The sequence below is a fragment of the Phaseolus vulgaris genome, chromosome 3 (genome assembly GCF_000499845.2).
Source record: "Phaseolus vulgaris cultivar G19833 chromosome 3, P. vulgaris v2.0, whole genome shotgun sequence".
Taxonomy (NCBI): Eukaryota; Viridiplantae; Streptophyta; class Magnoliopsida; order Fabales; family Fabaceae; genus Phaseolus; species Phaseolus vulgaris.
In genome coordinates, this window is record NC_023757.2 from 34,331,295 (window position 1) to 34,448,627 (window position 117,333).

A 117,333-nucleotide genomic window follows, 5' to 3' on the forward strand; every position below is an offset into this window, starting at 1 on the left:
ACTTAATTTAAAGTAAAAATAATATCAAGCATTATATGAATTTGTTAGTTTTTCATTTCCTAAAAAATGAATTTTTATTCCCTTCATTTTTAAATATCTTTTTAAATAAAATAAATTTACAGAAATACTATATAAATCTTAGGGTGACAAAGCGGGCCAGTCCACTCCACATTGGCCCGCCCCGCACCTGGCCCGCAAAAATGCAGGGCGGGTTGGTCCGTTCCGCAAAGTTATTGAGGGTTAGAATTCCCGATCCGCCCCACATTAGAGTTGGCTCGCGATTTTTTTTTAAAAATTAAATATTACTTTTTTTATATTTTGTTGTTAAAAAATTGTCAAATTAAACCTATATATTTGTTACTATCAAATCCAATTTTTTTTTCTTCCTTTTCAAACATAGTCAAACATAAAAAAAATGAAACATTAAGATAAATATAAAATATCACTATTCTTCCACTTCCAAAACATTAAACATACCTAATTTCAAAACATTAAACATAAACATTAATTAAAAAACATTAAACATAAACATTATTGACATTCTTCCATTTCAATAACATTGGATGTCGCCTTAGAAGAACTTTCATTATTTTTTCATAATTATAATCTTCTCCGTCATCTGCACACATTAAAACAATGACATTTTTTTTTCTTGCTGGTTAGCGGGCCAGCCCGCCCCGCTGCTGGCCCGCGCGGGCCGCGGGCTAATGCGGGTTGAAAAGGTTAACTCGCCCCGCGTTTTTTACCTGCGGGCCGCGGTCAGTCCGCATGGCCCGCATCGCTTTGCCATCCCTAATAAATCTGAATTTATATTTTTATTAATTATTAATTATATTCATCACTTTATTCGAAAATATACAGTAAGTGAGAATAAAGATATTTTGTAAATAAATATATTATTTGTAAAGATATAGAAAAATAGTCTTAGAAGATCTAAATATTTTATTATTAAATTTAAAAGAGCATATAAATAGAAATTCAGTTATTTAGTTTTTATTTTAAAAAAAGAACCACCATCTTTCTAAAAAGCTCTTTTCCTTTCCTCTTTCTTCTCTATAAGATTCTAATCTCCTCGCTCATCAGTTCGACGATCGGAGTCAATTATCAGACTTCTAGCAGTAAATACTACAAGACTGTCTGATCAGAATCTCTGATGGAGTAAGTTCACTTTTGCTCTTCTCTTTGAGTCAAATTTTGAACTTGTTAGGTTGTTTCTGCCTTTGCTTTGCATGTGATCCTTTTAGCTTCAGGGTTAATCTCTTTTAGCTCAGGGTCATAGTGATATAGTTAGATCTTTTGTTAGGATTTTGTGGTGCAAGTTAAGTTATCTTTAAGTTCTTGATGGATTTGGAGCTCTTAGTAAGTATCTGCAAAATTTTAGGTAAGGGAAGTTAGTTTAAATTTCCAATAGAACACTAGGCTAAAATATATCTAGATGACGGGGTCATCAGTCTCAAACTTTCTTCCAAGATTGTTTGTTTCAAGTATATTTGAAATTGACTGAGATTTGAATGTGAAATTTGATATATGGTTGTTGTTATAAAATTATAATGTTGTTGAGTATTGGTTGTTTGATGTTGATTTAGAGTAATTTCAGCTATAGCATGAACTTTGTTATTTGGGGTGCACTCTGGTGTCATTTAGCTCACACTAAAATATTTTCGTTCAATCCAAAAGTCTTGGGTGCACTCTGGTGTCATTTAGCTCACACTAAAATATTTTCGATCAATCCAAAAGTACTAGGTGCACTCAGGTGTCATTTAGCTCACACTAAAATATTTTCGATCAATTCAAAAGTACTAGGTGCACTCTGGTGTCATTTAGCTCACACAAAAATATTTTCGATCAATCCAAAAAGTATTGGGTGCACTCTAGTGTCACTTAGCTCACACTAAAATATTTTCGATCAATCCAAAAAGTCTTGGGTGCACTCAGGTGTCATTTAACTCACACTAAAATATTTTCGATCAATCCAAAAGTACTGGGTACACTCTGGTGTCATTTAGCTCACAAAAATATTTTCGATCAATCCAAAAAGTACTGGGTGCACTCTGGTGTCACTTAGCTCACACTAAAATATTTTCGATCAATCCAAAAAGTCTTGGGTGCACTCTGGTGTAATTTAGCTCACACTAAAAATGTTTCGTTCAGGCCAAAAGTCTTGGGTGCACTCTGGTGTATTTTAGTTCACACTAAAAATATTTCTTTCAAGCCAAAAGTCCTGGGTGCACTCTGAGGTATTTTAGCTCACTAAATTTTTTATCTCAAGCCAATTATATATATACATATATATATTACTATTATTATTATTATTTTAGCATAGTTTATTTTGGATTATTATTATTAAATGACTTTTTAGATATATTTGGATTATTTAGAAAGTTTAAAATATATGTTGTGATTGAATGGTGTATTGATGTGTTAAATGAAGTGTGCAATGATGTGAAAGTAAGATCAAGACATAGTATTTTCAGGAAAGAAAATATCGTGTTAAGATTGTGTAGGATGTGCATTGATTAGGAATTTGTCTAGAAGGAGATATCCTAACTCTACTGAGATAGTGAAATCATATAGATGAAGTTATTCAGGTGGTGAGAGTCGAAGAAGATTCATATGAATGGGTAAATTGTTTGAAAGATAACTAACTTGACCTGTTATATGAGTTAACCATGTCATACTAGAAGAGAGATGATATTGAGATTATTTATGCGCATAGCTGTGTGGATTTCACAGTGATATAGTATGATAGGTGCAGATCTTTGAGTCTAGGTCAACGCACGAGTCTTCCGAAAGTAGAATCAAGTGTCTATGTGATATGAGTCAGTGGAAGTCTGACATGTGAATGTTGAATTTTAATAGACACTTGATGATTTGAGAATTTGTATGAGACTTGATGATTTATGTTTATTAATTTCAAATTGAAATTTTATAGAAATTTGTTTTATATAGCTAGCTTACCCTGTTATTTGTTTGTGTTGTTTCTTTATCTATGATGATTGTGTATTTACACGGGAGTAGATGATGTTACAGATGATAGAGCTCATTAGTGAGAATCTGGAAGATGAAAATATTTTATTTCCTTTTGAATATTTGCTTTAATTTTTTTGAAAATATTTAAAGTCTTATGAAGAGATATGTTTTGAAACATTTTAAGTAAGAGCTGTGAATAAATTTATATTATGTTTATATATTCATTTTAATATTTTGTACATATTATAGTTTTTAGATGTGGAAAAATATAGGAATATTATATTATTAACTTAATATATTCGTATATTATAAATAAAAATATACAATTAAAAAAATACACAATATATAAGGTAGACGTTTAATTTTTTTCTAATTGTAATTTTTATTCAAATATATTTTTAGTCCCGTAAACGAAAATACAATTTTACTTTTGTCGAGTTATAAATATTTCAATTAGTATATAACAAATAAATCTGGTTTGTTTTTAGTTGAAATTCTTTTCAAATATTTATAAATTAGAGACTTATACAGTTTGAATCAAATCAGATTTGGAGTAAATTTATTGTCCAATTTAATTAAAACAAACATCCTTCTGATTAAGTTAGGATTTTACATTTTTTATTAGACTTATTTAAACTCAATTCACTCTTAATTTCTTAATTAAGTTGGATTAAGTTGGGAATATTGAATCACAACTTGTTACATTTAAAATTTAAACATCAATTTTCTAAAGAAGTATAAACAAATTTACCTGCACATATAATAATAATTTTATAAATATGAACTTATTGGTATTACTAAATACATTGAGCCTATGAATAGAATATTGTTCTCAAACAGAGTTAATGCTATCCATGTAGTTGAAAGTCAAATATTAAATTGAAATAGGATTTCTAACCTCAAATAAATACGATTCAATTTCACATTGCAGTGTTACACTTCAACTTTTGAAGTCTTCAAAAACTTTCTCATCTACGAGTCTTGTGGTCCCTCTTACTTTAAATCTAGAAAATAGCACCAATTTGCTTTGAATTACATTACCTTTAGTGCACGCATATCACATACATCTACTACTAATTTCGAGAGTAACACGTGATTTTAGTTTTCATAAAATATAAAAAACAATCAAATCGTAACAAAATTCTTTACCAATTAAGTTAATGCAGTGTAGACCAGTGCTGATGTCAATTTAAAATTAATTTTCGGTTTTGGGAATACTTGACCAAATTTTTAATAGTGCACAGTACACCATGTATTGATAATGTAAATATTAGTCAATGAACTATTTCAAAGTTTAACTTTTATGTAATTTGGTGCAAAAAAATTTAAACTTTCAATTAGTAAGAAATTACCATTCTTGTTATTTTTAAACTTGTGATTGAATATAAATGTAAACAAACTGGTTTGATTATTAATTGGGCATGTGCTTTAGTGAATATTAATTTCGAGCCAAGTTCTTCCTGCACCATTTTCAACTGTAACTTATCATCTTTCAATTTTTTCAAAATTATCTATTTTTCCAAATTTAAAATTCAAAAAATATAATTTAAAAGTCAAAATTTATTCTAGAAAAGGAAATCTGAAATAAAAAAAATACATTCTAGAAAAGAAAATTCAGAATTCAAAATCTGAAAATACATCCTGCCAAAGAATTTTGGAATTTCAAAAATGTATTATGGAAATTTAAATATGGAAATGTATTTAAAAAAAATCCAGAATACAAAATCTAAAAATACATTATGGAAAAGAAATTTTGGAATTGAAAAATGTGTTCCAGAAATATAAATCTGAAAATATATTTTAGAAATAAGATTTTGAAAATATTTTTTTATTTAAGATATTTTCGTAATTTTATAAGATATTTTCATCTTTTTAATGACAAATTGGGTGGAGTGAAATTCATATGGTGCATGAGAATTTGCCTAATTTGGATTGCAAAATTGAAATCGAAATTGTTATCGCGTTTGTACCTTTTTTTAAGAGAAATTGGAGCAAAGCCCATTGGTAGTTGCTTTGTTTGGGTATTGGCCCTGAGCTGATAGGAATAAAAGTTTGGGCCTTCGGATGTATAGATGGATTTGGGGCTCCATAAACTAAATACATTTTGGGCTGTTTCTCCATGCACCCCAACAAATGACTTCCTGTACCCCATCATTCTAGAAAAAGACTATTTTACCCATTTTTAAAATGACTTCCGAATTACTCTTTTCAGAATATTTTCAGAACATGACACATTTTTTTAAATTCCGGATTTACCATTCTGAAATAAAAAATAAAAAATAAAATGTGTTCTGAAAAGAATATTCTAAAATGATTTTTTTGCCTTTCTGGATTTCCTATTTTGGACTTCCATGATTTTTTTCTACACTTAATATTTTTCACATTATCTATGTTTCCATTTATCATTTATACGTGTATAGACTTCTCATAGCTCCATTTTCTTGCTTTGTCTCCATTAATTTTGCTACCACTTACTAGTTTTGTTGGAAATTAAAGTTTTGACAAATGAATTAGTTGAAGACCAAGGTTTTGGTTTTGTAGAGCTTTAAGGTGGATGATTAATTTACTAGGTAGTTTTCATTTTATGGTTTACAAACATATGTTTGCTCTACTTTTCAATTTGTTTTCAAATTATATAATTTGAAACTTTTTTAGATAATACAATCTAGAAGTTTTCTATATTAAGCAATCCATAAGTAAATATTTGAACTAGTTTGAGAACTTAAAATAATATTTTGGATCATATAATCTTAAATATAAATTTGTGAGCAAATGTTATATGTGATTTATAGAGTTAATGTTAATTATTTTTCACAAATATGTATTTAAAATTTTGGAGTGAAATATATCAAACAAAGTTTATATGTTATTTCATATGGATAAAATTTTTGATATTGTGAAATTTGAGTAAGCTAAAGATGAATTAGTTAAAGAATATTGGCTTAGAGCTTTATAATGAATGAAGTAGGTAAAACACATTATTAAATGTGACAAGAAATATATTTTAATATTAAAATACATTTGTGTAGGTATTTGGAATGCAAAATCACTTATTTGTATAGGTATTTGGAATGCAAAATCACTTATTTCAATAAATTCATGAGATATTATTTAAACTTGAAGTTTACATTGTGATTTTCAGATCTAATATAACAAATAGGTAATAAGAAAGAAAGATATAAGTGTTTTTAAAATTATTTTCTAGATTGAAAAATTGATAACAGAATTTTAATTTTTTTACATAGATTATGATTCATAATACACTTATGGATTTGGAAGTGTATTATAGATTACACATTCTAAAATATATAAAGGTTTTCAAAACTTCATGATTTGAAATTTTAATTCAAATATATTATGAATTGAAGGATTTATAATTATATTTTAGATTCTACCGTTCAAAAGATTAAGAGATCATTTAATTTTTAACTTCACACAAACCACAAAATTACTAAAATACCAATAAAAGAGGAGTAAAGAAACCTACTTTAATGAAAAGAAATAACATAAAATGAGTATAAATTATAATATATGAAAAACAAGGAAGAAGCAAGGATGTAGAAAGTAATAATAATAATAATATATAATTAGTATAAATTTCAAGAGTTATTAACATACTCATGAGTACCTTATCTTTGTCTTATAGACTAATAAACTATTAATCTATTTAAACATTTTCTATCCTTATTTCTAAATTGAATTTTATTATTATTTTATTAAAAAAATTTATCAGTAGTTAATTTTGTAGCATAACATAATTTTTTTTATAATAAATATAAAATATAATCTGTATATTGAGAAATATTTATCCATAATAAATTTTAATTATAATATAATTTATATCTTCAAGTTATAATTTTAATAAAATTTAGTAATATTAAAGTAACATTTATGTGGTGCATTTACTAGTTATATACGCAAGTAATGATAGCAAATGTGAGTTTAACCATTGAAAAAAAGTCAATATCAATGCTTATTTTTATATAATTAAAATTTATGTTAAATACACATTTCAATAAAAATATCCATAAATATATAAATTATATCTTATACTTAATAAATAATTTAAATTAAAAAATAATTTTAACTATTGATAGTTTCTAAAAAAATATTAAATTTATTTTCGAGGTGAAAATAAAATATTTTAGACTAAAACCACGGATAATTATAAAGGAAATATAACAGAAATAAAATGAGAAGCCAAATATTTGAGAGGAAAAAGATTATTTGAGACTCTCAACATTAAAACACTTTAATATGTTAACCCTAAATATAATATAATAATATTTTACATTAAAAATAAATAAATAAAATTAAAATATTAATTTAATAAATTGTTAAGTGTGTTTTTAATGTGAGGATGTTAATATATCATCCTCTATTTGATATGCTGCGAGAAATTTGATACATATTATTAATATTATAAATATTATTGATATTATAAATATTATAAATATTATAAATATTATAAATATTATTAATATTATAACTATTATTAATATTATAAATATTATGCATATTAATAATAATATTATTATTAATATTATAAATATTATTAATACTATAACTATTATTAATACTATAACTATGATTGATATTATAAAAATTATTAATATTATAACTATTATTAATATTATACATATTAATAATATTATAAATATTATTAATATTCTAATTATTATTAATATTATAATAATTATTAATATTATAAATATTATAAATATAATTAATATTATAAATATTATTAATATTATAAATATTAATAATATTTTTAATTATTTTTTAATTAAATTTAAAATAAGTTATTTTATTCGTATGTAATATTATTTATTAATTTTTAATTAAATTTAAAATAAGTTACATACGATCATATGTAACACTTTTTTAATATTATGAATATTTTTAATATTATAAATATTAATAATATTTTTAATTATTTTTTATATAAATTGGAAATAAGTTATAAATATTATTAATATTAATAATATTAGTAATATTTTTAATATAATAAATATTAATATTATTTTTAATTTTTTTTAATTAAATTTGAAATAAGTTACATACAGATTTAATCTGTATGTAATTTTTTTTTAATTTGCATGTAATTTTATTTTTATTTTTTAATTAAATTTAAAATAAATTTTAATTAAACTTTTAATACATTACATACGAATATTAGTATGTAACATTTTTTTTAATTTTTAATTAAATTTAAAATAAATTACATAAAAATTATATTTGTATGTAATAATTTTTATTTTAAATTAAATTTTAAATATTTTACATACTATTAAAATTCATATACAAAATCGTATGTAATGAATTTTTTTAATCAAAGTTTGGAGTTAAATTTCTAACTTAGCATGAATCTATATTAAAACAAAAATTAAATAAAAATTAATTTTAAATATCAAAATTAATTATTTTACAAAATAAAAAATTAATTTTAAATATTAAAATTATTTATTATTTGATTAAAATAATTAAATATTATTTATAAACTAAAAATATTATTGGTATCTAAATTAATTTTTTAATTAATAAAAATTTATAAAATAACTTTTAAATTAATATCTATTAATTAACTATCAAAATTTTAGTTACTTACTACTTTATATTTTAAATTAAATTTTATTAATAGTATTTTTGAGATTAATTTAAAATTTGAAATATTAGTAACTAAAACTTTAATAACTAATTTTTATTTTAATAATATTTTTTTAAAAAAAGATAGTATTTAATTTAATTAATATATTAATTAATTAATTTTTAATTTTTATGAAGTATTATTAAGAAAGATACTACTTAAAAAACTTGTAGTTTCATACTTCTCTTGGAGTTTCATATTTCAGGATGACAACATTATTCAATGACAGTTATCTAATCCTTAAAAGTAAGGGAGTATTTTTAGCATACATATATATATATATATATATATATATATATATATATAAAATAACCTATACACATTGCGTGTTATAGAGTACAGGTTTCACAGGATCATTAAGCCTTACCATAAGCAATAATTAGGAACTGCAATCAGAGGTTACAAGAGAAGTCTCTTCAAAGTTAGAGCACTTAGATAGTGGTACCCCAAAAATACTAAACGATGATGAAAACTTGGAGAATAAGAGACAAAAAAACGTGCACTCTCCAAGAGGAGAAGCTCATAATAATGGTTTTAAGCACATAAATAGTGAGTCCTTAAAACTGTCTGAGACACCTTGGCTATTAAACTAGCAAAGCAACTAATTTGCATATATATTTTCAAAACTCAGTGTAAGAGTGTCCAATGCAAAGGCATTGACAAGCATGCCATACACGTCTATATGAGACTGAAAATGCAGAGGTAATTAACAAACGCAAGCATGTCAACGAACTTGTATGATAATCGGTTCAAGCCTTTAAAACTTAAGTATGATATTAATACTTGAGAGACTGTATCCCAAGGTAGCTGTATATGTTTTTTATTTCCTTATCTACCCAAGTAGTTGTTGCAACTATAAACACCAGTTCAGGCGGCAATGAGTAAATGATTTCAACACTGTTAAACCCACCATGCATGCTGCCATGGGTTATTCAACAAGGTTAATGAAGCATATGAATCCATCAACTCCTTGTTTAGCCAAAAGTAGCTATGCACACTATTTGGCTAAACAACCCCTTGCGTGAGTATGTATCTATGAACTAAGACACATTCATCAACAATCATGTAAAACCATCTTCAGATATTTTCAACAATGTGTATGTAGAACCACATACACCATGCTTCATCAAATGAATACAACATAGTAGCTGTCAAACCAGCAAATAATAAACATTGCATTTCATTCTCAATAGAATTTTAGTAGTTTTTTTTGTTCTTGTACATGTGTTGATAAATATTTTGAAGAAATTATCATATTACTAGTGCATATTAATGGTCAAAATATCAGCTGTTTTCAATAAAAAAAAATCAACGTTTTTTGAGCGGTTAGTATATACAGTTGTTAAGATTGGCAACTAACAATCAAACATATTGAATCCTGTTGAAATATTGAAAAAAATATATGGCCATACACAAACAGGGTGGAAGCATGTGAGGGCTATCTGGGAAGAATGGCCCACAAAAATCAATGTCATTTATTAAATTAGGAGAGCTTAAGTGTGAATGCATGTGAGGAGTTTGAAAGACAAGAGAAAGAAACACAAGAATATATATACTATGTAGACAAATGGAAGCATCTAATCTTAATAGCACATAATGACAAACTTCATAGGATACCTTGTTCATTAGACTTGTTCATCTTGTAAATTATGATCCATTTCAAAATCACCAATTCCTCATCTATCTTGTTGATTAGAGGGTCACGTCTCTGATGATGAGTTAGTTAGACTACGATGTGTGGCCTACCCATACACCCTATGTATTCTTTTGCACATAGGATGCTTATCCGTGACGCATGACATGGACTTCAAACCAGCCACATATCCCACTTTTGGACTTACACGTTCTAATGTGTTGAATTAACATGTTTTACCCAAAAGAGTTACGTACATTTTACCTGTGCTGTGCATGCACTATGGTGGTGATTGATAGGTACCAGAGAATTTTAAAGGGGTTGTGATGTCAACAAGAGAATTTAAAACCAGTCAAAAACAAGAAGGCTTCCATTCGAGCTTTTTATAATTTCACTAGAAAAATGAAGGCACCATCAATAGCTTCTTTTGACTACTTCCTCCTATGAATAATTAATAATCAATTATAAACTTCGCCTTTTGGACTTTTTTCTCCATATATTTAAGGATCATGTTTTCTTTTATTTCATTCGATTGAAGATCTGTGTAAAAAGCAGAGACGAAAAGCCACCTAAACTGATAATTAAACTAAAATTTCCTTCTTCTTTTTTGCATAAAGTTTCTTTAACCGTGGATAACTGAGTAATTTTTAACCTTATTTTTTGAAGCTGGTCAAAATAAATTAATTTGGTAGATGACTGTTTAAGTTTAAAAATGAAATTTGATAGAGGGAATTCTCTCTCCTTTGACAACATTTTCCTTAAACATGTGTAAGCCAAACCTGGTCACATTCACTTTCTGATACCATTTTCTTCCAAATTAAGCAAGCAACATCTTATTATGCCTTCACCAAAGGTTGAAATGACAATCTTCTGCTTTATATAGGTTCTCATTACTCAAATATTTGTCGTTGCGTTTAAGACAAATACATATATTGATTAACTTTTGACAACCCACAAGAGATCTAAAACAACGGTTCTGTCCTTTGGATTGTAATGGGTAATATACTCTATAGTCTAGTAGAAGGAATGGGAGCATGAGCATGCATGAAAGGACAAAGTTTTCAACGGCAAATAAGGAATTGATACTATATGTTACTTTGAAGAAGGTCATGAATTATATTATGTATGGCGGCCTCAACGTTTAATGGAGAGACTTCTAGTCCTCAGTGACATAACAGCCTTTAATATTTGGTGTTTTATTGCTGTAAAATGTAGATTATGCAGATGCAGAGATATAGATTTGCTCCTTTATTTGTATGTGAGAGAGACACACAATGCAGCAATTAAAATCTTACACATATTACATATGTTGGGGTTGGACAAGGATCATAATGATAAAAAAAATTGTTTTCGGTATTGTTAAGTGATAGCTTGATAAATTGAGTCTGGTTTGAAACTTGATTTGATTTGATTTGGAGGAGTGGCTGAGTATGTATATTTAGAAACAATTAATGAAGAGAACCAAGGTAGTTAGCAGGGATGATCACCATCAATCACATGATGAACATATTGGAAAGTGGGGTAAACAAATCAGTATCCTAGAGTAGGGCTATTATAAAGCGTGCAAATATATAATGAACTTTTATATATATGCTAATATTTGGAAAGCACGAAAAACAAATTGTACCGATCGTTAGTCTCGATGATCAAATATTCGAGTCAAATAACATAATATAGTGAATACAATAAATAAGAGTTATCACTAGCATTGAATGAGTCAATGCACATCCCAAAATATATGATAAATATTTTCAATATAACGGATAAAACAAATTAAATTGAATACACACTTCTCCGAGATTAAGGAACCGTTACACATCATCAGTTAACAATTGACCTCCAGCCGATTAAGGCCAAAATCCCACAAAGCAATACTATAAATAGAGCTCTCAAGAAAAGAGTAAGGTACATTTTTCCCATTCACTAGAATATACATAAACTAGAGCACTCACTTGAGCGTCGGAGTGCAACCATAGGTATCCCCCGACCAACCAAGCATTAATATTGAAAGAAGAAGGTTTAAGGACATTTAGAAATCACCGACACGTCAAAAATTCTACATCAAGCCACGGGTACTATATGGGCCCCTCAGCCTATACAGGTAGAATTGGCGTCCACCGTGGGACCAAGGTATTATTCAATTTCCAGTAGCAAACAACAGCCTACAACAATGGTATCAACAAGGAACAACGCCAATAACGATCGTACGAATAATGAGCAGATAGCTATGATCCAAGCCCTTTAAGCACAAATGGAGGAACTGCGACATAAAGGCATTGCAGATCAATTACGTATTGAGGAGGATCGACGTCGGCATGAGGAAGAGATATCCCTTTTGAAAGAGCAAAACAAATGTTTGCAGCAACGACTTGATGGACAGGAACGAGAAGATCAATCTCGGGCATCACCAACCCATCAAACCCATCAAACACATCCACCCATTCTGGCTCACCCAACTCATCATGCTCTTCAAACCCATCAAACTCACCAAAGTTCCATAAACAATCCTATCCCAGATGACGAAAAGGATCCGAGAGAACACCCTTTCATATATGATATCATTGATACACCACTTCCTGCCAAGTGAAAAGGATTAACCATCAGGCTCTACGATGGTTCCACTGAACCGGACGAACACTTTAATGTCTTTAAGATGCAGATGACCTTATACATGACCAACAAGTCAGTATGGTGCAAGGTCTTTCCCACCTCTCTCCAAGAGGAACCGTTAGGTTGGTTCACTGGTCTCCCTCCCAACTCTGTGGGAAATTTCAAAGTCTTAGCGTCAAAATCATCACGTAGTATGCGATAAGTTGACCACACCACACTTCATCCATATCCCTTCTTAATGTAAAACAAGAAAAGGGAGAGTCCTTACGGGCATTCATGGATAGATTCAGCAAAGTATGGATGGGCATACAAAATTTGATGCCCGAAATAGCCATGCATCATCTTGTCGGAGCCATCCATCCTGGCCGATTCACCGAAAGCTTAATCAAACGACCAGCCAAAAATATGGAAAAATTGAGGAATCATGCTACCAAATTCATGCACATTGAAAAGCATATTGACTACCATAGGAAACATCAATTTGAAGGTGCCAAGGGGAAGGAAAAAGAAAAATATAGCAGCAACCGACCCCTACCAAGCCGGTCCAATCGATTCTGAGAAAATTGAGGTCCCCGATTTCTTAATTACACACCCCTTGCCGTCCCGAGGGGACGAATAATGGACGAGGCATTGCAGGCCGAGCTAATCCTGACCATGAAACAAGCACAAACTAAAAAAAAATGCAAATACTTTTAAACGATGGCAATATCATGGTAACTACGACCATATGATCGAAGGGTGCCAAGCGTTGAAGGATAAAATAGAAGAACTTATTCAAGCTGGACACTTTCACAAATTCATCAAGACCAATACCAATGTGTATCGATCCCCCTAGAGGGATCGATATCCACCCAAAGGACAAAAAGAAAACTACGATTGATCCAGATGAGGAGACTCACGTCAACGTGACGACAACCAACGTTTGACGAGACAAAGACGAAGTGAAAGTCCAATAAGAAGGACGCGACCACAAAGTGAAAGTTCTGAGAGGAACAACCGGACCGGACGTAGGGTCCAAGAAGTTATTAATACTATTGCCGGGCCAGTATCTCTCGGCGTACCTGAACAAGTAAACACTATAGCCGGAGGCTTTGCAGGAGGTGGATGTTCCATTTCGGCTAGAAAAAGGCATCTCCGAACCATCCAATTAGCTCACTCCACGTCCACTCAGTTCCAACCAAGGATGTCCCCAATTACTTTTATTGATGATGATTCCACGACAATCAACTAAGCGCAAGATGATCCCATGGTAATTATTGTGGAAACAGATAAGTTTGCGATCACCAAGGTTATGGTGGATCAAGGCAACTCGATGGATATTCTCTACTGGAAGACTTTCCAAAAGATGAGAATTCCAGAATCAGAAATCCAACCATATGAAGAACAAATTATCAGATTCTCAGGTGAACAAGTGGACACTAGAGGATTTATTGACTTATACCACTACAAGAAAACAACCAAATAGCTTCCAAATTTCTGCGTGGGCCATTTTCGGACACTACTATCGTCGGCCAAAATGGCGAGAAACCCACGCAAAAATGGCAATGGACGCAAAACGGACGCACTTATGAATTTAATGTTTTTTTTAAAACAGTCTAGTTTGCGTCGGCCCAGGCCCACACATATGCGTCGGCTGCGTCCCACGCATATGCGTCGGATTTGCGTCTGCCACGACCCACGCATAAGCGTCCGCCACGGCCCACGCATATGCGTCCGTCACAACCCACGCAAAGCCCACACATGCTTATATTTTAGGATTTTAAAATTATTAATTTAAATTTATTTAATGTATAACAAATATTTTAATATTTAATTCTTTATTGTATTTATTTTAAAATTATTTCTTTAATATTATAATAAATTATTTAATTTATCAAATTTTAATATAAATTAGTTAAATTAAAATTATTAAATTAATTAAATGTTTGATTTAAAATTAATTTAGTAAAAGAAAAGATCTATTTAAATTATTTAAATGTTATATAAAATATTTTATTATTTTAAAAATTATTTATTTTAAATTTATTTAATTTATATATTTTCATAATTTTTTTAAAATTATGATATAAATTAGTTAAATTAAATTTATTAAATTGAGGAAGTGTTTAATTTTGAAATTATTTAAATGAAGTTATCTTAAAAAGTTTATAAAGATTTGAAAACATGTAGAAAAATAATAATTAATTAAAAAATAGTAAAAGAAAAGTAAAAAAAATGCGTATTTAAATTTTGTAAATATTATATAAAATATACATAAATTTAAGAATATAAATTCAAGATGAAGTAATTAATCAGTGCAAATGGTAATGGATGTATTTAAAAATAGAGAATAAATTTTATCTAAAAATGTTTTATTTGGTTTAAGAAAAAAAAAGTTAGATAAAACTTTTAATTAGTAACTTAAAGAAATTTAAATGTTATATGTGTGCAATGGCTGAATGAACTAGGATTTTTGTTTTGATATCCATTATAATTTTAAAGATGTTATTTCTCATAAATGAAGTATAAGATCATCTTAAAGAATTAGCAAAAATGTATATGATACAAACATATTAAGACTAAGTGCGTGAGTAAGTAACTTATTCTTAAATTAATACAATATCCAAAGTGTTTCAAAGTTGACTACATGCTCTATAAATGTCATTGTTATAGTTACTGAGTATGATCTCTAAAAGAAATTAATGTTTTCCAACTGAAGCACATAATAATGTAGTAAGTTGTAAGTAACGAGATGACAAATATGCAATATTCTTTATAAGTGTGTTAATATAGTTTCCCAATGTTCGCCTGATAGCGAGAGTCGAGGGAGAAACACGAAGACGAGAAGTACCCGAGTCAAGCACCCAACAACCTGCCCGACCGAGGGAAGAAGACGAAAACTTCAATAGTTCTCTAGGTCCCATCTCCCCAGCAGGAACAAGTTAATAACCCTAGTCCGTTGTCAAGGTAAGAGTTGAACTAAGAAGTGCATTGTAAAGGCTGAAAGAGAGTATCATAAGCAATTTGAGAAATATGAGTCATTTCGTGATAGTTATAGAATTAAATTAGAATCATGAAATATAGTTGATTATTAGATTTTGGATTATAAGTTAGAAGGGATTATAAGTTAGATTTTGGATTAATATTAACAATATTAATAATATTAATTTTAATAATATGAATATAATATTAATAATATGAATATAATATTAATAATATTATTATTAATAATATTAGTAATAATATTAATAATATGAATAATATTAATAATATGAGTATAATTTATTTTATTATTATTAATAATAATTATATTAATATGTATAAATTATATTATTAATAATAAGTATAATAAAAATGATAATATGACCAAATAACTTGTCTGGTCTAGTGGTTAATGCTTCCCTGGTCACTGGAAGGACTTGAGTTAGAAGAAACTGATAAATTAATGAAAGTCGGGTTCATCAGAAAAGCCCATTATACAACATGGTTGGCCAACGTAGTCATGGGCAAGAAATCAAATGGCAAGTGGATGATGCGCGTAGATTACACTGATATAAGCAAAGCATGTCCTAAAAACTCTTATCCCCTATCGAGCATCAACCGACTCGTGGAAGGCGCAATAGGTCATATTCTAAGTTTCTTAGATGCAGACTCAGGATACAATCAAATCCAGATGCACCAAAAGACAAGGAAAAAAGGCCTTCATGACCCACTCCAATAGTTTTTATTATGAGGTTATGTCGTTCGGTCTCAAGAATGCCGGGACCACCTACCAACGACTAATGGACTACATCTTCAAAGATATAATAGGTCGAAGCGTTGAAGTTTATGTAGACGACATCATCATTAAGTTTGACTCATGCAAACAACATATTAAAGACTTACAAGAAGTCTTTCAAGCCCTTCATACCCATGGCATGAGACTTAATCTCGGCAAGTGTGTGTTTGGGGTCGAGGGAAGAAAGTTCTTAGGTTTCATGTTCACTCACCGTGGCATAGAAGCAAACTTTGAGAAGTGTAGAGCAATCACCGAGATGCGAAGCCGTGAGAATGTCAAGGAAATTCAAAGGTTGATCAGACGACTCACAACTTTGTCCAGTTTGTGCCAAAACTTGCAAAAAAAACTAAGCCTATCGTACAATTACTACGAAAAGCTTCTAAGTTCCACTGGACGAACAAATGTGAAGGAATATTCCTTCAATTAAAAGCTTTCTTGGCATATCCTCTGGTCATTCAAAAATTGGACGCCAAGGAACCCATAATTGTATACCTTGCCATGTTAGAGGATGCGGTCAGCGTAGTATTAGTTCAAGAGGTGGAGGTAGAAGAACGACCAGTCTATTTCGTTAGTCGAGTACTCCATGGTGTCGAGGTTCGATATCAAATGATTGAGAAGGTAACCTTGGCCTTAGTCATTACTGCAAGACGAATGCGCATGTATTTCCAGAATCATCGCGTTATAGTAAGGTCTGAGACTGAATGGTCTGAGTTACTAGTCTCTCCCGCACTGCCAGATGCAGTACGGGTAACCTAAGAAGACTCGATATTAACCACATTATTTAGAGAATTGATAGAAGAAGAAATTTATTACTTGAGAAAACAACAACTAAAGAAGAAAACTGGTAGACTCGGCACTCGGAGCAAACAACACAAGTTTTATAGGCAACAAAGAAAGCGTAAACCCTACCACGTTGAAATGATGCCCTATTTATAGGAAACCAAATAGAAGAGAGGTTATTTGTCATATCTATTTCCATCTAATGGTTAACACCACTCAACATACAAAATGACATAAAACCTCCACCGTCAAACTCATCTGATTGAACAACGCACATCAAAATGACGGTTTTTTCCTAAAAAGCAAACGTCACATCTCTGCCATGCATTAAATGCTTCCAACGATCACATCTTGCCTCAAGAACTCCATTAGTTATTTTCGGCTCTTCAGAAGTTAATCTCTTCGAGCCCGAGGGGCAAGTGTATCGACCAATACCGGACGAGCCATTCTTAATGACCGACCGCCCGAGTCAAATAACATAATATAATGAATACAATAAATAACAGTTATCACTAGCATTGAATGAGTCAATGTACATCCCGAAATATTCGAGAAATATCTTCATATAATGGATAAAACAGATTAAACCGAATACACACTTCCCTGAGATTAAGGAATCGCTACACATCAGTTAACAACTGACCTCCAACCCTTTAGGGTCAAAAGCTCACAAAGCAATACTATAAATAGAGCTTTCAAGAAAAGAGTAAGGTACGTTTTTCCTATTCACTAGAATATACCTAAACCAGAGCACTGACTTGAGCGTCGGAATGCAATCGCAGGTACCCCCGATCGACCGAGCATCAGTGTTGAAGGAATGAGGTTTAAGGGCATTTGGAGATCACCGACACGTTAACAATTCTACATCAAACCACAGGTACTATTTGGACCCCTCCGCCTATACAGGTACATTTAGTAATAAGTTTCTTCTATATTTTTGTTTGATAAGTGATTATTTATAATTAAAAAATAAAATAGAAAATTTTAATATTTAGAAGGACTATATAAAAAATTAATAATAGTTTGAGATCATAAATAAATATGTAAATTAAAAATTGGCATCATTATATTTTTTTACTCACTTTTAATTTGTACACTCACTATACAATTTCCAAATTTATTATTTTAATATTTTTCATATCATTTAATTATAAATTTATTTTTATTATTATTTTTTTTAAACTACCAATTAAATTGTATATAACTAAAAATATTGTCAAATTGTCAAAGTATCAATTTTTGTTTTGAAAACTATAGCTGAAGGATTAGGAAGCGGAGTAATCTATATAAAAAAAATTTATTTGAGAATCCTACTTCACCTTATAACCCAATAAATATTAATATTTTAATTATTTATAAAAATTTATAATATTGTTAATTTTAATTTTTTTTAATATTTTAATTATTTATAAAAATTTATAATATTGTTAATTTTAATTTTTTTTAATATTTTACATTTTGCGTGTATTTTCATTAAAAAAAAGTTTAAATTTTTTTTTCTGTTACAAATATTAATATTTATTGTGATTGGAAGTGAATCTGTTAACAAAAATATCATACCTCATCTATATATACCTACACGTGTGGTGAATATTTGCTTATCCTTAGAATTTTCCAAGACATTTACAATGTTATAAAACACATTCCATCTTCTGGTTTTCTGAACAATCCAAGTAGAACATGAACTTCCTTTTATACCATTGGTTTTAGCTTTTGGGAGAACGAAAGGTTAAGCTACACTATACAAAATCGTTTATATGTAAAGGTGGCAACTGAGGTAGAGAGAGAATATATAACAAACGTCCAAAACACAGCCTTTTGGAGTGATTTTTGTACTGCAGGCCCCGTTCACTTCATAGCCGTAGAGTTCTCAATCAAGTTAATAATGTTTCTTCAATCTTCCAAACCAAGAATTATAGCAGAATTTAAAATTATTTAAACCAAGTTTTGATATATATAACTTGCCTGTTCTCTCAAATTTCATAACTAACAGTAACTTCCAGTATTCTTGATTATATCTCTTCTAGCAAGCTCCAGATCCATCTACCACCCTTTTTATTGTATGTGTGAGAGAGAAAGAGACTTAACTCAAAGGGATGTTTCAGTTAGATGCATGCATTTACGGCTTAACAAGAGAGTATTGGATCGTATCATGCACCATCGATCCACAACTAGAATTAATTCCCACCCTTCAAATATTCAAAATAGCAACAGAATCAACAACGATGATAAAAACAAGAGAACTGGAATCTTTAAAACATGATCATCTATGAAAACTATAAAAATGTTGGTCACCAACAGGTTATTCATTTGCTATCATATGAGAAAAAGTAAACAAGAGAAAACGAAACAGAACTAACTGAACAACGTGTGTTCTTATGCGATGTGGTGCTTAATTATTCAAAGTATATAGTGATATATATATATTGGGTGTGGTGAAGAGAAGAGAGGAGAAGAGAAGAACTGGTATTGTAGGTAGCAAGCTAGCAAAGGGGTTCCTCAGATGATGTTGTTGTTAGAGAGGAAGGTTTAGCGCGAAGCAGAAAGACAGAAGCGAGATCGTGAGGCACTTGAAAGAAGGCTTGAGAAGGAAAAGTAGTTGTTGTTGTTGAGACAGAGAAAGAGAGTCGTGGTTTCTTGGGAGGTGGTGGACAAAGCAACATTGGAGGTTGTGAAGTGGGTGTGTGGCACTCTTGCTCCTCCTTGGACCTTGTCTCAACTACCTCTGCGCGGTGGCTGAAGGTTCTAACTGCAGGAATGGTTCGTATGGGCATGATTGGGCGAAAGTCGTCAAGGATTTCGAGGCCCATGTGTTGGCCGCAAAGGGAAGAAGAGTTTGGGAATTCAGTGTTATGATAGTGGTAGCAAATTTATGTAATTATCATGGGTTGGTTTTTGAGTGGGAGAATATTTCTTTGTTTGTTTGTTGGAGGGAAGGCGTGGAGAGAGAAATTGAGAGGATGATGATGGGAGGTGCTTAAAGAGAGACAGGTGTGTGAGAGAGAACACAGAAACTCAACAACTTGGTGCTCACAAAGATCAATCATCTCCTCTCTGCTACTATTACTACAATTAATGTTTGTGGTGGATATTTCTTTTTATCGTGTAACAAAAATTTAATAGATAAGGTTTTTTAAATTCAGAGAACAAAAATCGTCAAAAGTTACTTTTTCATGATCATGTTATTGTTCGCCAATTTTATTAACAATTATTTTTTGTTGAAAAATCAATGATATGTGCTTTCATAATTATATGGTTCATTTTTATTTATAAGATTCAAATTTACTTGAGTAAATTATATTCAATATTATTCTTACTTGTTTTTGGTCTATGCTTATTAATTTAATGCGTTTTATCTTATTAAAATAAATTTAAATTGGGTTAGTGAAATTAATATAATAGTAAGTGAAAAACGAAGAGTGGTAAATGCGAAAAATGAGAGGAGGTTGTCGCTAGCGTTGTGTTAAAAGTGAGTGTTAGAAAGTTAAAAGAAGACTATAGTATCTGCATGCGGATCTTCTGGAGGTAACACAGCACAACCTTCACCTGATTCTGACACAATCATATCATGTTTGATGATATGCTTGCTAATAAAATATTAATGTTTATAATAAAAAATAAAGTTAAAAATATAGACAAAATATAAAATGTTAAAATAATTTTTAAAATTAAAAAAAATTAAAAAATTAATATTTAGTAGTTGTAAGATGAAGCAATGAACGTGAAACAATCATTTTCCTTCTTATTTTCACCACTAATAAAAAAAATGTGATTCACATTATTACTTTTAAATTAGTTCTCCAAAAATTTAGGGTATGGTGTTACAAAAGAAATAGAAAGAAAAGCTGAAAACTTTTATTATTGATTAAATTCACGAGAGAGAAAAAGTTACAAAAAATTAATGTAAAAACTAATTATAAAGAAAGAAATAGGAAAAAAAAATTAAAATACTAACTGAAACTCTAAAAAATTTAAACTTACTTTAAACCATCTAATATGTAAAAGAGGGACTTAAGAAATTTTTTAAGTATAGCGGTCTAGACAAAATAAAAAAACACATCCTTTAGAAATTAAGAAAGTATATTTAAGAGATATTTTTTTCTTAGTTAACTTATGAATTATTTAGAAACATTTTTTACATTAGATGATATAAATTAGTCCTAATTGAATTGTACATCAAAAAAAATTATTACTCCATTGCATTAATCATATAATTAATAGATGGTTTATAGTGTTTGTCCGGAAATAATATACTACTTGTTATTGTGAATGTGTACTCTTTATGTATCTTGCAAGTGAAAATGCAAATGTAAGAAGATTTAAAAGTTGTTAGACAAAGGGAAGCTTGTAACTCATGGTGCATCTTGGGAGATTTCAACTCTATCATAAATGATGGTGAACGAAGGGGGATAAACGGTGTTAGAAGAAATAAGAGAGAAATGTAAGGCTTTAATAATTTCATGGAATGTGTGGAGGTGGTTGATATCCCATGTATTGGAAGAAAATATTCTTGGAAAATACCTAATGGCAAGGGTAAAAGCAAGATTGAAAAATTCTTAACTTCCTTTGAGTGGCTGCAATATTGGTCGGGTAGTAAGCAATATGTACTAGATAAACATATATTTGATTACTGTGCTTTGGTGCTAAAATCAAATGTGGTGGATTGGGGTCCAAAACCATTCAGATTTCTTGATATATAGTAGGAAGATAAGTTTTGTAAAAAGAAAATGGGAAGGCTACTCGATTCAGGGAAACAAATTCCAAACATTAAAAGAGAAATTGAAAATGTTAAAGAGTGATTTGAAAGGGTGAAACAAAGAGGTTTTTGGGTATACAGATAGGATCAAACTTGATATTATGAATAAAATACAAGAGTTTGATATGTTGGATGATGTGGATAACCTGAATGAAAATAAGATCAGGGAACGAAGGGAGCTTCTAAGCCAGTTACAGGTTATTAATATGAGAAATGAGTCCCTCATACAACAAAAGTCAAGGGCATCATGGTTTAAATAGGGAGACTCCAATTCCAAATATTTCTATGCGACAATTAAATGGAGGAGGATGAGAAACAACATTAAAGGAGTACATTGTCATAGTTTCAGAACATGGATGGAGGAACCAAACAAGGTGAAGGAGATGGTTAAAGAGTTCTATGAAAACAAGATATCTGTTGTTGAGGATATAAGTGTCATGTTGGATAACGTGGAATTTAAAGCCTTAACGGACTCATATAACATGTTGCTGATTGAACCTTTTGGGGAGAAAGAAATTAAGGATGCTATTTGGGATTGTGATACAAGTAGGAGCCCCGATCCAAACAGAATAACCTTCAATTTTATTAAGAAACATTGGGATCTACTAGAAAATGAGGTGGTTGGAGTAGTAAAATACTTTCATAGTGAAGGGAAGATACCGAAGGGCTGTAATGCATCATTCATAACGATGATTCCAAAGTCGGAGAATCATCAATCTCTTGAAGAATATGTACCCATCTCATTTGTAGGGTGTTTATATAAGACTCTGGCTAAGGTATTATCTAGAAGGATTCAAAAAGTTATTGAGAAGGTGATCGATGTGTCACAATCAACTTTTTTTTTTTTTATCTAATAGAGGGTTATTAGACAATATCCTTGTAGTGAGCGAGGTTGTGGATGAATTGAAAAGAAAAAGGAGAAGAGGGATGGTTGTTAAACTAGATTTCAAAAAGGCATATGATTTAGTGAATTGGGAGTTCCTATTCTACATGTTGGGCAGACTAGGGTTTTGTGAAAAATGGATACAATGGATCAAAGCTTGCTTAGAATCTGCTACTATTTCTGTTCTGGTGAACGGTAGCCCAACAAAAGAATTCAAACCTTTCAGAGGCCTTAGATAGGGAGACCCGATGACACCTTTTTTTGTTTTTGATTGTGGCACAATGTTTGTCAGGGTTGGTAAAACAAGCGACAAGAAAAAAAAAAACCTATTTTCGAGAATAAAAGTTGGGAACAAGAACATAGATGTGAATTTACTCCAGTTTGTCGATGACACCCTTTTCGTTTGTGAATCCAGTGTGCAGAATATCATGGCTATCAAGGCTTTTTTTGTTTTTTTATTATGGCACAAGGTTTGTCAGGGTAGGTAAAATAAGCGACAAGAAAAAACCTGTTTTTGGGAATAAAAGTTGGGAATAAGAACGTAGATGTGAATTTACTCCAGTTTGCCGATGACACCCTTTTCATCTGTGAATCCAATCTGCATAATATCATGGCTATCAAGGCTATACTAAGATGTTATAATTAAGTTATGGCCTTAGAGTAAATTTCCTCAATAGTAAAATAGGAGCGATTGGAATAGATAAGAATGTGGTGAATTTGTATTATGAAATACTCCATTATAACCTAATGGAATTACCTTTCACCTACTTAGTCCTACTTGTTGGTGGTAATACATCTAGATGTTCTTTTTAAGAACCTGTGCTAGTAAAGACCAGAAAGAAATTTTCAGTGTGGAAAGGGAGGGACCTATCCTTTGCGAGAAGAGTTTGCCTTATAAAATATGTTATTAATGTCATACCTCTGTTTTTCCTATTCTTTTTTAAAACCCCGATAGGAGTGTGAAAGGAAATTACAAAATTACATAGAAGTTCCTATGAGGATGGGGCTCGAAAGTGAGGGAAATTGCTTGGATTAGTTGGGACAATATTTGTAAACCGAAAGAGGAGGACGAACTTGGTATCAAGCGAATTGATTTGTTTAATAAGACATTCTTGGCAAAATGGTTATGGAAAATGAGATCTCCCGGGCATGGCCTTTGGAAGGATGTACTAGAAAAGAAATATGGATTGTGGAGGATGGCGAACTCAGTTACATCGGCTCAAAATGAGTATAAATCTAGATGGTGGAATGATTTATCAAAAGTAAGCCTCTCAGATTAAGGAAGCAGATGGTTCATTTAAAATTTGGTTTGGAGAAGTTCAAATTTTGGGAAGACGAATGACTTGCTAATTCTCAACTCAAAGAGAGATACCCTATAATTTACAACAACTCCTTACTTAAAGATAAACCTATTGGGAGATTCGGAAGTTAGTCTACAAAGGGGTGGAAGTGGGCTTTTAGTTGGAGAAGGAAATGGTTCGAGTGGAAAAAACCTATGGTTGAAGATTTTATGGCGAATATATCACAAGTTTCCCTACATCCAGATAAGGAGGACTTATGGTTATGGAACGATCCCCCCTCATACAGTTTCTCAGTAAAATCCGCCTATAAAAAGCTAGCAATTCATGGAATACGGAGTGTACCAGAAGTGTTTACATATTGATGAATTTATATTATAAGTGTACCGCATTGTCAGAAGTAATAATTGTCCCTAAGGACGGATATCGATCCCACAAGGAACAGTTGAATTATCAAGTACAATGGTTGAGATTAGCTCGATGAATCATAATGAGTTGGTTAACCATTTTGAACAATTTGTCAGCATATGCTTTGATAATGAAGGCAATAGGTTGTGGAAAAGCCTATGTGTCTATGTGATATGGTGTAGTTGGAAGCATAGAAACAAAGCTATTTTTAATCAAGCTAAGATTGATGCTGAGGAAATTCTTACCAAGGCACAAGTCCAATCCTGGGCATGGATGAAACATAAAATAAGGAAAGTTAAGTTCTCCTTTTTTGATTGGATTTTATCACCCTTAATTTGCATTAACATGACAACAAAATAATTTGTTCAATATAAATGTTTAACTTGCTCTATATCTGATTGTTTACTCACTGGTGGAGGTTGATGGTAATGCATTTAAATTTGTTGCATGTATTATTGTTGTCAAATAGAACTGGTTATGCTTTGGTATCTTTGATCTAGCTGAGAGGAGGGGAAGGTTGAGTTTTTTGGTGCAGGTGATGATGATATACGGATGATGGTGCAAATTGGTGCAGAGTATGTGGGGTATGTTTGAAGCAAAGAAAGTCAGACCCTACAACTGCTTCTTGGTGTTCAAGGAGAATATTACAAAGGGATTTAAAGGTTGTGAATAAAGAATGACAACAAAGGTAAAGTAGGGAATGAATATGGGGTTTAAGAAGAAGATGCAAAATTCAAAATGGTAGATGGTTTGGTCTAGGAGAGACATTTCAGCTAAGTGGGCACAAATGAAGCTTGCAGTTTTGCTCAAGCTTAAACGACAACACATGACCAACAACACATTCCAACAAGCGGGTGATTACTTATGTAAAATCAACATTAACATCTTTAATCACTTTTAGGTGTTGTATGAGTGGAGAAGGTGTTGTCTTGGTGGAGTCAAGATTGTTAATTTGGAAGATACGGAAAAATTCACATAGAGTCATTGAAACTATGCCGCTGGTTTTGAAAAGTAGTATTGGAATATAGGTGTATGCAATTGCTAATGTTGTGGTTGTTATGTTAAAACAAGAAAGGGAATGATCAATAAAATGCTAGCCTTAATTTGTAGTTTCATATAATGCTTTTGGTTTGTAACTTAGGAGTGAGATAATCATACTCTACTTTTCTATAAGGGTTGGGACATCCCTAAAGTGTTCATTTTTTTTATTCTTTGCTGAAAAAAAAAATATATAAGTGGTGTAAACCTAATTTTATAAGCTAATTTCATAAGGTTAAATTAGGTTTAAAATTCACTTCTTAATATATAGTATCAAAGTCATTTAGAGTTTATTTTAGCGAAAGTTGGTTTGCCTGATAGTTTATGCTAGCGAGAGTTTGTTGGCCTTATCAGACCACTTGTTATCGTATTGTTATCGAACCCCTCATAAATATATAGTTCCACACACATAAGCCAGTTGAGTTAGGCTTAAAGTTTATTTCTTAATAATTGAAAAGAATGATGATGTTGAAAATTATATAGTATCAAAGTCATTTAGAGTTTATTATAACGAGATTTTATTGACCTTATTATAGTATCGGGTCGTTATCGAACTACCCATAAATATATAGTTTGATACATATAAGCCGATTGAGTTAGACTTAAAGTTTATTTCTCAATAATAGAAAAAAAAAGTATAATATTGAAAATTGGTTAGAAAATATATAAATGCAAGAAAAAATCACTTAAAATTATCATCAAATCCTAAGTTGGGCTATTAGATATTAAATACAGCCCATCGGATCATCTTTTTCCTGGATTTGGCCCAAACTATAAAATGACTTACGCGAACTAGTTAGGACCGATAAAAAAAGTATAGAGAGAGTAAAAACAAAGTGAAAAGTGTAAGTTTATAAAAAATAAGTGAAAAGTAATGAGAGAAAATATTGTATTATAGAAACTAAAAAGTTATTTAATTCTATAATATTCTCTCAAGATTTTCGAAAAGGAAAGTAATCATAATTTATCTTTATTAAAAGAAATAAGATCAAATTTAAGTAGTGAAGGATATATTCATAATAATTGTAACCTTCAATTCTTTTTTGTGAAGAACTAATCTTTAGAATTTTCTATCAAATAAAGCGATACTAACTTAATATCACATACAACAAGTTTGTACTTAGGAAGTTCTGACCAGTAATTGAGGCATTGAAAATATACACACACAAAAATGATTTAATACATTTTAGGACCAGCCATTTTAGTCTGTTTTTTTTTTCAAATCCTATCATTAACATTTTATGTTAACTATGATGAGGTTATTATGATGTTATGATAATATCATCATATGATTTTCTTTTATCAGCACTATATCATCATATATGATATCTTAGTAAAATCTTCAACTCAACAATATAGATGTTATCAAGAATGTTATGTAATTATACGAGACGTAATTAAGAAGTAAAAGAAAAAATAGATATATTTATAGGATTTAAATTTAAAATATTTTATTTCTAGTTTAAATAAAAAATTATATACCTTATAAAAAAATCTCACAAAACCTAAAATAGAGATAATATATTTACAAAAATAAGATAACAAGTTATAAATTTTAAAAGGAAATCTAAACACATTTTTTATAATAATATATAATTAGAAGCGTCAAAATCTTATAATATTTATAGTCGTCCTCACCCTATGTCAGGACAATAGGCAACTTTCATCGCTTTAAAAAAAAAAGTAAAATTTAATTTTAGTTTCTAAAAGTCCCTAAAAATATATTATTTTTTACTTTAGTCTCACTAATATATTTTTTATATTTTACTCCAATAAATATCACTTTTTTTATTTATTTTAGCTTATAATAATGTCATATGCTCATAAATGAATAGGCTTGACACCTCCCAAACTTTTCTGGAAGTTTTTTTCTTCATAAAATGACATGATTTTTTCTTTTTATATTGTTAAACTAAAATCTAATAAAATTAAAATATACAATCATTGAAATATTTAAATAATAAAAATATCACTAAAGTTATATTGTTTATATCAATACTTAATAGTTAATTTTAAATACTAAAAATATCACACCACTTTATTGTTTGTTTCAACATTTAGGTATCTTCAATAACATTTAAATCTTTATTTAATATATTTAATATTTTGTTTTAGTATTAAAAATAAAAAATTGAAATAAAATTATGTTAAATGGGGAACGAACTAAACCAGTAAGACTAAAAATCATTTTGCATATTTTAATTATTCACAAAATCTGCAAATGGGTCGACCATAGACCTGGATTCAAGCACCTAATGTCATATAATTAGGTCATCACCATATCATGATGATATCATCATTATTATATTTAAGAAAAAAGTTAATAACGAAAAACTAAAAATAAATAAGAAAACCAAACAAAACATGAAATAAAGACTAAAACAAAGATACCTACTACAAGAATACATAAGATTTAAAACGTGTATCAATGTCTGTCACCTGCCACAGGAAGCTCATTAATTGTATTAATTCTTAATTGTGCCAACTTTCAGCTGCTTTCTGCCTTTCTAGTGTTTATGCCTTTATGGTCACAATTGTTTGATGGAAAAGTGACCAGGGACTTCTACACAGTTACTAGTAAATCCTTATGTGATCACCAAATTTTTTTATCTCTTTTTAGAGCACTCATATACATATATAACTATTCAACATTCATAGATTAGATTGATACAAACAAACTCCAAGAACAATTGAGTGGAGAAATTAGTGGATTAGCACATCTAAAGCCAAATATATTCCCTCGTTTTTTGTAAGAAGATAATAAAAATATCAAATTACAAAAAACACTTATATACATTCTTTCATATAAATATCAACCAACAAACAATAAAAATAGGCAAAATAATAGCATGTACCAAATTGAAAAATAATAGCATGTACCGCTTACCTGCCATTCCGCAACTCCATGAAAGCTTCCGGGATTCGATTTCTTGATGGCAATAGTCAATCCCTCTCCTCTAATCAAACCCTTGTATACTGCACCAAAAGCCCCCGCTCCTATCACCCTGTCAGCTCTGAATTTTTTGGTAGCAGCCCTCAATTCTGCCAAAGTTAATACTCTTAAGTTTGGAGCATTCAAGATCTCACCATGAGGAAACTCCTCTCCATCTCTGACTCCAGAGGCCTGGCTATTCTCAGAGCCCCAAAATGACGTGCTAGTGTTACTTCCTGATGTGTGATTATTGCTACTACTTTGCCCAAACAGACTACTGCTTCCTCCAAAGTCACTTCTACACCCACGAGAAGTAGAATCACTATTCTGTATAAGTCTTGTCTTGCTGAGACCGGCAGAGAACTGAGTCCTCCCTGAGACATCGTCACAGCAAAACAAACTTTCATGTAAAGTACAAAAAACGATGCCCATTTACTTAACTTCAAAGTATCAATTATTTCATAAACCATAGCTAATATTGTTTTACTATGCGCGTTTGACTTATAGATTTGTTTAAAAAACTGATGACCATAGGATGCACCTACGCTTGCAATTAACAGTTAAAAAAACAAAAAGAACCATAATTACCTAAATGGTTCTTCGCGTTGGGATGATCATCAGGTTTAGAAGCTGATTGAAGACTCCAAAAGTTCCCCATTGACTTGTTTATGCTCTTTCCTTGGCACAAAATCAGAGAAATAAATGTGAGAGTAAGGGAGAGAGAGCAACTTGCATGTGACGGGACAAAGGAAGGGTCCAAGAATACTCCAAGGAAATGCAATGGTATTGCTAATCATGTTATGTTGAGCTTCAAATGGAGCCGTGAGACACTTTGTTATTACTTCATATAATCCGTGTTGAAATTCATTTTAGCAGGAGTTGAAATTTTAACACTTCCAAATTTGAGTCAAAATGGGAAATAGAAGAGAAAAGTTCAAGCAGAAACCAGTCAACAACTAATTAATGGTTACGTTTTTGCCACTAAATTTCCCGTACTCATGTATAACAAATTTATAAAAAAAAAAAAGTTAACCCCTATCTCCAGACAAGTTCTTTGGTCGTATTATCATTTTTATTATACTTATTATTATTAACATAATTTATACATATTAATATAATTATTATTAATAATAATAAAATAAATTATATTCATATTATTAATACTAGCGAGCACACAGGCAATCTCGTGTATCCGTATTTTTTATTTTTTATTTTTTTATATAATTAAATATAAAATTTAATCAAATTAAATAATATATTACTATTTGTGTTAATTTTTTATTATTTATATTTTTAATTAAATATGTTTAAAATAAGATAAATAAAATAGATGAAATATGAAGAAAATTAGCAATACACAATTTCAGAATCTCAACATTAGGATTTTTGAAGCATTGAGGAGATGGAAGACCTGGTGAAGTGGCGGTCATGAAATATTGAGGGATGGAAGAATAACAATACAGTTTCAGAATCTCAAAATTAGGATTTTGGAGACATTAACATGATTTTATATTATTTCTCTCTCACAATTCTTTTATATATCACTCTTTCATAATCTCAAAATTATGATTTTGGAGGATTTTGGAGACATATGTTTTTATATTATTTCTCTTTCACAGTTTTTTTATATATCACTCTTTTGCCTAAAAAAAAGTAACTGTCCATAAATCCACATTTCACGCCTCTATCTCCACTCTTCCCTAATAAAAGGCACCAATCTCTCAATTTTCCTGCAGAACAAATAAAATAAAATTTTAAAATTAAAAATATGCTTATTTAATAAAGAAGAATATTAGTTTAAAACAGAAAAAGTAACGAATCTCTCCACTCTCCTGCCAGTTAGATGATAACAAAAAATAAAATTAGCGTACCAATCTCTCCATTAAGTGAGAACAAATAAAATATTTTACTTTCAAATGATACTAAAAAAAATGGATCTTTAACAATAAAAGATTTCATCTATGACATCAAAATATATTAATTTTTCAAAATAATATTAATTATTTATTTTAAAACATTAATAATCAACACCCTTTTTAACACTACCTTAATAATCCGCACCCTTTTTCTATAAAATCCCAAACTAACCGCAAATAAAAACAATTAAAAAAAACAAATAATAAACTTGTATCTATTGATTTTATTTTATTTTGTTAAATTATTTTTGTTTTAAAAAAATTAAATATACAGATTTTTATATTACAGAAATATTGAACAAAAACAATTTAAAAATTGAATGATCCCATTAGAACTCAAATCAACTCAAAGATAATGGTATTTTTAAAAAATGTTGATATAGTTACGGAAAAGGAGAGACGTAAATAATAAATTATTATAAAAGAACAAACAAAAAAAAGATAAAAAGGGAAGAGGAGAGAGAGACTAAATAATAAATTATTATAAAGAACCAACAAAAAGAAAAAAAGATAGAAAAGGAAAAGAAGACAGACGTAAATAATAAATTATTATAGAAGAACATTATTATAGAAGAACGAACTGAAAAAAAAAGATAAAAAGGGGAGAGGAGACAAAGATGTAAATATAAATTATTATAAAAGAACGAACCAAAACAAAAAAAAAAAATAGAAAGGGGAGTTGTTATGGCATTAGTAAGCGGCAGTAGCTTGCACTGGAGAGGAGTAGCGTGCACCAATGATCGAGTCATGGAGTCAATACAGTTTCAAAATCTTAAAATTAGGATTTTGGAGACATTAAGATGTTTTTATATTATTTCTCTCTCACAATTCACATTTCACCCCCTCTCTCTCCACTCTTCCCTAATAAAAAAGACATCCATCTCTCCACTTTCCTGTCAGTTAAGTGAGAACAAATAAAATAAAATTTTAAAATTAAAAACATGCTTATTTAATAATGTACCAATCTCTCTTTTAAGTGAGAACGAATAAAATATTTTACTTCCAAATGATACTCACAAAAAAGTGGATCTTTAACAATAAAAGATTTTCATCTATGACATCAAAATATATTAATTTTTCAAAATGATATTAATTATTTATTTTAACACATTAATAATCAACACCCTTTTAACACTGCCTTAATAATCAACACCCTTTTTCTATAAAATCCCAAACTAACAGCGAATAAAAAAAATTAAAAAAAAATAATAATAAACTTGTATCTATTGATTTATTTATTTATTTGTTAAATTCTTTTTGTTTTTAGAAAATTAAAATCTACTAACCGTTTATGTTATTATACAACTATTAAATATACACATTTTTATATTACATAAATATTGAACAAAAACAATTTAAAACATGAATGATCCCATTAGAACTCAAATCAACTCAAAGATAATGGTATTTTTTAAAAAGGTTGGTATAGTTACTGGAAAGGATAATTACGGGAGAGGAGAGAGAGACGCAAATAATAAATTATTATAAAAGAACGAACAAAATAAAAGATAAAAAAAAGGGAAGAGAGAGACGTAAATAATAAATTATTATAGAAGAGCCAACGGAAAGAAAACAAAAGATAGAAAGGGAAGAGAAGAGAGAGAGACGTAAATAATAAATTATTATAGAAGAATGAACCAAAAAAAGAGAGAAAGGGAATAGAAGACAAAGATGTAAATAATAAATTATTATAAAAGAACGAACAAAAACAACAAAAAAAATAGAAAGGGGAGTTGTTATGGCATTAGTAAGCGGCACTAGCTTGCACCGATTGGAGAGGAGTAGCGTGCACCAATGATCGAGTCATGGAGTTGCGCCTATCTCCCTTTCAATTAGGTGTCTAACTCAGTGATGGTACCTCTGAATTGCATATGTTAAGCCTTCTTTCCAATAACTTCATCGGAACCATTCTTCGTCTTCGTCACTCTCCGTTAAGAGGAAACATACTAACAAAAAGAATGAACATATAGAAGAACACTTCTCTTTCTTTCGCCTTCTTCTTATTCTCCAAAAGTAAAAGTTATAATTTCTTCTGAGAAGGTTGGATGTTAGTGACTTAAAATAAGGAGTTAAAGGGGGAGCACTATTAAAGAACTTAAAATAAGGAGTTAACAGTTAAAAGGAAATCGTGGAGGTTAACCCAAGAAGTGGGGAGTTAAAATATTTATGAAAGAAGTTAGAAAGAAGATGTTACATTTCAAAATTGTTGTCACTACTTTGGCCACTACTCACGTTTCCTAATATTTGTTTCTCTCCATAATTTTAAAATAAATCATATCTTTCAATTCAAAACCGATAATCTATTTCAAATATTTTTAAAAAATAGAAAATGACGCAATAACCAAAATAATGAAATAAAACCAAATATTAATATAAGGATAAAATAGGAAAAAATTTGAGAGCAGTTAAAGAGGGAATCCCTTATATATAGGTATAGATTATTCATATTATTAATATTTATTAATATTATTACTAATATTATTATTATTAATAATATTATTATTACTAGCGGGCACACAGATCCGAGAGCGCCTATGTATCCGCATTTTTTATTTTTTTATTTTTATATAATTAAATACAAAATTTAATCAAATTAAATAATATATTATTATTTGTGTTAATTTTTTTATTACTTATATTTATATTTATTTTTAATTAAATATGTTTAAAATAATTATATTTTTTTATCAATATTATTGAAGAACTTAATATTTTAACAATGTGATTCTTAATGAGTAAAGAAATTGAAGTTATTAATTTATAAAATAAACTAAATATTTCTATTGAAAAAAATAAAATAAAATGTATACATTACAGAAGTAGGAAAAGCAAAATAAGATAAATAAAAGAGATGAAATATGAAGAAAATTAACAATACACAATTTCAGACGGAAGACCTGGTGAAGTGACAACAATACAGTTTCAAAATCTTAAAATTAGGATTTTGGAGACATTAAGATGTTTTTTATATTATTTCTCTCTCACAATTCACATTTCACCCCCTCTCTCTCCACTCTTCCCTAATAAAAAAGACATCCATCTCTCTCCACTTTCCTGTCAGTTAAGTGAGAACAAATAAAATAAAATTTTAAAATTAAAAACATGCTTATTTAATAATGTACCAATCTCTCTTTTAAGTGAGAACGAATAAAATATTTTACTTCCAAATGATACTCACAAAAAAGTGGATCTTTAACAATAAAAGATTTTCATCTATGACATCAAAATATATTAATTTTTCAAAATGATATTAATTATTTATTTTAACACATTAATAATCAACACCCTTTTTCTATAAAATCTCAAACTAACAGCGAATAAAAAAAATTAAAAAAACAAATAATAAACTTGTATCTATTGATTTATTTATTTGTTAAATTCTTTTTGTTTTTAGAAAATTAAAATCTACTAACCGTTTATGTTATTATACAACAATTAAATATACACATTTTTATATTACATAAATATTGAACAAAAACAATTTAAAAAATGAATGATCCCATTAGAACTCAGATCAACTCAAAGATAATGGTATTTTTTAAAAAGGTCGGTATAGTTACTGGAGAGGATAATTACTAGAGAGGAGAGAGAGACGCAAATAATAAATTATTATAAAAGAACGAACAAAATAAAAGATAAAAAAGGGAAGAGAGAGACGTAAATAATAAATTATTATAGAAGAATGAACCATAAAAAAAATAGAAAGGGAAGAGAAGACAAAGATGTAAATAATAAATTATTATAAAAGAACGAACAAAAACAACAAAAAAAATAGAAAGGGGAGTTGTTATGGCATTAGTTTGCGGGAGTAACGTGCACCGATTGGATCGGAGTAGCGTGCACCAATGATCGAGTCACGGAGAGTTGCGCTTGTCACCTTTCAATTAGGTGGCTGACTCAGTGATGGTACCTTTGAATTGCGCACGTTAAGCCTTGACGTAAATAATAAATTATTATAGAAGAACCAATAGAAAGAAAACAAAAGATAGAAAGGGAAAAGAAGAGAGAGACGTACATAATAAATTATTATAAAAGAACGAAACTGAAACAACAACAAAATAATAGAAAGGGGAGTTGTTATGGCATTAGTAAGCGGCAGTAGCGTGGATTGGAGCAGAGTAGCGTGCACCAATGATAGAGTCACGGAGTTGCTCCTGTTTCCCTTTCAATTACGTGGTTGACTCAATGATGGTACCTTTGAATTGTGTATGTTAAGCCTTCTTTCCAATAAGTCCATCGGAACCATTTTTCGTTTTCGTCACTCTTCGTTAAGAGGAAACATACTAACAAAAATAAGGAACATACAGAAGAACACTCCTCTTTCTTTCGCCTTCTTCTTATTCTCCAAAAAATAAAAGTAATAATTTCTCCGGAGAAGGTTAGGTGTTAGTGACTTAAAATAAAGAGTTAAAGGGGGAGCATTGTTAAAGGATTTAAAATAAGGAGTTAACAGTTAAAGGGGAATCGTTGAGGTTAACGCAAAGTGGGGAGTTAAAATATTTATGAAAGAAGTTAAAAGAAGATGTTACATTTCAAAATTGTTGTCACTACTTTGGCCACTACTCACGTTTCCTAATTTTTGTTTCTCTCTCATAATTTTAACAGACACTCCCTCATTTATGCAATTTCAAAATAAATCATATCTTTCAATTCAAAATCGATAATCTATTTCAAATATTTTTAAAAAGTAGGAAATGACGCCATAACCAAAATAATGAAATAAAATCAAATATTAATCTAAGGATAAAATAGGAAAATTTTTTAGAGCAGTTAAAGAGGAATCCCCTTTATATATAGGTATAGATTATTAATATTATTATTAACATTATTATTATTATTATTAATATTATATTCATATTATTAATATTATTCATATTATTAATATTTATTAATATTATTACTATTATTAATAATAATAATAATATTATTATTAATATTATTATTAACATTATTAATATTATTATTATAATTAAAATTATTAATATTATTATAAATATTATTAATATTATTATAAATATTATAAATATTATTATTAATATTATAAATATTATTAATATTATTATGAATATTATTAATATTATTATGAATATTATTAATATTATTATGAATATTATTAATATTATTATGAATATTATTAATATTAATATTAATATTATTAATATTATTATTAATATTATTAGTATTATTATTAATATTATTAGTATTAATATTAATATTATTAATATTATTAATATTATTAATATTAATTTCATATTATTAATATTATATTCATATTATTAATATTAATATTGTTAATAATAATAAGTATAATAAAAATCATAATCATACTAGAGTATTTGCTTGGTGTAGTGGTTAAATTTTCTTTGAGTTATACATACGAAAAAATCCGTAATACCCGTTTACATACGGATTTTGATCCGTATGTAATTCACATTTTTCTTGTAGTGCTTTTAATTTATATTTTTATTTAAATAAAAATATATGTATTTTTTATATGTGATTTGTAATCTATAATTTGAATCAAAATAATGTTGGAGAGATATTACAAATTTGCATGGAAGGGAGAAAAAAAACTAATACAACTCTATTGTAGAGCAATAATGTATACAATTATTTTAGTAGATATATGTTTAACTATATTTTTTTTTGTTTTTTTTTTATAAATTTAAACTTTAAAATATGATTAATAAAAAAAATAGAAACATATGTATACAAAATAAGATATCTTTTATATATATATAAGGATTATGTATTAAATAAAAAGTACACACAACCCTAAACCCTAAGTATATTTGTCAATTTTATGTAAAATATTTTTTTAATTTAAAAAGAAATTATTTATTACATACGGATACAAATCCGTATGTAAATTCAGCGTTACATATAGATATTCACATACACATACAGACATAATCTGTATGTAATTTTGACACCATAAAGTGAATTACATACGAATCATATATGTATATACAACATTACATTTTTAATTTAAAAAACAAAAATTGTTACATACAGATTCTATCCGTATATAATATATTACATATTTAATTAAAAAAATGGAAATAGTTACATACGGATAACATTGAGACATTGATATATTTAATGCATTTAAAAAAAATTAATTATTGGTCTTACCATGCTATTCAATTAGGGTTTGAACATAGAGAACGAGAAAGAGAAACCATGAAGAAAAGAAAATGGAGAGCAGTGTCGTCTGCTTCCGTTCTTTAATCAGAATAATATTGGATTGGAACAGCGTCGTTGTCCCTTACCAGAGCCCGTGGAGGAGGAGAGACCAACGATGAGGCCTACGTCGCCTTCTGCGGTGGTCGTAATAGGCCTCCCTCAAGACTGCTTCGTCCTTGATCTCAAGTCTCGCTTTGAGATCTACAATGTCATCTCCCACATCCGCATTGACCGCGATAATATCGGCTATATTACTTACCGGTCAAAGGACTTCGACGACAACGCCATATACGTCAGTGTTGACCCCTCCTTCGAAATCACCGTTTGCTCCAAAAAGGGCTTCCTTTTACCCTTTTGTTACCTAGGGTTTTGAAGTTCTTGTTTTTTATTATGATCTGTGAACTTAGAGGTTTTGCTTTTCTCCTTTTGCAGTTAATATTACTTTTTTGGTTGGGTATTTTCTTGCATGTGGTATGCAAGTATGGATTAACAAAGCGTGTTCTTTATGCATATGCCTATCATTGTAAAGTGTAATTCAAATTTTTTGTAATTGTAATGCTAAATTCATGTTCTTTTGTGTGGAATAAAATTAGTGGTGAAGAACTGATGAAGAATGTAAATGTGTGACATACATGTTGTTGTTTGCATGTGATATGTGTGGATGTTATTTTTATCAATTATTTTTTGTTGACATGAAAGTCTTTTGGTTTCAGCTCAACCAGTCAAAGGTTCTAGACAATATGGGGTCTTAGATTTGGCGGAGCCACTTGATTCGTGTGTGGAACTGACAAATAAAGTTGAACGAATTCTCAATATGAGTTCACCTTTTGCTTTGGTGGTTTAGGGGGATGTAATTTTCTAGTATAATGTAATTTAGAAGACATGTATTAGGGATTGTTGGTTATTATTTTTCCTTTTTAAATGTTAAATGGAAGTTTAAAGAAACAGTTTCATTCAATGCTAGGGTAGATTTTTTTTATGACCATTGAAATTGGGATGTGTCAGCAATAATGGCATTACAGTCTAAGATTTTAGATGTATTGGAGCTTTATATGTAGTTAATGGATATATTATCTAGGAAGAACATACGGAAAGGATGACAACATGCATACAAGACTGGGCTGGAAAAAATTAACACTAAGCATAAGCATATGAATTTTAGTGTCAAATAATGGATATTAAAGATAACTTATCATTGGGCAGATTTCTTTTTTTCTTGCACATTGTATTGTTTCGTATACCTACATCATATTTTGGGAATTCTAATTCACAATTTTTTGGAGTTTTAATGGCAGGAAATTCTGCTGGGATAAGTTTGATATTTACTGTTGTGACCATTTGTAAGTGTTGACTCCTTTCTTATAGCATTCTAATTATGTTCTTTTTTTATCACACTCTCCCGAATTCTATCGATTTTGTTAGTTTAGTTGTAATAGATTATTTGGAACATCATTTTTATAATACATTGCAGTATCATACGCTAGTGAAATAAAATTACCTTTATTGTAGTAGAAATGTGAAAATAAAAAAAAAATCTCATGATATATTGTTACGTATCTTTTTAATATATATATATATATATATATATATATATATATATATGTGTGTGTGTAGTTTGTCTTACTATAGAGGAAAAGAATTTCGTGTATCATAGGCCTGCAAGATTTAGCAGCAACTTTTTCAGACTATAAAGATGAAGTATTGGTAAGGATGATTTTTATTTCCTTTGTATGTACGAACATAAGTACCTTATATTTGTCTAGTGTTACTTTATGTTTAAATATATATTCTAACAAAATATTAAAATGTAGCTTCAAGTTGTCCTATAATTGAGGATCAAGGTGAAAAACTAAATTTGAAGACTAATATTTAGAGGTTTATAATATAGATTTGTTTTGTCACCATCATAGCCTAACACAAATGCTTCAAATTAATTATGCATTTTGTAATGCAGATGACAACATCCCACTTGCCTTACACCTGAAATGGTCTGAATTTTTTACTAAGAGAGGTGAACTGACTTCAACAGAGGTGAAGGAAATATGGGATAAAGTTGCTCGAAATTATGCAAATAAATCGCCAAAGTATCTACTTTGGTTAGTGTTCTTCAAACAAATACTTTGCTTAGTGTTCTTCAAACAAAATAAGTTTGTTTAGTGAAACATTTCATCATTTTATATTTCAAATTTTATAATTATTAGTTTGTTAAGACACTTTGTATTGTATTTGAATTTTGTTTCATTAAATGTTTTCTTTCTATATTTAGATATTTTGAATATTTATAATATCACATTGATAAAATTAGATTAAATTTTTTTCACATTCATTGTTATTTATTATAACCTCTTATAGTTTAAAAAATATTTTTATCATCATAATTTTGAATATATATGTCAACTTCATAAAGTTGGCTTGGGAAAAATTAAAATTGGAACATTACATACAGATTTTAATCTATATGTAAATACATAAGACAATTATATACAAAAAAATATGTATGTAATTATATACGGATTTTACATACGGATATATCCGTATGTAATTTACATATGGATTTATGTAACAGTTACCTATGACAGTTTTACATATGAATTTTTTTTGTATGTAATTCGTATGTAACTATGTTTTACATACAAATTTGGTGTCTTATATACATATTTGTGTTGTATGTAATACCGAATTTTCTTGTAGTGTTTGTGTCTTTTATGAGAATAAATCTTGAAGTACATATGTTTTAGGTAATTATAATTGAAAATTTATATTTTAAACTATTCTAACAATACATTTTTTTTCACAAGAATAGAATTGAAATATATACACTATTGGTCTAATTTTTTACCATGATCAATTATTTTGTTGCAAATACACAATTTTACATTTTATTTATTTTAGGTTAATGTGATTACGCGAAGAATAAACATATAGAAGAAGAAAGTAGAATTCAAAAGATGATTAAGGAGTGCTAACAAAAAGAATAAAAAGAGGAACAAATTAGAAGTATATTTAGAGGAAATTTTACAAAGGGAAGATTGAAGATAATTGAAGAAAAAATTTAGAAGCAAAATTAGTTGTAATTTTTTAGAAGATTCTAGAATATTTTAGAATATTAAAAAATACTAAAGGGTGGATAACAAAAAAATCGAAAGACACATTTAGAAGAATACTTTCCTTCAATATTTCACTTACAAGCACACTTTATGGTTGTAACTTCTTATACATGTGATAAGTACTTGTAAAGCTTGTAATTACTTCACATGACTTTTAAGTGTCTTGGATATTCCAAACACACAAACAAAAAATAGAAAGTTAACTTTGTACTAATCATAAAATTAGAGATACATTAGGTGTAATCAGTAGCTTAATCATTAATTTATTGTAATCATTAAGGCTTGTGTTCATAATAATATAATAGTTACTTTGTCATCACAGTTAGGGTTTTCTAATTTTGTGGTCACAATATTTTCACTCATTATTCATAAGTTTGGATGAATTATAAAACTTATATATAAAGACTTCCTCTCTTGTAAAAACTTATTTTGTGAGAATATTTTGAGAGTGTGAAAATTTTATTTGATTCTTATCTTGAAAAAATTCTTCAAGTAGTAAATCATTCTTGCACTTATCTATTAAATTGTTTTTAAAGATGGTGTGTTCTTAACATTTCCTAATCTTAACCCATTTTCTACTTTAATTTGTGATATTGTTCTTGTTTTTCTCTTTGTTTTTCATGAATATCACAAACTTTCCTTCTTTTCCTATTGAGGATGATTCCTCGACATTTTCTTGAATTGCTACATCCATCCACTTTTTCACTCTCGGGATATCATTTAATGTATTTTTTGAAATAATAAATAATAAATTTAATGTTATTTATATTTTTTTAATAAAAAATAAATAAATTATTAGAATGTTATTTATATGTTAGATACAAGTAGAGTCAATAGATCCTAAAGTCAATAAGGATAAAGCAATCAAAGATGGTATACCATTAAAACTAAATGTGACTATAAATCAAAACCACATTTTAATTCTATGTACTTTAAATAATAAAATACAATAATAACCCGTCTTTATAAATTTAATAGTTTAAAATTATGATAAATCAAATGTATATTTAACAAAATTTAAAATTTTAATTACAATTATTAATTTTGTAATCAATTATTACTATTATTATTAATAATAAGTTTAATTGAGTCACTTTTAAAATATTTTTGTTATATTGAGTGCTAAAAAAACACTTTCATCTAAATATCCTGGCATTTGATTTTGTCATCAACGATGACATGATCTCGTATGTTTATCTTCAACTTGTGGATCAACTCATACATTCTTTCTCTAATTTCCTCTAATTCATTGATAAATTTGTGCTTGGAAATGGAATGAGCAAGTTTACTAACAAGTTGAAGGTAATTGGAGAAAGAGATAATTGATAAGTGAGTTAGAGATTAGAAGACAAAAGTAACAATCAATTCATCCCATTGATCAAAATAAAAAAAGATTTGAAGCACTCAATATAATGAAATTTCTAATAAACAATTTAATTGAAAATATTCAAATTTATAAGTTACTTAAACATAATTAAAATTTATTGTTATTCTTTATCTTTTAAAATACATTATTTCACTTTAGAAGAATCAAATCCCAAAATTTCAACATATAAGTCAAAATTAGCCAAAGGTATATATTTGAGAATATGAACGATAAAAAAGAAAGGTTGAGATACAAGTAAAAGAGGATTAAATTTTTTATATGGATGGACTAACTCTAATTTTTCATCTAAAACAACACTTAAGAATTTAATCAAATCCTTACACTTGCACGAAAAATAATAATTAAGAAATAGAGCTCAAACTTGAAAAGAAAATATAATTATTTATTCATACTTAAACCCTTATTCATAAGAAGTAAAAAATAAGAAACATGTTCTCATCCTCTAAATGGAATGAATAGAGTGGTGTTGCATTATCTATGAGTAACAATTTGTAACTATTTTAGAGAAATTAGATTTTTTTACTGGCAAGTGATAAGGAAAGTAAAACTACTCCAAGAAATCCATTTAAGTATGTAAAACGTTTCCATATTCCTAAACTCTACTGAGCCTAAAGCCTCTACATCATATGGCGTTAGATAGGTTGAATCTCCACCAATCTTTCATACACCAAAATTTTATTAACTTGTATACATATTCTTACACTACAAGAAAATCATTAAATAATAACTAAATTTAAAGATAAAAATAATTAATTACTATATTAACTAAATTATATTAATTTAGAGACTAAACAATTATTGATATCAAATACAGTTTCTATTATTGATAAAATATTATAAAATAATTTTTAAATTAGTATCTAAATTAGCTATCAAAATTTTAACTACTAATATTTTAGATTCTAAATTAGTCTCTAAAAGATTAATAGAGACTCATTTAGAACATAAGTAATTAGTAGTTAAAATCTTGGTAGCTAATAGTTAAATATCAATTTAAAAACTATTTTATAAATTTTTATTAATAATATAAACTACTTTAGATCTTAATAATTTTTTTTTTTAATTTTTAAAATGATTTCTAAATTAGTCAACATAGTGATTAATTATTTTGGTCTCTAAAATTAGTTTCTATTTAACAAATTTTTTATTGGAGTGTTAATTATAAAATTTTCTCATGGTTTGTTTAAAAATCTGAATCTAACCCAGTTTATAACTTTACCTGCAAAGATATGAAAATAAGCCTGAATATACTCTCTAGTCTTCAAAGAAATAAATGCATTTCTTATGAAATCATAAATCTACACACGAAACAACATTGAATGCACATCAAACAATAATTTATTATTTGTAATATAGACCACATATATTGTTAAGGACCCCAAGGTAGCCCAAGATGAAAGGGAGATCAGATAAAGATCACACATATTTATTCACACAAACTAACTCAATAATAAACTAACACAATTAAATGACAACAATATTATTCGAACATGAAACAATGAACAAGTTCAAAGATTTAATCTTCATTCAACTGTGATTTGGATTATTTATTCTACTACGAGATAATTATATCACCTATAATACAATGATCAACTCTCAATAATAGTTCAATTTATAATCAAATTCGTAATCAAACTCTAATACCAATTATTGAATCGAGTTTTTACTATTAAGATATAAACTACAACTGGTCGTTAATAAACATTACAACTCTTTTCAATTAAAAATACCTTTGTCATGTAACTATTTATGCAACCTAAAATATCAACCATAATTATTTACATTCATAAAATACTTACCACTAAAATTATGAATGAAAATTTATGCAAAGTATGTTATTTATAGCATGAAAGTTATCCACCTGCATGACACTTCTTAATGTATCAACCAATAAGTATCTCCTAACATTTTTTTATTTATTTCTTTTGCATTATTTTTAATTAAAAGTGTGCTGTGGTAATTTTAAAATAATAAAAATTATTTCAAAATATGTGCAATGCATATTTTCAAAGATTACTTTTAAAATAAAAAATTGTAAATATTTACAAATATAAAAACGAGGAGATTTTATAAATTTAAATGGTGTGTTTTCAATTTTATTTATAAAAAATAATAATAATTTTTTAAAATTGTGTCTTTTCAATTCGTATAAAAATTTGCAAATATTTTTTGAGCAACTTTTTGTAAAAAAAAAGCAAAAAAAAAATAATGTTTTTCTAATAGTGTATTCCTTTTGTTTTATATTTTTTTAAAGTAAAAGCTGTCATGATTTTTTTAAAATATTAAAGTGTGATTAATAAAAAAATTAACAATATATTTTTTATAAATTTACTTTTAATAACATTTTAAAAATATATACTTTGCATTAAGTTAGTTTCACCTATATGGTAACATTTATTTTAAAATGTTAAAATATCATATTTATATTAATTATAGTAATATTTGTTTTGAAAAAATATATCTACTGACATTTTTAATAAATGTACCTAAAGAAAATGTCAAATGGTGTAGTGTCAGACAAAACTATAATTTTAGTTGCTACAGTAGGAAGTTGAGTTTATATTGAACATATTATTTCTATTCATTCAACTTTCTACCCATCTAAACCATGTAAAAATATTGAAATAACTACGTAAAGATTAAATATTCAACATTCATACATACAAATACAGAGTCCAAAGAATAATGAATTGGAAAAATGAATGGACATGGAGCACCTCCTTCCTTATCAATACCAGGGAAGTTTGAACTCTTTTCTCCTACTATATACAATATCAACTCCACTAGGCCACTGGAGCAAAGGCACTTTTTTTAGCAATATGATCTTCAAGTCCACAATCCATCAGCTTCAAGGGAATATCATGATGATGGGTTCAGTTCAATTAGCCAACATCTTCACGGCCATGTTGTTGAACAACCCGAGAACGATTAACCTGTCTTCTGTTATCAGCTGGTTTTTCATTGGCTGCTTCAATTTGTTCCAGTCTTTCAAGAACTTCTTTCATTGATGGTCTCACTTTGGGTTCTGTTTGGATGCATTTGAGAGCTAGTTGAACCATTTGTAATGCTAAGTTGGAAGGATACTTTCCTTCCAACTTTGCATCCATAGTGCTTCTTAAAAAGCCTCTGTTTAGAAGATTTCTTTTGACCCAATCCCTCAGGGACGTTGCCTCACATAGTTTCATTATACCAGTAATCCTCTTGCCTGTCAGCAACTCCACCAAAAGAATTCCAAATCCATACACATCACTTTTCACGTACAAACGGCCTACACGATTCACATGATGAGTTACACAAGAGGTTTATGAAGGGAAATTAAGAGAAAAGTTGTTGATAATACCTGTTACAATGTACTCAGGAGCAGCATAGCCGTATGTTCCCACAACCTGTGTTGATACGTGACTTTGATCAGGCGAAGCAACAGACTTGGCTAAGCCAAAATCTGATAACTTAGCCGCATATGTCTGTTAAAAAAGCAAAAATTAGAAAGATTTTTCTTGCATTACCATGAATACTTCAATAGCTTGCATGATCCAAGTTTGAGAAATAATTTTTTTCTTCATTTTCAAGATGATTCCATGCCCCAACGATAAAATGAAACTTACTGAGTCGAGTAGGATATTTGAGGGTTTCAAATCTCTATATATAATCGGAATCTCCAAGCTGTGAAGGAAATGCAACCCCCTAGCTGCTCCAATCATAATTTTTAGCCTTGTGTCCCAAGAAAGTGGCCGAACATTTGCTCCTCCTGCAGAAGCAAAATAAAGTGCCTAGATCAGTGAAAATTAGCAATCCATTTTCCCAAATTGGTGCATGTCCTCGGATTTAACAATGCGATGAACAGCATCAGCTCTTACTTCCAAATAGGTGGTTATCCAAGCTGCCACGAGGCATAAATTCATATACCAGAAACAGTTTACCATCATGCCTCCCAAATCCCAACAATTTAACGAGGTTGGGATGAGAAAGCCTCCCTAAGAAATTAATCTCTGACTGCACAGAAAAGAGCATTAATATCAGTATAAATATGTAATATTAGTCATATACCAGTAAAAGGTTTTACCCCTAATTTTGAAGTGTCATTAATTCCAATACCTGCCATTCCACAAATCCTTGCTTGCTTTCAGAATTCAACTTCTTGATGGCAATAGCCAACCCCTCACCTCTAATCAAACCCTTGTATACTTTACCAAATCCCCCCTCCCCCAACAGAGAGTCAGCTCTAAAATTTCTGGTGGCTGCTTTCAGATCTGCCAAAGTAAATTCTCTCAAATCTGCAACATCCAAGATTTGCCCCCTCTCCTCTTCATCCCTGACTCGAGAAGCTTGGCTATTCTCAGAGCCCCATAAGGATGTGCTAGTGTTATTGCCTGTTGAGTAGTTATTACTACTACTTGGTCCAAAGAACCTGCTGATTCCTCCAGAGTGGCTGCTATGCCCAAGAGAAGTAGAATTACTATTCTGTATTAACCTTTTGTTGCTTAGACCAGCAGAAAACTGAATACTCCCCGGATCATCTTAACATGAAAGAAAAAAAAATGTCATGTGAAGCAATAAAACCTGAACAGCCAAGGAGTGTCTTCTATGTTTCAAATTATATTAGGAATTGGGGATAGACTGGCTGCAAGTTCAGGTTGACTTTTCTACTTGACCTGATGAATTGTCTTTAATAATGATAAAATGATTATGCACTTATACTAGCAACCAAAGCAATAACAGGAAAACCACCAGGAAAAACATGTTTTTTCTTCTTTCTTGGAATATTTGATATCATAAGCATGAACAAACACATATTTTAGCATGAAGCGTTTCTATAATGTTAAGAATTAAACAAGAAGAGTGTTGTTGGTTTACCTGGTCGATTGTTGGGGTTGGGGGCAGTACTGGAGTTTCGATGATCGACAGCAGAACCTAATTGAAAACTCCAACAGTTCCCCATTAAGTTGTTTCTGCTGTTAACTTGGCAGAAAGGCAGAGAAAGAATGAGAAAGAAATTCTGAGAGGCGTGTTTGAGTTGGTTTAATAGTGACATAAGTGAAAAGAGTACAAAGAAAATATTACTTCCCACGTGTTCTTTTAACAGCACTCTCTGTCACAGTAACAGTTGTACCTTACTACTTGTATGTGTCGGAAACTAAGGAAGTTTCCAAGAATACTCCAAGAAAATGCAGCGGTCATCGTGTGAACTGAAAATTGTTTTCTATCTGATGTTGGCTAGTGACATAGGTAGCTTGTTACTTAAGTTTTCAGCATGGCCGAAAAAATATTAAAGAGGAGAATTGTATGTAGACATAATTTACAATTTGTGGGGATTTCAGGAGATTGATTTGAGATTATTTATGTTAATTCTGTTTAGGTGATTTGGGAGGATTTGTGATATTCATAGAGAAAGATTTTAAAGTGAAAATGAAATGTCAGATGAGGAGAAAGGGGTGAATTTATGAAAATTGTTTGATAGATTACTAATATAGTCCTAAATCTAACATCTAATTTTTTATAATTATTATTACATTAATAAATAATTTTTTTTAAAATAACTATTTTCATTTTTTCAACTAATTTTTAACTAAAAACCATTTATATTTTTAAAAATATACCTAAGGACAAGATAAGTTTGAGTTAAAAACAACCATGAAACTAATTAGATATATCAATAAATTTTTTACTCAAATATATATCATTCACTTCATATTTCATTCACTTTCTCTTCAAATCACTACAAACCAATTTTCCACTTTTAACACCTATCTATAGAACACGAATTTAATAAAATAGTTCATAATTAGTTGAACTAAAAATGAGTCAACTTAACTCGACTTATATTTTAGTAAACCAAAAAATTTATAATCAAACTCAACATATTATGAGTTGGTAAGTTGATTCAGTTAAGCATGTTTTATTTCCCAACAATTTATTTTATATGTTTATTATAGTACAATTAAAGTGGATTGAGTTGACTCGTATTTATAGTAGTAGAATTAAAATGTTCACCTATTTCACCAAGAATTATTACAAAGGTAAATAAAAACATAGTATCAACCTATATAGTTAGACAAATAAATTAATCATCCAAATTCAAATCAAATTATTGAACAACATTCTATTTTTTAAAAAGACAAATTCTTAGCCTATATAATTAAAAATAAATAATTATAATAAAAATAATAATAAAGAATAGAAAGTTATTGTTGGTGGATTAGGAATTAACCTACCTCCAATCCGCCTCGAACATGTTTATCTCACATGTGAACCAATTCAGTTTCACCTCCATTTAAAAAATTACTTTTTTTTTTAACTTAACTCGCATTTGGAGGTACTAAAATTGACATACGGACTTAAATCAATCTTGAAATTTAAATTATTGAGTGAAATACCATTTATTTATTGTTGAGATAAAGAAAGTAGTGACGGAACTGTAGAAAAGAATTGTAATGGCATGTAATTGACTAATGAGTTGTTGTGGACCACATCAACAAGTTCACAGAAAATTAAAGAAATTATTTTTTTGCAAACAAAATGGTATTTGAGTTGCATTACATCATACCTTACGGCAGTTTGGTTCAATTTGTCAAAAAGATTTGCTGGCAAAACTTTTGCTTTTATCTCTTTTCTTGTACTTCAATCTTCTAGATAAACTCAATTCCAATTATATGTTATCAGCAATCAATTATGAGTGATTATGCATTCTCTTGCAAAATTTCTTTAAAATATTTATAATACTTTATACAAAATTATTAAGGAAAATAATTGTAATTTTATAGAATAAAAATTTAGTTTTTTTATAATAATGATAATAATAATAGTGTCAAATTCACATTTAACTAAAATCAATCTTATAAATTACCAAAACTAAAAAACTATGGACAAGCATGCAACTCATAAAGCAGCACAACTTTTGCTGTCTAGTTAACTGTGTATGCTGTTAAAAAAATAAATAAATAATTGATAATGAGTTTATAAATATATTTTTAATCAATTTAATGGAACTTAGTTTCTCTACCATATCAAAGAAAATCAAAATTATCTTTTAACAGTTTCTGTGTACATCAGTGATACGATCTAAAAAATAATATCACAATTATTTTTTGGGAAGGTAATTTAATTGCATCAAAAAGATATAAATGAATCTTCATTAAACCGAATAAACTAAAACAATCCTTTTCAAATCAAGCCAGAAAATACAGTTTATCTAACCAAATAAAACTGTTCCTTAAGCTAAGTGTACTGTGTTCCAAAACTCTAACTGAACTATTAGTGACTACTGAGCCGAACCATAGAAGGGCCACGAGGTACAAATAGAAAAAGCTCACGTGGATAAGAGGGGTTTCAGGCTTCGGAGTTTAAGAAATGTTGTTGAACTGTGTTGTAAGCTTTCATTTGGAATGTAGGTGAAAAAGATTGCTAGAAGAAAAGAGACGATTCCCATTGATGAAAGAAAATGAAGACAACGGAGTACGGAGACAAATTGCAATGCTGGGTTTGAAAGGGAGTTCTTCGAATTGAACTCGTGAATGATATAGTTCAAAACCATGTAATAAAAGTAAACTGATACTTTATGATATTTTAACTCCATTCAATGTGCCTCATGATTGACTAATACTTTATGAACAACTCCAGTCTTCATATTTAGTATTCTAAAAACACAAATTAAGAAATGAGTTAACAAAAAGTTTTAATTAAAAATAAACCGCATGAAACTATGGTAATAGCTCATTTATAACACTTCCTCTGAAAAAATTATTTGCTTCTTTTAATCAATGTTAACATTCAAAATGAATGGTGAGTGACCGGAAAACAGATATTTAAACTATAGGAAAAGTTATATTGAATGAAAGCTATTTCTTGTACCCGGTGAAACCGAACTACACTATGTTACACGGATTAGAAGAATAACCATGACAAATACACATGTCATCACAAACATCACAAGCCATGTTAAGCAAGAAGTCTTGGAGCTCTCCGAGTAGATTGCCGTTGCTCGCACATTGGCACGACCAGTGCTTGCCAAACTATGCTCAATGGCCTTCTCAGTAGAATCAAGTATCTGCAAGCCAGCCACAATCAATTCATTAGCCCTAAACCACCATCTACATTTCAAACTCCCCATCTGAGACTCTTATCAACCAAAAAACAAGGTTATGAATCAAGACTATTCAATCAACATTTTAACATGCCCTCAGTGGTTGTAGAAGTAATATTACAGCACCGCTATAGCCATATGCCGCAATACAAAAATAAATCTAAGACGAACTTTCAAGAAGACGAAAACTAGATTAATGTAATAATATAACCACCATACAAAGAATACCCCAATCCTAAGAATCGGACTGCCTTTGATTTCATATATATTCATCGGGGGGATAGAAAACATCAGAGTATGCGGAATGGTGCATCTATATTGTAACTCACTCCTATCAAGATCACCTCCGAAGAGATATATTTTAATTGTAAAACAATAAGATAAAACTTCATAGGATACAAAAGAAGATTTGCTTGTAATTAACTTTGCCCTGGATAACATTAGTTAGCATCACCATCTTGTACAACCGTTTAGCCCTGGTATTGAATGAAAATATAAGAATCGAACCTTTTCAGTATTTTGCAGGGACTGGCTCATCATAAGACTACTCTCTTTGAGTTGTTTTGCCAACACCACCATCTCATCAGTCAAATCTTCTTGAAGCATTCTAGAGTATAAAACATGCTGAGGGCTCGTCAATGATGACCAAATAAACTACCAAATTAAGCCAGTAGAGTACGGTAACAGGCAGTTACTAATGATGTGACAATTGACATTAATATATCAGTGCTTGACCTGAAGAAAATATACTTTGTTGTTGTTGTGGACAACTTAGCTTTACATAAGAACACAAGGTTTGCAAGTTTTCGGCTCTTCACCAAAGCAGTACAGAGTCTATTGACCCACCACTACATAAACTTTAAATAACAACTCCACTAAACAGTACCTGTGCTTTTCAATGTGTGCATGTGCACTAGCATCCAATTTGACAGGTGATGCATTGTCAGTCTCAGCAAGCTCGTGTGCTCTTTCTTCTGTACTTGATGTGGGTCTGTCCAATGAATCAGATCAGCAACAGTAAAACAGCCTACAAAATATGCATAGTAAGAAAGGCAAACTATAGCTTACACAGGCCTTCTTCTCAACCCAGAAGAAAGGGGTGACAGATTTTTTTCCTCAATTTCAGAAGGGTTTCCTTCAACAAAACTCCTTTCAAAATCTTTCTCGGATACTTGTGAGTCATTCTGGGTTAAAAAAACATCTGTGGTTAAATGAAAATTGCCTATTTGGTCAAAACTAAAAATTCAGACAAGGAAAAACAAAAAAGGAACAATTTTTTTATGGCTTCATGATGCATTCCAACAAAGTCACAAAAAGTCAAGCCCTTGTGAGGAGCAACTTTAGAGATATCCATATGAGGTGTGCCAAGAGAAGTATCAAGAGTGGTATCAGTATGACATTGTTCCTGAATGAAAGGGACAAAGATGACTCAAGAGATTCAAAAGACTCAGCTTCTATAGAACTCTCCCCCTAAAAATGCATTTCTCCCTAAACCCTAAATAGAGAAACCTTAACTTGTCAGTCATTTGGCTTAAAGATCTTTTTCACACTTTAACATCTCTCCAGGATACGTTAATTTATAAACACATACCACATGGTTAACCAATTTGGAAGCAATGGCTTCAACCTTCTCTAAGTATTCATTTAACGTAGCCTTTGAAATCCTGCATTAGGAGAGCACACATACACACAAATGAATGCACACACGTAAAAAGTAAAGGGCATATAATAGCTTTAATTTACTTACTAGTTAGAAAAGAGAACATATTGGACTATCTAGGGTAGGTAGAAGATGAAAAAATAATCAACAAAGTAAGCTTAGCTTTTAAGGAAATATAATATAATATAATATTTTCTGAGCAAACATTTTACTGAGTTAGTTTTTGGTTAATTCAGTCCAGCCAGCTGGCATGTGACAACTGGCTCCAACTTTCCATAACTATTTTGGTTCCTTGTAGGCTTAGTAGTTAGTTCAGTCCAGCCAGCTATATAATCTTTGTTGTAACAGAATTCTAAATGAAATGAGAAATGAAATTTTCTTGCTTCAATTATCTCCTTCCTTCTCTTCCCAGTAAACTCTAACAATTTACAAATCCTAGATTTTATCAAAGACTTAGAAGATGGGAAAGTATAGCTTAAGTTCAAAGTGAGTAATATTTTAGAGAGAATTTGTTGTGAATTATAAAATAACTCCATTCTGTTATTCCATGATCTGCTGAACCTATATTTATCCTTTGAATATAAGGATAAGTATTGCGGTAGTCTCCTATTATGTTAGGTATGTTATTGGACTGGGCTTATACATTGCTCAATACTAGTTCTTCACCTAGTATATTAGCATGAATAAAAGTCTTAGAATATTTACATTACAGCATCACTCTTCTCCCTTTTCTCTTTCCATTTAATTCCTAACATTTCAATAAGTATTAGTAGTTTCTAGCATTCAACTCTTTAAACCCAAACAACACCCATTATAAAGAAAAATCCTAGCGTACTTAATAGTAGCATATCTTGATTCAAAAATTGGGGTGGCCATATGATGTTCAGATTGTGTTTAGGGTAAAGTATATCTAATTTTTTCTTTTACCATTTTCTATTCTATGAAACTTACAAACTTTGGGGCAGCCACCTTCCCCAACCCCATCCCCCAATCCTATGAAGACCCACGTGCACCACTTACAGTATATTAAAATTAAGGGTAAGATTTCAAAGAATAAAAATTGCCCCATGATTGTGTTGTGATATTATATAGTTTCACTTATAACTCCATGACATCTACGAAATGGTGAATAAAGAGACAATGATACCTTGGTAAGCCCTCGGGTGTCTTTTCTTCAGCCAACTGTTCCAATTGTTCACGTAAAGTAGCAACATACTGTAGAATATCAAAATCAACAAATGATTAAGTTTGTGTTCTAGAGTTAAAAAATGACTAAGTAAAACATATAGGTCAAGAAAATTAGAAAAATATTATAGACATAATGTTGTTAATGTTGAAATGTAATGTTATTTTATTAATATTTCCCTTTGAGTGTACTCAGCCTTAGGGTTAGGGCTTTAGGCAAGTGTCTTGCCTCCTTTTGTATCCTATATATTCACATCAATAAGAAACACAATCGTATAAAAAGATATACATTATTTTTCAAGTTGGTATCAGAGCAAGCGCTACTCTATCTTCTTCATTGTCTTTGTTGCCTCCACACCATCGTTGTTTTGAAAAAATAGTCAGGGTTAGGTGTGCCTTGAGGAGTGCAATCCATTTGCGGTGGTTGTGCAACCAACCGATCATCCACATGTCGTAATGCGCCAATCTATGTGCTTCCGTTTGTGGCAAGCATCCTCCACAGGTCGCCTTGCCGTTGTTAGAACCTCTCAATAACACCTATGTCTAACTCACTGAACTCTTCTGTCTTTGTTTATGACTTTAGTTTTCTGTTTCAACGCACCTTTGTGTTGGGTCGCATGGTCTCTCTTATTTGTTCTCAGTTTTGGTCACTTCTCTAAGATGGCTTCAATAGGTTATGCTTCTTTCTTTTCAGCTACTCCAATTATTACAAGTGCAAGGCTCAATTGGAAGAATTATTCGTCTTGATCTGCATTCGTGGAATTATGGCCTTGGTCAAGGATACAATGACCACTTTAAAACCAAACTGAGCTCTATTTCTGATGCAGACAAATCCCAGTGGCAAAAGATTCACTTCCAACTATGTTTCATGGCAATCACTTGAACATGATGTTTTTGAAATACTCCGATCCTTCAAAACATGTTTCTGTTTTTGGAAGAATGCACACAAAACTTTTGCTAATGATATCCAACATCTCTTTGATGCAACTCAAAGAGTAACTTCCCTCAAACAAACCAACCATTATATAGTTTCTCATAAGGCAAAGGCTAGGGCTATAGAATTTAAAAGATTAATAGTGACACTCAATAGAAGAACTTATATAGTCTTGATTATGAGAAGCCTACATTCAAACTTTGATCATGTCGTGATCAAATTCTAGCTCGTGATCAAATCTCTTCTATCAATGGTTTAATTACTAGACTCATTCGTGTGTCTAACCTAATGATAGATGACAATCAACCTGAAGTTATTGAAACTTCTGCATTGGCAGTCTCTTGTAGAAAGGAGAAGGTCAAAACATACAAGGAGGACGTGGTGGAAGAAGTGGACATCCTCAATGTTCATATTGCAAGAGAAGGGGTCATACCTAAGAAAATTGTTATTCCTTGCATGGTTTTCCAAACAAAGCAACTCTTTAGGTACAAGTCTCATAAATCAATCAATCAATCAATCAATCAGAATCTAAAATTCTTTATGAAGAGAACCAATAATTTTTTAGATACAAGTCTCATAAATCAATCAATCAATCAAGGTGAATCCTCTTCAATGCCAAGTGTGTCAACTGCATGCATTTCTCGTGAAAGGTCATAGTCCATGGATTCTTGATTCAGGTACTTCAAACCATATCTCTAATAACATTTCTTCATTTTCCTCCATTTCTTACCCCAAAATTCCTCATCTTGTTACTGTTGCCAATGGATCCAAAGTGGCATCTCAAGGAGTTGGCCAATTTCTTTATCCCCTTCACTAAATTTAAATTTAGTGTTATTCATTCCTCGTTGTCCTTACAATTTAAGTTCTTTGAGTCAATTGACTCAGTGTTGAAACTAATCTATGATCTAACAGTTAATTCTTTTCATTATACAGGAACATGGTACGAGTCGCCAATAGCCAAGGGATACACTTATATTTATGGTCTAGACTATTGTGATACTTTTTTTCTTATGGCTAAGATCAACATTGTTCTCCTTTTTCTTGCTATGGCTATCATTCGCCACTAGCCTCTTCACCAACTTGGCATAAAGAATGCTTGGAGGAGGAAATTTACATGGAGCAACCTCTTCGGTTTGTTGCTCAGGGAGAGTTAAGTTTAGATTGTAAATTACATCGGCCTCTCTATGGCTTGAAGCAATCAGCTCAAGTTTGGTTTACTAAATTTAGTCATATTGTGCAAATTTTTGGATTGAAACAAAGTGAGACAGATCATTTATTGTTTTATTGTCATACTTCAGAAAAGTGTGTTTATCATATGTTCTATATTGATGGTATTGCTATTACAACAAATGATATCCCTAGAATTGCTCAATTAGACATCTAAAATATTTTCTTGGTATTGAAGTGACACAATCAAAAGAATGTGTCATCGTTTCACAAAGAAAATATGCTCTTGATATTTTGGAGGAGAGAGGCCTGACAAATTGCAAGCATGTTGATAGTCCTATGCACTCAAATCAGAAGTTAATGAGCGACCAAGGTGAACTTTTCTCAAACCTAGAGAGATACAAAAGATTAGTGGAAAAACTCGTTTATGTCACTATAACAAGACCTAAACTAGATTTAACAAATGACTAAATAAAACATATAGGTCAATAAAAATTAGAAAATATTATAGACATAATGTCGTTAATGCTGAAATGTAATGTTATTTTATTAATATTTTCTTTTGAGTGTATTCAACCTTAGGGTTAGAGTTTTAGGCAAGTGTTTTGCATCCTTTGTATCCTATACATTCACATCAATAGGAAATACACTAGTATAAGAAGATATACAATGTTTTTTCATCCATCCTATTTGTTCAAGTGTTAACTCTAAAATTAATAATGAAAAAACATATCTTCAGACTTACATGCACAAGTTTTGCCTGGTTTTGCTGCTGAGGTGCAGCCGCAAGCAACCTCCTTAAGTTTACTTCTGTTTTATTGATTCCCATACCTATAGTGTTTAGAAATTATATGAATTATCTATAAATTAAACATCATTAGGCAAACAAACAAAGGTAACAATGTATGACTGAAAATAATTAGCACTTATCAGTAAAGCTTATCCGATCAAGCTGCCAAAATTAAACACAACCAAAAACCCTAAATATCAATGAAACCATTTCAATAAGTTTAAAGATGAGAAATAAGTTTTGATTCTAAACATGGGCATTATGGAGCATCGTTTTTGCAGAACAATATCAATTTCTAGTGATCATGGTAGCCAAAATCGAGATGTTTCTGAAGATCAGAAAGATAAATATGAATCGTAAATCGAATCGGGAGATACATGCATAGCAAGAGGGAGGAGAAGGGACAGCAGCCCATAACAACCCTAAAATTAAAATTGGGCATATGAGAAACCTAAAAGTAAAATTGGGAACGTGAGTGTGGTGTGAGAGAAGAGCTTGACTGCCACTACATGTAAAACGGCGCCACTATAGGCCTCACCGAGCCGCCGCAAAACCGTATCGCCGCGCCACAGCAACACTCTCAGGCGCCGCGCGAGAACCGTCGCCGCTGTGAGGACCTCGCGGGAGCAGGCCCCGTATGAGGAACGCCGATGAGCTACGCCGCGAGAGGCGCCGCCTCTAGAACCGCCGCCGCCGCCAAAAACTATCAGTTTCAACATCGCCAAACTCATCACTCCCAAGACAAATGCCTAATCATTTCCTCATCCAACATTCTCCCCTTTGCTACTCACTCCCCAACACTATAAACACGGCCTACATGGACAATGATCCCACGTTTTTGTTCTAAGAAGAAGAAGAAGTTTAGATTGGAAAACCTGATATCGCACCGGGGAACGGTGTCAGCCACGGTGGCATTGTCTTGTGAAGGGTTTTGCTTTGGCACTTTCCTTTTCGCAATAACACTAAATAATTTTTTTGAGATGAATATATAAATAAATAATTGCTCTCACTCCATTAATTTATTCTTAATTTCTAATAATACTCCAACTATTTTTATTTATTGCATCAAATATAATTTCTAACTAATTAGTCCAAATTATATATATTCAGAGTACATGCCTATTTAAGTTTTTGTTCAATTCAAACTAAATTTGGAATCAAGCAGCACACAAAAGTTTATAAAATCCATACAACTGTGTTTTGAATTTTTTTTTATAAAATAAGTGATATTCAGTTTTTCCGATATACAAAATGAAAATGTAAATATATAATTAATAATTATTGATTTAATAACTTTTAAATATACTAGCATAGATACAATGTCACATTTTACCTTTCAAGTAACTTTTTGTTTAGAGTTAACTTTTTTTAAAAATTAAAATAACTATCTATAATAAAATAATTTATCTATAAATAAAGAAAATTTATTTATAATCTATACTATTATATAAAGAAGATAATCATTTCATAAGTTTTTTTATATAATCTTTTAATTTGAACAATTTTACTCTTTAATAAATAAAAAATAATTTATTTATGTATTTAATAAAATAAATAGTTAAATATTAAAAAAAATTAATATAGTTTTATACAAAATCATGTATATTTTAAATTGTATTATTTTTATTATTATTAATTATTCATCTATACCATTATGTAACATCACATCATTTCCTAACTTTTTAGTGTCATTTTTAATTACATAATTTACTCTTAAATAAATAAAAATAATTTCTTTAATAAAATAAATAGTTAAATGATTTTTTAAATGAAGTTATATAAAATTTTAATATTATTTTGATAAAATTATATATATATATATATATATATATATTGATTTTAAATTTCATTTTTTAAATTAATATTTACAAAAGTAATAAAATTATAAAAATAATATAATAAACATATGAATACACATGGCCAATGTTAATAAAAAAAAATCTCTTTTTTAATATATACAAATTTTGATCATTTTATCTTTTAAATAACCATTTCTAAATTTAAGTGTATTTTTAAACTGAAATAATTACCTATAATAAAAAAACTAGCATCAAAATAAACAGGGTCCTATATTAAAGTTGTCAGTTAATACGAACACACTCAATGTCCCACCTTTGTGAAATGAACTACACAGTGTAGTTTCAACCCCCCATCCCCTAGTTTCTCTTTTTGACCATTGGAATCAGTTCTTTGCCTTCACAGAGTTATTCTCCTTGATCCTTGCCCGGTTATCCAGCTTAACAAAGCGTTTTAGATTGTCATAAGCAAGTGTTTCAATATTGTTCCTACGCAGTTCACTAAGGGCCGGGCGTTTATCAAGCAGATGCCACAGCCTGTCAGGGTAGTCTGAATCAAGCAGGATTTTTGGATCAGTTCCTTCCTTCAGAATGTTAGCACCTACAACTGTGCTTGACTTTACTTCTTTACTAAGAGTTGATGCCTTGGGTGCATCAGCAGCTCCACCCCCTTTAGATCCTTTCTTTGCTTTACCGGTGGCAAAAGTTCTTTGGCATGCAACCCTAACTGCCTCTTTGGTTGTAAGAATATATCTTATAGATCTGGCATAGTTCATTGCCATGACTTTCTTCTGAAAGACAATTTTAGTTCATTTCAGTGTGGAACATAACTATATAGAAAAATTCAGTATGAATAGTTGTTCTCTTACAATTTGAATTCAACACCTTGATTGCTTATTAGAGTTCGGATACCTACTTTATAAATAAGATACAAAAAGTGTTCTACTCCCTTATAAAATTTCTCCTAAAAAGTTTAATAAAAATAATAAGATCATCAATCATCGGGGCCTAAAGAGTGCAGGTAACTAAAAGGCTGCAGTTATAAAACAACAATACTGCATCATTCCTCTCCTTTCCCAACCCCACACCCCGAGAACATTAATCTTTTGTGCGTTTTGAAGTAAAGAAAGGAGACGCATAAGGTTATAGACAACTACATATTGCTAACGGAAAAATACAGGTGCCTTTAAAATGAAAACAAGATCTTCAGCAGACTTTCCTCCTAAAAATAACAATCATCCTCATATATATGGGACCAGATTCACCTCATCCAACATTACATCTACAGATTATTTGCATCGCCATATTTAAAGTGAAAAAATGGACAATCTTTCTCTAGAAGGTCGAGGTTGTTATGAACCAGCATTCCAAAGAACTTAAGGTGTTGGGTAAAAGGGTGTGAACTGTTTTATATGTTTTTTGTTATAATGGTAAACATCTGCCAGGGCGCCACTAACAACATAGCAATGTAATTAATAAAGGTAAGAATTTGATTTTTCTAATCAATTAAATTCGCAATCTATTAATCAAGAAAAAACATCAGTGTTCTTCGACAAACAAAAGAACAGAATTGTTATACCTGACCAAGTAGCTTCCCTTCAAGTGTCAGGTTTCAATATGAAGCCTGCAACTTCAGAAGAAAAGAAAAAGAAAAATAATGTGAAGTTACATCACATAGCAGCACCAAACATTATCATATATAATCTAAAACAAAACAGGTCACACCACAATTCCATGTAACCAGAATCAAGTCCATCAATTTCAATGAAAAAAGTCAATGAACTTTAGAGTTCAGAGAGTAAATTCATTCTTTAATACAAAGAAACTAGTAGCAAAACAAACTAACGCATCATTTAGGTGATTATTGAAATCTCATTTTTACTATTTTGGTATGCAAAGTCCTCAATTAATCAAAAAGTAAGAAATGTCACACAGTCAGTATAACAACACAGCAGTTATAAAAGAATAAATAACAAACCTAAAGACTAGTCCAGGCATAGGTTGAGAAAGCGCAAGAAGCTACTAACACGCCAAACATACATATTACAATTAGGTTACACTATGGTTTTGACAATATTTAACAAATGAGAAAAAGAACACCACCTTACATTCTCAAATTCACACATAGAAAACGGCGAGATCATTCGAAAGAAGAAAGAGCCACAAGGAAGCTTTAATTGCCTATATGTTCTTACTGTTCATTTTTCACGAGTGAACCCTAATATGCTTCTCAAATCCAAAGAAACTGCAATCATAATGATAAGGACCCACAAAACATGTATAATACCTATTCAAATTACACATATAAGACAAGAAAATTAAACTTATCGGTTCAATTGGTCCAAACAAGGAAAACAATGGGAAAACGAGTAAAAACAGAATCACACGAGCGAAAACCAAATTGGACGGCATTCCGAAAAGGTTTAAACACACCAGTTGATAAAAGTGAAATTGGAAAGGAAATGATGAAGAAAAATGAAGTGAATTGAGAAGAGAATAGGGGAAGTGATAGGTCGATCAAAGGCTTCAAACAAGATAAGGGAAACCGAAAATAAAGAATGAAAGAAAATCGCAGCTACTTACAGATTGTAAAGTGAACAGGTAGAGAAACCTCGTCTTCTCAGAATCAGATGCAAACTTTGTTGCCTTTGATCGCGCAGTCGCAGGTTGTAAGAACCCTCTTGGTTTTTGTTTTTCATTCTCTCGCCTTTAGAGCATAATAACATGGTTTATTTTACATAAATGGTTCGATAATCATCAAAGGCATTTAGTCGGAATATAGCTATTTTTAAACTATTTAGTTAAGAATTACGATATAATTAATGTTTTAGAAAAACATTAACTTTTCAAATAATTATTTTTGTCACGGGTATTTTCAATATAAAAATTATAAATATTGTTAACATTTTTAATTTCCTAAAATTAATAAAACTCAATCATCATTGGTGAAATAATTTTATATTTTAAATCAACAAAAATAATTATAATACAACTATTATATCTTACTCCGAGTTCTGCTCTTCACATTTTTATCATAAAAGCATATGCCGTGTATTCACAATTAAAATATTTTATGGATAAACACTCCATAACAAGTAGGGTTATATTCGGTTTTTAATACAATAACAAAAAATTACAGTATTGATAAACAATTTTAATTTTATTAATTTTGTTTGAATTTTATTAATAGTTAAGATGATTGAACATGGTAGTTTTTATAATTCTACATTTATTTAGTAAAAAAATTAATGTTAATGTGTAATTAATTTTTCAAAAAGTTCTTTATCCTTTACTTTCTATTTTTAATATTTAAATTTTATTAATTATATATTAACATTAATTTTGTTTTTAAGAAACAAGGGTGCATGCTCCATTATATTAATTATTAATTAAGTTTAAATAAAACTAAAGTTATTATATTAATATTATAATTTTTTATTTTGTACTAAAACAAAATAATCTCATCCTTATCATTTAATTATTTAAGACTATATTTTAAAATGTTAATTTATTTTGTTATCTCATTGTTAATTTATTTATCATTCAAGCATTAAGTGGAGGAGGATGCTTAACGGGATTAATGGTCTCAAAGTCGGAGATCAGTGGTGTGAAGACCCAACCGAAGTAAAAGCTAGAGTGAAGGAATTTTTTTTAGGGCAGATTCAGTGGGGGGGAAGTCCTCTAGTTAGATTGGATAATATTCGGTTTAAGGGCATATCTAGGGAGGATAATGAAATGTTGGTTGAAAGCATATCTAAAGAGGAAGTTAAGGAGGCAGTCTGGAATTGTGACAGTTCCAAAAGTCCTGGACCGGATGGCTTTAATTTTGGTTTTATAAAATTCTGTTGGGACATTTTAATAGGAGATGTTGTAAGTGCGGTACAAAGGTTTGCAGAGGGTGGAAGTTGGCCGAAAGGTTCTAATGCTTCCTTTATTACCCTTGTTCCAAATGTTGCAAATCCACAACAACTGAATGAGTTTAGACCGATTTCTTTGGTGGGCTGTGTGTATAAAATTATCTCTAAAATCCTCTCTTCAAGGTTAAAAAGGGTTCTAAACAAAGTTATTGATCCCAGACAGTCTGCTTTCTTGGAAGGAAGAGGTTTGTTGGATAGTGTTGTTAGAACGTATGGTTTTAAACTAGAAGGGGGTGAATGGTTTAAAAGGGGTTTTCGAAATCTTTTAAGCCTATAATGAAATTACTTCGAGAATAACTTGATTAAGAAATCAGTTTGTCAAAACACAAAGCAAAAAGCACAGCACCAGAAAAACATTCAGTTGTTTCGCAGAAACAATCGATTGTTTATACCAGTTTACAAATATAAAAACTGAATTTAAAGAGTTAAAGGATAGAGAAAATGCACACAGAGATTTATACTGGTTTACTCTAAACCTAGAGCTACATCCAGTCTTCTCAGAAACCACTGGGAATCCACTAAGCAATCAACCCTAGATCACTTACAACACAACCAAAGAAGTGATCTTGATCCCCTCAAGACACACACTTCCTTTGGTCCAGCACAACAACAGTAAGAATGTTGATCTTGATCCCGTCAAGAACACACAACACTTCTCAACAATACACAGAAGGTTTCTTTCAAAAGTACAAAGGATTACACTTGTTACATAACAAATCTGAAATCAATACAAGATGAAAATTCTATCTCACACTCTTTGATCAATTCAATCTCTAAGCAATTCTCAACTTTTCAAAATCTCAAATCAGTTGAAAAACACAAATCTGTTTTTCTGTATTTAAAACAAAGTTGTTTGTTGCATAGTCTTAACAAACTATTAATTACATTTAAAGATTGGTCAAAACATTAAAAATTGGAACGTAAATGGTTAAAAAAACATTCAATGCTCAGTCAAAGCACAAAACAGTTATCTGTTATGGTCCCAAAACAAACAATCGATTGTTTCCACGAATCAATCGGTTGTTTTGGTTTGACAGCAAGTCAACAATTGAAAGCAGTTTTCAACCTTTCTAAAAACACCTAAGTATAAAACAATTGGTTGTTTCGACAAAACAACAGGTTATTTTTCACTTAGTTTGAAAAACACTTTTCTTTTAAAAGGTTTGAGAATGTTTATGCTTTGGATTCAATTAAGAGTGGATTATACATAAAATCTACCCAAAATCCTATCTAAAAGACAGCTCAGCAACAACAAGCACATCCAACCTTTCATCAACCTTCAAAGGGTTTGGATTTTTCAAAGCTTGAACACACTTGGTTCAACAAGCGTGCTAGTGGCTAACGAGACACTGGATGAGGTAAAAAGGGAAAAGAAAGAATGTGTGGTGTTTAAGGTGGATTATGAAAAGGCATACGACTCAGTAAGCTGGGAGTTTATTTACTACATGATGGGAAGATTGGGTTTCTGTGGTAAGTGGATTGATTGGATAAAAAACTGTTTAGAATCATCTTCAATATTTGTATTAGTAAACGGAAGCCCAACAACTGAGTTTAAACCTTTGAAGGGCCTAAGACAAGGGGATCCTCTAACACCTTTCCTTTTTCTAATTGCGGCTGAAGGACTTGCAGGGGTAGTCAGACAAGCGAAAGAAAAGAAGTTAGTAGAAAGTATTGAAATCGGGGAAAAGCAAGTAAAGGTGAGCATGCTGCAATATGCAGACAACACTCTATTCTTCTGTAAAGCCTCAATCCAAAGTGTTATGACTTTAAAGGCTATTCTAAAATGCTTTGAACTTGTTTTTGGTCTTAAGGTTAACTATTCCAAGAGTAAGGTTGGTTGAGTGGGTGTGAATATGAATCAGACGATGATTTTCGCCTCTATCCTTAATTGTGACATTATGAAGGCACCTTTCAGTTACTTGGGGGTGTTGGTAGGTGGGAATCATAAGAGGTGTGCCTTTTGGGATGGTGTGATCACTAAGTTACGGAATAGGCTGAGTGTGTGAAAAGGGAAAACCCTCTCTTTGGCAGGCAAATTATGTCTTATCAAATCGGTGCTTACGTCCTTACCGTTCTTCTATGTCTCCATATTTTGTATGCCGACAACTGTGATGTGGAAGTGAAAAGAATACAAAAAAACTTTTTGTGGGATTGGGGTTCAGAGAACAGGAAAATTGCTTGGGTGGCGTGGGATAAGATATGTCAATCGAAAGATAAAGGCGGATTAGGGGTCATTGACATAGAAAAGTTTAACTTGGCTCTTCTAGGGAAATGGATTTGGAGACTTAAGTCTGAAGAGGGTAGTTTATGGAAGGATATTATAGAGTCTAAGTATGGTGGTTGGAGGGGATTAAGATCTCAATATCAGTCTTGTAAGGAGTCGATGTGGTGGAGGGACCTTAGGAAGGTATGGTACAGGGGTGGGGAAATGATTTTGAAGACAGAGGTCTATGGGAAGTAGGAGATGGGAAAGAAATCAAATTATGGGAGGATAAATGGTTGGAAAACATTCCTCTACTGCACAAATTCCCTAGGCTATTTTCAATTTCCTTAGATACTGGTAGGCTATTTTCAATTTCCTTAGATACTGGTTGTACTCTCTCACAAGTTGGGGGTTGGAATAATAATATTTGGTCGTGGAAGTTGCGGTGGATAAGGAATCCTTTTGTGTGGGAATCCAGTCTGGTTGATCTTCTAATGCAGTTGTTGGATAACAAAAGGTTAACAAGAGAGGGTGAAGCTAAACCCGATAAATGGCTCTGGAGGGATGTGGATTATACGGATTTCTCTGTGAAGGCAGCATATAAGTGTCTCATGGGGGAGGAGTCCGTAGTGGGGGAGGATTTATTCGGGAATTTTTGGACTCTAAAGACCTTACCTTCGACACATTTTATGGCTTGGAGGGTGTTACATAATGTCATTCCTACTAAGGACAATCTTTCGAGACGTGGCATACCTTTGATGAGTGATTGGTGCCCCCTGTGTGGTGTGGAAGAAGAGTCGGTAAGACACTTGTTTTTTGAATGTAAGATCTCTTGGAGAATTTGGGGTATGTGTCTCACTTGGCTGGGGCTCCCTTTGGTGCTTCATTGTGATGCACAAATGCATTTTAGGATGTTCAAACCTATTGGTCTAAACTACGCAGTTACCAGGTGCTGGGGGGTATTTGGGTAGGTATTGTGAGTGAAATTTGGAATTACAGGAATAGGGTTGGGTTTGAGAATGGGTAGGTGGATCTAGTGGAGGTTTTTACTGTGGTACAAAGGAAGACTTGGTCTTGGGTCACAATAAAAGAAAAATCGGTTGTTTTCTCTTACTCAGACTGGTGTCTGGAACCTCTTTGTTGTATGAGGTATTTGAAAGTCTGATTATTTGCATTTTTAACTAACGTTTTTTCCCAGTCTTGGTAGTTGTGGTGTGGTTTGTGCAAGTTTCATCGATAACTCCTATCTGGCAAGGTTGGACTGAGGTTTGGAAAGTATTGCATGGATGTGCAGGTTGTCTTGGTCATTCCTATTTGGCAGGATCAGACTGATGACTTTGTTCTGAGCTGCAGTAAAGGAAGTGTTTTTGTTGTACGCTTATCGGTTTGGTGCTGAATTTTTACGGTGTATGAACTGTGGCAAAAGGTTATGTGGCATTTTCTGGTTACTACTGTGGCCAGTTCAGGAGGTTGTTATGTGTATTTTGTAGGGTATTTTTGTCTTACGTATCCTTCTCATAAGGATCGGTTTGTCGATGTTAGCACTTGGACTTTTGGTACAACTCAACCTGTTACAAAGTTATGACTTAGTTGTTGGATGGTGTGTCTTGTATTGGTTTGATGAGTTTGACTCTTAGGTAAGGTCCTCCAGCATGATGACAAAGACCTTATTTAGTTGTTGGATGCATGTCCTTGTTTGAGGATGTGACCTCTCTGGTGGGGTGATATAACTGTATTTGTTGGGTTTCTTTATCTTTGTCTGGGATTTTATCTTGATCTGTAGTACAATGTTTGTTGGATCCTTAGTTGGCAGGATTCTAGAAAACCTGTTTTTGGAATTTTGTACAAAGGTTGAGATACCCCTGAAGTGTCTCATTTTATTTTATTTATTCTTTGCTGATAAAAAACAAATCTGATTTTTAATAATTTTTAATTATTTACTATAAGACAGAAATATATGTTTCTTTCCAAGTTTGTACAACTTCCAAGACAATTAAACCTACATTGAAAGAATGGGATTATCTGATTGACTACTGTACTTTTAAGGATTTTTTTTTTCTTTTATAGTTTTAGAAACTAATGTAAAAATGTTACACACTTAAAAACAAAAAGATTTTTTAACCTCAAATTATGAGAATATAATTGTAAGTATATGGCTTGATAGAAGAAATATAGATTTGTTTTAAAGTTATTATAAGATGTAATGTTTAATAACTATATTATCTATCAACATCAAATGTGGTAAAGTATGCTAAATTCTGAGTACCCAAAACATATATCACCAGACCAGTTTCTCACTAAATTCTTAGAACACAAAAGAATATATAGCATATCCAAAAAAATAAATGCAACTTTTAAGACAAACAGTTATTTGCTTTCCAAAGAAGCCTCTAGCATTCAAGTAGTTCATAGAAATATTGACAAATTGGGTTTGATGAGAAACATCATGTAGATTCTACTCTAGAAGTTGGAGAATATAGACAAGGAAATACTAAGATGTCAACACAGGAACAATGAAAAATGCCCTTGACGAGGACTAAAACCAAATAATATTGGCCCTTAGTTGTGAACTTGTAATGATTTACTGATAGATAAAATAGGTAGTGTATGATCAGGTGTAGCTCTTCAACCCCCTCCGCTGAAACCTTACTTTGAATCTGATGACCACATGCCGTGTCGCTTGAAGAATTCTCTAAGTCCATAAGCACTTAAGTCGTAGCTGAACTGCAAGTGCATAAAATTAAATTGAAATTGGATAAATTATTACAACATCTCCCAGATGCAAATGAGTATATGTCAGGCATGTACAAACAAATTTGATAAGTTTTCTAGTGACTTAATGGTATATTACTATTCTTACTACCTATACATATACTCATTATACTTATTTGTTTGAGAGGAGTTAAAAATTCAAAATAACAATAATTAGTAATAGATATCAGTTAGCCTGAAAAAGGATTCTCAAGGTGGCAACTAGACTTAATGAGAACAAAAACAACTTACTGGCAAAACTTTCACATTATATTTAGTAATATTCGGTTCAGCTACCCTTCCCTGTTTGTCTGCCTGTTTAAAGAAACACAAGTCTCAAATTACAAAAGAATTTACATGGAGTGGTAGTCAATGGGCAGATTAACATATGAATAGAAACCATATTACTGCTGCAGAATACATCCTTTCTGATCAACCACTCCATTAAAAGAATACTTTATAAAACTTATCCAGTAGGAAATTTATGCAGTGAAGTGATCAGATAGTGATGAACAGGTAAGGAACACCATACTTGTATTGGACTGTGAAATATTTCAATGAATGGATACTCCTTCTTTTGCCGAGTTATACAAAACCCAGGATACTTCGGACATTCAACCTGCAAAGCACCAGAAAAAAAAAACATTTCATCAATGCACACTAACATGCTATAGAGTGCACAGAAAATACATAGCCCAAACTCAAGAAAATAATAATAATCACGCAATAAAATACAAAGAAAAGAAAACTGCCATGTGAGTACATCTGTGTTTATGTTTTTGTGATTCTAGTTCAATCTAACGGGACAGGTGCTATGCTGCATCAAGAGAGATGTTATTGATACGATTGCCAACAGTTGCACGAGCACATTAATTATGAAAAATAACTTACACGCATAAATTTTACATGAGGATAAAACTCAACAGCAGCTTCTTCCAATACTTTGTCAAGATGTCGTGTGTAATTCCCCCTGCATCATCAAATAACTAATCGTTATTAGTTATCACTAAATCTTTTCACTTTTCCTTTGCATTAAAACTAAAGTCATGTTCAGATAAGGAGAACCGAATAAGAATTCAGAAGCTAACCCCAGATGACCTGATAGTAAATGCAGCAACTACAGGAAAACCTTCATGAAGAAGTGCAACAAACTCACGCTCAGAGGTAAAATGAATAACCCTAGATGGTCCAAGATCCTTCGGATAACCAGTATAGTACCTTAAGTTATCAAAATTCCAAGAAAATTAACACCTTACAGTAGAAAGAGAATCAGAACAGGCAAAACTATCCCATGAAAAAGGCACTGTGCCATAACAATGCAGCTATTTCTGGAGTTTAGGCGAACTACCGTACCATAGCCAATCCCTACCGAACTTCATTAGTGATATATACAGATTTGAAATTAGATTCCAAAGATTTATTGACATGATTGGAAAAAAGATTAAATATATTTTTGGTATCTCAATATATTTACCAATCCAAGACTAAAAAGTACTTAATAAAGATAAAATAAAGAGACAAAAACGAATTTTTCAATAAGCAAACAGAAATTTTAAATGACTCAGTTATAGCACAAGGAGTGCTTACTTGGCAGAAAGTACAGATTACACATAAAGAAATTAAACAGAGTCATCAACTCTCAAAAACCCATTTAGAACTATATAATTCTCCTACTCAAAACTTTTTTTTGTACTACAATATGCACAACCTATCAAGCCCCAAGTTACCGAAGATGATAATATTATATTTTTAAGATGATAAAACACTATTTCAAGATATGTTGAGTGAACAATAATGTATTTTATTCTTGAAAGCTTTATAAATCAAGTTACTATAATTACACCACACTATAAATATGAATAACAAAAACCTGTCATATACAGCAAGTTAACACTGGCAGTTAAGCATCATATGCACGAATTCATACTTGCAAGTTGAACGGAGATGAGTGATCATCCGATCAAAAAATGATGAATCCTCCATTACACAGTGAATGCAACAGGCTAAACTATCCAGTTCCTGCAAATAAATACCTGTTACCGACAGACTACATTATCGAACACCTAGCAAGCATTGCACAGAGTGTGTGAAACTCAAATATGAGAAAAAAGTAAGAAAAGAAAATAAAGAAGAGTAATACAGAAACAGGAGTGAAATGAAAAAAAAAATCTAAGTTAATTGGAAATTTGAATTCTTATACCCACTTTGCATCACTTTTCCACCACCCAAACGGGGAATCGGACTATAAAATAACCCTGATGAAAAGATTGTGCTTTGAGTTTGGCACTTTCTTCCTGCACCCCCACAAAGTTGCGTAAAGACAAAACTGTCCCTATATAAACTGTACATTAATAAAAAAATTTGTATTCCGGATTATGAAATCCGGTAAATTTTTGGATTGGCCCTTCCGGTAAATTTTTGGATTGGCACATCCGGTAATTTCCCAGATTGGTGCTTCTGGTAGTACATGAATGATAGTGTTAATCCAAAATAAAAAAATGCAAAACATCCATAATTGAAAAAACCATTCCAGATCCGTTAATCCGTAATTCAAAATATGCATTCCAGATTCAGAAATCCATAATTGAAAAAAATCATTCCGGATCCACCAATCCGTAATAGAAATTAGGCTTCTGGATTCAGCAATCCGGAAATCAATAATTTATGCAAACTTTGCTTCCGGAACACCCCCTCATCCGGAATGCAACATGATTCACTTCCGGATTGATGAATCCGTAGCACACTCTCAGATCACGAAATTGTTAGGGTCAGTTTCGAAATTTAAAAAATTGTGGGTATGAAGCTCTGACTCTGGCACAAAATTGACACAACACAAGCACAAGGAGATAGCCAATGTATAAAATCCTTTGTGTATATTGAACACATAGGGTTATGTTTATATAGAAAAAGAAACATACGGAAAATATGGGCCAAGCCCATTACATAGATAGGAATATCTAACAATATCTATAATATCTTGTAATATCTAGTAATCTAATAATATCTAACATATACAAATATAATAACACAACTAAAATCTAATTAGAGAATTAAGATTTGTATAAATCACATTCTAAAATCAAGTTGTTCAATTTTCATATAATAGTGACATGGGAACACTCACCGCTTATATATACAAATATAATCAACATAACAAAATCTAAATTGAGAATTAAGATTTATATAAATCAAATTCTAAAATCATACCTGTCCAATTTCCATATAATAGTGATCCTCGAAAATAGAATATTGAGAAACATATTTCTTAGTAGTTATAACAACTAGTTAAGTCCAATGGAAACAAGCCTTAAAGAAATAATGAGCCTAAACTTGATTTTCTTTTATTTTTTTACAATATATCTAGTATCTACGCAGCATTTAGCCAATAAAAGATGTCAACTCTCTTTACTCGTGCTCAGCTGGGTTGGAGAGGTGTCCAAACAGTGTCGAAAAGGTGTCTGAGCGGGAAAAAAGATTAATGAGTGTTAAAGTGTGTCTAACAAGTACCATGTCTGGTGTGGTTGGTCGAGCAATCACAACCTACACAATTGGCCGGGTTTCCCTTTAGGGAAGGTGGTTGCACGTGGAACCATGTGTGCATGGAGAACAATTTTTTTATTGGGCTTAGGTTTAAACCAAAACACCCATTGACCCAATAAGAGTTTTTGTGCGAGCAAAACCCGAAACCTCAAAATGAGATAGAACAGAAAAACATGGGGATTCCACTGTTTCCACAATCTTTGGCAGTTTTCCTTTAGGGAAGGAGGTTGCACATAGAACCATCTGTGCATGAAGAACATTTTTTATTGGGCTTGGGTTTAAACCAAAAACCCTTTGACCCAATAAAAGTTTTTGCGAGCAAAACCCAGAACCTCAAAATGAGATAAAACAAAAAAAAACATGGTGATTCCACCATTTCCATAATCTTCGGCAACAGTCCTACTCTGGCATAATATTGCATGTGCTCTAAATTGGACATGGGGGGCAGAATCGTGAATCATGCAATTCGACGTTTTTAATCGCGATTTTGACTACTATGTCTAATACCATCTTAGAATTAAACTAAAAGTTTAACTCAACCACACAAAATTGACTTGTTAGAGGAGGATTGCCCAAGCTTTATAAGCTCTATTTGAGTCATGTCTAGTTTAGAGAGACTACACACCAAAAGGTTCAATTTAAGGAAGTCTCAAAAGAGGCTAAATTACAGTGAGCTAGGAATGACTGCAATTAAGAAGGCTTTCCAACAAAAACCTAATTCCTTTAACCAAGAAAATTAAAATTATCCGTTCAATTGGTCCAACGGTGGGAAACAGTGGGAAAACGAGCAAAAACAGAAACACATGAGCAACAACCAAATTGAACGGCATTCCAAAAGGGTTTGTACAAACCAGTTGATAAAAGTGAAATTGGGAGGGGAATGATAAAGAAAAATGGAGTGAATTGAAAATATATTAGGGAAAGTGATAGATCGATCAAACACGCTTCAAACAAGATAAGGAAAATGGAAAATAAAGAGAAAATTGTAGCGACTTACAGACTATAAAGGGAACAGGTAGAGAACCCTCGTCTTCCCAGAATCGGATGCAAGCTTTGTCGCCCTTCGATTTCCGCTGGCGCAGTCGCAGGTTGCAAGAACAGGCTCGACCTTTCTTTGTTTCCCCCCACACTTTTTTTTTCCTTCGTTTTTGTTTTTTCACTCTCTCCCCTTTACAGCATAATAACCCTAAAATTAATAAAACTCGATAATCATGGTAAAATAATTGTATATTTTAAATCAACAGCAATAACATTCTTATCATAAAAGCATATATACAGTGTAATCACAGTTAAAATAATATAATTTTATGATAAACACTTCATCAAGTATGATTATATTCGATTTTTAATATAACAACAAAATTTTAATTTTAATTTTATTTATATTTTATTAATATTAAGATAATTAAACAGGTTGTAGTCTTTACTAATTTCACGTATATATTACAAAATTAATGTTAATGTGTAATTAATTTTTGAAAAAGTTTTTTCTGCTTTATTTTTTATATATTTTTTTTCAATCATATATTAACATTAGTTTTATTTAAAAAAACAAGTGTGCATGTTCCATTATATTACTTATTAATAAAGTTTAAATAAAATTAAAGTTATTATATTAATATTATAATTTTTATTGTATTAAAAACTAAATAATATCATCCTTATTATCCAATCATTTAGGATTATATTTTAAAATGTTTATTTATTTTGTTATCTGATTTTTAATAATTTTTAATTATTTACGGTAAACCCTAAACTTCTAAGACAATTAAACCTACTTTGAAAGAATTGTACAACTGATGATGAACCATTTTTTTAAACTGATGAAACAAACATATAAATATATACGGTACATTTAATTGATTTGTAGTATTTAATTGGTGGAAAGGTTTCTCATAATATTGTGTAATTTAATATCACTTATTAACTCAAATTTCCATAGTTTCTTTGGAAGGTTCTGTTATAGAAATTAATATTTGTCTAAGTATCAATATTTTATAGAGAGAGTGATAAAATATTACCATTAATTATTAAATAAAATTGAGTACAATTAATATTATTAAAATTTAGTCTTGGTAGTTAAGGTTTATAGATAGACAAGGATAAAAAAGACAATGACATCCAAATGACATTAACATTGTATATTATTTGTTTTATTGTTACTTATTTGTTTATTTTAAGTGAGCATTAATGAATTTTTTCTATTATTAAATAATTGGCATAAATAATGGTAACATTAATAAATTGTAATTAAATACAAAAGTTTTACAATTGTTTAATATAAAAAATTATTAAAGATACAATCAATAATCTTTTTATAAAAATAAAATCAATTAATATTTGTGATTGTTTTATAGATTTTTTCATGTATTATACTTACGTATACATTTATATATGTAATTTCATTAAATGTATGGTGTAAAACATACATGGTCTAAAAGAGTTATCTATGTGATAAAACATTGTGTTATATTAGACATTTTTACATCATTCAGTTTAATCTCAATATAATGTCCAATACTTTATTATATCGTATGAAAGGAAATGAAAATTGACTTATGCTAATTTAATGTTAGTAGATATAGATATTTTATCCTTACCTATGAATCTTATCCAAAGAATCTTCAAAGATGTCACTGTTTTTTTTTTTCAAATGACTTAAATTCATTCATGTATATGCCTTACTAAATTTCTCTTCTCATAAAATTTAAGTCGAGTGGATTAACAAAATATATAATTGACTTTATGCACAATTTTTTTTTTTGTCTTACCAAGTGTTTTAATCTCGTAATTTTTCAACTTATATGTTCAAAATAATATTTACAAAGAGGTTTTTCAACCACATGGTACATAACTAGTCATATCAAAAGTAATAAATTCTAATTCCATGATTTTGTTTGAGTGATCCCAAATAATACATTGCAACTAAGTGTATCAACATAATAGTATTTATAAGATGTCTCGTTTGAACTAACATTTCAATTAACATCATTGCACTTTTCAATACAATGGAGAACTAATAATTTTAATACAATAAATTATTACATTTTTAGGTTATAAAATAAATAATATCACAACACACACAAATTATGACTAATTTTAAAAATCCCTTTAAGGGAATTCATATTTCAAATAGTCAATGTAAACAATTTTTTTAATAACATAAATATTTGTTGTTCTACAATAAAGAAATGCTACTTTCAGATCCTTCATAAAACTCAAATAAGCATTGACACATCAGGCATAAAGTTAATAAAAAATCATTAATGTTGAATCATTATAGTTTACATGCTAAATTGTAACTAGTATACTACCATTTCAATTCCTTTACTTTTTAAGGATGAATATTTGTTTCCATGTGTAAACAAAATTATTTATATTTTATCACACAATTTACATTCTTTGATAAAAATTTAATTACGTGTGTCTATAATATTATAGACCAATAATTTAATGTCTACATGGATCTAAATTATACACATGAAATTCTATATATCTCAACACATTACATTTATATCGATCATTCTTTTTAGTATCTTTTACGATGATTTACATTATTAAAATAGAAATGACTTGTCATGAAGTAGTAACAATGATACTAAAGTCATTCACCACTCAGAGTCATTTTCATCATCATATCTGAATATTATTAATAATTAAGCAATGATTAATATTTAAGTTTGATAAATTAATAATTGTCAAAAAAGTAACACTATAGAAGAGAGGAATAATGGATAGTAGATCAAAAGCATTTGAAGCATCCAAACTTCTATATGGAGAGTTGAAGTGTCTCTTGATGTATCTAAAACCTAGAGTATTTGTCTTGTGTCTAGGTTAATATTAATCTTATTATTGAATTTAAACTTAAATATACAGACTTTGTTGTTATTTTAATTAACACAAAAAAGTGTTAGTAATAGAGGATGTGAAACTAAACAAATTTGACTTATACTTCATCATACACTTTGTATTACGAGTGTACAAAGAAGAAAAATTGTGCACTTTTTTTAGATGTTTGAAAAATCTTCCAAAGAGTGTAGTTAATATATTCTAGACATTATAGCTAAAACAACTATTATATTAAATTTGCTAGCTCCATACCAATGTTGGTCTCAATATAACTAGTAACAAATCAATTTGTTCCTAAACTTTTTATTTTAGTTAATGTAATTCTAAATTTGTTTAAAACAACTCATTTTGATTAATTTTATAAATGCAACTAGTCTAGTCTAGAGCGAAACATGAAATGTATGTGACATTTTAAGTTGATGTAAAAAAATTATGTAGTTTTTGTAGGTTTTTATTGAGATTTTTTGTGTTGTGCGTTTATGAGACTTAGAGAGTAATTTTATTCACTTAGTTTGTGGAGATACAAATAAATTTTTATAAAAAGAAAATAAGAGACCTAGGTAGCAAAGAGAACAACTTACAACTTCAGGGATATTTTTCTCCAATGCCATGGAAAAGGTTCAAATTAATGGTGTGCAAATGATCCAAAAGTTGCAATTAAGCCTATTAGAATTTCCTATGATATCCTTGGACATTGAATTACATGCATTAACATTCACCTCCAGGATTGAGAGATTTGATTTGAGATGATTTGAAGGGAAATTGTGAAGAAAATTAGGTTGTTTGGATTAAGATAAATAGAAAAAGTTTATAAAAGTTTATGAGTGATGTGATGGATGTGATTGAAATTTATTTTTTTAATTTTAAAAAATGTAAGTTTACATATTTGCCCTTGTATTTAAAAATTATTGGATTGATTATTTGTGAATTATAATTGTTTTGAAATAAAATATTATTTTCGATAATTGAAATATTATTCCGGTATTGTGTTAGAGCTAACTTCGAAAAAAATATAAATAATGTAAAATTTGCGTACCATGTTTACAATTGTCAGAAACTTTATTTAGAAAAAAAAAATTGTAATTGTGATTTTTTTTTTTTTAATTATAACTGTATGAAATTAAAAGATTGTTTTTGTTATTGTGTTGGAGCATATTATTTTCGATACTCTATTGGATATATAATTTGATGAAACAAAAAATATTTATGAAATAAATATTACTGCAATAAATTATAATTTAAAGCGAAATTCATGGATAAAGTCTGTGCATAACAAATATTATAAATGTGCATTCGTGTCATATTTAAGATTATAGATCCGAAAAAGAAAACCACATATGCATAATAAAAGACAACCAAATTTTTACATAGTTTAGGGATTTGCAGTAATTATCTCCACAAACTTTCTCATTCGTCGCTCGAGAGGTAGACCAAAGAGTTGTTTTACCGCATTAGGATGACCACACAAGAAGTCATAACAGTTATCCAACGGATCTTCATGTTGTATGTTCATTTCCACTAACATTTTCCAGATATCAGATTCAAAGTACTGAAAAGTCGATGTACGACGGAGTGTGTGCGTGTGTTTACGAAATATGGACTTTTTTTCTTCTTCTGCAATAACATGACGTCTGTTATATTGCAGATTTTCTTTTATAGGATTAACCACTCGCTGTGAAATGGCTTGTTGCTCAACAATATAACATAACCTATCTGACTGATCGCTACCCCTCCCAAGGATATCAATTATCCTTCAAACCTTGTATTAAGCCTTTCCAATTGTATATCAATGACGTCCACCATGAGGGCTTTTCTTTTTTATCCCCTAGAAGAAGAAGTACCACCTAATAGTTGGGATGATTGAGGTGGCATCGATGAGGGTGTTAGATTAGGTTCAGGACTATATGAATCATCATTAGGGCCAACTGAGCAAGGAGTTTCACATTGGATTGCATCAATATCTGACTCTTCCAGGATGTACCCTTTATTGTGATCGTTAAGGTCTACATTAAAATTATGAGTCTGAGTTAAACTTGATGACTGTAGTGTTGTTTTCCAATTGTGGCCGCTAGCACGATCAAGCCTCCATAAGTTTTCCATCGAGTTGTAGTGCCTAATGGGTTTAACGTGTGCCACTTTGCGACTGTGGGTTTTTCCTGTTCATTAATGAACAGAAATACATTGATATTCATAATTAATGGTTAATGTATACGATAAGTCAACATCAAGTTGAATACGTTACCTTTATCAACACATCACACACTTCATCCTTAACCTCAAAAATTTTTGAGTTTGATTCCATGCGAAACCACTCAGTCCACTAAATAGATCATGGATTTCACGCCATCTGTCCTTAAGGATTTTATTCTTGTTCTTCACATGATTTTTTTGTAATCCTTACCAGTCCACTTTCATGTAGGGATTTAACGATGTTTGTGTAACCCTAGGTCATCCAACTACCGTCAATGCGATTACCCATAAATGCTTCATTGATCATGACATTCAACTGTCAAAAATTCATGTTTGTAATTCATTTTTTGTGTTCACAGATACCTACAAATGACTCCGTTGCAATACCCTTCCCACGATTCATGATAAAACCTAAGAAAAAAATTGAACTTTTACAATAAAAGAAATAGTTCCATACGTAAATATTAATAAAGGTGGAATCAATTATGAGTGATTATGTATTTTCTTCAAAATTTCTTTAAAATATTTATAATAATTTATACAAAATTATTAAGGAAAATAATTGTAATTTTATAGAATAAAAAATTAGTTGTTTTATAATAACAATAGTGTCAAATTCACATTTAACTCAAATCAATCTTATAAATTACCAAAACTAAAAAAATATGGACAAGCATCGCAACTCATAAAACAGAACAAGTTTTGCTGTCCAATTAACTGTTGATGCTGTTAAAAAACTAAAAAGAATTGATAATAAGTTATATATATTTTTAATCAATTTAATGGAACTTAGTTTCTCTACCGTATCAAAGGAAATCAAAATTATCTTTTAACAGTTTCTAAATACTGTGTACATCAGTGATACGATCTAAAAAATAATATCACAATTATTTTTTGGGATGGGAAGGTAATTTAATTGCATCAAAAAGATATAAATGAATCTTCGTTAAACCGAATAAACTAAAACAATCCTTTTCAAACCGCGCCAGAAAATACACAGTTTTAGAAATGTTGTTGAACTGTGTTGTAAGCTTTCATTTGGAATGTAAGTGAAAAAGATTGCTAGAAGAAAAGAGACGATTCCCATTGATGAAAGAAAATGAAGACAAAGGAGTGAGGAGACAAATTTTAATACTGGGTTTGAAAGGGAGTTCTTCGAATTGAACTCGAGAATGATATAGTTCAAAACCATGTAATAAAAGTAGACTGAATTACTAAACGACTGAAAATCATCCAAAAGTTTAACTCCATTCAATGTGCCTCATGATTGACTAATACTTTATGAACAACTCCAGTCTTCATATTTAGTATTCTAAAAACACAAATTAAGAAATGAGTTAACAAAAAGTTTTAATTAAAAATAAACCGCATGAAACTATGGTAATAGCTCATTTATAACACTTCCTCTGAAAAAATTATTTGCTTCTTTTAATCAATGTTAACATTCAAAATGAATGGTGAGTGACCGGAAAACAGATATTTAAACTATAGGAAAAGTTATATTGAATGAAAGCTATTTCTTGTACCCGGTGAAACCGAACTACACTATGTTACACGGATTAGAAGAATAACCATGACAAATACACATGTCATCACAAACATCACAAGCCATGTTAAGCAAGAAGTCTTGGAGCTCTCCGAGTAGATTGCCGTTGCTCGCACATTGGCACGACCAGTGCTTGCCAAACTATGCTCAATGGCCTTCTCAGTAGAATCAAGTATCTGCAAGCCAGCCACAATCAATTCATTAGCCCTAAACCACCATCTACATTTCAAACTCCCCATCTGAGACTCTTATCAACCAAAAAACAAGGTTATGAATCAAGACTATTCAATCAACATTTTAACATGCCCTCAGTGGTTGTAGAAGTAATATTACAGCACCGCTATAGCCATATGCCGCAATACAAAAATAAATCTAAGACGAACTTTCAAGAAGACGAAAACTAGATTAATGTAATAATATAACCACCATACAAAGAATACCCCAATCCTAAGAATCGGACTGCCTTTGATTTCATATATATTCATCGGGGGGATAGAAAACATCAGAGTATGCGGAATGGTGCATCTATATTGTAACTCACTCCTATCAAGATCACCTCCGAAGAGATATATTTTAATTGTAAAACAATAAGATAAAACTTCATAGGATACAAAAGAAGATTTGCTTGTAATTAACTTTGCCCTGGATAACATTAGTTAGCATCACCATCTTGTACAACCGTTTAGCCCTGGTATTGAATGAAAATATAAGAATCGAACCTTTTCAGTATTTTGCAGGGACTGGCTCATCATAAGACTACTCTCTTTGAGTTGTTTTGCCAACACCACCATCTCATCAGTCAAATCTTCTTGAAGCATTCTAGAGTATAAAACATGCTGAGGGCTCGTCAATGATGACCAAATAAACTACCAAATTAAGCCAGTAGAGTACGGTAACAGGCAGTTACTAATGATGTGACAATTGACATTAATATATCAGTGCTTGACCTGAAGAAAATATACTTTGTTGTTGTTGTGGACAACTTAGCTTTACATAAGAACACAAGGTTTGCAAGTTTTCGGCTCTTCACCAAAGCAGTACAGAGTCTATTGACCCACCACTACATAAACTTTAAATAACAACTCCACTAAACAGTACCTGTGCTTTTCAATGTGTGCATGTGCACTAGCATCCAATTTGACAGGTGATGCATTGTCAGTCTCAGCAAGCTCGTGTGCTCTTTCTTCTGTACTTGATGTGGGTCTGTCCAATGAATCAGATCAGCAACAGTAAAACAGCCTACAAAATATGCATAGTAAGAAAGGCAAACTATAGCTTACACAGGCCTTCTTCTCAACCCAGAAGAAAGGGGTGACAGATTTTTTTCCTCAATTTCAGAAGGGTTTCCTTCAACAAAACTCCTTTCAAAATCTTTCTCGGATACTTGTGAGTCATTCTGGGTTAAAAAAACATCTGTGGTTAAATGAAAATTGCCTATTTGGTCAAAACTAAAAATTCAGACAAGGAAAAACAAAAAAGGAACAATTTTTTTATGGCTTCATGATGCATTCCAACAAAGTCACAAAAAGTCAAGCCCTTGTGAGGAGCAACTTTAGAGATATCCATATGAGGTGTGCCAAGAGAAGTATCAAGAGTGGTATCAGTATGACATTGTTCCTGAATGAAAGGGACAAAGATGACTCAAGAGATTCAAAAGACTCAGCTTCTATAGAACTCTCCCCCTAAAAATGCATTTCTCCCTAAACCCTAAATAGAGAAACCTTAACTTGTCAGTCATTTGGCTTAAAGATCTTTTTCACACTTTAACATCTCTCCAGGATACGTTAATTTATAAACACATACCACATGGTTAACCAATTTGGAAGCAATGGCTTCAACCTTCTCTAAGTATTCATTTAACGTAGCCTTTGAAATCCTGCATTAGGAGAGCACACATACACACAAATGAATGCACACACGTAAAAAGTAAAGGGCATATAATAGCTTTAATTTACTTACTAGTTAGAAAAGAGAACATATTGGACTATCTAGGGTAGGTAGAAGATGAAAAAATAATCAACAAAGTAAGCTTAGCTTTTAAGGAAATATAATATAATATAATATTTTCTGAGCAAACATTTTACTGAGTTAGTTTTTGGTTAATTCAGTCCAGCCAGCTGGCATGTGACAACTGGCTCCAACTTTCCATAACTATTTTGGTTCCTTGTAGGCTTAGTAGTTAGTTCAGTCCAGCCAGCTATATAATCTTTGTTGTAACAGAATTCTAAATGAAATGAGAAATGAAATTTTCTTGCTTCAATTATCTCCTTCCTTCTCTTCCCAGTAAACTCTAACAATTTACAAATCCTAGATTTTATCAAAGACTTAGAAGATGGGAAAGTATAGCTTAAGTTCAAAGTGAGTAATATTTTAGAGAGAATTTGTTGTGAATTATAAAATAACTCCATTCTGTTATTCCATGATCTGCTGAACCTATATTTATCCTTTGAATATAAGGATAAGTATTGCGGTAGTCTCCTATTATGTTAGGTATGTTATTGGACTGGGCTTATACATTGCTCAATACTAGTTCTTCACCTAGTATATTAGCATGAATAAAAGTCTTAGAATATTTACATTACAGCATCACTCTTCTCCCTTTTCTCTTTCCATTTAATTCCTAACATTTCAATAAGTATTAGTAGTTTCTAGCATTCAACTCTTTAAACCCAAACAACACCCATTATAAAGAAAAATCCTAGCGTACTTAATAGTAGCATATCTTGATTCAAAAATTGGGGTGGCCATATGATGTTCAGATTGTGTTTAGGGTAAAGTATATCTAATTTTTTCTTTTACCATTTTCTATTCTATGAAACTTACAAACTTTGGGGCAGCCACCTTCCCCAACCCCATCCCCCAATCCTATGAAGACCCACGTGCACCACTTACAGTATATTAAAATTAAGGGTAAGATTTCAAAGAATAAAAATTGCCCCATGATTGTGTTGTGATATTATATAGTTTCACTTATAACTCCATGACATCTACGAAATGGTGAATAAAGAGACAATGATACCTTGGTAAGCCCTCGGGTGTCTTTTCTTCAGCCAACTGTTCCAATTGTTCACGTAAAGTAGCAACATACTGTAGAATATCAAAATCAACAAATGATTAAGTTTGTGTTCTAGAGTTAAAAAATGACTAAGTAAAACATATAGGTCAAGAAAATTAGAAAAATATTATAGACATAATGTTGTTAATGTTGAAATGTAATGTTATTTTATTAATATTTCCCTTTGAGTGTACTCAGCCTTAGGGTTAGGGCTTTAGGCAAGTGTCTTGCCTCCTTTTGTATCCTATATATTCACATCAATAAGAAACACAATCGTATAAAAAGATATACATTATTTTTCAAGTTGGTATCAGAGCAAGCGCTACTCTATCTTCTTCATTGTCTTTGTTGCCTCCACACCATCGTTGTTTTGAAAAAATAGTCAGGGTTAGGTGTGCCTTGAGGAGTGCAATCCATTTGCGGTGGTTGTGCAACCAACCGATCATCCACATGTCGTAATGCGCCAATCTATGTGCTTCCGTTTGTGGCAAGCATCCTCCACAGGTCGCCTTGCCGTTGTTAGAACCTCTCAATAACACCTATGTCTAACTCACTGAACTCTTCTGTCTTTGTTTATGACTTTAGTTTTCTGTTTCAACGCACCTTTGTGTTGGGTCGCATGGTCTCTCTTATTTGTTCTCAGTTTTGGTCACTTCTCTAAGATGGCTTCAATAGGTTATGCTTCTTTCTTTTCAGCTACTCCAATTATTACAAGTGCAAGGCTCAATTGGAAGAATTATTCGTCTTGATCTGCATTCGTGGAATTATGGCCTTGGTCAAGGATACAATGACCACTTTAAAACCAAACTGAGCTCTATTTCTGATGCAGACAAATCCCAGTGGCAAAAGATTCACTTCCAACTATGTTTCATGGCAATCACTTGAACATGATGTTTTTGAAATACTCCGATCCTTCAAAACATGTTTCTGTTTTTGGAAGAATGCACACAAAACTTTTGCTAATGATATCCAACATCTCTTTGATGCAACTCAAAGAGTAACTTCCCTCAAACAAACCAACCATTATATAGTTTCTCATAAGGCAAAGGCTAGGGCTATAGAATTTAAAAGATTAATAGTGACACTCAATAGAAGAACTTATATAGTCTTGATTATGAGAAGCCTACATTCAAACTTTGATCATGTCGTGATCAAATTCTAGCTCGTGATCAAATCTCTTCTATCAATGGTTTAATTACTAGACTCATTCGTGTGTCTAACCTAATGATAGATGACAATCAACCTGAAGTTATTGAAACTTCTGCATTGGCAGTCTCTTGTAGAAAGGAGAAGGTCAAAACATACAAGGAGGACGTGGTGGAAGAAGTGGACATCCTCAATGTTCATATTGCAAGAGAAGGGGTCATACCTAAGAAAATTGTTATTCCTTGCATGGTTTTCCAAACAAAGCAACTCTTTAGGTACAAGTCTCATAAATCAATCAATCAATCAATCAATCAGAATCTAAAATTCTTTATGAAGAGAACCAATAATTTTTTAGATACAAGTCTCATAAATCAATCAATCAATCAAGGTGAATCCTCTTCAATGCCAAGTGTGTCAACTGCATGCATTTCTCGTGAAAGGTCATAGTCCATGGATTCTTGATTCAGGTACTTCAAACCATATCTCTAATAACATTTCTTCATTTTCCTCCATTTCTTACCCCAAAATTCCTCATCTTGTTACTGTTGCCAATGGATCCAAAGTGGCATCTCAAGGAGTTGGCCAATTTCTTTATCCCCTTCACTAAATTTAAATTTAGTGTTATTCATTCCTCGTTGTCCTTACAATTTAAGTTCTTTGAGTCAATTGACTCAGTGTTGAAACTAATCTATGATCTAACAGTTAATTCTTTTCATTATACAGGAACATGGTACGAGTCGCCAATAGCCAAGGGATACACTTATATTTATGGTCTAGACTATTGTGATACTTTTTTTCTTATGGCTAAGATCAACATTGTTCTCCTTTTTCTTGCTATGGCTATCATTCGCCACTAGCCTCTTCACCAACTTGGCATAAAGAATGCTTGGAGGAGGAAATTTACATGGAGCAACCTCTTCGGTTTGTTGCTCAGGGAGAGTTAAGTTTAGATTGTAAATTACATCGGCCTCTCTATGGCTTGAAGCAATCAGCTCAAGTTTGGTTTACTAAATTTAGTCATATTGTGCAAATTTTTGGATTGAAACAAAGTGAGACAGATCATTTATTGTTTTATTGTCATACTTCAGAAAAGTGTGTTTATCATATGTTCTATATTGATGGTATTGCTATTACAACAAATGATATCCCTAGAATTGCTCAATTAGACATCTAAAATATTTTCTTGGTATTGAAGTGACACAATCAAAAGAATGTGTCATCGTTTCACAAAGAAAATATGCTCTTGATATTTTGGAGGAGAGAGGCCTGACAAATTGCAAGCATGTTGATAGTCCTATGCACTCAAATCAGAAGTTAATGAGCGACCAAGGTGAACTTTTCTCAAACCTAGAGAGATACAAAAGATTAGTGGAAAAACTCGTTTATGTCACTATAACAAGACCTAAACTAGATTTAACAAATGACTAAATAAAACATATAGGTCAATAAAAATTAGAAAATATTATAGACATAATGTCGTTAATGCTGAAATGTAATGTTATTTTATTAATATTTTCTTTTGAGTGTATTCAACCTTAGGGTTAGAGTTTTAGGCAAGTGTTTTGCATCCTTTGTATCCTATACATTCACATCAATAGGAAATACACTAGTATAAGAAGATATACAATGTTTTTTCATCCATCCTATTTGTTCAAGTGTTAACTCTAAAATTAATAATGAAAAAACATATCTTCAGACTTACATGCACAAGTTTTGCCTGGTTTTGCTGCTGAGGTGCAGCCGCAAGCAACCTCCTTAAGTTTACTTCTGTTTTATTGATTCCCATACCTATAGTGTTTAGAAATTATATGAATTATCTATAAATTAAACATCATTAGGCAAACAAACAAAGGTAACAATGTATGACTGAAAATAATTAGCACTTATCAGTAAAGCTTATCCGATCAAGCTGCCAAAATTAAACACAACCAAAAACCCTAAATATCAATGAAACCATTTCAATAAGTTTAAAGATGAGAAATAAGTTTTGATTCTAAACATGGGCATTATGGAGCATCGTTTTTGCAGAACAATATCAATTTCTAGTGATCATGGTAGCCAAAATCGAGATGTTTCTGAAGATCAGAAAGATAAATATGAATCGTAAATCGAATCGGGAGATACATGCATAGCAAGAGGGAGGAGAAGGGACAGCAGCCCATAACAACCCTAAAATTAAAATTGGGCATATGAGAAACCTAAAAGTAAAATTGGGAACGTGAGTGTGGTGTGAGAGAAGAGCTTGACTGCCACTACATGTAAAACGGCGCCACTATAGGCCTCACCGAGCCGCCGCAAAACCGTATCGCCGCGCCACAGCAACACTCTCAGGCGCCGCGCGAGAACCGTCGCCGCTGTGAGGACCTCGCGGGAGCAGGCCCCGTATGAGGAACGCCGATGAGCTACGCCGCGAGAGGCGCCGCCTCTAGAACCGCCGCCGCCGCCAAAAACTATCAGTTTCAACATCGCCAAACTCATCACTCCCAAGACAAATGCCTAATCATTTCCTCATCCAACATTCTCCCCTTTGCTACTCACTCCCCAACACTATAAACACGGCCTACATGGACAATGATCCCACGTTTTTGTTCTAAGAAGAAGAAGAAGTTTAGATTGGAAAACCTGATATCGCACCGGGGAACGGTGTCAGCCACGGTGGCATTGTCTTGTGAAGGGTTTTGCTTTGGCACTTTCCTTTTCGCAATAACACTAAATAATTTTTTTGAGATGAATATATAAATAAATAATTGCTCTCACTCCATTAATTTATTCTTAATTTCTAATAATACTCCAACTATTTTTATTTATTGCATCAAATATAATTTCTAACTAATTAGTCCAAATTATATATATTCAGAGTACATGCCTATTTAAGTTTTTGTTCAATTCAAACTAAATTTGGAATCAAGCAGCACACAAAAGTTTATAAAATCCATACAACTGTGTTTTGAATTTTTTTTTATAAAATAAGTGATATTCAGTTTTTCCGATATACAAAATGAAAATGTAAATATATAATTAATAATTATTGATTTAATAACTTTTAAATATACTAGCATAGATACAATGTCACATTTTACCTTTCAAGTAACTTTTTGTTTAGAGTTAACTTTTTTTAAAAATTAAAATAACTATCTATAATAAAATAATTTATCTATAAATAAAGAAAATTTATTTATAATCTATACTATTATATAAAGAAGATAATCATTTCATAAGTTTTTTTATATAATCTTTTAATTTGAACAATTTTACTCTTTAATAAATAAAAAATAATTTATTTATGTATTTAATAAAATAAATAGTTAAATATTAAAAAAAATTAATATAGTTTTATACAAAATCATGTATATTTTAAATTGTATTATTTTTATTATTATTAATTATTCATCTATACCATTATGTAACATCACATCATTTCCTAACTTTTTAGTGTCATTTTTAATTACATAATTTACTCTTAAATAAATAAAAATAATTTCTTTAATAAAATAAATAGTTAAATGATTTTTTAAATGAAGTTATATAAAATTTTAATATTATTTTGATAAAATTATATATATATATATATATATATATTGATTTTAAATTTCATTTTTTAAATTAATATTTACAAAAGTAATAAAATTATAAAAATAATATAATAAACATATGAATACACATGGCCAATGTTAATAAAAAAAAATCTCTTTTTTAATATATACAAATTTTGATCATTTTATCTTTTAAATAACCATTTCTAAATTTAAGTGTATTTTTAAACTGAAATAATTACCTATAATAAAAAACTAGCATCAAAATAAACAGGGTCCTATATTAAAGTTGTCAGTTAATACGAACACACTCAATGTCCCACCTTTGTGAAATGAACTACACAGTGTAGTTTCAACCCCCCATCCCCTAGTTTCTCTTTTTGACCATTGGAATCAGTTCTTTGCCTTCACAGAGTTATTCTCCTTGATCCTTGCCCGGTTATCCAGCTTAACAAAGCGTTTTAGATTGTCATAAGCAAGTGTTTCAATATTGTTCCTACGCAGTTCACTAAGGGCCGGGCGTTTATCAAGCAGATGCCACAGCCTGTCAGGGTAGTCTGAATCAAGCAGGATTTTTGGATCAGTTCCTTCCTTCAGAATGTTAGCACCTACAACTGTGCTTGACTTTACTTCTTTACTAAGAGTTGATGCCTTGGGTGCATCAGCAGCTCCACCCCCTTTAGATCCTTTCTTTGCTTTACCGGTGGCAAAAGTTCTTTGGCATGCAACCCTAACTGCCTCTTTGGTTGTAAGAATATATCTTATAGATCTGGCATAGTTCATTGCCATGACTTTCTTCTGAAAGACAATTTTAGTTCATTTCAGTGTGGAACATAACTATATAGAAAATTCAGTATGAATAGTTGTTCTCTTACAATTTGAATTCAACACCTTGATTGCTTATTAGAGTTCGGATACCTACTTATAAATAAGATACAAAAAGTGTTCTACTCCCTTATAAAATTTCTCCTAAAAAGTTTAATAAAAATAATAAGATCATCAATCATCGGGGCCTAAAGAGTGCAGGTAACTAAAAGGCTGCAGTTATAAAACAACAATACTGCATCATTCCTCTCCTTTCCCAACCCCACACCCCGAGAACATTAATCTTTTGTGCGTTTTGAAGTAAAGAAAGGAGACGCATAAGGTTATAGACAACTACATATTGCTAACGGAAAAATACAGGTGCCTTTAAAATGAAAACAAGATCTTCAGCAGACTTTCCTCCTAAAAATAACAATCATCCTCATATATATGGGACCAGATTCACCTCATCCAACATTACATCTACAGATTATTGCATCGCCATATTTAAAGTGAAAAAATGGACAATCTTTCTCTAGAAGGTCGAGGTTGTTATGAACCAGCATTCCAAAGAACTTAAGGTGTTGGGTAAAAGGGTGTGAACTGTTTTATATGTTTTTTGTTATAATGGTAAACATCTGCCAGGGCGCCACTAACAACATAGCAATGTAATTAATAAAGGTAAGAATTTGATTTTTCTAATCAATTAAATTCGCAATCTATTAATCAAGAAAAAACATCAGTGTTCTTCGACAAACAAAAGAACAGAATTGTTATACCTGACCAAGTAGCTTCCCTTCAAGTGTCAGGTTTCAATATGAAGCCTGCAACTTCAGAAGAAAAGAAAAAGAAAAATAATGTGAAGTTACATCACATAGCAGCACCAAACATTATCATATATAATCTAAAACAAAACAGGTCACACCACAATTCCATGTAACCAGAATCAAGTCCATCAATTTCAATGAAAAAAGTCAATGAACTTTAGAGTTCAGAGAGTAAATTCATTCTTTAATACAAAGAAACTAGTAGCAAAACAAACTAACGCATCATTTAGGTGATTATTGAAATCTCATTTTTACTATTTGGTATGCAAAGTCCTCAATTAATCAAAAAGTAAGAAATGTCACACAGTCAGTATAACAACACAGCAGTTATAAAAGAATAAATAACAAACCTAAAGACTAGTCCAGGCATAGGTTGAGAAAGCGCAAGAAGCTACTAACACGCCAAACATACATATTACAATTAGGTTACACTATGGTTTGACAATATTTAACAAATGAGAAAAAGAACACCACCTTACATTCTCAAATTCACACATAGAAAACGGCGAGATCATTCGAAAGAAGAAAGAGCCACAAGGAAGCTTTAATTGCCTATATGTTCTTACTGTTCATTTTTCACGAGTGAACCCTAATATGCTTCTCAAATCCAAAGAAACTGCAATCATAATGATAAGGACCCACAAAACATGTATAATACCTATTCAAATTACACATATAAGACAAGAAAATTAAACTTATCGGTTCAATTGGTCCAAACAAGGAAAACAATGGGAAAACGAGTAAAAACAGAATCACACGAGCGAAAACCAAATTGGACGGCATTCCGAAAAGGTTTAAACACACCAGTTGATAAAAGTGAAATTGGAAAGGAAATGATGAAGAAAAATGAAGTGAATTGAGAAGAGAATAGGGGAAGTGATAGGTCGATCAAAGGCTTCAAACAAGATAAGGGAAACCGAAAATAAAGAATGAAAGAAAATCGCAGCTACTTACAGATTGTAAAGTGAACAGGTAGAGAAACCTCGTCTTCTCAGAATCAGATGCAAACTTTGTTGCCTTTGATCGCGCAGTCGCAGGTTGTAAGAACCCTCTTGGTTTTTGTTTTCATTCTCTCGCCTTTAGAGCATAATAACATGGTTTATTTACATAAATGGTTCGATAATCATCAAAGGCATTTAGTCGGAATATAGCTATTTTAAACTATTTAGTTAAGAATTACGATATAATTAATGTTTAGAAAAACATTAACTTTTCAAATAATTATTTTGTCACGGGTATTTTCAATATAAAAATTATAAATATTGTTAACATTTTAATTCCTAAAATTAATAAAACTCAATCATCATTGGTGAAATAATTTTATATTTTAAATCAACAAAAATAATTATAATACAACTATTATATCTTACTCCGAGTTCTGCTCTTCACATTTTTATCATAAAAGCATATGCCGTGTATTCACAATTAAAATATTTTATGGATAAACACTCCATAACAAGTAGGGTTATATTCGGTTTTTAATACAATAACAAAAAATTACAGTATTGATAAACAATTTTAATTTTATTAATTTTGTTTGAATTTATTAATAGTTAAGATGATTGAACATGGTAGTTTTTATAATTCTACATTTATTTAGTAAAAAAATTAATGTTAATGTGTAATTAATTTTTCAAAAAGTTCTTTATCCTTTACTTTCTATTTTTAATATTTAAATTTTATTAATTATATATTAACATTAATTTTGTTTTTAAGAAACAAGGGTGCATGCTCCATTATATTAATTATTAATTAAGTTTAAATAAAACTAAAGTTATTATATTAATATTATAATTTTTTATTTTGTACTAAAACAAAATAATCTCATCCTTATCATTTAATTATTTAAGACTATATTTTAAAATGTTAATTTATTTTGTTATCTCATTGTTAATTTATTTATCATTCAAGCATTAAGTGGAGGAGGATGCTTAACGGGATTAATGGTCTCAAAGTCGGAGATCAGTGGTGTGAAGACCCAACCGAAGTAAAAGCTAGAGTGAAGGAATTTTTTTTAGGGCAGATTCAGTGGGGGGGAAGTCCTCTAGTTAGATTGGATAATATTCGGTTTAAGGGCATATCTAGGGAGGATAATGAAATGTTGGTTGAAAGCATATCTAAAGAGGAAGTTAAGGAGGCAGTCTGGAATTGTGACAGTTCCAAAAGTCCTGGACCGGATGGCTTTAATTTTGGTTTTATAAAATTCTGTTGGGACATTTTAATAGGAGATGTTGTAAGTGCGGTACAAAGGTTTGCAGAGGGTGGAAGTTGGCCGAAAGGTTCTAATGCTTCCTTTATTACCCTTGTTCCAAATGTTGCAAATCCACAACAACTGAATGAGTTTAGACCGATTTCTTTGGTGGGCTGTGTGTATAAAATTATCTCTAAAATCCTCTCTTCAAGGTTAAAAAGGGTTCTAAACAAAGTTATTGATCCCAGACAGTCTGCTTTCTTGGAAGGAAGAGGTTGTTGGATAGTGTTGTTAGAACGTATGGTTTAAACTAGAAGGGGTGAATGGTTTAAAAGGGGTTTCGAAATCTTTTAAGCCTATAATGAAATTACTTCGAGAATAACTTGATTAAGAAATCAGTTTGTCAAAACACAAAGCAAAAAGCACAGCACCAGAAAAACATTCAGTTGTTTCGCAGAAACAATCGATTGTTTATACCAGTTTACAAATATAAAAACTGAATTTAAAGAGTTAAAGGATAGAGAAAATGCACACAGAGATTTATACTGGTTTACTCTAAACCTAGAGCTACATCCAGTCTTCTCAGAAACCACTGGGAATCCACTAAGCAATCAACCCTAGATCACTTACAACACAACCAAAGAAGTGATCTTGATCCCCTCAAGACACACACTTCCTTTGGTCCAGCACAACAACAGTAAGAATGTTGATCTTGATCCCGTCAAGAACACACAACACTTCTCAACAATACACAGAAGGTTTCTTTCAAAAGTACAAAGGATTACACTTGTTACATAACAAATCTGAAATCAATACAAGATGAAAATTCTATCTCACACTCTTTGATCAATTCAATCTCTAAGCAATTCTCAACTTTTCAAAATCTCAAATCAGTTGAAAAACACAAATCTGTTTTCTGTATTTAAAACAAAGTTGTTTGTTGCATAGTCTTAACAAACTATTAATTACATTTAAAGATTGGTCAAAACATTAAAAATTGGAACGTAAATGGTTAAAAAAACATTCAATGCTCAGTCAAAGCACAAAACAGTTATCTGTTATGGTCCCAAAACAAACAATCGATTGTTTCCACGAATCAATCGGTTGTTTTGGTTGACAGCAAGTCAACAATTGAAAGCAGTTTTCAACCTTTCTAAAAACACCTAAGTATAAAACAATTGGTTGTTTCGACAAAACAACAGGTTATTTTTCACTTAGTTTGAAAAACACTTTTCTTTTAAAAGGTTTGAGAATGTTTATGCTTTGGATTCAATTAAGAGTGGATTATACATAAAATCTACCCAAAATCCTATCTAAAAGACAGCTCAGCAACAACAAGCACATCCAACCTTTCATCAACCTTCAAAGGGTTTGGATTTTCAAAGCTTGAACACACTTGGTTCAACAAGCGTGCTAGTGGCTAACGAGACACTGGATGAGGTAAAAAGGGAAAAGAAAGAATGTGTGGTGTTTAAGGTGGATTATGAAAAGGCATACGACTCAGTAAGCTGGGAGTTTATTTACTACATGATGGGAAGATTGGGTTTCTGTGGTAAGTGGATTGATTGGATAAAAAACTGTTTAGAATCATCTTCAATATTGTATTAGTAAACGGAAGCCCAACAACTGAGTTTAAACCTTTGAAGGGCCTAAGACAAGGGGATCCTCTAACACCTTTCCTTTTTCTAATTGCGGCTGAAGGACTTGCAGGGGTAGTCAGACAAGCGAAAGAAAAGAAGTTAGTAGAAAGTATTGAAATCGGGGAAAAGCAAGTAAAGGTGAGCATGCTGCAATATGCAGACAACACTCTATTCTTCTGTAAAGCCTCAATCCAAAGTGTTATGACTTTAAAGGCTATTCTAAAATGCTTTGAACTTGTTTTTGGTCTTAAGGTTAACTATTCCAAGAGTAAGGTTGGTTGAGTGGGTGTGAATATGAATCAGACGATGATTTTCGCCTCTATCCTTAATTGTGACATTATGAAGGCACCTTTCAGTTACTTGGGGTGTTGGTAGGTGGGAATCATAAGAGGTGTGCCTTTTGGGATGGTGTGATCACTAAGTTACGGAATAGGCTGAGTGTGTGAAAAGGGAAAACCCTCTCTTTGGCAGGCAAATTATGTCTTATCAAATCGGTGCTTACGTCCTTACCGTTCTTCTATGTCTCCATATTTGTATGCCGACAACTGTGATGTGGAAGTGAAAAGAATACAAAAAAACTTTTTGTGGGATTGGGGTTCAGAGAACAGGAAAATTGCTTGGGTGGCGTGGGATAAGATATGTCAATCGAAAGATAAAGGCGGATTAGGGGTCATTGACATAGAAAAGTTTAACTTGGCTCTTCTAGGGAAATGGATTGGAGACTTAAGTCTGAAGAGGGTAGTTTATGGAAGGATATTATAGAGTCTAAGTATGGTGGTTGGAGGGGATTAAGATCTCAATATCAGTCTTGTAAGGAGTCGATGTGGTGGAGGGACCTTAGGAAGGTATGGTACAGGGGTGGGGAAATGATTTTGAAGACAGAGGTCTATGGGAAGTAGGAGATGGGAAAGAAATCAAATTATGGGAGGATAAATGGTTGGAAAACATTCCTCTACTGCACAAATTCCCTAGGCTATTTTCAATTTCCTTAGATACTGGTAGGCTATTTTCAATTTCCTTAGATACTGGTTGTACTCTCTCACAAGTTGGGGGTTGGAATAATAATATTTGGTCGTGGAAGTTGCGGTGGATAAGGAATCCTTTTGTGTGGGAATCCAGTCTGGTTGATCTTCTAATGCAGTTGTTGGATAACAAAAGGTTAACAAGAGAGGGTGAAGCTAAACCCGATAAATGGCTCTGGAGGGATGTGGATTATACGGATTTCTCTGTGAAGGCAGCATATAAGTGTCTCATGGGGGAGGAGTCCGTAGTGGGGGAGGATTTATTCGGGAATTTTTGGACTCTAAAGACCTTACCTTCGACACATTTTATGGCTTGGAGGGTGTTACATAATGTCATTCCTACTAAGGACAATCTTTCGAGACGTGGCATACCTTTGATGAGTGATTGGTGCCCCTGTGTGGTGTGGAAGAAGAGTCGGTAAGACACTTGTTTTTTGAATGTAAGATCTCTTGGAGAATTTGGGGTATGTGTCTCACTTGGCTGGGGCTCCCTTTGGTGCTTCATTGTGATGCACAAATGCATTTTAGGATGTTCAAACCTATTGGTCTAAACTACGCAGTTACCAGGTGCTGGGGGGTATTTGGGTAGGTATTGTGAGTGAAATTTGGAATTACAGGAATAGGGTTGGGTTTGAGAATGGGTAGGTGGATCTAGTGGAGGTTTTTACTGTGGTACAAAGGAAGACTTGGTCTTGGGTCACAATAAAAGAAAAATCGGTTGTTTTCTCTTACTCAGACTGGTGTCTGGAACCTCTTTGTTGTATGAGGTATTTGAAAGTCTGATTATTTGCATTTTTAACTAACGTTTTTTCCCAGTCTTGGTAGTTGTGGTGTGGTTTGTGCAAGTTTCATCGATAACTCCTATCTGGCAAGGTTGGACTGAGGTTTGGAAAGTATTGCATGGATGTGCAGGTTGTCTTGGTCATTCCTATTTGGCAGGATCAGACTGATGACTTTGTTCTGAGCTGCAGTAAAGGAAGTGTTTTTGTTGTACGCTTATCGGTTTGGTGCTGAATTTTTACGGTGTATGAACTGTGGCAAAAGGTTATGTGGCATTTTCTGGTTACTACTGTGGCCAGTTCAGGAGGTTGTTATGTGTATTTTGTAGGGTATTTTTGTCTTACGTATCCTTCTCATAAGGATCGGTTTGTCGATGTTAGCACTTGGACTTTTGGTACAACTCAACCTGTTACAAAGTTATGACTTAGTTGTTGGATGGTGTGTCTTGTATTGGTTTGATGAGTTTGACTCTTAGGTAAGGTCCTCCAGCATGATGACAAAGACCTTATTTAGTTGTTGGATGCATGTCCTTGTTTGAGGATGTGACCTCTCTGGTGGGGTGATATAACTGTATTTGTTGGGTTTCTTTATCTTTGTCTGGGATTTTATCTTGATCTGTAGTACAATGTTTGTTGGATCCTTAGTTGGCAGGATTCTAGAAAACCTGTTTTTGGAATTTTGTACAAAGGTTGAGATACCCCTGAAGTGTCTCATTTTATTTTATTTATTCTTTGCTGATAAAAAACAAATCTGATTTTTAATAATTTTTAATTATTTACTATAAGACAGAAATATATGTTTCTTTCCAAGTTTGTACAACTTCCAAGACAATTAAACCTACATTGAAAGAATGGGATTATCTGATTGACTACTGTACTTTTAAGGATTTTTTTTTTCTTTTATAGTTTTAGAAACTAATGTAAAAATGTTACACACTTAAAAACAAAAAGATTTTTTAACCTCAAATTATGAGAATATAATGTAAGTATATGGCTTGATAGAAGAAATATAGATTTGTTTTAAAGTTATTATAAGATGTAATGTTTAATAACTATATTATCTATCAACATCAAATGTGGTAAAGTATGCTAAATTCTGAGTACCCAAAACATATATCACCAGACCAGTTTCTCACTAAATTCTTAGAACACAAAAGAATATATAGCATATCCAAAAAAATAAATGCAACTTTTAAGACAAACAGTTATTTGCTTTCCAAAGAAGCCTCTAGCATTCAAGTAGTTCATAGAAATATTGACAAATTGGGTTTGATGAGAAACATCATGTAGATTCTACTCTAGAAGTTGGAGAATATAGACAAGGAAATACTAAGATGTCAACACAGGAACAATGAAAAATGCCCTTGACGAGGACTAAAACCAAATAATATTGGCCCTTAGTTGTGAACTTGTAATGATTTACTGATAGATAAAATAGGTAGTGTATGATCAGGTGTAGCTCTTCAACCCCCTCCGCTGAAACCTTACTTTGAATCTGATGACCACATGCCGTGTCGCTTGAAGAATTCTCTAAGTCCATAAGCACTTAAGTCGTAGCTGAACTGCAAGTGCATAAAATTAAATTGAAATTGGATAAATTATTACAACATCTCCCAGATGCAAATGAGTATATGTCAGGCATGTACAAACAAATTTGATAAGTTTTCTAGTGACTTAATGGTATATTACTATTCTTACTACCTATACATATACTCATTATACTTATTTGTTTGAGAGGAGTTAAAAATTCAAAATAACAATAATTAGTAATAGATATCAGTTAGCCTGAAAAAGGATTCTCAAGGTGGCAACTAGACTTAATGAGAACAAAAACAACTTACTGGCAAAACTTTCACATTATATTTAGTAATATTCGGTTCAGCTACCCTTCCCTGTTTGTCTGCCTGTTTAAAGAAACACAAGTCTCAAATTACAAAAGAATTTACATGGAGTGGTAGTCAATGGGCAGATTAACATATGAATAGAAACCATATTACTGCTGCAGAATACATCCTTTCTGATCAACCACTCCATTAAAAGAATACTTTATAAAACTTATCCAGTAGGAAATTTATGCAGTGAAGTGATCAGATAGTGATGAACAGGTAAGGAACACCATACTTGTATTGGACTGTGAAATATTTCAATGAATGGATACTCCTTCTTTTGCCGAGTTATACAAAACCCAGGATACTTCGGACATTCAACCTGCAAAGCACCAGAAAAAAAAAACATTTCATCAATGCACACTAACATGCTATAGAGTGCACAGAAAATACATAGCCCAAACTCAAGAAAATAATAATAATCACGCAATAAAATACAAAGAAAAGAAAACTGCCATGTGAGTACATCTGTGTTTATGTTTTTGTGATTCTAGTTCAATCTAACGGGACAGGTGCTATGCTGCATCAAGAGAGATGTTATTGATACGATTGCCAACAGTTGCACGAGCACATTAATTATGAAAAATAACTTACACGCATAAATTTTACATGAGGATAAAACTCAACAGCAGCTTCTTCCAATACTTTGTCAAGATGTCGTGTGTAATTCCCCCTGCATCATCAAATAACTAATCGTTATTAGTTATCACTAAATCTTTTCACTTTTCCTTTGCATTAAAACTAAAGTCATGTTCAGATAAGGAGAACCGAATAAGAATTCAGAAGCTAACCCCAGATGACCTGATAGTAAATGCAGCAACTACAGGAAAACCTTCATGAAGAAGTGCAACAAACTCACGCTCAGAGGTAAAATGAATAACCCTAGATGGTCCAAGATCCTTCGGATAACCAGTATAGTACCTTAAGTTATCAAAATTCCAAGAAAATTAACACCTTACAGTAGAAAGAGAATCAGAACAGGCAAAACTATCCCATGAAAAAGGCACTGTGCCATAACAATGCAGCTATTTCTGGAGTTTAGGCGAACTACCGTACCATAGCCAATCCCTACCGAACTTCATTAGTGATATATACAGATTTGAAATTAGATTCCAAAGATTTATTGACATGATTGGAAAAAAGATTAAATATATTTTTGGTATCTCAATATATTTACCAATCCAAGACTAAAAAGTACTTAATAAAGATAAAATAAAGAGACAAAAACGAATTTTTCAATAAGCAAACAGAAATTTTAAATGACTCAGTTATAGCACAAGGAGTGCTTACTTGGCAGAAAGTACAGATTACACATAAAGAAATTAAACAGAGTCATCAACTCTCAAAAACCCATTTAGAACTATATAATTCTCCTACTCAAAACTTTTTTTTGTACTACAATATGCACAACCTATCAAGCCCCAAGTTACCGAAGATGATAATATTATATTTTTAAGATGATAAAACACTATTTCAAGATATGTTGAGTGAACAATAATGTATTTTATTCTTGAAAGCTTTATAAATCAAGTTACTATAATTACACCACACTATAAATATGAATAACAAAAACCTGTCATATACAGCAAGTTAACACTGGCAGTTAAGCATCATATGCACGAATTCATACTTGCAAGTTGAACGGAGATGAGTGATCATCCGATCAAAAAATGATGAATCCTCCATTACACAGTGAATGCAACAGGCTAAACTATCCAGTTCCTGCAAATAAATACCTGTTACCGACAGACTACATTATCGAACACCTAGCAAGCATTGCACAGAGTGTGTGAAACTCAAATATGAGAAAAAAGTAAGAAAAGAAATAAAGAAGAGTAATACAGAAACAGGAGTGAAATGAAAAAAAAAATCTAAGTTAATTGGAAATTTGAATTCTTATACCCACTTTGCATCACTTTTCCACCACCCAAACGGGGAATCGGACTATAAAATAACCCTGATGAAAAGATTGTGCTTTGAGTTTGGCACTTTCTTCCTGCACCCCCACAAAGTTGCGTAAAGACAAAACTGTCCCTATATAAACTGTACATTAATAAAAAAATTTGTATTCCGGATTATGAAATCCGGTAAATTTTTGGATTGGCCCTTCCGGTAAATTTTTGGATTGGCACATCCGGTAATTTCCCAGATTGGTGCTTCTGGTAGTACATGAATGATAGTGTTAATCCAAAATAAAAAAATGCAAAACATCCATAATTGAAAAAACCATTCCAGATCCGTTAATCCGTAATTCAAAATATGCATTCCAGATTCAGAAATCCATAATTGAAAAAAATCATTCCGGATCCACCAATCCGTAATAGAAATTAGGCTTCTGGATTCAGCAATCCGGAAATCAATAATTTATGCAAACTTTGCTTCCGGAACACCCCCTCATCCGGAATGCAACATGATTCACTTCCGGATTGATGAATCCGTAGCACACTCTCAGATCACGAAATTGTTAGGGTCAGTTTCGAAATTTAAAAAATTGTGGGTATGAAGCTCTGACTCTGGCACAAAATTGACACAACACAAGCACAAGGAGATAGCCAATGTATAAAATCCTTTGTGTATATTGAACACATAGGGTTATGTTTATATAGAAAAAGAAACATACGGAAAATATGGGCCAAGCCCATTACATAGATAGGAATATCTAACAATATCTATAATATCTTGTAATATCTAGTAATCTAATAATATCTAACATATACAAATATAATAACACAACTAAAATCTAATTAGAGAATTAAGATTTGTATAAATCACATTCTAAAATCAAGTTGTTCAATTTTCATATAATAGTGACATGGGAACACTCACCGCTTATATATACAAATATAATCAACATAACAAAATCTAAATTGAGAATTAAGATTTATATAAATCAAATTCTAAAATCATACCTGTCCAATTTCCATATAATAGTGATCCTCGAAAATAGAATATTGAGAAACATATTTCTTAGTAGTTATAACAACTAGTTAAGTCCAATGGAAACAAGCCTTAAAGAAATAATGAGCCTAAACTTGATTTTCTTTTATTTTTTTACAATATATCTAGTATCTACGCAGCATTTAGCCAATAAAAGATGTCAACTCTCTTTACTCGTGCTCAGCTGGGTTGGAGAGGTGTCCAAACAGTGTCGAAAAGGTGTCTGAGCGGGAAAAAAGATTAATGAGTGTTAAAGTGTGTCTAACAAGTACCATGTCTGGTGTGGTTGGTCGAGCAATCACAACCTACACAATTGGCCGGGTTTCCCTTTAGGGAAGGTGGTTGCACGTGGAACCATGTGTGCATGGAGAACAATTTTTTTATTGGGCTTAGGTTTAAACCAAAACACCCATTGACCCAATAAGAGTTTTTGTGCGAGCAAAACCCGAAACCTCAAAATGAGATAGAACAGAAAAACATGGGGATTCCACTGTTTCCACAATCTTTGGCAGTTTTCCTTTAGGGAAGGAGGTTGCACATAGAACCATCTGTGCATGAAGAACATTTTTTATTGGGCTTGGGTTTAAACCAAAAACCCTTTGACCCAATAAAAGTTTTTGCGAGCAAAACCCAGAACCTCAAAATGAGATAAAACAAAAAAAACATGGTGATTCCACCATTTCCATAATCTTCGGCAACAGTCCTACTCTGGCATAATATTGCATGTGCTCTAAATTGGACATGGGGGGCAGAATCGTGAATCATGCAATTCGACGTTTTTAATCGCGATTTTGACTACTATGTCTAATACCATCTTAGAATTAAACTAAAAGTTTAACTCAACCACACAAAATTGACTTGTTAGAGGAGGATTGCCCAAGCTTTATAAGCTCTATTTGAGTCATGTCTAGTTTAGAGAGACTACACACCAAAAGGTTCAATTTAAGGAAGTCTCAAAAGAGGCTAAATTACAGTGAGCTAGGAATGACTGCAATTAAGAAGGCTTTCCAACAAAAACCTAATTCCTTTAACCAAGAAAATTAAAATTATCCGTTCAATTGGTCCAACGGTGGGAAACAGTGGGAAAACGAGCAAAAACAGAAACACATGAGCAACAACCAAATTGAACGGCATTCCAAAAGGGTTTGTACAAACCAGTTGATAAAAGTGAAATTGGGAGGGGAATGATAAAGAAAAATGGAGTGAATTGAAAATATATTAGGGAAAGTGATAGATCGATCAAACACGCTTCAAACAAGATAAGGAAAATGGAAAATAAAGAGAAAATTGTAGCGACTTACAGACTATAAAGGGAACAGGTAGAGAACCCTCGTCTTCCCAGAATCGGATGCAAGCTTTGTCGCCCTTCGATTTCCGCTGGCGCAGTCGCAGGTTGCAAGAACAGGCTCGACCTTTCTTTGTTTCCCCCCACACTTTTTTTTTCCTTCGTTTTTGTTTTTCACTCTCTCCCCTTTACAGCATAATAACCCTAAAATTAATAAAACTCGATAATCATGGTAAAATAATTGTATATTTTAAATCAACAGCAATAACATTCTTATCATAAAAGCATATATACAGTGTAATCACAGTTAAAATAATATAATTTTATGATAAACACTTCATCAAGTATGATTATATTCGATTTTTAATATAACAACAAAATTTTAATTTTAATTTTATTTATATTTTATTAATATTAAGATAATTAAACAGGTTGTAGTCTTTACTAATTTCACGTATATATTACAAAATTAATGTTAATGTGTAATTAATTTTTGAAAAAGTTTTTTCTGCTTTATTTTTTATATATTTTTTTTCAATCATATATTAACATTAGTTTTATTTAAAAAAACAAGTGTGCATGTTCCATTATATTACTTATTAATAAAGTTTAAATAAAATTAAAGTTATTATATTAATATTATAATTTTTATTGTATTAAAAACTAAATAATATCATCCTTATTATCCAATCATTTAGGATTATATTTTAAAATGTTTATTTATTTTGTTATCTGATTTTTAATAATTTTTAATTATTTACGGTAAACCCTAAACTTCTAAGACAATTAAACCTACTTTGAAAGAATTGTACAACTGATGATGAACCATTTTTTTAAACTGATGAAACAAACATATAAATATATACGGTACATTTAATTGATTTGTAGTATTTAATTGGTGGAAAGGTTTCTCATAATATTGTGTAATTTAATATCACTTATTAACTCAAATTTCCATAGTTTCTTTGGAAGGTTCTGTTATAGAAATTAATATTTGTCTAAGTATCAATATTTTATAGAGAGAGTGATAAAATATTACCATTAATTATTAAATAAAATTGAGTACAATTAATATTATTAAAATTTAGTCTTGGTAGTTAAGGTTTATAGATAGACAAGGATAAAAAAGACAATGACATCCAAATGACATTAACATTGTATATTATTTGTTTTATTGTTACTTATTTGTTTATTTTAAGTGAGCATTAATGAATTTTTTCTATTATTAAATAATTGGCATAAATAATGGTAACATTAATAAATTGTAATTAAATACAAAAGTTTTACAATTGTTTAATATAAAAAATTATTAAAGATACAATCAATAATCTTTTTATAAAAATAAAATCAATTAATATTTGTGATTGTTTTATAGATTTTTTCATGTATTATACTTACGTATACATTTATATATGTAATTTCATTAAATGTATGGTGTAAAACATACATGGTCTAAAAGAGTTATCTATGTGATAAAACATTGTGTTATATTAGACATTTTTACATCATTCAGTTTAATCTCAATATAATGTCCAATACTTTATTATATCGTATGAAAGGAAATGAAAATTGACTTATGCTAATTTAATGTTAGTAGATATAGATATTTTATCCTTACCTATGAATCTTATCCAAAGAATCTTCAAAGATGTCACTGTTTTTTTTTTTCAAATGACTTAAATTCATTCATGTATATGCCTTACTAAATTTCTCTTCTCATAAAATTTAAGTCGAGTGGATTAACAAAATATATAATTGACTTTATGCACAATTTTTTTTTTTGTCTTACCAAGTGTTTTAATCTCGTAATTTTTCAACTTATATGTTCAAAATAATATTTACAAAGAGGTTTTTCAACCACATGGTACATAACTAGTCATATCAAAAGTAATAAATTCTAATTCCATGATTTTGTTTGAGTGATCCCAAATAATACATTGCAACTAAGTGTATCAACATAATAGTATTTATAAGATGTCTCGTTTGAACTAACATTTCAATTAACATCATTGCACTTTTCAATACAATGGAGAACTAATAATTTTAATACAATAAATTATTACATTTTTAGGTTATAAAATAAATAATATCACAACACACACAAATTATGACTAATTTTAAAAATCCCTTTAAGGGAATTCATATTTCAAATAGTCAATGTAAACAATTTTTTTAATAACATAAATATTTGTTGTTCTACAATAAAGAAATGCTACTTTCAGATCCTTCATAAAACTCAAATAAGCATTGACACATCAGGCATAAAGTTAATAAAAAATCATTAATGTTGAATCATTATAGTTTACATGCTAAATTGTAACTAGTATACTACCATTTCAATTCCTTTACTTTTTAAGGATGAATATTTGTTTCCATGTGTAAACAAAATTATTTATATTTTATCACACAATTTACATTCTTTGATAAAAATTTAATTACGTGTGTCTATAATATTATAGACCAATAATTTAATGTCTACATGGATCTAAATTATACACATGAAATTCTATATATCTCAACACATTACATTTATATCGATCATTCTTTTTAGTATCTTTTACGATGATTTACATTATTAAAATAGAAATGACTTGTCATGAAGTAGTAACAATGATACTAAAGTCATTCACCACTCAGAGTCATTTTCATCATCATATCTGAATATTATTAATAATTAAGCAATGATTAATATTTAAGTTTGATAAATTAATAATTGTCAAAAAAGTAACACTATAGAAGAGAGGAATAATGGATAGTAGATCAAAAGCATTTGAAGCATCCAAACTTCTATATGGAGAGTTGAAGTGTCTCTTGATGTATCTAAAACCTAGAGTATTTGTCTTGTGTCTAGGTTAATATTAATCTTATTATTGAATTTAAACTTAAATATACAGACTTTGTTGTTATTTTAATTAACACAAAAAAGTGTTAGTAATAGAGGATGTGAAACTAAACAAATTTGACTTATACTTCATCATACACTTTGTATTACGAGTGTACAAAGAAGAAAAATTGTGCACTTTTTTTAGATGTTTGAAAAATCTTCCAAAGAGTGTAGTTAATATATTCTAGACATTATAGCTAAAACAACTATTATATTAAATTTGCTAGCTCCATACCAATGTTGGTCTCAATATAACTAGTAACAAATCAATTTGTTCCTAAACTTTTTATTTTAGTTAATGTAATTCTAAATTTGTTTAAAACAACTCATTTTGATTAATTTTATAAATGCAACTAGTCTAGTCTAGAGCGAAACATGAAATGTATGTGACATTTTAAGTTGATGTAAAAAAATTATGTAGTTTTTGTAGGTTTTTATTGAGATTTTTTGTGTTGTGCGTTTATGAGACTTAGAGAGTAATTTTATTCACTTAGTTTGTGGAGATACAAATAAATTTTTATAAAAAGAAAATAAGAGACCTAGGTAGCAAAGAGAACAACTTACAACTTCAGGGATATTTTTCTCCAATGCCATGGAAAAGGTTCAAATTAATGGTGTGCAAATGATCCAAAAGTTGCAATTAAGCCTATTAGAATTTCCTATGATATCCTTGGACATTGAATTACATGCATTAACATTCACCTCCAGGATTGAGAGATTTGATTTGAGATGATTTGAAGGGAAATTGTGAAGAAAATTAGGTTGTTTGGATTAAGATAAATAGAAAAAGTTTATAAAAGTTTATGAGTGATGTGATGGATGTGATTGAAATTTATTTTTTTAATTTTAAAAAATGTAAGTTTACATATTTGCCCTTGTATTTAAAAATTATTGGATTGATTATTTGTGAATTATAATTGTTTTGAAATAAAATATTATTTTCGATAATTGAAATATTATTCCGGTATTGTGTTAGAGCTAACTTCGAAAAAAATATAAATAATGTAAAATTTGCGTACCATGTTTACAATTGTCAGAAACTTTATTTAGAAAAAAAAAATTGTAATTGTGATTTTTTTTTTTTTAATTATAACTGTATGAAATTAAAAGATTGTTTTTGTTATTGTGTTGGAGCATATTATTTTCGATACTCTATTGGATATATAATTTGATGAAACAAAAAATATTTATGAAATAAATATTACTGCAATAAATTATAATTTAAAGCGAAATTCATGGATAAAGTCTGTGCATAACAAATATTATAAATGTGCATTCGTGTCATATTTAAGATTATAGATCCGAAAAAGAAAACCACATATGCATAATAAAAGACAACCAAATTTTTACATAGTTTAGGGATTTGCAGTAATTATCTCCACAAACTTTCTCATTCGTCGCTCGAGAGGTAGACCAAAGAGTTGTTTTACCGCATTAGGATGACCACACAAGAAGTCATAACAGTTATCCAACGGATCTTCATGTTGTATGTTCATTTCCACTAACATTTTCCAGATATCAGATTCAAAGTACTGAAAAGTCGATGTACGACGGAGTGTGTGCGTGTGTTTACGAAATATGGACTTTTTTTCTTCTTCTGCAATAACATGACGTCTGTTATATTGCAGATTTTCTTTTATAGGATTAACCACTCGCTGTGAAATGGCTTGTTGCTCAACAATATAACATAACCTATCTGACTGATCGCTACCCCTCCCAAGGATATCAATTATCCTTCAAACCTTGTATTAAGCCTTTCCAATTGTATATCAATGACGTCCACCATGAGGGCTTTTCTTTTTTATCCCCTAGAAGAAGAAGTACCACCTAATAGTTGGGATGATTGAGGTGGCATCGATGAGGGTGTTAGATTAGGTTCAGGACTATATGAATCATCATTAGGGCCAACTGAGCAAGGAGTTTCACATTGGATTGCATCAATATCTGACTCTTCCAGGATGTACCCTTTATTGTGATCGTTAAGGTCTACATTAAAATTATGAGTCTGAGTTAAACTTGATGACTGTAGTGTTGTTTTCCAATTGTGGCCGCTAGCACGATCAAGCCTCCATAAGTTTTCCATCGAGTTGTAGTGCCTAATGGGTTTAACGTGTGCCACTTTGCGACTGTGGGTTTTTCCTGTTCATTAATGAACAGAAATACATTGATATTCATAATTAATGGTTAATGTATACGATAAGTCAACATCAAGTTGAATACGTTACCTTTATCAACACATCACACACTTCATCCTTAACCTCAAAAATTTTTGAGTTTGATTCCATGCGAAACCACTCAGTCCACTAAATAGATCATGGATTTCACGCCATCTGTCCTTAAGGATTTTATTCTTGTTCTTCACATGATTTTTTTGTAATCCTTACCAGTCCACTTTCATGTAGGGATTTAACGATGTTTGTGTAACCCTAGGTCATCCAACTACCGTCAATGCGATTACCCATAAATGCTTCATTGATCATGACATTCAACTGTCAAAAATTCATGTTTGTAATTCATTTTTTGTGTTCACAGATACCTACAAATGACTCCGTTGCAATACCCTTCCCACGATTCATGATAAAACCTAAGAAAAAAATTGAACTTTTACAATAAAAGAAATAGTTCCATACGTAAATATTAATAAAGGTGGAATCAATTATGAGTGATTATGTATTTTCTTCAAAATTTCTTTAAAATATTTATAATAATTTATACAAAATTATTAAGGAAAATAATTGTAATTTTATAGAATAAAAAATTAGTTGTTTTATAATAACAATAGTGTCAAATTCACATTTAACTCAAATCAATCTTATAAATTACCAAAACTAAAAAAATATGGACAAGCATCGCAACTCATAAAACAGAACAAGTTTTGCTGTCCAATTAACTGTTGATGCTGTTAAAAAACTAAAAAGAATTGATAATAAGTTATATATATTTTTAATCAATTTAATGGAACTTAGTTTCTCTACCGTATCAAAGGAAATCAAAATTATCTTTTAACAGTTTCTAAATACTGTGTACATCAGTGATACGATCTAAAAAATAATATCACAATTATTTTTTGGGATGGGAAGGTAATTTAATTGCATCAAAAAGATATAAATGAATCTTCGTTAAACCGAATAAACTAAAACAATCCTTTTCAAACCGCGCCAGAAAATACACAGTTTTAGAAATGTTGTTGAACTGTGTTGTAAGCTTTCATTTGGAATGTAAGTGAAAAAGATTGCTAGAAGAAAAGAGACGATTCCCATTGATGAAAGAAAATGAAGACAAAGGAGTGAGGAGACAAATTTTAATACTGGGTTTGAAAGGGAGTTCTTCGAATTGAACTCGAGAATGATATAGTTCAAAACCATGTAATAAAAGTAGACTGAATTACTAAACGACTGAAAATCATCCAAAAGTTTAACTCCATTCAATGTGCCTCATGATTGACTAATACTTTATGAACAACTCCAGTCTTCATATTTAGTATTCTAAAAACACAAATTAAGAAATGAGTTAACAAAAAGTTTTAATTAAAAATAAACCGCATGAAACTATGGTAATAGCTCATTTATAACACTTCCTCTGAAAAAATTATTTGCTTCTTTTAATCAATGTTAACATTCAAAATGAATGGTGAGTGACCGGAAAACAGATATTTAAACTATAGGAAAAGTTATATTGAATGAAAGCTATTTCTTGTACCCGGTGAAACCGAACTACACTATGTTACACGGATTAGAAGAATAACCATGACAAATACACATGTCATCACAAACATCACAAGCCATGTTAAGCAAGAAGTCTTGGAGCTCTCCGAGTAGATTGCCGTTGCTCGCACATTGGCACGACCAGTGCTTGCCAAACTATGCTCAATGGCCTTCTCAGTAGAATCAAGTATCTGCAAGCCAGCCACAATCAATTCATTAGCCCTAAACCACCATCTACATTTCAAACTCCCCATCTGAGACTCTTATCAACCAAAAAACAAGGTTATGAATCAAGACTATTCAATCAACATTTTAACATGCCCTCAGTGGTTGTAGAAGTAATATTACAGCACCGCTATAGCCATATGCCGCAATACAAAAATAAATCTAAGACGAACTTTCAAGAAGACGAAAACTAGATTAATGTAATAATATAACCACCATACAAAGAATACCCCAATCCTAAGAATCGGACTGCCTTTGATTTCATATATATTCATCGGGGGGATAGAAAACATCAGAGTATGCGGAATGGTGCATCTATATTGTAACTCACTCCTATCAAGATCACCTCCGAAGAGATATATTTTAATTGTAAAACAATAAGATAAAACTTCATAGGATACAAAAGAAGATTTGCTTGTAATTAACTTTGCCCTGGATAACATTAGTTAGCATCACCATCTTGTACAACCGTTTAGCCCTGGTATTGAATGAAAATATAAGAATCGAACCTTTTCAGTATTTTGCAGGGACTGGCTCATCATAAGACTACTCTCTTTGAGTTGTTTTGCCAACACCACCATCTCATCAGTCAAATCTTCTTGAAGCATTCTAGAGTATAAAACATGCTGAGGGCTCGTCAATGATGACCAAATAAACTACCAAATTAAGCCAGTAGAGTACGGTAACAGGCAGTTACTAATGATGTGACAATTGACATTAATATATCAGTGCTTGACCTGAAGAAAATATACTTTGTTGTTGTTGTGGACAACTTAGCTTTACATAAGAACACAAGGTTTGCAAGTTTTCGGCTCTTCACCAAAGCAGTACAGAGTCTATTGACCCACCACTACATAAACTTTAAATAACAACGCCACTAAACAGTACCTGTGCTTTTCAATGTGTGCATGTGCACTAGCATCCAATTTGACAGGTGATGCATTGTCAGTCTCAGCAAGCTCGTGTGCTCTTTCTTCTGTACTTGATGTGGGTCTGTCCAATGAATCAGATCAGCAACAGTAAAACAGCCTACAAAATATGCATAGTAAGAAAGGCAAACTATAGCTTACACAGGCCTTCTTCTCAACCCAGAAGAAAGGGGTGACAGATTTTTTTCCTCAATTTCAGAAGGGTTTCCTTCAACAAAACTCCTTTCAAAATCTTTCTCGGATACTTGTGGGTCATTCTGGGTTAAAAAAACATCTGTGGTTAAATGAAAATTGCCTATTTGGTCAAAACTAAAAATACAGACAAGGAAAAACAAAAAAGGAACAATTTTTTTATGGCTTCATGATGCATTCCAACAAAGTCACAAAAAGTCAAGCCCTTGTGAGGAGCAACTTTAGAGATGTCCATATGAGGTGTGCCAAGAGAAGTATCAAGAGTGGTATCAGTATGACATTGTTCCTGAATGAAAGGGACAAAGATGACTCAAGAGATTCAAAAGACTCAGCTTCTATAGAACTCTCCCCCTAAAAACGCATTTCATTAAAAGTGACATCCATAGAGGTAAAAAACTTGACTTGGAGATATCTCTTTTTATTAGAAGCATAAGTAATGAATATGCATTTTACCAGCTCTAGGATCTAACTTCCCACAAAACTAACTATGAATATGGAAAAATTGAACTCATCCAAACTATGAAGACTGGAGAGAAAAGAAACAAATTGAAAGGAAGACATAGACTCAATGGGACTAAGGTCATCTAGAACTCGGGAGGGTAATCGGTTGAAAAGATAGGAAGCAGTGAGGCTAGCCACCCCTAATAAGAATTAGGGAAATACATTTGGAAGAGAAGTGTCAGTCTCACTTCAAGAAGATGCCTATTTTTCTTTCAACAATGTCATTTTGTTATGGTGTATCCAAACATTTGAATTCATGAACAATACCATTTTCCAAAAGGAATTTAGACATGTAATGATTTTCATATTTCCTCCCATTATAAGAACGCAATCGTTTAATTGACTTTCCAAATTGTGTTTTTATAATACGGAAGAATTTGACAAATAAGGTAAAAACTTCAGATTGCTTGTTCATGAGTAAAATCCATGTGACACGATTACAATCATCAGTAAAAGTGGCAAACCATTAACACCAAAAACACTAGAGTTTGAAAACATCAGAATGAATCAAATCAAAAGGATGAACACTCTTTTATTACTACGAGGAGTGCTTTGGAACTTGGCATACATCACATTTAAATGACTTAACAAACTCTAGAAAATAAAGGAAACATAGACATTAGAACAAAAAAAGATGGAAGTCCTAAACGACAGTGGAGAAGCCAAATTTGGCGAGACTCAAAAGTAGTGCAAGACTGGTGATAAAAGGTAGTAGTTTGTCCATTGATGCTATCCTTGGTTCCCAAGTTGTCAAGGAAATACAATCCTCCGTGTTCCCTAACCTTTCATAATGAGTGGGAAAAGTTACAAAACAATTAGGTCATTAGTAAGTTTTTGAACGAAAATAAGGTGATTAGAAAGCTTGGGAACATGAAGGACATCTTTAAGGCTGAGAAATGGCAAAAGAGAAATATTACCACATCCAATTATTGAGATACGAGTTCCAATGACAATAGTAATGTGGTTTCCAAAAAGATAAACATATGATGTTAAAAGATGTAAATGGGGTCATATGATTTGTCACGGCACAGTCTAGAACCCAACAATCCTAACATAAAGTTTTAAAAACATTAAAAAATGAATTGGAATTGTTACCAATCATGCTTAGAAAGCAAGTACCAAAAGGTGGCTTCCTTATAGAATCCATGAGAGATTTTAGACATTCAATTTCAGCACGTAGTGCAAGCATTCCTTCTTCAATTGAAGAGAATGAAGAAGTCTTGCTAGAATTTTCAAAATATGAATTTGCTTGATAGGTCTTTCTTGAGGGCTGACCTTTTAGTTCTACGAGACAATTGAGAGTTTTCTCCTTTCCATGTAGCTTGAAGCAAGCCTCCTTAGTAGTGAGTGCACCAATGACCTTCATTATATTTTAAGTTGATTTTAATGTTTTTGGGATTTGAAGTCCCAAGTTTGCAAGCCTTACCAGAGAAGATGGCAACTCATTTAGTGGATGCCTCATTCATCACGACCATTCGACGAGTTTCCTCACCTCAGACAATGTAGAAATCTTCGGAAAGAGAAGGGAGTTTTTCCTTCCAATGACTTTGTGCCCCCTAAAAGGGTCATATTCGGGATTCAATCCTGAAAAAAACTTAAAATTCCAGGATCGTTCAACGAATTGAGCAAGTTGACAGCATCCCTAGTAATTTCAAGCCTCAAATTTTGATATTGGTCCAACTCAATCCACAGACCCCCAAATTTTTAAATTTTGATATTATGTTCTAACTCATAGATGTAGAGATATCATGTCATATGGAATAAGTATTTACAAAGTCGTCCCAAGTTTCAGAAGCATAAGAGTAGAACATATAATTTCTACTAATTTTTGTAGTCATGGATCCTCGTTGCCATGTAATAATCGTCAAAATTTGGAAATTTAGGTTATTTGGAGATATAGCCTCTCCTTCAATATGGTTTAACCTACTCGTATCCTTTAATATTCGTTTGATAAGAGCCCGCTGGAGATAAATTCAACCATTAAGGTGGATATCATCAAGCATGTGCGGAAGATCAACATTACTTAGTGAAGTTGTCATGCCAAGAAATAAAGGATTTCCTCAACCCCCTCCTATTAAACAAATAACAATTGAAAAAAAGATAGGTTGAAGAAAAAAGCAGTGAACAGTGTTGTCATGAACAAAACAATGACAAATCTAGAACCACCCCCTCCAGACGACTTTGGCGACACAGGAATTGTTGCTGCCACACCGAAACTTCATGACGTGTGAGAACTCACTTCAAGTGGAAGAAGACGCGTGAGAAAGCACATGGCAGCTCTGATTGTGACCCAACTATAGGGATAGACAAGGACAACAAATCTCCTAGTGAGATTGTCGGTCTGATTGGAGGCTTCGACAACGGCAACGGCAATGGAAATGATACTGACAAAGTTGGTTCTAGGAAACACAAGTTGGGTGCACTTCAAGCAAACTCAATCAATGTTGTGAAACTCGTAACTTGAAAGAGGATCGGAAAGGGAATGAAAACTCGTAACTCAAGGATCGTAACTCGACTCAGAAGAGTTACTACTATCATAACATAATTAAAAATAGATTCATAATCCATAAAGGTCCAAATACATAACATAATTAAAAATAAATTCATGATAATGTTTAATACATATAACTATAAAATGAAATAAGAGAGAGGTATATAAAATCTCAACCCACAAAGACAAACAGCAGCAAATGAAATAAGAAAGAGGGGGAGGCACGAGCGGTGGAGAGGAGAGGCACGAGCAATGGTGACGGAGAATCACAGAGCTGCGGATTTTGTGCAACACTTTTGGGCCTCATGGGCTCGTTTTTAAGTGTTTTTTCTTTTTATTTAATGGGTCGAGTCACAGATCGGAGAGACTCAAAGATTCTCCGATCCGACCCATGACTCGCCAGATCGCTCTGATCCACGGCCAGTTTTCGATCCTAAATGCAATCCAGTACATTTTGCTCTCAAAAAAATCGCAAGATCGACAATCCTACAATCTAGATCGCGATTTTAACAACATTGACCTCAATAATCAAAGGAAATAGGTGCATTTCACGCAACCCTAAAAAGGAACCATAGCTAAGACCATAAAGAAATGCAGAAGCAAAGGCCCCAAGATCGAGTGCTCTGATACGAACTAGAAAAGAATTAATATGATTAAGACAAGATTTAAATCAATTCATTAATTTGAAACAATACATCAACCACTATATATAGAGAACTCTAACCCTAAAATAAAGATTACAAACAAATCTCTAGAATCTTCTAATACCACACTTCATATCCTAATGTAACTTATTAACTATATTTTTGTCTAAAATCAACACAAATGTTTATTCACTTTGTTGAATCTCACATGACAAAAGATTTACTTTATTCGAGGTTTTCACCTTCAACAAAGGGTTTTTCTTGCTACAACTAAGCATGTGCTTGGTTCTCCAATACCAAATTCAGAATCCCTCTCTTTGCATTCTTTCCCATGAATATAATTAGATTTTCGTCTTACATCAACCTCTACATTTTAAATTTTAGTGCATAATTGTAAAGTGGTGTCCACAATAAAATGTCCATCTCCTACCACTATCTACCTACTTAGCCTTAACCAAGCAGATCCTTACCCTTATGTTTATAGGATTGACATACCTTGCGACTTTAAGTACTCTATTTATCTTAATTTTTAGTGTACAACTTAAATTTTATGCCATAAAAGTAAATATTGACGACTCAAACTTAACAATACCGATGACTTATTACAATAAACACATGTGTTACTATGGAATTTGTTTCCTACATCGAGGCAATTACCTTTGTAGAGCCAACAAACATAGGGAATGCAACAATGCTTTGAATTATGTATTAGTTGAGTTACTTACTGATCAAAATGTGGGACTTCTTAGTTTGGCTTAAAAATTAGTTTAAATTTTAGCACATTCTTCGAAGTTTCATCTTTTTCTTCAACAAATACCCACCATTCAGTCTAGTTCTACTATCCCACAACATAATTGGAAACAAGACTGGTGTATTAGTTCTTTAAAAACAGGTTTAAACAAATGAAATATTAGCCATTTCACTAGATCCTGTAAAAAAAATTAAATCCATAAATTCCCCCTTTAACAAAGTTGTTTGTAGTTAGATGTAAGATCAGATTGAGTAAATAGAGAAACCTTAACTTATTAGTCATTTGGCTTAAAGATCTTTTTCACACTTTAACATCTCTCCAGGATACGTTAATTTATAAACACATACCACATGGTTAACCAATTTGGAAGCAATGGCTTCAACCTTCTCTGAGTATTCATTCAACGTAGCCTTTGAAATCCTGCATTAGGAGAGCACACATACACACAAATGAATGCACACACTTAAAAAGTAAAGGGCATATAATAGCTTTAATTTACTTACAAGTTAGAAAAGAGAACATATTGGACTATCTAGGGTCGGAAGAAGATGAAAAAAATAATCAACAAAGTTAGCTTTTAAGGAAATAAAATATAATTTAATATTTTCTGAGCAAACATTTTACTGAGTTAGTTTTTGGTTAATTCAGTCCAGCCAGCTGGCACGTGACAACTGGCTGCAACTCTCCATAACTATTTTGGTTCCTTGTAGGCTTAGTAGTTAGTTCAGTCCAGCCAGCTATATAATCTTTGTTGTAACAGAATTCTAAATGAAATGAGAAATGAAATTTTCTTGCTTCAATTATCTCCTTCTTTCTCTTCCCAGTAAACTCTAACAATTTATACAAATCCTAGATTTTATCAAAGACTTAGAAGATGGGAACGTATAGCTTAAGTTCAAAGTGAGTAATATTTTAGAGAGAATTTGTTGTGAATTATAAAGTAACTCCACTCTGTTATTCCATGATCTGCTGAACCTATATTTATCCTTTGAATATAAGGATAAGTATTGGGGTAGTCTCCTATTATGTTAGGTATGCTATTGGACTGGGCTTATACATTGCTCAATACTAGTTCTTCACCTAGTATATTAGCATGAATAAAAGTCTTAGAATATTTACATTACAGCATCACTCTTCTCCCTTTTCTCTTTCCATTTAATTCCTAACATTTCAATAAGTATTAGTAGTTTCTAGCATTCAACTCTTTAAACCCAAACAACACCCATTATAAAGAAAAATCCTAGCGTACTTAATAGTAGCATATCTTGATTCAAAAATTGGGGTGGCCATATGATGTTCAGATTGTGTTTAGGGTAAAGTATATCTAATTTTTTCTTTTACCATTTTCTATTCTATGAAACTTACAAACTTTGGGGCAGCCACCTTCCCCAACCCCATCCCCCAATCCTATGAAGACCCACATGCACCACTCACAGTATATTAAAAGTAAGGGTAAGATTTCAAAGAATAAAAATTGCCCCATGATTGTGTTGTGATATTATATAGTTTCACTTATAACTCCATGACATCTACGAAATGGTGAATAAAGAGACAATGATACCTTGGTAAGCCCTCGGGTGTCTTTTCTTCAGCCAACTGTTCCAATTGTTCACGTAAAGTAGCAACATACTGTAGAATGTCAAAATCAACAAATGATTAAGTTTGTGTTCTAGAGTTAAAAAATGACTAAGTAAAACATATAGGTCAAGAAAATTAGAAAAATATTATAGACATAATGTTGTTAATGTTGAAATGTAATGTTATTTTATTAATATTACCCTTTGAGTGTACTCAGGCTTAGGGTTAGGGCTTTAGGCAAGTGTCCTGCCTCCTTTTGTATCCTATATATTCACATCAATAAGAAACACAATCGTATAAAAAGATATACATTATTTTTCAAGTTGGTATCAGAGCAAGCGATACTCTATCTTCTTCATTATCTTTGTTGCCTCCACACCATCGTTGTTTTGAAAAAATAGTCAGGGTTAGGTGTGCCTTGAGGAGTGCAATCCATTTGCGGTGGTTGTGCAACCAACCGATCATCCACATGTCGTAATGCGCCAATCTATGCGCTTCCATTTGTGGCAGGCATCCTCCACATGTCGCCTTGCCGTTGTTAGAACCTCTCAATAACACCTATGTCTAACTCACTGAACTCTTCTGTCTTTGTTTATGACTTTAGTTTTCTGTTTCAACGCACCTTTGTGTTGGGTCGCATGGTCTCTCTTATTTGTTCTCAGTTTTGGTCACTTCTCTAAGATGGCTTCAATAGGTTATGCTTCTTTCTTTTCAGCTACTCCAATTATTACAAGTGCAAGGCTCAATTGGAAGAATTATTCGTCTTGATCTGCATTCATGGAATTATGGTTCCTTGGTCAAGGATACAATGACCACTTTAAAACCAAACTCAACTCTATTTCTGATGCAGACAAATCCCAGTGGCAAAAGATTCACTTCCAACTATATTTCATGGCAATCACTTGAACATGATGTTTTTGAAATACTCCGATCCTTCAAAACATGTTTCTCTTTTTGGAACAATGCACACAAAAATTTTGCTAATGATATCCAACATCTCTTTGATGCAACTCAAAGAGTAACTTCCCTCAAACAAACCAACCATTATATGGTTTCTCATATGGCAAAGGCTAGGGCTATAGAATTGAAAAGATTAATAGTGACACTCAATAGAAGAACTTATGTAGTCTTGATTATGAGAAGCCTACATTCAAACTTTGATCATGCCGTGATCAAATTCTAGCTCGTGATCAAATCTCTTCTATCAATGGTTTAATTACTAGACTCATTTGTGTGCCTAACCTAATGATAGATGACAATCAACCTGAAGTTATTGAAACTTCTGCATTGGCAGTCTCTTGTAGAAAGGAGAAGGTCAAAACATACAAGGAGGACGTGGTGGAAGAAGTGGACATCCTCAATGTTCATATTGCAAGAGAAGGGGTCATACCTAAGAAAATTGTTATTCCTTGCATGGTTTTCCAAACAAAGCAACTCAGTTGGGTAAATCTGAAAAATCAGAATCTAAAATTCTTTATGAAGAGAACCAAGAATTATTTAGGTACAACGTAAATCAATTAATCAATCAAGGTGAATCCTCTTCAATGCCAAGTGTGTCAACTGCAAGCATTTCTCGTGAAAGGTCATAGTCCATGGATTCTTGATTCAGGTACTTCAAACCATATGTCTAGTAACATTTAGTGGAAAGAAATAGATGAAATTTATTTCTGAGATATCTTACAAATGTGATTACAGTCTCTATTTATAGACTGTTTTACAACCTAATTAAAGAAATAAATAATAGGCAATGAAAGCCAGAAATAATGAGTGTTTAAAGCTGTACAAATCAAATAAAATAAAATCACTAACAAATCTGTCCTAATAAATGTAAAATGGAATCTGCACTTAATTATAACATAATTCTCCTAATTATGCAACACATTTCTTCCTTTTCCTCCATTTCTTACCCCAAAATTCCTCATCTTGTTACTGTTGCCAATGGATCCAAAGTGGCATCTCAAGGAGTTGGCCAATTTCTTTATCCCCTTCACTAAATTTAAATTTAGTCTTATTCATTCCTCATTGTCCTTTCAATTTAAGTTCTTTGAGGCAATTGACTCGGGGTTTAAACTAATCAATGATCTAACAGTTAATTCTTTTTATTACACAGGAAGATGGTACGGGTCGCCAATAGCCAAGGGATACACTTATATTTATGGTCTTAACTATTGTGATACTTTTTTTCTTATGGCTAAGATCAACATTGTTCTCCTTTTTCTTGCTATGGCTGTCATTCGCCACTAGCCTCTTCACCAACTTGGCATAAAGAATTCTTGGAGGAGGAAATTTACATGGAGCAACATCTTTGGTTTGTTGCTCAGGAAGAGTTCAGTTTAGATTGTAAATTACATCAGCCTCTCTACGGCTTGAAGCAATCAGCTCAAGTTTGGTTTACTAAATTTAGTCATTGTGCAAACTTTTGGATTGAAACAAAGTGAGACAGATCATTTATTGTTTTATTGTCATACTTCAGAAAAGTGTGTTTATCATATGGTCTATATTGATGGTATTGCTATTACAACAAATGATATCCCTAGAATTGCTCAATTAAGACATCTAAATATTTTATTGGTATTGAAGTGACACAATCAAAAGAATGTGTCATCGTTTCACAAAGAAAATATGTTCTTGATATTTTGGAGGAGACATGTTTGACAAATTGCAAGCATGTTGATAGTCCTATGCACTCAAATCAGAAGTTAATGAGCGACCAAGGTGAACTTTTCTCAAACCTAGAGAGATACAAAAGATCAGTGGAAAAACTCATTTATGTCACTATAACAAGACCTGATCTAGATTTAACAAATGACTAAATAAAACATATAGGTCAATAAAAATTAGAAAATATTATAGACATAATGTCGTTAATGTTATTTTAATAATATTTTCTTTTGAGTGTACTCAACCTTAGGGTTAGAGTTTTAGGCAAGTGTCTTACCTCCTTTTGTATCCTTTGTATCCTATACATTCACATCAATAGGAAACACACTAGTATAAGAATATATACAATGTTTTTTCATCCAACCTATTTGTTCAAGTGTTAACTCTAAAATTAATAATGAAAAAACATATCTTCAGACTTACATGCACAAGTTTTGCCTGGTTTTGCTGCTGAGGTGCAGCCGCAAGCAACCTCCTTAAGTTTACTTCTGTTTTATTGATTCCCATACCTATAGTGTTTAGAAATTATATGAATTATCTATAAATTAAACATCATTAGCCAAACAAACAAAGGTAACAATGTATGACTGAAAATAATTAGCACTTATCAGTAAAGCTTATCCGATCAAGCTACCCAAATTAAACACAGCCAAAAACCCTAAATATCAATGAAACCATTTCAATAAGTTTAAAGATGAGAAATAAGTTTTGATTCTAAACATGGGCATTCCAAAACATACTCAATACTTACCAGAATAAGCTTTCCGAAACAAGCAACCCCACGCTTTCCTCTCTCTCTCTCTTGTTCTTTTTCCTCTCAAAGATTGTGGTAGAAAACGGAGGTGCAGTGGAGAAGAAGAAGAAGAAGACACAGTGGCAACAATGACTAAAGTAATGGCAAGTGCAGGTAATAATAATGGGACTTCTTCTTCCTGCACCCTACATTTTTCTTCCTGCACCCGCATAATTTTGTAAATTCCAAAACTGGCCTTTACCTTGTTTCGAAAGCAACTTGTTGATTTTCGGATTGTTGAATCCGGAAGTTTAATTTTTGTTACGGATTGATGGATCCAGAAGATTACCGGATTCATCAATCCGGAATATTTATGAATTTTTCAATCTGGAATGCAAAAAAATAAATGCGAATTTTTTATTCCGTAAAATTACCGAATTGCATTGTCTGGAAGAAGAAAGAGTAGTGTGGATTTTATGTGTATTTTGGGGTTTTTAAAAAATAATAGGGATATTATTGTCTTTGCATTACATTATGGGGTGCAGGAAGAAAAATGTAGGGGTGCAGGAAGAAACTGCCTAATAATGGAGGAAGAAAAAAGCCAATTTGACTCGGGTTGGGCCTGGAAAATTCAACCCAACCTACATTTTGGGTGCTGCCATATGCGTAGAAATTTACCAAATCAAACAGTTATAGCAGTATATATTTGATAAATGCTTTGTTTTTTATCTACCATATGCCTAGAAATTTTTAAATATTCTTATATTTAAAAATTGTTAAATAATTAATTTAATTGATTTATTTATTTATAAATTATAATCATTTTTAATTAAAATATTATTTAAATATTTATAATTATAAATATTTGATAAAAATTTATTTTTATATTAATTTTTATTTTTATTTTTACTCTTTTGTAATTAATATAATTATTATATAAATTTATTTTATTATTATTAAAAAAATATTTATTTTTATTACTATTTATTTTTATTTTTATTTTTATTTTTATTTATATTTATAATTTATTATATATAAATATGATTAATTATGTTATTTTATAATAATAATTTTTTATAATTTTAATTATATTTTTTTATAATTTTAATTATATTTTTTATATTTAAATTATAATTTTATTTTAAATAAAAATTAAAATAATTTGAATTCTAAATAAAAGAGTAAAAAAATAAATTAAAATTAATTAATTAAATAATATATATGTATATAACTTTTTTCGGGTTTCTTCTGACTATGCGAAGAAAGTTATGAAGGCATAAAATGTTTTGATTTTCATGTTTTAAAAAAAAATTACTTTTATTTTTTAACTTTCTCTCAGCACCTTTTCTTTCGTGAGAAACAAACGAAACATACCTTAAGGGTAGGAAGTCTAGAAATCATTTTATAAAGCATAAGAGAAATATTTAGAAAATATCTCAAAAATCATAAGAAACTACATGAACTTGCTAAACACACAATACAACACGCACAGCAAAAAATAATTGCGTGAAACTTGTAATATTGTTACAAAAATTGAAAATCTTGTTACAGAATTTAATTTAATACTTATTCAGTATATTTCTAAAATTGAAAATAAAACAAAATTATGAATAATTTTAAAAAAAATAAGAAAACAGTATTGCATAAAAAGAATTTCAAGAACTAAACTTAAGAAAAAATAAATAATTAGGAACTAAAATTACATATTTGATAAGGTAGAGGAATTAAACTTACAATTAAGTCAATATAATGTAATTGTATATTTTTAAAAAATTAATTATTATTTAGTTTATGTTTATCAATTACAATACAAAAATATTGTCTATCTCCAATTATAATGATTGAATTATTTAGCTAACGTAAGCGAATTATAATTAGGTGCTAATTATTTGACATTTTTGCCTTAAACAAAAAAAAATTATATATTTTTATGTAATATATAATTGAATCCAATTAATCTGAACTAAATCAACCACATCTAAATCATATTAGCTAATTTGGATTTTGAAATTTTATTTT

At 31.1% G+C, this 117,333-nt stretch overlaps 10 protein-coding genes across 37 annotated transcripts; 1 reads left to right on the plus strand and 9 right to left on the minus strand.

The window, feature by feature from the left end:
- Positions 1-28,378: 28,378 nt before the first annotated feature.
- On the minus strand, positions 28,379-29,501 carry LOC137805890 (probable serine/threonine-protein kinase PIX13). The gene is made up of 2 exons (XM_068605777.1): positions 29,301-29,501; positions 28,379-29,086 (listed from the first exon to the last, which is right to left on the minus strand). The coding sequence occupies exons 1-2, from the start codon at positions 29,368-29,370 to the stop codon at positions 28,593-28,595; spliced, it is 564 nt and encodes a 187-aa protein (XP_068461878.1). The 5' UTR covers positions 29,371-29,501; the 3' UTR covers positions 28,379-28,592.
- A 14,426-nt stretch (positions 29,502-43,927) lies between these two features.
- LOC137807282 (probable serine/threonine-protein kinase PIX13) lies at positions 43,928-46,520 on the minus strand. The gene is made up of 6 exons (XM_068607843.1): positions 46,163-46,520; positions 45,404-45,825; positions 45,166-45,301; positions 44,914-45,056; positions 44,649-44,772; positions 43,928-44,576 (listed from the first exon to the last, which is right to left on the minus strand). Exons 1-6 carry the CDS (start codon positions 46,338-46,340, stop codon positions 44,191-44,193), a joined length of 1,389 nt encoding a protein of 462 aa, XP_068463944.1. The 5' UTR covers positions 46,341-46,520; the 3' UTR covers positions 43,928-44,190.
- Positions 46,521-49,037: 2,517 nt separating this feature from the next.
- LOC137807283 (uncharacterized) lies at positions 49,038-56,106 on the minus strand. Of its 7 annotated transcripts, none has more exons than XR_011080495.1 (8): positions 55,576-56,102; positions 55,080-55,165; positions 52,196-52,263; positions 50,980-51,052; positions 50,457-50,793; positions 50,275-50,379; positions 49,896-49,995; positions 49,038-49,352 (listed from the first exon to the last, which is right to left on the minus strand). XR_011080495.1 is itself a non-coding variant. In XM_068607847.1 (8 exons), exons 1-8 carry the CDS (start codon positions 56,037-56,039, stop codon positions 49,176-49,178), a joined length of 765 nt encoding a protein of 254 aa, XP_068463948.1. In that variant the 5' UTR covers positions 56,040-56,106; the 3' UTR covers positions 49,110-49,175. The 7 variants fall into 7 exon arrangements, 5 of the variants coding, with proteins under 5 accessions (XP_068463948.1, XP_068463946.1, XP_068463949.1 ...); XR_011080494.1 differs by having other exon boundaries at positions 49,110-49,352; positions 49,896-50,012; positions 50,457-50,572; positions 55,576-56,093; XM_068607847.1 differs by having other exon boundaries at positions 49,110-49,352; positions 50,457-50,572; positions 56,000-56,106.
- A 1,070-nt stretch (positions 56,107-57,176) lies between these two features.
- On the minus strand, positions 57,177-59,663 carry LOC137807287 (uncharacterized). Of its 4 annotated transcripts, none has more exons than XM_068607856.1 (3): positions 59,504-59,663; positions 58,500-58,550; positions 57,177-57,708 (listed from the first exon to the last, which is right to left on the minus strand). In XM_068607856.1, exon 3 carries the CDS (start codon positions 57,700-57,702, stop codon positions 57,307-57,309), a length of 396 nt encoding a protein of 131 aa, XP_068463957.1. In that variant the 5' UTR covers positions 57,703-57,708; positions 58,500-58,550; positions 59,504-59,663; the 3' UTR covers positions 57,177-57,306. The 4 variants fall into 4 exon arrangements, with proteins under 4 accessions (XP_068463957.1, XP_068463956.1, XP_068463959.1 ...); XM_068607855.1 differs by having other exon boundaries at positions 57,177-57,711; XM_068607858.1 differs by having other exon boundaries at positions 58,500-58,544; positions 59,504-59,645.
- Positions 59,664-62,875: 3,212 nt separating this feature from the next.
- Positions 62,876-64,305, plus strand: LOC137805577 (uncharacterized). Its single transcript, XM_068605520.1, has 4 exons — positions 62,876-63,244; positions 63,541-63,840; positions 63,951-64,063; positions 64,239-64,305. The coding sequence occupies exons 1-4, from the start codon at positions 62,876-62,878 to the stop codon at positions 64,303-64,305; spliced, it is 849 nt and encodes a 282-aa protein (XP_068461621.1).
- Positions 64,306-65,392: 1,087 nt separating this feature from the next.
- LOC137807285 (uncharacterized) lies at positions 65,393-70,508 on the minus strand. Of its 5 annotated transcripts, none has more exons than XM_068607854.1 (7): positions 70,329-70,508; positions 67,719-67,810; positions 66,890-67,009; positions 66,698-66,761; positions 66,324-66,410; positions 66,044-66,106; positions 65,393-65,764 (listed from the first exon to the last, which is right to left on the minus strand). In XM_068607854.1, exons 2-7 carry the CDS (start codon positions 67,772-67,774, stop codon positions 65,687-65,689), a joined length of 468 nt encoding a protein of 155 aa, XP_068463955.1. In that variant the 5' UTR covers positions 67,775-67,810; positions 70,329-70,508; the 3' UTR covers positions 65,393-65,686. The 5 variants fall into 5 exon arrangements, with proteins under 5 accessions (XP_068463955.1, XP_068463952.1, XP_068463953.1 ...); XM_068607851.1 differs by having other exon boundaries at positions 66,683-66,761; positions 67,719-67,824; XM_068607852.1 differs by having other exon boundaries at positions 66,683-66,761; positions 67,719-67,854.
- Positions 70,509-76,777: 6,269 nt separating this feature from the next.
- On the minus strand, positions 76,778-83,846 carry LOC137807288 (uncharacterized). 7 transcript variants are annotated; one of them, XR_011080497.1, is made up of 8 exons: positions 83,316-83,838; positions 82,820-82,905; positions 79,936-80,003; positions 78,720-78,792; positions 78,197-78,533; positions 78,015-78,119; positions 77,636-77,735; positions 76,778-77,092 (listed from the first exon to the last, which is right to left on the minus strand). XR_011080497.1 is itself a non-coding variant. In XM_068607862.1 (8 exons), the coding sequence occupies exons 1-8, from the start codon at positions 83,777-83,779 to the stop codon at positions 76,916-76,918; spliced, it is 765 nt and encodes a 254-aa protein (XP_068463963.1). In that variant the 5' UTR covers positions 83,780-83,846; the 3' UTR covers positions 76,850-76,915. The 7 variants fall into 7 exon arrangements, 5 of the variants coding, with proteins under 5 accessions (XP_068463963.1, XP_068463960.1, XP_068463961.1 ...); XR_011080496.1 differs by having other exon boundaries at positions 76,850-77,092; positions 77,636-77,752; positions 78,197-78,312; positions 83,316-83,833; XM_068607862.1 differs by having other exon boundaries at positions 76,850-77,092; positions 78,197-78,312; positions 83,740-83,846.
- Positions 83,847-84,913: 1,067 nt separating this feature from the next.
- LOC137807291 (uncharacterized) lies at positions 84,914-87,352 on the minus strand. 4 transcript variants are annotated; one of them, XM_068607870.1, is made up of 3 exons: positions 87,236-87,352; positions 86,234-86,284; positions 84,914-85,445 (listed from the first exon to the last, which is right to left on the minus strand). In XM_068607870.1, exon 3 carries the CDS (start codon positions 85,437-85,439, stop codon positions 85,044-85,046), a length of 396 nt encoding a protein of 131 aa, XP_068463971.1. In that variant the 5' UTR covers positions 85,440-85,445; positions 86,234-86,284; positions 87,236-87,352; the 3' UTR covers positions 84,914-85,043. The 4 variants fall into 4 exon arrangements, with proteins under 4 accessions (XP_068463971.1, XP_068463970.1, XP_068463973.1 ...); XM_068607869.1 differs by having other exon boundaries at positions 84,914-85,448; XM_068607872.1 differs by having other exon boundaries at positions 86,234-86,278; positions 87,236-87,347.
- A 5,751-nt stretch (positions 87,353-93,103) lies between these two features.
- LOC137807290 (uncharacterized) lies at positions 93,104-98,191 on the minus strand. Of its 5 annotated transcripts, none has more exons than XM_068607868.1 (7): positions 98,038-98,191; positions 95,430-95,521; positions 94,601-94,720; positions 94,409-94,472; positions 94,035-94,121; positions 93,755-93,817; positions 93,104-93,475 (listed from the first exon to the last, which is right to left on the minus strand). In XM_068607868.1, the coding sequence occupies exons 2-7, from the start codon at positions 95,483-95,485 to the stop codon at positions 93,398-93,400; spliced, it is 468 nt and encodes a 155-aa protein (XP_068463969.1). In that variant the 5' UTR covers positions 95,486-95,521; positions 98,038-98,191; the 3' UTR covers positions 93,104-93,397. The 5 variants fall into 5 exon arrangements, with proteins under 5 accessions (XP_068463969.1, XP_068463965.1, XP_068463966.1 ...); XM_068607864.1 differs by having other exon boundaries at positions 94,394-94,472; XM_068607865.1 differs by having other exon boundaries at positions 94,394-94,472; positions 95,430-95,535.
- A 6,294-nt stretch (positions 98,192-104,485) lies between these two features.
- Positions 104,486-115,687, minus strand: LOC137807292 (uncharacterized). 2 transcript variants are annotated; one of them, XM_068607873.1, is made up of 8 exons: positions 115,333-115,687; positions 115,005-115,090; positions 111,904-111,971; positions 110,690-110,762; positions 105,905-106,020; positions 105,723-105,827; positions 105,344-105,443; positions 104,486-104,800 (listed from the first exon to the last, which is right to left on the minus strand). In XM_068607873.1, exons 1-8 carry the CDS (start codon positions 115,670-115,672, stop codon positions 104,624-104,626), a joined length of 1,065 nt encoding a protein of 354 aa, XP_068463974.1. In that variant the 5' UTR covers positions 115,673-115,687; the 3' UTR covers positions 104,486-104,623. The 2 variants fall into 2 exon arrangements, with proteins under 2 accessions (XP_068463974.1, XP_068463975.1); XM_068607874.1 differs by having other exon boundaries at positions 115,005-115,239; positions 115,333-115,471.
- Positions 115,688-117,333: the final 1,646 nt, after the last annotated feature.

Bases quoted from the DNA above. Each gene is read 5' to 3' on its own strand.
- LOC137805890 (XM_068605777.1), bottom strand. From the start codon at position 29,370: ATGGGGAACTTTTGGAGTCTTCAATCAGCTTCTAAACCTGATGATCAT. The intron at 29,087-29,300 runs GTAATTATGGTT...ACGATGTCTCAG, and splicing joins CAACGCGAAGAACCATTTAG to GGAGGACTCAGTTCTCTGCC.
- LOC137807282 (XM_068607843.1), bottom strand. From the start codon at position 46,340: ATGTCACTATTAAACCAACTCAAACACGCCTCTCAGAATTTCTTTCTC. The intron at 45,302-45,403 runs GTATTGGAATTA...TTTTCTGTGCAG, and splicing joins AAGGATTTGTGGAATGGCAG to TCAGAGATTAATTTCTTAGG. The intron at 44,773-44,913 runs GTAAGTTTCATT...CTTTTTTAACAG, and splicing joins CAAATATCCTACTCGACTCA to ACATATGCGGCTAAGTTATC.
- LOC137807283 (XM_068607844.1), bottom strand. From the start codon at position 55,855: ATGAGTTTGGCGATGTTGAAACTGATAGTTTTTGGCGGCGGCGGCGGT. The intron at 50,380-50,456 runs GTAAGCTATAGT...TTCATTGGACAG, and splicing joins GGGTTGAGAAGAAGGCCTGT to ACCCACATCAAGTACAGAAG. The intron at 49,353-49,895 runs GTTCGATTCTTA...GCTGGCTTGCAG, and splicing joins CCCTGCAAAATACTGAAAAG to ATACTTGATTCTACTGAGAA.
- LOC137807287 (XM_068607856.1), bottom strand. From the start codon at position 57,702: ATGGCAATGAACTATGCCAGATCTATAAGATATATTCTTACAACCAAA.
- LOC137805577 (XM_068605520.1), top strand. From the start codon at position 62,876: ATGTCTTATCAAATCGGTGCTTACGTCCTTACCGTTCTTCTATGTCTC. The intron at 63,245-63,540 runs GTATGGTACAGG...CTTCTAATGCAG, and splicing joins GGTGGAGGGACCTTAGGAAG to TTGTTGGATAACAAAAGGTT. The intron at 64,064-64,238 runs GTAGGTGGATCT...GTTTTTTCCCAG, and splicing joins AGGGTTGGGTTTGAGAATGG to TCTTGGTAGTTGTGGTGTGG.
- LOC137807285 (XM_068607851.1), bottom strand. From the start codon at position 67,774: ATGGAGGATTCATCATTTTTTGATCGGATGATCACTCATCTCCGTTCA. The intron at 67,010-67,718 runs GTATGAATTCGT...TGATAACTTAAG, and splicing joins CATCTCCGTTCAACTTGCAA to GTACTATACTGGTTATCCGA. The intron at 66,411-66,682 runs GTAAGTTATTTT...GGTGCTTTGCAG, and splicing joins CTCATGTAAAATTTATGCGT to GTTGAATGTCCGAAGTATCC.
- LOC137807288 (XM_068607859.1), bottom strand. From the start codon at position 83,595: ATGAGTTTGGCGATGTTGAAACTGATAGTTTTTGGCGGCGGCGGCGGT. The intron at 82,906-83,315 runs GTTTCTCATATG...TAAACACTATAG, and splicing joins GTTCCCAATTTTACTTTTAG to GTATGGGAATCAATAAAACA. The intron at 80,004-82,819 runs GTAAGTCTGAAG...GATATTCTACAG, and splicing joins ACCAGGCAAAACTTGTGCAT to TATGTTGCTACTTTACGTGA.
- LOC137807291 (XM_068607870.1), bottom strand. From the start codon at position 85,439: ATGGCAATGAACTATGCCAGATCTATAAGATATATTCTTACAACCAAA.
- LOC137807290 (XM_068607864.1), bottom strand. From the start codon at position 95,485: ATGGAGGATTCATCATTTTTTGATCGGATGATCACTCATCTCCGTTCA. The intron at 94,473-94,600 runs GTCATCTGGGGT...TTGATGATGCAG, and splicing joins GTTGCTGCATTTACTATCAG to GGGGAATTACACACGACATC. The intron at 93,476-93,754 runs GTAAGTTGTTTT...ATGCACTTGCAG, and splicing joins ATAATGTGAAAGTTTTGCCA to TTCAGCTACGACTTAAGTGC.
- LOC137807292 (XM_068607873.1), bottom strand. From the start codon at position 115,672: ATGAATCCGGTAATCTTCTGGATCCATCAATCCGTAACAAAAATTAAA. The intron at 115,091-115,332 runs GTAAGTATTGAG...TAAACACTATAG, and splicing joins GTTTCGGAAAGCTTATTCTG to GTATGGGAATCAATAAAACA. The intron at 105,444-105,722 runs GTACTGTTTAGT...TTTATACTCTAG, and splicing joins GCACACATTGAAAAGCACAG to AATGCTTCAAGAAGATTTGA.